Below are 125128 nucleotides of genomic sequence, written 5' to 3' on the forward strand. Positions count from 1 at the left end.
AATTAAAAAATACATCGTCGATGTACTCGTTAACCTTGATTTAGCATTCCTAATATGAATGACCTAGTTAATTAATTTTATACAATATTATACAATGCTATCAACCACTTTCATGGGCGTAGTATGCATGGGGCTGTGGGGGCTGTAGCCCCTATAGACATTTCTGTAGCCCCCTCATTTTATCTAAAATTAATAAATTCTAGTTTTAAATGTTTTTATAATTTTTCTTCAAGCTTTAAATTAGCCGTCTATTATGTATTGACAATTATTGTACTAACATACATAAAACTACTTATTTTTATCACAAACATGTTTATTTATAGATAAACGTCGTATTAATTTTAGATTTACTCTGTGCGATCGTCGGGCCATGCATTGTCGAGTCATCCGATGATAAAATTATAACGAAAATGGATAATAATTTGTATGTATACACATAATAATTATTTATTTATCGGTATTTTTCTCGAAATTGGTGACTGGTCTGTCTTTGTTGTTTGCTCGTGTACTGCTAATCACACACAGGTTTGTCTTATATATATTTTACTATAAAGCATATTATTACATAGATTTTTAATTCATTTTAATATCTTTTTTTCCTTTTTTTTTATTTTTTTCTTTTTTTTTTTTTTTTAAATGTTCAGTATATTTAATACGAGTAAAAGTTAAAGCCTGACAATAAAACATTAGAGTAACTTGGGGTAAGATGACGCACTTTTTTAAAAAATGTGTTTAAATAAAATAGTATTATATTTTTGGTACTAAAAAAAGTTATTTTTGTATAGCAAATATTCATTTTTTCAATGAAAGCTTTAATATTTTGAATAGATTAGTTTTAAAACATAGAAAACTTAACATAAGTCATACGCGCAATCTTACCCCGACACTGGGGTAAGATTGCGCACATGGTGGGGTAAAATGGCGTAAGCAAAAGTCTTTATTTTAAATTAATCATGTTACGGAAAATAAATTCTTGATTATATATTTTACCAATTGTAATCATTATAATTTATTATATTATAATAAATTATTGTTATTACCAATTTGCTTTAAATAAGCAAATACTTATTTGCTTATAAAATTAATAATAAGTTAAGACTTTTTAAGACATATTATATAGTTATATTTATATTAAAAATTATAACATGTTAAAACATAACAACACAAATAAAAACTATTAAACAATTTATTGAACTTTGTTTAATCATAGTATAACAAAAACAACAAAATAAACAAATTTAACAAGTAGATAGGTACTACAGTAGTAGATCTAACCAAACAAAAATTATCAATATATCAGTTCATGCATTTTAAAACTAAATAAAATAAAATAAATAGGTAATAACTTACATAGTTTCTAAAAATATGCACAAGTATTTAGAATATTTAGATGCTCTAATTGTAATTTATATGAATTTTATAATAACTATGTAGGTGTCAACATCATATGCTGAAATGCACACTTTTACCCCAAATCGAATACGCCATCTTACCCCAAAATACTTTTCATTGTTGAAAAAATTGTATACAAATAAGCATTCGTATTATCAGAACATAATACATGATAAATAATAGCCAATATAGTGTAGAAATGGTATAAAAAAAAATTCCTATATAAATAACTTTTTCAGTGCGAATAACTAATTTTATTCTATCTAAATATTACATCAAAAAGTAAAAAATTAAAACTTATCTCATTTCGAGCTGTTGTTCAAGTTTTAAAAACATCAAGGTTTATGTTCGATACATCGATGTTTAGTCTTTGATATATCCAAGAAAACATCAATATTTTATCGATGTTTTGAAAGTTTTTGTATTAGTTTTTCCTTAATTAATTTATATTACAATTTTGCCCCGTACCAAAGTTATCAGTTATCACAAATGTTTATATATTTATTCAGTGCATTTTTTAAACGTGTTAACTAGGCGACACAAATGTCGCCCAGTAACAATGTCTTGTTGCTTAATTGATAGTATTTTGAAAAAACATAATTAACTGTTGAAAGAAGATATTTTATTAATTATTTAAAAAAAAAATAAGTGTAATTTAATAACTCAAAATTCATTTTTTTTTTATGTATTGTAAAATAAAATGCCAGGTAAAGAATGAGACACCTACAAATTGTTTTTTGTTTTTCCTAGGAAATGTTCTCTTTCGCTTTAATTCAAAATAAAAATAAGTAGTTTTTGGAATACATTTTTCTAGTCCTATAGTCCCCACAGATAATAATACCAAGCTACGCCCATGTACACTTTGTTCCAACAAAAATAATAAATAAATAATAACACTTTTCCTATTTGGTACTCAAAAATACTAAAATCTTTGTTAAAAGAAAAACTGCCCACTTTGCATATAAAAATACAAAAAATCTCAAACTATTTAATTTATACCACCTAAGAGCTAAATACAAGAGACTCACTAAATTAGATTACAAAAATTACAAAAATAATGTGTAATTTTCAATAAAGAAATATCATAAACAATTTTGAAAATATTTTTATAAGTCTAAAAATAATAATATATTATCTCAATGTCTTATTCTAGGTACAATAGTCGCTGATTATGGTACTATATATTCATTACGTTTATTATTAAACGGTTCCCAAAGTGTGTGCCGCGATGTTTATATAGTGGTCTATACAGTGCGCCGCGCCGTCATAAAATTCGAGTACTATCTGGTATACAATTTTCCATATGATTAGTCATGCTATGACTTGGAGAAGGCCGCCCAAAAAAACCTTAGATCAAAAAATGAGTCGAAAAAGTTTGGAAAGCACTGCGTTAAGATATTTTTCCATAGTAAATATTATAATATATCAATAATTTATAACTTAAGACCTTTAATTTTTTTAAAAATAAAAAAATAACATGATTAATACTCATAAATTAATATATGAATAAATAAATAATTAAATGCTTAGTCTGGAATATTATTACATAATATAATACTATAATACAATATATTTCCATACATAAGCTATTTGTTTAATTATTTGTATATCAAGTGACAAGTCAAAGATCGTTACAATGGAATCCTTTTTATAGTTGCTGATAATTAATACCCAAACTTTTCGAAGGAAATTATTGGGTAATTATTAAATTTTTTAAGATCTATTAACTTTTTCAATTACAACTGTATGAAATCTGCAATTAACTCTTATAAGATTTTTAACTAATTCTTAACAAAATAACAAAGTTAGGATAAACTTACAATAAAATAAATGATTAGGACTGTGAAGTGGTTGTATACAAATTTAAAGTCAGTCTATAATTAACAATAAAGAAGTTTTGTAAACATTTTGATTCACATTTTAGTTTTAAATTTTTGTTTAGTGGATGAATTATATTTTTGTGTTAACACTTTGAAGTTTAAACATTATTGTTTAATTTTATAACAGTGTTAAAAGTGGAAGTTTAGTTAGACGAATATTAGTTATTGATTACGTTATGTCTACAATTAATGTGTTAATTGTTTTATACAAACTTATTTGATTATATAAAGACAAACATAAATGTTTCTCATTTTTTTAATTTAAAGTTCACAATAATTAAATTTAAAAATTTATACAGTTTTAAAAATACTATTAAAAACCTATATTTACCAATATTTTACAAGCTTGTTGGGTTTTTTTTTTCATACTCGTATATTATTGTGATGATTGAAAGACCCCAAATTTATTTTTGCCATACCCTAAAAATCCTTAAAAAGGCTCTTCTTATAATTATATTTAGTTAAAGTAATTAAAACTGAAAATGATATAAACTACAATAATCATTTTTATTTTATTTTTCGATTTATGAAAGATTAAATAAAAATATTTACTTTAAACAAATAAAGTCTATATACAGGGGCGGACTTACCATTTTTCCGTCCCTAGACGGATTCTAAGACTGGCGCCTCGTAACCCACAAAAAATAAAAATACATTGATATAATCACATTCAAACACTTATCTTTTATTTTTCACAAAATATTTTAATAACCAATAAAATAAAAACTGTAACTTTATAACAATTGTATTTTGTATATTGATACACATACCAATTAAAACAATTATAAAATAATAAGTCAGTAAGTAATATGATTAAATTGGTGTATAATTAAATCATTTTGCGTCTTGATTTATCTTTAGCAAAATTATCTATGATTTCATCATATGATAACTGACGAGTTATTTGATTTTCAATATTGAGAATCGCAAGTGAATTCAACTTTTGTTGGGTCAGGGTGGAACGTAAGTAATTTTTTACTCTTTTTAAGCATGAAAACGATCTTTCTGCTGAGCAATTTGTGACAGCTGTGGAGGTAAAAATACGTAGTACTATTTCTATGTTTGGGTAAATATTTGTTAGGTCTTTTTCATATAGAAATTTTTGAAGTCTAAGCAGATTGTGTTTTTCTCCGATAGAACTTAAATTGATGTGAGCTTTTAAATGTAAAACTTCATTTATAAAGTCGTTAAATTCTACATCATTTATATAAATGTTTTGCAGGAATTTAACTGATTTTCTGATTTCTTGATTGTCTAATTCCTTAAGCGTGTTAAAAATATAAATGGTTTACAGAAAATATCATATGCATGTCGTCTAGTTTCTAATTCTCGAAGCAATTTATTTATGATAGGAAAAAATGTATGTATTTTAAAATTGTCTCGTGCCGATAAATCTATTCTTCAGATTCAGATTCGTCGTGAAAAATCGTTCTTTTTTTTTTTCTTGTAGTATTTATTTTGTAATCTTTATTAACTGCTTTTGCTAATGCTTCTGTTTCAAAATCATCAAAATTTTTACGAGTGTGCTCTATTAATTTAATTAAACTATCATATAATTTAAAAACGTCCAAACAATCAATATCAACATTTTGTAACTTCTTACTCGTAGTGTTTAATCGACTAAGTAAAAAAACCCACACAACTGACATAGTTGTAGTTTCTAATGAACTCATTTTATTTATTAGTCCTTTTGCCTCATTTCTAGTAATATTATTTTCAGTGTGATCATCCATTATATAAGTTAATGTAGCTACAACAGCAGACCAATTTTCATTTAAACTCAGGCAAGCAGAATCTCTTAATGACCATCTCGTATTCGAAAGTGCTTTTAATGTATGTGATTTCGACTCCATATTATTGAGGATATCCCATCTATGACTACTGCTTGAAAAAAATACATAGATGTTTTGCATTAGTCCAAAAAATGTAGCTGCTTCATTACAACATTCAACTCCATGCGTACCAACAAGATTAAGTGAATGAGCTGCGCATGGAATACAAAATGCCAAAGAATTTATATTTTTCATCCTAGCTTGAAGGCCATTATAACAACCTGACATATTTTTTGCTGTGTCGTATGATTGTCCACGAAAATCTGATATATTTAATTTTAAATTTTCGATTGTCTTAATGACTGTTTCGGCTATTTCCAAAGATTTATGTCCAACTTTTGGTATGAATTCTAAAAATCGTTCGATCGGTACACCTTCATTGCTGATATAGCGAAGTATAAAAGCAAGTTGGTCAGAATGTGTTATATCAGGCGTAGAGTCAATAACTATTGAGTAATATTTACGTTTTTTAATCTCATTTATGATTACTTCTTTAACTTTTTTGACCATTAAATTAATAATTTCTTCACAAATTGTTGATGATAGATATGAAGTAGAACCACTACCAGAATGACCATATTTCGAAATGTGTTGAGCTAAGAAAGGGTCAAATTCGGATAACAATTCAGGAAGCATCATGTAATTTCCATTTTTAGGTGATCCAAAAATTTCTTCTTGTCCTCTGAATGGTAGTCCACGTGAAGCTAACGTTTTAATTACAGATACTACTCTCTCTAAAACTTTTCTCCAATACATTTTTTCATGGTCAATTTGAATAAATAACTTAGAGTCTATTCTTCCTTGTTCTTGTCCTAAATGATTCAATTTTAGTAAACATGTTTTGTGATTTAACGACCCTTCATGTTCTTTAAAACGTATATGCGCATTTTTCCAATCATTAAATCCACAATTAGCTAAATTGGAAAATTCATTTTTAAATAGCCAACACGGTGCGCAGAAAACTTTTCCTAATTTACGAGAGTAAACAAGCCATGAACGTGGAGTTTGTTCACCATTTGGTAATTTTGAAAAAAACATGGATTTATTACAATATCTTACATTATCTAATGAATATTGATTTTTTGATTCAATAAAATCGTCATTGTTATTTTGATCTATCCCATGTACTGCGCAAAATTGTATAAAACTCGCAGTACGTGACCAATCTGCTGGATCTTTTGGAAAATGCATAACTTCTTCTATTAAATTCTCATCTTGTACTTTCATCAAACTGTTACAATTATATTTATTTATTTCATTGGCATTTACTCGTACATCACATGAATCAACCTAAACATTTTATATTTTTGTTGTAATAAATTTAGTAATAAAAACCGTCACGGGTAAAGGTGGAAGCTCCTTTATTTGTTTATAATAAGTTATTTTTGGATCATATGACCTACTCACATTATTATTAATATTTAATTTATACATAGCCTCTGTTAAATAATGCACCTAAATTAATTCATTCTGAAAGTCATTATTATAGTATCCACTGCCGTCTCGAAATTATTATGAACGCCGATCAGGCACGTAGCCAGGATATAAATTTTTTGGGTGGGTTTATACATTAAATAATAGTTTTTCATTCAAAATTTGGTTACCCGCGGTGGCATCGCCCGCGCATTAATTTTTTTGCACATAACTTGGAATCCTTGGATACTGATGATGTCATAGTAATCAAGTTAGAACTGTCTTCAACCAAATTTTTTTCATCTTCGTTATCAGTTTTAGACTGCTCAATACTTTTGTGAACTATATTCTAATAAAATTATAAGTTACAATGTTTATAATAGAGAAGAGTGAAAAAAATTAATAGTAATAATTAATAAGAAATAACTAATAATTAAAGATCACTTATTATTAAGTATACAAATTAAGAGAAGAGGGTTTTTGTAATTTATACATACGTTGCATAAAATCCCATTAAGTTTTCTAGTTTTATTTATCATATCTTGATGTTTGGCAAACTTTGCTTGTTGTATTTTTTTAAATTGATGACCACTTTTTTTACTTGACATCTTTGATGTTTAAAATGTACGCACGATGGTTGATAAACCAATTGCCAATCAATTGCCACAAAATTCACAATTTCAAAAATAATCGGTTATGTAATAATGTAAATAACTCATTTAAGTACGTAGGTAATAGGTATATTAGTATTTTATAGTAATCGGTTTTCTCTTATCTGAGTAAATGTCACGGCGCGGCGTCGACGGCGTCGCGATCGTAGCGGTGGCTATTATTATTTATTATTCTTATTATTGTCAAAAACGTAACATTTGATTTCTAGAATTATATTCTTATATTTGATGTGCATACCTACAGGCTACATTCACAATATTATTATTCCAGGAATTTCTATTAATAATTATAACGTAAATACTTTTGGACCTTGCGTCCTTGCCACACCGGGTTTTTTTTGTCGTTTGTCTGAACGGTTTTATCTATGGCTAAGCCCATATAAAACATAGATTGTTAAACTATAATTTATTATTATATATTATAAATTATTAAAAAAATTAGAAATACAATATATTAAAAATCTGCGGCGCCCCCGAAACATATTGCGCCCTAGGCACGTGCCTAGGTTGCCTATGCGTAAATCCGCCTCTGTCTATATATATAAGACAAGATAAACGCACAATATGATATATAATTTAGTAATATTATTGGTATTATTTTCACAAAGAAAGTATAAAACAAATTTATTATACCGTATTTAAACTATATTTAATTTTATTATAATATTTAATTTTTTTATTTAAATCTTGTTTTTGTTCCATATTTGTTTGTTAAAGTATTTAACAATAATATTTTTTTTGGTTCACAATTTTAATGCAGTAGGTACTCGCTTACTAATACAGTCATCATGTTTTTATACCAAATATAAATAATATTTAATCAACAATTATTATTTTTTTTAGATTTGTAATTTAATTATTAGCATATAATGTATTAGTTTACTTTGGTGGAATTTCATTGCAGTGATTTATTGATTTTTTTTACTATTAGAGTATTACTCAATATCTTAGTTGGTTGTGTTATATATTATTTAAATGTTGGAACTTAATTGTTTAAGCAATGGCGTGTGTTTCCATAATTTATAATACAATTCATCAGTTACTAATTATTTTGTTTCTAGATCATATTACATTTTAATTTAGATTATTATTTTATTCCTTATATAATTGCTTCCAACGTAATTCAAGAAGGTATTTATCACTTAGTATCTCACACAGTAATTACTTCAATCGGACGTATTGGAAAAAAAAAATTTGTGAAGTGTAAGTTACTAAATTGAAAAATGTTTATGACTATGTAACATTTACAATATGTTACTAATAACTGCTAAATGATTTTCCGGTTGATATTCAGTCGACACGGAAGAGCGTTTAAATGTTGTTATTTAAAAATATCGAGTAATAATAAATTACATTATACATATAAGTATTTTATAGATATAAACCAATATTGTGGACTGATACAAAAGACGTGTAACCTATTTTTATAATATACGTTAAAACTTTTTTCATGTTCTTACAAGCTCAATAGTAATAATTATAGTAATTACACTATTATATAAAAAAATAATTTCATGTTTGATCTTTATAGATAACTAATTATTATAAAATTATAAAACTAATATACTATATCAGGGATGGCAAACCATTTGAACACTGCGTGCTCAAAATTACTTTTTCTTTTTTATGCGTGGCATGAAAAAAAAATATTAAAAATATTATATTTTGTTATATTATAATTTGATTGTATAAATAATGTATTAGTACAAAAAGGTTTGTTTATGTACATAATAATAATAATATATAATAAATAATAATAATAAATATAATAATATTGCTTTGTTAATTATTTATATTCGCGTGCTATGGATTTGCCATCCCTGTACTATATCATTGTGAACAAATTAGGATTTTTATGTATTGAAAAACTATAAGGTCATGTACAAAAACATACGGTGCTATTGAACCATATAACCGTATAATATCCTGGACATTTAACACTTTAACTCATTAAGTCACAAACAAAGTTTACATTTATTGTTATTTACATTTAATTAATGTTTTAACGTTTTTTATAATTTTACGTATATAATATTTCATTTAGAAATCTATGATTAGTTAAAAGTTATACTTTACTTGTTATAAAAATAATATTTTATTTTAATAAATTACATGTATTAAATCTTTAACGTAATCTAGTAATATTTTTCACGTGCTTTGATTGTACTGATGTTATTTGTTAACTTGCATTATATGCTTAAAACCGAAAACAAATTGTTTACGTTACCTACCTAACCAAATCGTTGTAGTAGTTAAGAACATAGATGAGATTGTTTATTTACAAGTGGAAACTAATAGGGTTGATATGACTTAAATATGGTATTCAATTTATAAAATAGGTCTTTCCGGTTTTTCGTTCTTCCAAATTAAAAACCATAAATATACATTTAAACAACACTGACTCATTATATAGTGAATTGATAATTTATGAGTCTGTGACTCATAAGGATGTATAAATGGAGTAAAAGTGTTATTTATACCTTATGGCTGCTACTACTATGACGCTGACTAGTAGTAAGAGTTGTGTATCAAATATTATACCACAGCAAAATATTAGTAATGTTAGTGGTATTTTTATGTATATATAACATATCAATACGTATAAAATTCCGTACAAAATATTCAATATAAGTAAGAAAAAACATTCTTCTAAAAGTTACCATTATTATGTTTATTTAAAGAGTAATAAAATTTAGTATTTTGATTTTTCATGTTATAATATTTATACTTATGAGTTTTATCAAAATAATATTTTCAATTTTAATCTACAAAGTAGTGATTTTCATCTTGAATGGTAAGTACATTTTATTCATTTAATATAGAATATTATTTTAAAAGTATACATAATTTCAAAACTTTTGTTTTTAACTTATCATTACTCAAAACATTGAATTAGACTACAGTCTATATTCTTTACTCTATCAAATTTTGTAATAAGTAGTTTTTTTGTCTATATAACAAAATTTCTATAATTTTTTTTTTTTTGCTTTATGGGCCATTCAGGCCTTTTGCGTTTTCTACTACTCTGCAGTAGTCCTGCCCTGACTTTAATTGGTTTTGGTAGTCTGCTCCTCCAGGTTGGGGATTGAGTGACGGGCTAACAACCCATCCTCATAAAAAAAATCGACTTGTTGTGAATCTTCTAAATAAGCCTCTATAATATAGAAATATAATATAATTATCATCAGGGTTTTAGATACGACCAGCATGTGCGATAGCACAGAATGCTTAAATCAAAAGAATGCGTGAGAGGCGTTAAAATTATAAAAAAATTTGATGAAACGTTGGTGACGTAAATTATCTACTAAAGGCAGAAAGAATAATAATTTTCTCAATGTGATTTAATATAAATTAATTTTATCATTATTATTATTATTACTATTTATTATTATATCAACATGCGAGTAGTGGCTGATTTTCTGTGTATGATTTATAAATATGTGGCAAGTATGATAATTTGAAAAATTACTTTGAGCATTTTGAATGGGCATCTCTAGCTCCTCAAATTCTGTCTGTTTAAGTTAAATGTTTAGGTAGTTTAAGAGGAAGGGACGCTAAAATAACTCTTGCATTGGGTGCTGAAGGAGCTAAGACAGACCCTGATTGTAACAATTATAAATATATTATTATGTATATTATACATAATGACATTCATGATGTCTCATAAATAAAATTTATAGGCAACTAAGTATACAGCAATGTTGTTTTTATTTCATCACTTACGACAGGCGTTTTATTTGTTACTCAGATATAATATGATACACAATAGTTTACATATGCGTGAATTGAGGAGGCCCTTGCCCCCTCCCCATGAATAAATTAGGTGGGGCAGACCCCTCTGATATTTAACATATATAAATATTTAAATACCTTGTTTTAGTACAAAACAGCTGATTATAAATATTACTACATAGTTTTTTTTTTTTTAAATCTTAATTTTCAATTTTAGCTTACCTAACATAATGTTAGATATTGAATAATGAATAATTTTATATAATAATAAAAGTAGTTAAGCGGTGATTTTCTTTAGAAGTTATAAAATATTAAAAATGTTTCTAATGTTTTTAAGTTTATTTATTAAGTTTAATTAATTTTATTACATAGTAATATTGATCACCTTACACTAATATAAAACAAAAGGTAATGTTAACATATATTTACAAGTTAAGTAATGTAAGGTTAACTATATAGACTTGTCAATTTATAACTATATATTTGCCTCCATAAAATTCCAAGTACGCCCATGGTAGTATACTTATACATTTCTACTTTTAAATTTTTTATATTACAACACAAATATACATTCATAATTGAATCAGTTATAAACCCTTGTTTATTTATTTATAATAAAATCGTTATCTTACCAATAACGTGATTGGGATATTATTTGTTGAGGCCTGGAATAATATTAGGTATCTTTTAATAAAATATATATTCAATAACTTTGTTCAAAAGGCTGTTCAATTTAGTTTGAGTTTTACTATACATAATTATACGAATATTTTTGAATGCTTTATTTTTAATTTTTCAAATATTTTCGAATAAATTACTACAAATATATATTAATTGTAAAGTTAACATTTTTCTTGAAAATTTAAATTAATAATTCCTATTACACAATTCTTAAAAGCGGTCTTTGCTCTCACCTTTCATGCCAGTTAAATGTATAAAATAAAAAATGTTGGTCGTCAAGTGTATAATGTAGAAAAAATGTATTAGTTCGAGCGTTTCTTATCAAAACACATCTGTTTTCAATCGTTTTTTCTCTTGAATACGTTTGAATTGTTAAAAAAACTAATATAATTTTCTTATGTATTCTCCTCTTCGTGTTATAATCATGTGTTTATTTCAATCGTTCATAGATATTTATAATATTTAAACAGAAATTAAAAATATTAAGACATTAGATGAATACCACCTTAATAATTTGTATAATAAATTCACTTAATTTGAATAATATTGACTACAAAATGAGAAAAAATACCTATAATAGAATAATATATAATATAAAAATACTATACAGATGTTAGGTATCATATTATATTGTTTCAATTTTACACGAATATTAAAAATAAGTAGGTAAGTAATAAAATAATACATATTGTTTTCCTTAAAGGTTAGCTTTATTTATAAAACAAATACACGTTTATTTTTTTATAATATTAAAATATTTATAATAATACCGATATTTACATAACTGGAGGTAGATTTAATAATTTATTGGTAAATAAACGACAAAGTTTAAATAATAACGAACTACGTAATACAAACACATGCATTAATTGTAACTTCACATTTAGAAATTGTATAGGATGAATATGTATAAAGTACTTGAGACTTACACATCTCACATTTGTGTGTTACAATTATTTGGTTGTTATTTAATATATTTTACATTTTATCAGTTTATTCAAATGTTGTTGTACCAAGTTGACATCAAAATGTATAGTTTACTATAGGTACAAAATTATAAATTAAACAATATTTTAAATTTATAGGAAACGGAAAAAAAACTGAATCTAGCCTCTTAAAAAAGTTGTATGTTATGTGCATTACTGGTAAAGAAAGTACAGATCAATCAGATAATGTAACTGTATCTTCCGAAGTTGATAAGCCGAAAACTTCAAAAAATTAATTTTTATAATCCAATTTCAGTTTCTATTATTATTAACTTAAAACTAGATTTTTTGAGGAAAGTCTAACTACTAAGCTAATCCTACAGAAAATTTTTTAAAACCTTACTATGTTGGAAAATTATCCTTTATAAACCAATATAAGTTGGATAAATAACAAGTGAAAAAGATAATATTATAATATATTGTTGTAAAATTATATTTTAATTTTCAGAATTTGTTTTCAATAAATGCAAAAGTATTGTATTCTGAAATGTTAGTATATAAAAACTGTGGTTTAGATTATGTACAAAAAATTATTATTAGAAACTTGTATCTAAATTAGTACACCATTTTAAAAGTTACTATTGTATATTATCTAAATCAACAGGTCTTTATCAATCATTAGCTTCTTGCGCTAGAAGTTTTTCAACGATACACCGAATTAAAACTCAGAAGATAAGTACAATGGGTCAGACTAGAATTACTAATCTATCTATATTAGGTACACATAGAATGTGAGGATATCATTTTTAATAATGAAAAAGTTTTAAATATTTTTTCACAAAAATTCAGAATGTTATCATTAAGCTTAACAATTATGCGTATATATGAAAGAAAATATATAGCATTACAATTTAAGAGTTTAACATGTTGTGTTTTTTATTTCAATATTAAGGTTATAGCTTGAATAATATTACAGATATTGTGTACCTAAAGTATATTTGTTAATATATTGGATTAGTAAAGGAGTAATAAGTGAATTAATTCAATTAACTATAAATTATAATACGCACATTTAATAATTATTATTTAAAACGTTCAAGTATCTAAATGCTATCAAAATTGCTAAAATAAGTTAAACATATTTGGAAGGGGGTGGATTGCCAATCCCTTAAAATACGTCCTTGGGTGGGTTGAATTACAAGTTATAAATTGGGTGGCTATAAACCAGACCATTTAAAATTTTGTTTAACGCTACTGCTTACAATGGTTTTATTCAATTTTTTAAATAGTTAGGGCTAAAGCCTCCCCACTAGCCAATTTATGATTTACTTACCTAATTAGACATTCGTAGAAAAACCAAAATAAAACCATAATCAATATACCTTCACGTCAATATCGATTACGGTATTTGGATTTTACAACTCACCTCTATGACTCTATTGTTATTAATATCATAAATGATAACAAAATATTTATTTACATAAATGTAACTCTAGTACCTGTGCTTATTGTTATTATTATTATTATTATCATATCATAAAATTAGTGGTTTTCGACCTACAGTAATAATACATATTTCATAATTCAATACAAGTTATTAATGTTTGTCATCATATAAATTGTTCTCCATTTTCTTATTCTTATACCATATTTAATTCCAGACAAGCGTAGGCGATCCCTCCCTTGTCTGGGGCAATTAATATATAGGTAATTTCCAATTTCCGGTAATCCATAAAATACAGTCCACTCTACTACTTTAGGTGCCGAGGTAAGTGGCATATTACTTTCCGCACTCGCACGTACACATATTATATTATGGTTAAATTTAGTGATATTTTTTTTAAAGAGTTATGTTATTCTATAGAGCAGGAATGGACAACTCAAAGGTACTAGAAGGCCAATTTTTAGGAGATTAAAATCTAGCGAACCATAGCATAGAAAAAAAAAAGTTACCTAAAATATGAATTTGAGTTAACATTTATACACCAACACGGAAATAATAAATTCAACACACACGATAGCACGATACGAATGATACGAAGAAACTGATATAGTTAAATAGTTCGGTACATACAGCTATGATTGTAAGCTATACTTATACCATTAATTATAAATAGTTTATAATCAATGCTTATATATACTTATGACATTAGACATTTAACGATGTTTAATTCTAGATAACAATTATTATATGGATAAGTAAGAATATAGACGATAAACTTTAAAATTGTAGTATCTAATTTTAAAATATAGCACGGACCAAATAAAAAAGGCTCGCGGCCGCCAGTTTCCCACCCCTGCTATAGAGTATCAATACTATTCAAATTAAAACAATTTAAGTCATTTAACGATTAACTGTGGCATCAAGAGCGGATCTAGGGGGGGGTTCAGGATGTCAGGTGACCCACAGTTAATATTTGTTGACAAAATTGGCCTCTTGGAATTTTTTTGTTGAAAACTAATATTATGTTTTTGTATAGTAAAAGTAAGTAATAACAATGTTACCATACTACATACCACGTGCATAAGCAGATATGGTGGGAGACTTAAGGAGTTTAATCCCCCCCTGGACGTAATCAAAACAGACACCACACGTCACCAGACGTCGAAATAAATTGTATATTTTAATATTTGATATTTAAAATTTTTATTTATTCTGTTGGTATACAAGAATGGTTTGAAATATTTACAGACTATCGTTATTGGGAAAACCATATTTCAGTGACGTATCCATAGGGGGGGTTTGGGAGTCAGAACCCTCTCCATGAACCTGAGATGGTAAATTAACTTTTACATGAAACACGGTTTTTTCTTTAACATTTTTTTATTTTAGAATTTTGACTTGGAAATTATATTAATAGTTTGTATAAACACTAGAAACGTATTTCACATACGCTGCACACACACACACACAAGTCATAATATTATGATCATATTCAGATACTTCACTACTACTTTGATCATTTTTGATTGGGAACATATTATTTAGGTTTTCTACAACGGTTGATTCTAAATCGTTCGTCTGGTCCGATAATTGAGATAAAAGCGATATCATTGTCTGTATTCAAAGTTTATTTTGGGTATACCTATTGCATTTGAGGTTCGTCGATCATTTAACCCAAGGACTTTATTGTGTAAAACTAATAGTTATTAGTTAATAGTTGGTCGTTGCCCGTTGATGACTCACTGTTTTACTTACTACTCGTTTATTCGTTTATATTTGACATTTGTATTCCATTATATTTGTTTTATTTTAATTTGACATCATTCTAAGATGTCTTAACATTCCATTATGGTGAGATATTTTTAAAATTTAATTTTTAGTATACCTAAGTGATTGGACAGAAAATATTCTAATATCTAATATTTATGTTCCTATATTAGTTCCTAGTTCCTAAATTGTTATTATTATTATTATTATTTATTATTATAGACAAATTTTCTAACAAATAAGCAGACTAGAAAAATTAATTATTTTTTTTTACCCAAGTCAAAAAAACTAATGTCAACCAGACTTAAAAATACCGAGATCAATACAAATAATGGTAAAAATGATAGTGATAAAATTAAATATGTATAAATTTTCTGAACCCTCCCAAAAAAGTTCCTGGCTATGCCACTGCCATATTTTGTAGGTAATAAAGGAAATAAAGAAATATATTTATACATTTAAAATTAAAAAAAAATGTATCAGTTATTCAATATTTTATATTTTTATGTTCCTATGTAGGTTATGTTATTTCCTTATGTAAGTATATTTGGTTCCTCAACTGGAATACAGTAAAAGTAACCACTAATTAGTGGGTTGAAGCATCTAAAAATGTCTGTTTACGCTGATGGATTAAAGAAAAATCATCCCCACGGATGTCATGTTATGATAAAATAAAAATAAATCAATAATAGGGTTTAATATATCAAATTTTCAATCTTTAAGTACCAAAATTAAAAATCCTTTGCATTTTCAATAACAAAAATGGTGTAGATAATGTCGAGTTTTGTTAATAACACAAAGTTTAGGCGCTTATAAAAAAAAAAAAAAATGCTTAACAATTATTTAATATTTTTCTACATAGATAAAGAAACTGCATGAGAAATTTCAAATTGTATTTTCAAGATTTGTAAATGTACTTATATTAAATTATATTATTGATTTATTATAAAAAAAATATAAGAAAACATGGGCATTTAAAATATCTATAAATATCATAAAAAATTTCAATATATTTTAGAAATTATATTCCTAGAGAACAGTTGTATTAGAATTTAGTTAACATTTGAAGTTTGAGCAATAGTTTTGTGTTAAGAAAAATATTTGAATTTGTAATCATTTTTACTTTTTCTGGATTATTATTTGAGTAATTTGAAAAATTACCTTTTCGATAGACTTTCTGACTAGACAAAATTTACTGTTGTAAATTAGCATTTATTTTTATAAGCAAGTTATCAGTTCGAAATCATAAAGACAAAAAAAAAACTGTATGTAAGTAGGTACGTGGGAAGTGAAACTTTTTTTTGTAGCTATTAAGTTTATGTTATGTATGACATTGAGATTAAAAATGAGATAAAAATCATATAATACATCAGATCTTTTAGAAACATTTAATTTATATTTTTTTCACTTAAATAATAACTGTTTAAATTATAAATACAATTTTCATAAAAATACATATTTTAAATTACCTACTAACTGTATATAATAATATACGAAGTATAGAAGTACAGAATCAGTTCATATATACTAAAATTTTCCCTCTTCTTTTGAAAATGTCTATAAATTATTATTTGCTGACGATATGAAAATATTAATTTTTATAAAAATCAGTAATAAATATTTTTTACTACATAAATATTTAATTAGTGTATAAAATTATTGTGATATAAATAAATTGCCATTATATTTAAAAAAATACAAAATTAGGACATTCTCAATGTCTCGAAACTAAATTTAATATTCCTACAATATTACAAAATACCCTTTATATCGAGTAAATGATTTCTGTATTCTTGGTGTAATTTTCGAATCAAATATTTCCTTTAATAAATACATACTACATAATATCAACAGATCTTCTATTTTAGGCTTCATAACTAGAAATAGTAAAGAATTTAAAAAACCAAAATACATTAAATACTCTATGTCCCAGTTGTATATTAGCTTGAATGTAATTCAGTACCTAGTTTGTTTACTTAATTATGTAAACCAAATGCATTGTGAACACAGGAGCGTCATTTCAACTTTTGAAAGGGTGGGGCAACTTATTAAATGTGCTGACTTCATAATATTTAAAAAATTATAGTTACATATATATTTAAAAATTTAATATTTATGGACGATAGACTATCAATAAAATATTTTTTCGGAACAAAACATGGAAGGATTAGTAATGAATAATGATGATTAATAAAGAACATGAAACGTTTCAATTTACCCAATTAAATAATAACATTTAATAGAGTAAAACATTAATTAATTTACTTATTCTATAGGCTATGGGTCACTAAATGGCGGGCCGCGAACAAATTTTATCCGACTCGCAGACAAAAAATAAAAACACTTATTACGACAACATTTTATGTGTTATTGTTGTAAATTATTATTTTTATTAAATATTATTGGTTTTTACCAACAACTGTTGATAAATTGGTAGAGAAGCATATTTTAGGCTATGGTTATTATAGATGCGAATTCTGACGAAAATGTTGCGAAACGAAAATTTTTTCAAACAAACAAACACGTATATTCCAATAAGAGTGTTTACATTTGCAGCGACGATAATGTCAGAAACAGTTGATCGTTCAAACAAGATTGATTTTTTCGTGCGAACTGCGTTTATTTGGACCTGATTGAGATTAGCAAATTTGATATTTTATAATTATTATACAATTTATTAATATATTAATTTATTTGAATCATGGATTCTGATAAATGAATCAGTCTCGTGTACGAGAACAGGTGTTTGTGGGACATGAGAGAAAAAAATTATCACAACAGAGATATTTTTTCGTCTCTTCTGGAAAATAACTGGTTAACTTGCTCTGTTTGTCTACCATTTAACAATAATAACTTCATTAACGGACTTTCAAGAACATAAAATTCATCAAGTTCGTCCATCTTTGCTGGGTGGCAGAAACGCACTGACTGTCAGGTTGAGGAATCAGGTTGAGTTCTCGCGGAATGTTTGAAAATTAAATATTACCTTATTATTTATTTTTATACTCGTATTGGATATCAATACGCGGAATACAATGTACCACGGCCCGCGGGTTGCGAGGTATCACTTATGATGATTAAGTGAACAATTGGGTGGGAGTCTACGAACAACGTGAACGTACTTGTATGCACATGTCACTTACAAACTAATTAAGAAATATTTAGTTGGCCGTTTGAAGAACAAAAATATTACTTTACGGAAAAGTGATCATTCATTTTAAATTTAATATTTATACAATTTTTTTTTTTTAACTGATAAACAACTACATTCTTTAGGCCGCATTAAACACCGATTTTGTAATTTCAATTTCAAATCATGAAAAAAATATTCGTAAAAAGAGCTTAAAATTTACTATTTTTTAAAAATTCATTATAAATGTTGGGAATATATATTGAAAAAAACGGAGTGCAATGCAACATGTAGAATGTTTCTCTGTATTAATATAAAAAAAAAAATATCAAATTTGGTTGATTTCACGGGACAGGATCACTATTTCTGTAGAGTGCATTTTTGAGGGTAAATCGACATTGGTACCAGCCGCTTTAATAATAATAAACAAAATTATTTTATAAATTCTAATTTTAATTCTGTTATTTTTTTAACATTTATGTATAATTTATTTTTTATGCTTATTATCTGTTAACTTTAATTTATTAATAGTAATTATTGTATGTAATTATTTTTCAGGAAATATTATTTGGATTATAATTGTATATAATATGCACTATATTAATAATCTTATGTAATTGGGATCTTATCCGTAAATAAATAAATATTTTTAATAAAGATTAATGACAGACAATCGGTTGACAGCCGTTCTAGTTATAAATATATGCAAGGAATAAACCCAACGTTTAATGTGAGAAGTAATGATAAAACTAAAAAACTCATATTATTTTCACTATAGACAGAGTTGGGCAAAACAAATCAAAATGATGAATAAAAAATAAAAGTATGAATGACCAATTATTTTAGTATACAGTGGAACCTCGATTATCCGGGGTAATGATGGGAAGGGGGTCACACGGATAAATTAAAATCACGGTTAATCGAAACTTTTTATAATAATGAATTTTTTATTTAATTATAATTAGAAATACATAGGTAGATACAATTTTATAATAATGAAATTTTAAAAAAATGTTGATTCAATTATAATTAGAAATATACATAATATGCATACAATAATGTTATACATACATCCAAAATATTATATACAACAAGCAAGGCCGTAACTGAGGGGGGTCCAGGGGTCCACCCCCCCTTCCCCCTCCCTCCCCCACGATTTTTTTTCCAGTTACGACCTTGACAACAAGTTATTAGGGCTTAAAATATGAAGTTATCAGTCTTTTTTTTTTTTTTTTTTTTTTTAGGTTCGATAAATAAAATAATCAATGTACATTATTGCTATATCTTCATATTATTATCGTGAAAAATGTCATTAATACGATTGTCGATATCGTGTATTATGTAATATAAAATGTTTGATTATATATAACTACATATTTATCTACAGTCCATACTTATTTTTGAATTTTCGGAAGAGTGAGCACGGTTAATCGCTAATACGGATAATCGAATCACGGATAATCAAGGTTCTACTGTATACTAATATTACATAATTAAATAGTACAATTGTATAATAATTGTAATAGTTTACAATGATTTTGAATTATTTAAAAAACAAATTATTAGTTTAATAGTATGTAAGAAAAAAATATTTTTTATTAATAATTGATGGAAAAAAAATTGTATTACTTTGGGCTCCTATGCAAACGGGCCCGGGTGTGATTGCACCCTATGATTCCTCTAAGTTCGTCACTGATGTCTAATAAAAACTCATTGTAAATAATATGTCCAATTAAAATAAATCATCTCTATGACTAATTTTTCCCAATGTATTCCATCTTAAATGGTTCAAAAATTCATAAAAATTCATCATCAAGTATATACGGAGTCAATAAAATCGATATAATGTAATTATAAATTATAATATAATACTATTTATCAATTTTTTTGACTTGATGTATCTTATGATAGATTTTTAATTCAAAACCGGTCGTACTTAATAAATATAAAAATGATCCATTTATTTATTTGACTGTTTATCTATCTATATAATAATTTAGGAGTACCTGTTAGCCATTTATTAATTTTTATTTTATTTTATTGTCTGTAATATTACTTTTATCGTCATTGTTACCAAGAAAATTTCAGCCGAGACCCGAGATTTAAATTATCTATGACGCATATTGGCTTTTACATACTATAATAGTATAACACTTTATAATCACAGAATTCTAATCTTGTATAGCAATCTGTGTTTATATTACATAATAGAATAGATATCATTCCTTATTTCTATGTTGAACTATAACACATGTATATTATTTATTGTGTGTGACTTATCAAAGGTCAGAGCTACTGAGTCCACACAATAAAACAGTATTCATGTTTAGTTTTTTAATATGTGTATAATACGCCGGATGTTTATACGTACAACTGGTCCAACAGAGTTAAATTATGTTTGTAATATTATTAAATATTTAATTAAAATATACATTATATTAAAATATTCTGAACGACCGATCAAGAATTAAAATTAAACAGACTTTCGATTAGAATGAGTCTAAATTAGCACTAGCTCCCTAGATTTTACCACTAGTGAATAATAATATTAATAATTATTTTAATACACAGTATTGTAATTAAAAATTTTAATTTTTTCCAAGACATTATTTTCACGCATATTTATCCTTTCAACAACCCGATGGTAAAATAGTAGACAATTGTTGCGTGCCAACCGATTGATCGAATCTCAGTGATTCACTCAATCTGTTCAACGCTTGAATGTAGGTGGATGTAAATAATTAAAGGTAGTTGTGGTGTAAAGTGATTTATTAAACTGTTAAAAATTATTCCAAGTACAATTAATTAATTTAGCTGTTAAAACTCCAAGTCCTAATATTTAAAATGTGATAAAAAAGTATTCTAAGTCCAATTAATTAATAACTGTTGAGATTCTTCTAAGTCCAAATGATTAATAACTATTTAAATTATTCTAAGTCCTGATCATGACATACACTAGCGTGAAGGTGCTCAGTGTCGCATAGCAAGAACTCGTCTGATTTGCCCTTGTTTCCGGGTCCCTTATATATCCGATGAACGCAAGTGTGTGCAGGGGCGGATCCAGAACCATGGTAAGGGGGGGGGGGGAATTATAATTTTACAAAATATTATAACAAAAAGAAAACAACAATTTTTACTACACAAATTCAAGTCGTCTATTTTTAAAATTGGCAAAAACATCAATAATATGATCTATTTGATCTAGAATATCTATTTTATGATATACATTATTTAATGTAGACATAATGCTGATCAGGGGTGGATAGGCCCATTGGGATACCGGGAAAATTCCGGTAGGCCATCCTCTCGTAAATTTTTATTTCTTAATTTTAATACACTAATACAGAGTTCGCTCAATAAATATAAACAAAATAAATATAATTAATAAATATGCACACTACAGGACTGAACCAATTATATAAGGTATACAACTTAATAAATAATATTTTTTTTTAATAATGAGAATTAAATTAAGTTTTAAAAATAGCAATAATGGCACGTATAGTCCCGCATGTTTACATTAATACATTATAGTATCAGTGCGTTGCCGTGTGGTGGTCGAGTGTCAACCTTATCTGAAAGTATTATCGGAACATTCTACTAATACTTATGTCATTATAATTTTATTTGACGACCACGTTACAAACCATTTTACTTTATTTTCTTCTTAATTTTGTACTGGAACAACAAACAAGCTTTTATTTCTGAATACCTCTTCGATCTCAGTCTTCAATTTTCAAGTAAGTAAAAGTATTTTTATTTAGTTTATCAATATTAATTCATATCATTCGATCAGATAGGTAAATATTAGATAATATGGATGATCAACAACAAAAGGTATCTAAAAAATTTAAAAGTGGTCATGAAAAACGACTAGAGAAACAAAAACAATTATTAATCGAACAAGAAAAAAACTTAATATAATCAAACGATTTAATAATGATTTAACTTTACAATATTTATAACAAGAATTTCAGGATTTCGCTTAAAAAATGGGAAACATTGAGTCAAAGTTTAACAGAAGAATATTACAACACTAAATCAAATGATAGCTACGATATTGGGAATGACTTTGATAAAGAAGATTATGAAAACTTTAATTTAATAGAGGAAACAATATTAGATGACATACCGCAAAAAAGTTCTTGTTGTAAATAATCTGACAAAAAGTGTCAAATTTGCTGTTTTTTTTATATTGGTTCGCTATAATTTGTATACCTACCAATGCATATCCAGAACTTTATTTGTCTTACAAACTATTATTAACTTTATCAGTAAGCCAAGTGTCATGTGAACGTTCTTTTTCTAAATTAAAACTTTTGAAGACATCAATTCGTAGTATTTAAAGTCAACAGAACTTCGAAACTCTCATGTTAACGAGTATAGAAAAAGACATTCTAATGGATCTCGATAATAATGATATAATCATAGGCGTGCGCACGGAGAGGCCACCCCCACCCTGCGGACTCTGGCTTTTTTTTTAATAAATGTATATTTATACTATACAAGATACTGAACATTTTTACATTTTACATGAATAAATTAAAGCCAATTTTAATCTCATAGTATAAAATTGATATCTGTGAATAAATGTAATAAAGTTATTAGTTATTAATCAAACTAATTAGAACTTGCATATAATATAAAAATTGAAGATGTAATTGATACAATCAACTACTCCCGTGGACAGGAGGATGGTATTGTAAATAGTATAATGATATGTAAATAAGGATTTCTTAGGTATAAACTGTGTAAGTTTAAATAGTATTTATTTTTATACTTGCATATTGAATTAAATAAATAATTTATAAAACTTAAAATATTTAATTAAACTAGTGGTCTTTAGTACAAAATTCTAGGGGGTGGCGAGAGGTGCTTACGCCCTGGGCACAATTCCTAGGAGAACGCAAAAATGAAAATCTTACATTTAATGTTAAGAACTACAACGGTCAATGTCGTATATTTTGTTTACAAAATCTTTAACAGCCTTCATATTATAATCAAAACTATTATCGAAAATAATATCTAACAAGCGTAATATTTTCAAATTGAAAATACGTAAGGGCGCATTTTGAAGTTTCGCTCCGGGCGCAATGTTTGATTGCTACGGCATTGTTATTATTCGTCATTTGCCCATCAGGCCCTATCCATACATTTCTCGGTAACATTAATTTTGCCTATCCGCACCTGATGCTGATAGTCTATTTTCAGTCATCATTGAACGAAGCCAGGTTTTTAGTCTCCGAAGTGTGGAGAAACTCCTTTCAACCGTCGTACCTCTATGGCTCTATCTACATACTTGTGCGTGTTGTATGATAGTACATATTATAATATGCATTTTTTTGTTAACAATATACATTTTTTTATAAATATGGTACGGGCTTGGGAGGGTCCCCTCTGAAGCCGTCCCTGAGTGTGTGTGTAAATCGCAAGTGTGTCTGTGTATATAAAAAACGATAGTAAAAAATGATAATTCCTTATTGATTCTGTGTGTGTGTGTGTGCTATCTCCTGACCATACCATAATTAATAACGCAGAGATCCAAGGTGTTGTCACTATCGTTCCGGTTGTCCATTTTTTATTTCAATTTCCCGTATAAAATTACTTTGTGAACTAGTTATGATTCAATAAGTAATCATAATATAATAATTTAACTTATCTACAAGTGTGATTTTGATATTCATAGGAACTAATTTATTATGTCATTGTTATTATCTAACTATGCAGAACGCGACACAATAATTATTCAATTATAACAATAAAAATCTAGTATTTACAATACGCTGTACAGTTAAATTTCGATGATTTGTCAGTTTCAAATGTATACCACTGTACTAAAGAGTAAACATCAGATTTCAATGAACAATGGTTGAAATATGTCCAACCATCACTAAATGGAATTGAAGGACACACATTTTTTCTATTTATTTTATTTTATTTCATTTTATCTTTTTTTTTTTTTTTGTTATAACATAATAAAACGATATGCACAGGAACGCGTAGGAATAAAACCGGTATTATACCTCCCGCAGTTGAGTTTAAACCCCTCGTATAAATATTTACGTAGCATATGGTGTGGGTACGCACATTTTGTTCGACAACATTTCAACGAGGCATAAAAACCAATAAATGCTTAAATCGGTTATCGGACGAGTGAGTTCGTGCGTGTGTATGAGAGTGAGAGAAAGAGTAAGCGATGAGCGGAGGGCACCCAAACGTTGCACCTGCCGATTATGCGAGCCGAACACCTGTTGGTCGCATTCAAGTCACCACGGTTCGTAACACATATGGTATATAGTACTGGAGTCGTTGTTGACACCACTTGTTACTGCGGCGGACGATGGGGACGAGCGGACAACCGGCGGCGCGGCGGTCTCCGTCGGGTGAATGTTCTTATAGTCGGTGTACCTATTCGCCGAAAACCGATCAGTGGGGCCAACCGGGTGCATACGGACGGCCGACGTACATTCGTAGAAAAAAAGATCGGTCGCGCCGATCCCTCTTGAAACCGCAGGACGACGGGTCGGGGGGTGACGGCGATCAGTGGAGGGGAGGCGAGGAATTCGAACGTTACCGATTCCCGCGGGCGCACGGTGCGGTTACGGACGCAACGCGACGCACCGTTCGGCGCCCCGCTGCGAATCAGTGTGGCGAAAACGAAAAAATTGTCGTATTCCGCGTGGTGCGCACAGGTTATCGATGCTCCGACGGACATGCCCGTTTGTTTACCCGGGTGATTTGATAACGAACGAGCGCGCAGCATCGTACGCGGGGCGCGTGACAGTTTCTCGTGTGCGTTCCGTTCAAATTTTCGGCGTCGTCCGACCATCGCGATTCTGCTGCCGGCCGCCGTCGCCGTCCGCCGCCACCGTCGTCGCCGCCGTCTCACATACCCGACCGATCGCTCCGGCGTGCCTTTTCGTGTTCATTCTTCTCCGGCCCTTACCGCGTCTATCTCTGTCCCGTTTCAATCCCCCCCCCTACCTTACCCCGATTTTTTTTCGTTTCCCTACCGGTCTTTTGTGTTTTTTTCGCGTGATTTTTTCGTTTGTCGTTATCGCGCTCGCGCACGCATTTGCTCGTCCGACGTGTTATCGTCCGGTACAGTCCGACATTTGATTCAACGACCGTTCGCCGCTACCATGATATACTAACGCCACTGCTGCCACCGCCGCCGCCACCACGATCGAACCGTTGTCCCATCGTACCCCCCGTCGTGAGGTTGGCGCGTCGTCGTTACTGGTCAAACCGTCGCCTGCGTACAGCAAACGTTAATTCCACCAAATCCGTTTTACGTGAAATGTTCTAAGATGTTGCTACTATGGAGTTTCATTGCATTATGGTCGACTTTGTCGATCATTCAAGGTAAGAACTACACACTTGTTGCTTGTGATTTTCTCTATAAACATTATTTTCTTTTAAGCTGTGTTATAATTAAAATCTATCTATTAAATTCGATCTGCTAAACTTTCATGTCGTATTACTATTGTTTTGTATGACAACTTTAGCTACGTTGAGTTCTTATGGCTGGTATGGTTGAAGCTCGTTGTATTAGTTTTAATTGCTTACAACAGTGTTGTAAATTGTTTACCATAAATTACATTTATAATTTATTATTATTTTACCAATAATGTTCTCTGTTTATACTTGTTTTTTAATCTGTTTTAATATATATGTATGTATACTATATGTATACTATAACACACACACATATATATGCGTGTGTTATGAGCAATATGGAATACTTGGTTATATACACATTGCTTGTACACATTTTTTAATAATATGTATGTTACCTTATTGTAATCAACACATCGTTGCATAGCAATATTTCTAAACTTACTCATTTCTCTATGTCTTTTTAAATTTACCTTATTCCACTTTAAAAAAATAGTTATAAGATATTTTGTGTAGATATTAACACAGACCTTGTTAAATAAATAAAATTGTCATCTAAAGTAATTTATTTGTTTTTAAAGTGAAGAAAAACTGACTACGGTTATAACTTTAATTTAGGTTGTGTTTTATACTAAGAATTCCCATGAACTTGAATCATGAACGATGTTTTCAAACATCACATACTGCGTATACGTTCACCATACATATTGTATTTGATGTATTTGACTTTTGTGTTGTTCATGAATGAAATCAGTTGCATGAACATAGTTGGATTTTTGTATACATTCAGAATGGTTGTAGGTAGTTAACCTTCTAACAGGCGCGCCATTTTCAAATTATCAATCTAACAAGAGTAGTCACGCATTGTACATTTTACAACAGTCCTTATATGTACTGTTAATCGTACACATATCAAATATTGATTAATTTATTGTTTTATACATTTTAATTTACTAATACATATTAATACTGACAATTATAAAATAAATAATATGTTTACGAAATTGTTTTTATTTAAATTATTATAATTGTTTTTCGGGTCGTTTATTAGAAAATCAATACGTCGTATTACAAAAAAACAAAATTAAATTAATTTTTAAAATCGGTTTTCAGTAAGAAAGCGATAAATTATCCAGATCATATAATATTTTTTTTAATATACTTTACATATTGAAGCGATTTTATCTCATGCATCTTTTTTTTTATTATTTAATCTATAAAACTTATCCCTAGAATACCTCAAAATGGGATATTTTTCGTATTCATTCATTAATTTTGATATTTGGTTATCAGTAAGGCTAGTATCTGACATGCAATTTTCAATTGCGCAACAGTTTAATCGCATGGGTGACTTCCACAGTGATAAATGATAGTCAGTTCACATGCAACTAATCAGTTTGACCAACTAATAAGTTTGTGTTTTGTCCCAAATCGTTCGATTACGCGATTACATCCTATGTATAATGTGACATGATAATACAGTTACATTTGTGAGTGCGGTATGATGAAACTGTTGTGCAACTATCATACAACTGAAAATTGCATGTCAGCGACTAGCCTAATGTATGTTATTTCAAAAATCTAACATTATATAAACGTTCACGTAAACTGACTAATGATAATTTTATTTTTAGTGCATTCTGTTCAAACTGTAAATATACATAAAATTTATGAAAAACCATATCCAATAGTCGTCATATTTTTTTTTTTTTTATGTCCTGCCAATTTGATATACATGAAATACACACATAGCGCTGTAGGTGATTTGTGCTGTGTGTCGTGTATACATAATATGTGAAAGCATCTTTACATTTATTATGTTGCCAAACACACAATTTCTGAGTCTGTTTAATAGCTAATTTTAATGTATTTAAAGAAGTTTTTAAATAATCAAAGGTTCACAGCAACAGGTTTAACCCTTACTTTAATTTACAGGTTTAATTACTCTTATATCTACTTGCTAAAAATTATCATATTTTATTATATGGTTGGCATGAATTATAGATTAAGCAATCTAGACAGTAGTATTGTTGATTTATTGAATATATTCATAATAATTAAAATGAAAATATTATATTTAGCATTACATTTTACATCTTTGATATTATTTTTGTTTTAGCTACTCCAAATCTAATATACATAACATCAAAAGATATTCGTGTGGCCAATATGTCAAAATCAATGAGAATTAATGTTATTGTCAAAGTAAGATTATATATATATATATATATGTATTTATATAAGTTAAGTCATAATTATTGTGATATGAATAATTTTTCAACATGTGTTTATAATTTCAGGATTTAGTTGAAGGGAGTGTACTTGATTTTTATTACAAAGGATCTTTGATATGCTGGGCTGATCATTCACAAGAATCTATTCAATGTACTTCTTACAATGGTACTCATGCTAGTAACAAAGTATGTCTAATTTAGTTACTTATAATTATTATATTTATTAAATTGTATTTATTTACTAAAAGTGGATTTAATAAATTTTAGTTACGTTTTAGTATTTTTAAATTAAATAATAATATAACTATAAGAATATTTAATCAATAATAGGTAACATTTACTAATTTTACTCATTTTTAAATAGGTTGCTATTTTGAATACTGGTATTATAACACCTGATGGTTTGGCTTGTGACTGGCTTACTAAAAAGATTTATTGGTCTGATGGAGATACAAATAGAATTGAAGTAGCATCATTAGATGGTAAATATAGAAAAGTACTTTACTGGGAAGATATTGATCAACCTCGAGCTATTGCTTTAAGTCCTATGGATGGGTATGTTAAAGAAATAATGTTAGGTATATAATTTTAATAAATATTTTTTTATTTATTTCAGGTTAATGTTTTGGACGGACTGGGGTGAAGTTCCAAAAATTGAGCGTGCTGGAATGAATGGAGATTTAACTACTCGGAGAATTATAGTTAGCGATAAAATATTTTGGCCTAATGGTTTGACTATTGATTATGTTAATAGACACATCTATTGGGTAGATGGAAAACTTGGATTTATTGATGTGAGTGAATATCAATATTTATATAACTCATATATTTCGTTTTTAATATTGAATTAATATTTATAATCATCTTTAATTTAGGTTATGGACTTTGATGGAAGAAATAGGAAGACTATTCTTGAAAAAGGAATTCCATATCCATTTGGAATTGCTCTATTTCAAGAAAAACTGTATTGGACAGATTGGAAAACATGGTTTGCTTAGAATTATTATTAATTTAATAGGTTTTAAGTTTTAAAAATAAAAAAAATTAAATAAATTCATGTAATATAAAGATTCAAATTTTTTTATAATTATTTTAATTTCTTGAATAGGTCGATTCATGTAGTTGACCGCAGAGGAGGTGGAAATGGTCATGAACTTATTCATAGTAATAATGTTCCAATGGATATTCGTGTGTGGAATCCTTCTCGACAACCTGACAAGCCTACTCCATGTGACAAAAATAATGGAGGTTGCTCAGATTTATGTCTTCTTTCTCCAAATAATCCTGGATATTCTTGTGCATGTTCAACAGGAATCAAGCTTATAGATCATCATAATTGTGCAGAAGGTTAGTTAACTAATAACATTAATTATAAAAATACTATTTGGAAGTATACATCATTTAAAATTAAATTTTAATTATAGATTATCAAGAAGTTTTATTCCTTGTACAAAAGACTGATATATGTCAAATATCATTAGATTCTCCAGATCATTCTTTAATGGGTATACCCCTAACTGGCTTAGCTCATGCTATTGCTATAGATTATGACCCTGTTGAGGGATACATTTATTGGACTGATGATGAAGTAAGTAATTGAGTTAAATTAATTTAATAAATTATAATATTACCAATACTTACTATTTTTTTATATAATACATTATATTAAATTTAGATAAAAATGATTCAACGATCAAAAATGAATGGTAGCAAGCAAGGAGTAGTGATTTCCAATGAAATATTTCATCCTGATGGAGTTGCTATTGATTGGGCTGCTCGAAACCTATATTGGACAGATACAGGAACAGATAGAATTGAAGTTGCTAGATTAAATGGAAAACACCGAAAAGTAATTTATTTTTAATTTTTGTATGATAAATTATCTTATTAACAAAATTGTATTATATAATTTAGGTTATAATTGTCAATGATTTGGTTGAACCTCGTGGTATTGCAGTCTCACCTGAATTAGGTTGGCTATTTTGGTCAGACTGGTATGATAAAAGACCCAAAATTGAACGGTCAAATTTAGATGGAAGTAATAGAATAGTCTTACTCAAAGAAGACTTGGGATGGCCCAATGGAATATCTTTGGATGTTAAATCAAGGAATCTATATTTTTGTGATGCTAAGACTGATAGAATAGAAGTAAGTTACAAAAATAATTTAAATTAAATTATATCTTTAATTCAAACATTTAATATTTATTGATATTCATAAAAAAACCTTGAGACCTTTAATATTATATAAAGATGTAAACTCATTTATTTAATATATTACATAAAATATTAAATCTAATAAATTGTTTAGGTAATTAATATGAATGGTGAAGATCGTCGAGAGTTAGTCAGTGAAAACCTGCCTCATGTTTTTGGTTTGACTCAATTGGGTGAGCATCTCTATTGGACAGATTGGCAGCGTCGCACAATTGATAGAGTAAATAAACACACTGGTGCTGAACGTAAAGTTATAATTGATCAACTTCCAAATTTAATGGGAGTAAAGGCTGTGAGTTTAAAAGAGCCTTTAAAGGGCAATGCATGCAGTGATAATAATGGAAACTGCAGTCAAATTTGTTTTTATAACCCTAATGGACACTATAGCTGTGCTTGTGAAATAAGTAATTAATTATTATTAATTATAATTGTCTATTTCAAATATCTCAGGAAAAATTTTAAAACTAAAATCACAAACAAATAACAAACTTTTTTTGATTTATTTAACAACTTTATTTTATTGTGATATGATAAAATTAGTTTTAGGATTTTTACCTTAAAAACCTTTATTATTTGTTATTATTATTATTATATATATATATATATAACATATTATGAGTGTGTGTGTCTTAATAATATATACTATATTGATTTTATTTGATTAGATTATGAATTGGCAGTTGATGGAAAAACATGTATTTGGTCCGATACATTTTTAGTGTATTCTCGTTATGAACATATTGGAATACTAAGTATTGAAAATACCTATTATTCTGATGTTATTCCTGTAACTGGAGTGAAAGAAGCCAGGTTAATATTATTTTATAATTTATACGTAAAATTTGTTTTTTTTTAGTTTATTGTCTTTAATTGTTTAAAAACTTAAGTAAATACCCTAAATTATTATATTTTTTAACCAATTAATTTTTATTATTTGAGTATTATGTTATTTAATTTGAAATAATTAGATTTCTTAAAATTTAACATTTATGTAAAATAATATTTCATACATCTTTAATGAAATATAACCAACTAAATAATACATATAATTTCAAATTTGTTTAATCATATACTAATATGAAAAAATATATTTATTAAAATTAGTCATTGCATTTGATTTATAATGATATATTAAAAGTTCAAAACTTATACTTATATTATACCTCTTAACTAAGATATAAGTGCATTCATATGCATAATTCAGAAATTATAAAATAATATTTTTTTATGTACTTTCAGTGCTGTTGATGTGGACATTAAAAATAAAAGAGTGTATTGGGTGGATTTCAAATCAAAAACAATCAATAGAGTTTTTTTAAATGGGTCAATGCCAGAAAGAATAATTACATTTGGCCTTCAATCTCCAGAAGGTAAATTAAAAATTTCATACTATATTTGTTGTATAGTATATTGACTAATTTTAATTTCGTATTTACTCTTTCTCATTACTCATATCTTAAATAATAATGTTGTTAAATAATATAAAAATGTATATTTTATCGTCATATTTTTATTATTTATGTTGTTGGTAATTATATTAATATTAATTTTAAAAATTGCATTTTCTTTTACTAGGAATAGCTGTTGATTGGATTGGTGGCAACTTATATTGGTGTGATTCTGGAACTAAACGAATTGAAGTATCCAGATTAGATGGAACTATGCGTAAAGTTTTACTATGGAATGATATAAAATATCCAAAAAATTTATTACTAGATCCTAAAAGAGGGTATAAGGATAATTATTTTTAATTATTTCACAATTTTAATATTACTTTTATAAATTAGATTTATGTACTGGAGTGAATATGATGGTATAACTGGTTCTATTCATAAATCTTCAATGAATGGTGAGGGGAAACATTGTTTGGTAAATAAGATTGGTAGAGTCATTAGTTTAACTTCAGATTATGATAATAATTTGATTTATTGGACTACATTGACACCAAACAGTGGATCAATTGAAAGTATTGACTTAAATGGAAGACATCAAAATAAAATTTCATCTGTTGCTTTTAGCTTTGGTTACCCTTCAGCAATAACTTACTTGAAGGTATAAATTAATTACTTTAAATGACAGGTTTATTTTAATTATTGATATTAATTTTTATATTTTAGGGTCATTTGTATTGGTTGGATTGGTCTAATGGAAGTTATTTCCAAGTCGATGCTTCTAATGGTACAGTGCTGAAGCAAAGTAAAATCAATTTAGATCATGTTACAGATTTGACTTCTTATGATCAACGTAGTCAAACTGGAACAAATCCGTGTGCTTTAAATAATGGAGGATGTCAACAATTATGTCTTGTTAAGGGGACATACAATGATTATGAATCCATGTCATATCACTGTTCATGTGAAACACATTTCACATTGTTTAAAAATAATACTTGCTCAGGTGAATAATATTTTGTTGTTTATAAATACATTTCGCTGTATATTGTTATAAATACAACTTCTTTTTAACCAAATTAATTATTAAAATTGCTCATTATAATAGTTTTATTTATAAACTATGAAATTAATTAAAAACATTTTATGAATTAAGTTTGAGTACATGAGTATCATAATATGTTTGATTAAAACTATGCATTATCTTCTCATAATTTATTTATTTAAATTCTTCATTATTTAATTATTTTTATTTATTGTTTTCTGTTTAATTACAAATTTGTATCTTTGAGAATATCTATAGTAAAATTATTTTTAATAATTTAAAGGCAAAAAACTTTTATGTATTATTCTTGTTTTATATTTATTCTTAAAATTAAGACCAACTAAAATTGTTTATGAATATTTAAATTATTAAAATATGTTTTATTCATGTAATTTTTCTTATTTGTTATTTAGCTCCAAATAGTTTTTTGATTGTGGCTCAGAAAACAACATTTTATAGAGTAGTAATGGACATTGATGATTCTTCTGATTCATCACTACCGGTTATTGGATTGAAACATGTTAAAGCTGTTGAATATGACCCAATATCACACATGATTTATTGGGTAATTTAATTTAATATATTTATTTTCAAACAATTTTTAATAAATTAATTATAATTTTAGATTGATGGTAGAACACAAATGATAAAGCGCTGTCATGAAAATGGTTCAAACGCAAGTATATTTGTTGGAAATAATGGCAACACGTTTAGTTTATATGATCTTGCTTTGGATCCATTTAACCGATTGTTGTTCTGGACATGTTCCTCAACAGATGCTATAAACATTACTCGTTTAACAAACAGTAGCTTTCAAGGATCCATATTTAAAAGTTTTGATGGTGAAAAACCAAGGAACTTGGCATTACATCCTGAAAAAGGGTATTATAAATTAATAATTATAGTTTGTTTATTTCTTTGATACTCAACGAGTTTGAAATTTCTAGTTACATTTATTGGACTGATTTGGGAAGCCAACATCGAGTAATTAGATCTCGTATTGATGGTCATAATAGAGTCATCATTGCTTCTGATTTGTTATCTCTTGAAGCACTTACTGTGGATAGACTACAGGATATGGTTTACTTTTCATATTCGAGTAAAGTAGATGTTTGTGATATTCATGGTTATCAAAGGTAAACAAACTATTTATACTTTGATTTATAATTTTTTTTTTTATTTCAAGTGTATATTATAAACTATTATTCTTACATAAATAAAATTTGTAAAGATAAATATTTATCATTCATATTAGTTATTAAAATATTGTTTTATTTATTAGGTTCTATATAAGTAACCATAAATTTAATATTTGTTTTATAAATATTTTGACATTTTTTTTCGTTTTAAGTAGCAATTATTTAAATTGACTAAAAAAAAATAATTTTAAAGTAATCAGTTTTATTTTTAAATAAATTGAAAGTTGTTGCCCAGGTGGGATTTCAAACAAATAATTTATAATTAATTTAAAATTTAGATAAATAATATTAAAATACCAATTTAAACAATACAGTTAATATTCACTTAGAATAATTAAATATTTCTACATTAAAAGATATGTATGTTATTTCGTATTTCTTTAAAATCCCTTACAAATAAATTTAAAAATAGATTACCATAGTTGCATTGAAAAAAATTAATAAAATATTTTATAAAAACATCACTTCAAATCAAATCTAATCGATATAATTTTTGAATAAAAACTTCTTTTTTTTTTTTTTAAATATAGTTTAAGTCTTTAACTGGTTTCAAATTTAGTTATAATATGAAAAAAATTATTTTAAAATTTAGTATGTTTTTTTAAAATTAATTTTGTGTTTGTAGAAGAACATTGATTTCGTTTGACGGTGCTCAAATTTCAAATATTGCTGTTCTTGGACCATTCTTGTATTGGATTGATAAAGAAAAACAAGCAATTGAAAGAGTCAATAAAACAACTGGTATTGTAGTTGAAGGAAGCAGTGTAATGAATCAAACACCGCATTTAACTGACATCATAGCAGTATATATTCCTACTCCTGAGGTAAAGCATTTTAGAACATTACTATTTTTAAATTTATGTATACATTCAAAAAATAATAAACATCTTGTTTAAAATGTTTGTAAATATTGTACAAGCTAATTAAATTATATATCTATTATGTTTGAATCTTTATTGGATACTTAAATACTAATTTGGATAATAAACTTTGTTTTTATTTTAGACTATAGCATCGCATCCATGTAGTGCAATGAACAAACATGGATTATGTTCTCATTTGTGTGTTGTCACTACAGTCAATGAGAGCATTTCTAACAGTCATGAATGCTCTTGCCCTTTAGGATTAATAATGAGTGATCGTCAATGTGTGGATGTACCTGTGTGTGGTCCAGAACAATTTATTTGCAATTCATTAAATGGAGAATGTATGCCATCCTTTTGGCGTTGTGATGGTCAAACCGATTGCGTTGATGGTTCGGACGAAGTTAATTGTGTGGAATGTAGCAGACATCAATTCAAATGTCTAGATGGTCATTGTATAGGTGTGTATATGCTGTACACTGATATTTTCACTAGAAAATCATTATCTAAAATAGCACATACTATTCCATTACTAGCACTGCCCAAAAAAGCACACTAATAATAAAATATAAGATACAGAATATCACTAATACAATTAAATTATAATTTTTTTTTTTTTACATTGATTTAATAATATTAGCTTAAAATCAATAAGAGTAAATAATAATATTATTACAATTATAAAGTATTATAATCTAGAATGATTTCACATATTGGTTGATCATGGTTCTCTTTTTGACTATTATTTTGGTGGACTTGGCCTTTATAGTAAAGGTATTTTTTGTCCTTTTTTTGTTAAATCAATTTGTGCTCTTAGCATATTTTTTGAAAAATGTGCTCCTTTGGGTGATAACCATATATATGCATTAGAAATAAATTTATGGTTATTAAAAAATAATATTACACATGACAATTTAATGTTTAATTTTTTTTTTTCAGATAAAAACTGGGTGTGTGATGGTACAAAACAGTGTGCTGATGGATCGGACGAATCTCGGTGTTGCGAATCTGGATTATTATCCAACGATAGATTTCAATGCATTTCTAATGGTGTATGTATACCTGTAAAGCAAGTGTGTGATGGCAAGAAACACTGTATAGACGGGTCGGACGAAACTTATTTAGCATGTTCATTGATTAGAAATGTAGGGCTTAATGTAGTCTCCTCAAGCGGTGATAAATCATTCAAAGGAACATTATTTTTTACAATAATATTCTTTGTAACAATATTCAGTCTGCTGTTAACGATTGTTTATCGTTGTTCAAAAAGGTATGTCACAAGATTTCTGTCAAACTGCTTACATGGCCGTAATAATAATTTGCATGTACGATTTATTAACAGTGATCCGGACAGTACAAGTCTGACGAGTAATAACGCTGTAACTTATACAGCTATATCAATGCCCCGACAATATTCTTCAGCAACTGCTTATACTGCCATGCCAAATGGAACACATATTGATTTGATCTCCCCTTCAAACTGTAGCCCGCTGAACCCACCGCCTAGTCCTACAACCACCATAATGATGCAAACAAATGATTACATTCGAACCAACCAGTATCTACGTTATGATGAAAGATACGAACCTCCTTGCCCTACATTATGTTCGCAAACTGATATGCCCACTGATATTTATGACGATTCCGATTTTGCTTTACCCATCGAACCATGCCCTCCACCACCTACCCCTCGTTCCCATTCACCATCATCAAGCACATACTTTAGCCCTAGTGCTCCCCCGCCATCTCCTAATAGTTGTCTGAGGCATTGTTAATTTTTTTTGCAATGCATATACCGTATATTTGCCTTTTTTTATCGATGAATTCATATTTTTTTATGACAATGTTATAGATTTACTATCATACTTGTATACATTGTTGTGTTTTTCATTGTTCGTAATAATTTATGTAGTATGAATTTGTTTAATATCATTAAGATAATGTAATGCTATCCTACTTAAGTTAAGTTTTGTTGATAAGTGTTTTTAAACAATTTGTTCTATTTGAATTTGTACATACTTAATATTACGTGACCTGAGCAATGCCATAACAAATATTGATAATTATTTTAGAATTGTTAAAGACTTATGACATGTACAAGTACATGATTGATACTCAAATTAGAACAAACATTATTATACTATTTATTTTATATCAAACCTATTAATTATATTTTTGTATGTTTTTCTAAATGAGTAACAAATAGTGTCTCATTAAAATAAATGTATTTTTAGTAAAAACAATATTTTTATTATTTCACTAAGAAAATTACAGAGAAAATGTTTAAAAAAAAAATACAATTTTTTGGAAGTACTAAGTGTTAAACAAAATATTTATTTATAACAGAAACTATTCAAGTACAGTTAATGACTTCTATGTTCTGAAAGCTCTGCCAGCTGAAAAACATAAATTATAATTTATTATAAAACCTAATAACAATGAAATACTGTAAATTTTGTATCATTAATAATTAATGAATAAAATAATTGTGATCTCTATTCAATTTATAATTCAATACGTGTTAAAATCACTTTGTGATTCATTAGTTAAAAGTTACTTCCTTATTACAGATCTGTACTTTTATTTATATATTTATTATTTTCATTTCACAGTACTATGTACAATTTTAGTATGTATACCAAAAATCATGCTGGAAATAATTAGCATTTAATTGAAAAATGTTATGCAGACTTTAGAACACACAATATTTTAAAGATTTGATAACTTTTTATCATAATGAAAATTACTTTATTTTGATTTTATATTATTTTGAAATTTTTATTAAAATAAATTATTTTTTTTTTTTTATCCTGAAACCATAGAAAATGTATTATAATTTCTGTGAATACTAATAAAATACTAATTTTAAGTTATATATTTTTATTTTTTTTTTTTTGCTTTACCTTGAGTACTTAAACTGGTAATGAAAAATAGTAGTCATATTTTTGACAGAATTTATTACATCATAGACATAAGGGTTGTCGAGGTACGTACTTAACTACACTGTAAACCTTCCCTCCCTCACCAAAATATTCAATTTTATCACAATAAAAAAATAACCACATTATGTTAAACCAATTTAAAACATCCATAAACATTAAATACACATGTAAGAATATTGGAAAAATATAATTATTAAGTTAAATTAAAATACCCAATCCAAATTTGTTGTTAATATTAAATGTTAATGTGTTATCTATGACTATCCTATCAGTAATATTTGCGTATCCTTATGATCAAAGATCTTATAAAATTAATTACGCGATCACTATATACAAGTTAGGTGAAAGTTTCCCATTACTGATCTAACTCGTATAGCTATTTTTGAACTACGCATGTGCAATAATGGAAAATATTCCCCTAGCATCGTGTAGCTAGTATTTTAAGATCCATATTGAATATGTAATAGATATTTTTATTTCCATCTGTCAACACAGTTCTAAGCATATAAAAATGGGTAAAAAAATGTACGTGAATAGGTAAGTCACGAATTTATAAAATGTCGATATACTAGTCGACTACGTTACAGGGAGATTTCATATCAATAGAAATAAAACTCAATTGGTTATAAATATGCTGACTATTACCTCACGTTCTTCATCAATATCTTCGTCGTCTGATCCGTGTAATGAAGCGCCAGGTGTAGTAGGTCGGCTACTTGATGGTGATGGTGGTTCAGAATAAGGACGAGGATAGTTATACCGACGTCTTGATGCTTCTGTGATGCATAAAGTTTCCGTTTCTTCATCAAACATATCCGGGAATACTTGACATAGTGCTTTTAACCTTGCTTGACGGTAGTACTAAGAATATATAAGTTTAATAGAAAACAAATGTCAATATAATTATATTGATTTTATTTATTACAAGTAGGAAATTTCGAGTGCCTTTAATTGGTATAAATTTTTTTTTTCAAGTTAATTGTCGTTAGAAAACGGCCGAAAACAGTTAATGATCGTTGGTAAGTAATTTCTAAAATCATGTTAACTGATTGAAAAAAAAATACCTAGATACATTTTACGAGTATATATAGTACGAGTACTACACATAGTATATCGTAAAACCATTACAGAATCTAATATTCATCGATAAGTTGTATGTTGAACGCCCATTTAAACGAAACCAATGAACCTTTGTAAAATTTAGATCCATTGCAATATGTTTTAAATTGATCATCACTGTGAAAATATTATATTCTACTAAAGATTCTTAACAAAAATAATTTCGACTTTGTTTTATTAATACATTTTAACATTATCGTTGAAGTTTGTTTAAAATTTAAATTACGTGGAACATTAATTTGGAACCACGGGCTTAAGGCATTCTATTACTATATAGTTTGAGTACTATATTTAAAATCTAAAGTTTAGACAAAAGCAGTCTTAAACACAGTACGCTCCGACAGATAAGATAACTTTTAAATAATTAGCTATACTTAATATGAGAATATCATTAATGTTATAACACATTCAAAAATAATTTACATAAATTATATACGATATACGTTTGTGAGAACTTAAGTATTTAATAATAATTGTGATTGCAGCATTATTTCAAGAGCTGAATTGTATGAAATTTACTTATGAAAATTTATAATATACTTACAATACCTAAATTACGCCAATCAAGTAAGTCGCTTAGTCGTTCGTTACGATTTCGTTGAATTACTCTTTGCCTACGGCTCATTCTCGCAAAATCGTACATGTATTGAGCGAGCTGTCTAACAGAATCTTCTACACTAATATTTTGACGGTCTACAATGTAAATACCGTAGCTCAAAGGATCAGCGATTTGTTGCGCCATAAAACAACCAAAACCTAAAAATAAGCAAACACAATTTGAATTCTATCTTGGTACTTTCATATTAATATAACATTGGTAGGTACCTGACAAGTTTGTAGTTACTGATGGAATTCCCATGACGGTGCATTCAGCGGGAGTGTATCCCCAAGGTTCGTAATAACTGGGGAAAACTCCTAAGTGACAACCACGTACGAACTCCTCGTAGTCTAATCCAAATAATGGGTTGGTCGATGACAAGAATTCCGGATGAAACACTATCTAAAAAATCATGCATAAAAATTAAAAATTGTTTTAGCCACATCAGAAACCCCTCATATGGAGTAATGAAAAGCACTATTAATATAATTGTTTTTCTTAAGTCTCACTTTCACTTTGTCAGAAGTGGTATTGAACAATTTACATCTTCTTATCGTGTTCAATACTGGATCACTCCAATCGTTTATGACATTATGTGTGGTTACTGGAGGGAGATCGTTTCTTTGTAAGGCATACACACAACGTTTTAATCTAACAGTATCTTCTTTGGTCAACAATTCCTCTTCGACTGGCATTCGACCCCTACGCAAATAAAGTTAAATCAAAGTGTTTATTTACAACAATTAAATACAGTACAGTCATTTTATTAAACAACCTTAAGCATATCTCGTAGATCCTTCGGCCAATTTTTGTTTGAATTTCTAGTATGGTGTCTCGTAAACTTTTCGTAACGGCATGACCGTGCAGACTTTCCACGTTAAAATTATCAGTACGTGCAGGAAATATAAGAAATGCTACAACTGTCATATCTGAATTTGCGCTCTAAAATTTAAAAATAATAAATTTAACTTTGAGTACGTACTATAGTACATACTCTGTTATTCGTTTATCTATAAATTGTAAACTAACTTTTAAATAGTGATTTAAACGTGCTAATGCTTCGATAAATATATCTGCTCCTTTATTAGAAAATTCGTATCTTCCAGCCGTAAAGAAGTATAACGTCTTCTCAAGATCAAAATTGTAATGCCTGCAATTGAAATTTGGTTTGTATAGCTTACAACACAAAACATTTAATAATAAGCACAATAACGGTTATCTATAAAAGCTTATACATTGTGTAGTAAATTTGATTTAATTGTTACTATGCAGATGATGATAAAACTGTATGATCTAAATTATTTAATTTTCACGGCTATAATTTAATTTTGAGATAATTGATAATAATAATAATTAATAATATTGATAATTATTAAAATTAATTTTAGATAGCAGAAGATGATTGAAGTTCGATTACAACATTGAATAAATCCGTATTGGTGTTAGAAGTTTTAATGTTATAAATACACTAAATAATATAGCTCTATAGCTTTTAAAATAAAAGTTATAATTATAAGTAATTACTACTACTTGAACTCTATACATTTTAATATTTTATTATTTCAATTATTAAAAAAAAAAAATACTTTATATTATATTTAATACATTACAGCTAATTAATATTTGATGAACATATATAGACAATCACCCAAATTGAATAAATATCGTGCACAATTTATATACTATACTCGGCCTATCATAGGCGTGCGCACGGGTGTGGCTTATAAGACTATAGCTACACCTGAGACTTTTTTTTAGGTAGGTACTAGGTACTTAGGTAAAAAGGGCTAATAATTTTTTTTTGGAAAATCAAAAGTTTTTTTTATCAATTTTATCAAATTACAAACAAATAAAAATTGCCGGGACTGGCGTTCATTGATAAGCAGATTATACCTATATCAGTTTTTCTAATAAATTTTATTTCTACTTACTTATGTTTTGTATATCTATTTATTTTTTTTTTAAGGCGGGGTTTTAAGGAGGTAGGTGATAAAAAAAAAAAAGCCACACCGGAAACAGAAATCTGCACACGCCTATGCGGTCTATTAAAAAATATAAAATATAAAAAATATCAAGCATTTTATAAACTGCTCAAGGTACAAAAATAGTAAGTACTTGGGTAATCTACACTGCTCGTTATATTAACATTAACTAAAGTTTGAAATTAAACATATGATACCTCTACGGTATGGGCTTTACTTACTGATTACAATTTTTCAGCCCTAATAGATCAAATAGTTGGTCAATTCAAATAAATTTTTCGAATTAATATTTATAAAGCATGAATTGTCTACGTTAAAAAAATAATAATATATGATTTTAAATACCCATGGAAATGTCCGCGAACGAAATCGTGTATTTTCTCTTTCGACATCGAGTGAAGATTTTGAAATTCATGTAATGCTGAGAATTTGACTACGTTTAATCCGTTGGGGGTTATAATATCTGGTTTACGAGAAAGTAAATATTCAGATTCTTTTCCAGTAATATCAGATACTGTTGTAAAAACGTGAGCAACATGAGCTGCAGCTCGTTCCATACAATAACGGTGATATATTTGTCTTTTACCAGCTTCTTCATCGAGATTGAACTGCAAATAAAACAAAAACGAATGACACCATTAAAATATATAACATATTTTAAGTTAAAAGTTTAAAACATTCAAATTATTTGTACTTGGGGTATAAACTATAATTTAAAAATAATAATGTTAAATATTATTTAATTACAATTCTAATACATCATAAATAAAATTAATTTAAATATGATAACGAATTTATTTTAGAATATAAATCAAATTAAATAAGAAAAATACATTAACACATACAAATTTGTTCAAAACAATAAAAATATTATAAATAAATAAGTAAATAATAATAAATAAGTAATAATAATTAATAATAATATTAAATAATAAATAATTAAGAATAAATAAATAAATCATATAGGTACCTTTTCTAAATTATTATAGAAGTCGGTGTTTCCAGCACAAAGATATCGGCCTAATAATGTTGCATGAGTTGTAAAAACCGTAGCAATAGGTTCTTTTCTTGTACGTAATGCTATTAATCCTACACCAGCCTGCCATTCGTGGAAATGAGCAACAATTAGTGGAGCTGAATCTACATATACTGCTGCTGCTGCACGAAACTGAAAATGTATTTTAGTAAAATGCATTTTAATATTTTTAGATGTGTACTACTTTAAAGCTTAGAATCACATATTTATCTATTTTAAATATTAATAAATAGGTACCTAATACCAATGTGTTTATAGAGTATTAAGTAACATAACAAAATTATTTTATTTAATCCTAGATAATCAGTTACTGACGTTAATTTTTCTTTTAAAATATTCTTATAAGAAATATAATATCTGAATAATTTTTAACTATTATATGTTTTTCGCCTATTAATAAGATATTTATGTAAATAAATTGAATATTTGCTATAAACGGTATAAGCATAATATTAGTTGTTTAAACGCATATTAGATAGCATAATTAATTCTTATTACTTATTATTAGGGCCCATATTTATATAAAAATAAATATTTTTAATATTATAAATACATAAAATATCAATGTGTACTCGTATAATACGAGTATGTGGGATAAATGAAGATGATGAACTTTCAGTTAAAGATTCACAAATATGCATAAATATACACTGATTGTATTATAATACGTTGAAAAAAGTTTTTCAAAATACATACAAAAGTATGCTTCGAGATAATCATAAGAGTTTTCAATTTTATAACTTACCTTATGCTGGTATTCGTCACATAATAATTATATATAAATAATAATAAAATACTTCTATAAAAAAAAATGAATTAAAACTAATTTCTGAATCTGATTTTTTTAAATTAACTTCAATATATTTATTTTGATTGTCTGATATTATAACTATTAATCGTATAATAAATTAGTTCATGATACATTTTTTTTCAAATTTATGAAATAAATTTGTATATTTCATAGATTTTTTTGCATATGTATTCGAGCCTTACTTATGATTGGTATCGTACTATTGTTAATACTAATTTACATACACTACATTCTAAAACATATTTTTTATATAGAAATAATTTTAAGATTTATTTTTAAGTTTAAGTATTATGGTTACGTATATACATATATATATATATTAGTTACGTATATGAGCGTATGTAAAGTTTTTTATTATGCTTTTAAGATATAAAATAAAATGTCCTAAAGGAAAGTAGAATAACTATTTTGAGTAACACTATTTCATTAAAATATATAAACAAAAGTGCTAATAAATGTATTTTATACACACAGTTTAAAATTATAATATAATTAGATTATAGTTACTCACTAAGAAATGTAAAAAGAAGCAATGTAAATACTATCACATGGTGGATCAAAATATTACTGGTTCTTAAAAATATACTTTTAAATCTCTATGAATAATCATATGACATTTTGTATTAAAATATCACAATATCCACTAACTTAGAGTTTAAACTATTTTATCTAAAAGCAACATACATATGCCAAGAAAACATTTACTTACTTCTGACAGAAATTCAGATATTAAATATCCTAAAATGACAGCATCATTTGCTTCTATGTCTAAATGTGGAATACCAATGTTGCACGTATCCCAAAGAGTCTGCTTATATCCATCTAATTTCCATGCCGCTGAACCAATATCAAACAAAATAACTTGGGGACTACCATCAACTAACCATCGGCCTGTCAACAACTGATTTCAATTATTTGATTAGAAAATAATTACAGAAAATCCGCAGTCATCATTATTAAGCTCATTAAATTTATTTATTTTTATAACGCAGCAGTTTTCAAACGATGTTCAGTAAAAAAAAAAAGATTCCATTCATTTTTCACAATGGTTAAGTGAATTTTTTACTAAATGCATAATATTGAATTCAAAGTTTAAAAATGATTGGTAAAACGAATTCGTCAAGTATAGATTCCTTTTATTATTTTAAAAATAAAAATGAATGCAAATCGTATTATAATTTTAACTCAATAATATGAATATTATATATCTATGTATTATAAATTCATAAAGCTTATATTGAAATACTTTTTTTTTTAAAGCAATCCAAACGGATTATACTAAAAAATATGTTTGAAATTACACTGTTATCACTAATTCTAAGTTTAAGAGAACAGATTAGAAAGTATTTTTTTGTAAGATTAAATCATTTGTAAAATTTATAAAAATATATATTTATTTCAAATTACTTTCTAAAAAATTTCATATTAACTTCGCAGTTAAAACCACGTTCTCAAATGGTATGCGAACAATCAATTATAATTCTCATTGTATCAATAAAATGAATTATTTAATTTATATCCAAGCTATAAATAAATCATAACGCCATACCTTAAACCCTTGATCTCTCATTTTGGTAACTGCTGTGTGATACGGAGATCCTCCTTCGAATTCTAATTCTTCGACAGCTGTTCGAGCATAGTGTTCTTTATAAGGTCCCAACAAACAATATTGCTCTCCCATTTCTTCAGTTGAGACGAATGCTTTTGATCTGATAACTGTGTAAATACCACCAACTGAAATGCCAAAATAATAAATAATAATTATTACATTAAACACAATAAATAGATATTTAACAGACTAAATAGATGCTAACTTTAGTCTATTGAATAATAATAATAGCCATTTAAATATAAAGATAGATAATAACTAATAAGTGTTCAAATAAATTTAAGTACAATTTGGATAACACTCATAGATAATATCTTATTTATCAATTATAAATCTATCAATTTTGAATAAACAGAGGAAATTGTATACATATATTTAAAATACTCCTAGCCCATAAGGTAATGTCTGCTATAACACATGTAATCAATTATAAAATTATTATTATTATGCACTGGTTTCTCACGATTACACTACTTTTGTCGAATAACTAAGATTACTCGGCTTGGCAATAAATCTCGAAGTGCAAGGTGAATAAATTTCATACAATAAAAATGCTATTTGAGTTTTGGCCATTGATTATACCTATTTTAATATTATCTGTGTAGTATATCGTGTACCTATGTAGTATTGAGTTGTATTTCATTGTAATATGTATTTGTTTTTTTAAAATAATGGGATTTATAAAGAGTTTAAAAGGAGAAAATAAATACATTTGTAAAGGTTATATGTACAATTTTGAAAATTTCGGTATGGAAGAAAAATGTATATGGAAATGTTACCAATATAAAAAAAAAATAAATGTATAGGTCATATTCATTTAAAAAACGACGAGATAGGAAGAGACAGTCTTATTCGATTACAGACAAAACAGTTAATTGCGGAAAATACTTATACAACAAGTGAAAAGCGCAAGCACAAAGATCACGCACAACGAATTTCCAAAATATGTGAAGACTATAATAATAGAAACAAAGTGGATTTTTTAAGAGGAATTGTACATAACTTTTAACTTCAGTATTAAGTAATAAATATTTTATGATAAAAATTAATTATCTTTTATTGTTTACTTTATTATTACTTGTATCAGTCTTATAATCGTTTATTAAACCATACTTACCTGAATTTATTTTAAAAATGTTTGGCGATCAATTAACTTAACGAATAATTTTACCCGCTATAAATTTGATTGGCGATCAATTGTCCACGATCAATTTCACCGCGATCCATTTTAAATATGCACCGATAACATCAATAGACGTGGAACGTTCATTTTTAATTTATAAAAATTTGTTGATCAACAACCGTTAAGCATTTAAATTTGATAGTTAATATCAGAAAATTTTTAATTATAAAGTTAAATTTTATAGATAAACATGAAATTTTATAATACTAAATATTTTTTTTATTGAATCTTTATTATTCATTAAATAAAATTGAATCAATATTCATTGAAGCAGAGGAAATCGAAGAAAATGAAATCGATTATACAGAGTAATATTATGGTTTTAGACTTAAAAGAGTTATTGTTGTCAAAATATTTGAAATAAGTGAAAAAAAATGGTCTACACTTAAAATTTAATAAATCAAATTGAAAAAATATAGGTATATTTAATTGCTACTGTAAAAACATTCAGTTACATATTTTTGTGTGTATTTCGGTTATTTATTATATATGCATGCATATTTTTTATTATTTGTATGTAATCACTCCCAAACGCTAATTGTAACTTATAATACAATGATTTTATTATAATATATACAACTCATATATTCGAAACCAACCTTTGTTGCAAACTTCCCAAGCGGTTTCAAAAACCCATCGATTTTCATATGCAGCCGTTTGACCACGATCCATAAAGGCAGTAAAATCATAGTTACTGTCCACACGATAAAAACGTTTACTTGCTTGATCTTTAGTCATGGTACCTGGAAATTAAATGGTATTGTACAAGAAAATTAAACTAAAACGTTCGTAATGATAAAATGATTTTCAGCATCACTTATTGGGAGTAAGAGCTAACAGTAAAACCTAGTTCAAGGACACTTCTTAGCCTTTGGCAACATATTATTTGGCACAAAATCACAACCCACTGATAAACATTTACATTGCCAGTAAAATTCATAAACCATACGTTTGAAATTTGAAGTAAATTCACAGTAGGTATACCGTGGATAAAATTAACAAATCAGAAATAACCGAATTATAATATTTTTTAGCTTATAAACCAAAATATGATATAATATCATGTATAATTTAGAGAAATAAAATTAAAGGAAAATTAAAAAAATACTTGTTAAGTAATACAAATGTATTACTTTATCATATAGATTTATTTTATAATATATATTTGGATAACAAACTCGCAGTACTTCGATCTTAATTATTAAGTCATTAAATGTTTTTTCATTATAAATTAATAATTAAAAAAAAAACATATAGGTTAACGCGGTAAATAAGTTTTAGATAAATCGAATGTAGTACATGAATTAATAGATAAAAAATAAGCTATTATAAGAGTAGTCTACAGTCCGTTCCGTTAGTTATTTTGTAATAATTTTAGAAGTATAGAAACTATTAGAAGGTTATTATTTGTATATTAAGCTTGACATCAACTACCTATTTAATGATGTTAAATTAGTTTTTTAAAATACACGATTATTATAATAATCAACATATTTAGAACACATTTTTAATAAGATAAATGTCTTACTATTATAAAAGATTCGATCATTTATTAATTAAGGTAATTTTAAAAATTATTTGATTTACTTATGATAATACGAGTATTGAAATTATATAGATGATATTTTTTTTTTTAACAAGTTTAAAGTAGATATAAAAATATTAATCTTAATTTAGATAAATTTAATTTTCTCAATCACACATTGTTACTTCTAATATCCTAACAAATAATTAATTTTTTTAAGTTGTTCGAAATCAATAAAAATAGATAAATCACTATTTAGGGTAAATTATAGTCTATTATGTTTTTATCAATTGCAGTAAAAAGTGAAGCCTTAAAATATACACTAAAGGCTATAATTACAAGGGCTATTGAATTAGTATTTGAATAGCCTAACCTGTCTACATACTGGAAGTAGAAATTAATATCAGTACACCATCGATAATCAACATTATTTATATCTTAACGCTAATTTAACATTGGATACTATTTGAAATTATTTATAAAGTACATATACGAGTATTTAATGTACAAATATTGATGACTAGAGTACGGATTTAAAGTAATAAAAAACTAAAGAAAAGTACTAAAAAATAAAGCTTAAAAAACATTAAAAATGGGTTTAAAAAAAAAATTAATAATTTTCGCTATTTTGTATATGACTACACGGTGTTATAACAAAAACTAAATTGTAATTCTGAGTAGATAAAGTCCAGAGCAAAACCATATTTTTGTGTTTATTGACATTTCAAAATAAATTAATATACTATACACCATACGGTACGTGACAAACTGAACACACAGGGAAAGGTTGTTAAGAAATAATCAAACAAGATCTGGAACACATTATTTAATATAAAAATAAATATTAACATTTCAAGTACATTTATTTCGAACACATTTTGAAATAATGTAACTTAAAAGTAAAAAAGTACTCAAATACCCCAAATAGCAAATTGATATACGAAAAACGTAAAAAAATAAAATAAAAATAAAATGTCATTAATTTTATTCTTAATAGTATAAATCAAATTTGTAGCTGACAGCTGCATTTAGAGCAATAGAAAAAAAAGCAAATGCCTTCAAATTCCGTAATCCATTGACAACTCTAAAAAATCATCTTATTCTGTTGATTTAGTTCTAAGGGCATTAACTTACCAACAAAAGTTCAAGTTATTTTATTAGAGGTAAAGGTTTTGAAGTTAATAGAGCATCTATTAAAAAAAATATATAAAAATTTAACTCTATTCATGAATTTACAATAATAAACTACTATAATATTAAGAATATTGATTAAAGTTGAGTTTTGTCTGCCTATAGCATTATCGTACAAAATATTTTTTATAGAATAACTGATATGGATCAAGGAGATATTTAATATTAAATGTTAACTACCTTTAGTCATTATAATAAAAAAACAAAAAATCTTTGTAGATGTTGTATATAAATTTATAAATTTAATTTATAAGTGTTCATGTATTATTATATACTCTACTAATTTAATACAAAACAAGTTTTAAAGTTTTTCACATTCATGATATAGGACAATATTACTCAATGCTGTGTAGAAAGTTCATTGTATAAAATATATAAAAATAGAATCATCACTCATCAGTTACCAGATAAGTTAATTAAATTTTTTTTATATTATACATATTTATCTTAAGACTAGTTATTAGCTATTAGTTATTAAAACTAAATTATCTTGAAAAAAATTTAACATATATTAAGAATAAAAAATACATATTACATTTCAAAGGTAAATGGACGAAAATAAAATAATATAATAATGAAACTTAAATTATTATATAATAGCGTTATCAATAATGTATTTAATGATCATAAAAAATGTATACTCAATATAAAATACTCACTCGTGTATTCCTTACAGTAATTAATATAACAGAGGTATACTCGTATAATAGATAAATTTTAAAAATAAAATGAACATGTCAAGAAAAGTATCACAACACAACTATTCGGTAACAACTTAATCAGAGAACATTAACACCATGTAGGTACTGAAAACTAATCAGTAATCGGTAATCACCAGCAATAAAAGTAAATCTACAGCTGGGAACAAGAAAAAACCAAGCTCGTTTAATTTATTGATAAAATAATATAATAAGGCTGAATAGTACAGCCAAAATATATCGATCGCTAAAAAAGTGTGATTAAAATATTCCATAAATAATAAAGGTTAAAATAGCTATCAGATTAGACAATACAACAACATCGGTATACAATAATATTACAAATAAAAACGATAGAAACATTTATTTTTATTATTTATTATTTTAAGATTACTTCTATTTAACCTGATTGTCTGTATTTTATTAAAAATTTCAGTATTGAATATAAATTTAAATTTACATTATTAATTACAATTCATTACATAAACATAACATTAAAACAGTTAACAGTATTAACATTTAATTAGTTAATTTGATTAAAAATTAGTATTTATTAATGCAAATATAAATAAGAACAAAATTAATATTTTAAATTCAATTAGTTTAGTTTATAAGTTATAATAACTAATGGCTGCATCCGAATTGCGTGCGGAAAAAAAGAACTATGTTTGACAACAACCGAATTGCGTGCGCGGTTTTTTCGAGACACAGCCGAATTGCGTGCGCATATTTTATTTAAAGACAACCGGTTTTCACCGAGCTGGATGTGTCGGCCGGAGAATCATTTATCTGTATCTAATATGATAGTTATATATGGGTATTACAAATATATTTCAATTTGTAGAAATCTTGAAAAATGTACAAACCGATGTTTATGTCAAAATTCGTAGCTCAAATGTAACAAAAAAACGACGAGAGGTATAAGAAAAAGAAGATTATATTAATGACATTATGTATCAATTTCAAAATAAAATGTTAACTCGTTTGGAATTTATTGAAAAGTTGGCGTACAAAAATTTGCCAGTTGAGTTTTAAGTTTGAATACAAAACTCAAAATATATATATATATATAAACAAACCTATTTTTTTTTTTTTTTTATTTTTTCTTATTTTTATAATATTTAGACTGTAATTTTAAATTACATTTTTTGCTACTCATATAAAATATTTAAATATAATCGTTTTTACGAGATACCTAATAATTTTATTGTATTATCACTTGAATTAATATTGTTTTAATAATTTGTATTCGAAGAATAAATGTATTATTTAATTATTTAGTGTAACTCATTGGTTCATTTAAAGGTAAAAAAAAAAAAAATGCCGCAAAATGTGTGATCTGGCACACCGTGCGGCATCAACACTGTATCTCGCACGCAACTCAACCCTGTTTTAAAAAAACCACGCACGCAATTCGACCCAGATAACGATTTTCGCACGCAACTCGGAACCGCCGTGACTAATAACTCATTTAAATAACTCTTTAGATCGTAAAAAATTAATATATTACTATTTAAATTATTTTATTAGTTATAAAGTATAAATACACATTTTCATATTTTTAAGATAAGAGAATAACAATTGAATGAGGTACCTAAATAAAAAAATTACAAATCAAGATCAAAATTTATAATCTAAATAGGAATTAAAATTTGCGCGGATGATAAATTGGGCCTTAAAAAAAAGCTAGTGGGTAATTTCAATCCCGAGAAAAAAGATATAATAGGTAAATTGAGTTCCAGTAAAAAATAAATTACACATTTTATAAAAAATCCATTTTTTTATCTATGGCATAAATTGTGTACATTAAAAAATAAATTTAATTTTTATTATTACAATTAAATTAATATACAAGTGGTATTTAAAATATTATATTCTTGGTAAAAACTTAAATAATACGGATTTAACAAACTCAAATCGGGTTATTTTATTATTTGAGTATTTTGTAATTTTCTCTCTTAAATATTGTTCATTATCGAGCGTACTATTATTTTCTTTTACGCACGGTGGTAGCTACAAATAAAGACTAAATACTTGGGGGAAATTTGTTAAGTTTCTAGTAACACCATAGGCGGACATTTGATTGAATTTTGGGGTGGGGGGCTATAATAATTCAATGTAAAATAATCCGCAGGGGCTTCGCCCCCACACCCTCTTCTAGTGCACAAGTAAGACTTATTATTACTAAAAATATAAATATGTTTAAATTGTATTAAAAAAAAACACTAAATAACGTATATTTAAAAATAATTAATATTTTAATTTAATGACAATTATCTATTTGTATCAGCAGAGATATTCAAAATACCATCACTTTTTATATTTTTCGATATATTATTTTCAATATATAGTATTGAAAGATCGCTGAACCTTAGCCAAGTTTTTATTTTTTTCATTTCACTGAAACTTCTTTCGCAAGTAGCCGAACTAATTGGTATTGTTAATACTATTGTAAATAGTTTTTTATTATTTCTTATTTTACGATTTTCAAAAAAAAGCAACAGATAATTATAAAAACAACGAATAACAAAGTTTCGATTTGTGGGGGGGGGGGCTGAGCCCCCCTGATGTCTGCCTATGAGTATCACAATAAATACTTTAAAATAAATATACAGATATACTACGGTAGATAGCCGGTACCCAACTTACCTACTATCTTTTTTTGCCCGGAACTCAATTTACCAATTTTAAATGGTACACAAATTATCGCAAAGCCATTTTACCTAGCCTCAAAATTTAAAATAAATACTTAAATACAGGCTATAGTTATGGTTTTTTTATGTACATTTATTAATATAATATTTACAGATTATCATTATAATATTTTACCATTTTATCAAAATATATATTTTCAGAAATATGAAATTCTAGTGCGGAATATTTGACAAAATATAGGAACTATATAGGTAACAATAGCGTTTTATTTTTTATTAAAATTTTAGATGTTCGGCGTTACTGCCGTACTACACACTTCCTGTTTTGCATTACACATTTTATGTCCAGTGTTCACTAAAAAAATAGGGACTGATATAATACATATATGAATATTGAGTGTGTACCTTAGCTACCGTGTATTTTTAGTTGAATTCGTAAAATATGTAACATAGAAATATACAATTTAGTTTTATTTATTTATTTAACTTAATATACTTAAATATATATAACAAAACAGGGTATAAAAATTAAGTGTAATAACATATAGCAATGACATTTAGAATTTAAATAGAAAGAGGCTCCCGGTGGTGTAATATATATAATTATAGTTATAACCAATAATTTTATATATTTTTATTTTATTTTATACTAATACTAAATCATGTATGTCAAATGTCAAATTACATAACAAGTATGTCAACAATCTTATCAATTAAAATAAGATAGCCTAATATTAGTTTAAATCGCTCAGCAATGGAATTCAACTATTTGAACAAATTATTTACCTAATTCAAACTTGTTTAATTCATTTATAGTTCAAATCCTTTATAAACTGAAATTATTTTATATTTGTAATTAAAAAAAAAGGTAACTGAGTGTTATAAATTTATTCTTAAAATTTAGAATAAATATTTTCAAATAAAATGTATTAATATTTGTAGCAAATTTAATTTTTTTTTGTTAATATAGTCTTATAAATTAACGTCTTCATACAAATTTAAATTAGATGTGCACATTTTTTTTGTAATATAAATAGAATTTATTTGCTTTGGATTGTATGTTTACAACTATTTTAATACACCGACGTCTAAATAAAAATCATGACGTCTGTAATTTAGCAATAGATCAAAGTTCAAAAGATATAAATGAACACAGGTAACGAGCCAATAAAAGCAGATTTTAAGTTTTTTTTTTGTTTACTTTAACATTTTCATTATATGATTATATCCAATGAATAAAAATTGTTATAATATTTATTTTTTTTGAAGAACAAAAATCAAAATTGGAAGTAATGGAAAAAATACTAAAGAAGAAAAAAATACTTACCGAATATAAGGAATATTTCAACAAATTGTTAGGCAACAAATATTAGGCGTTACAAATAATGATATCACTTGGAAATGGGTAGCAATAAAATACAAATCCAAAAAACCGGCAACACGGACTTGTACTTTCATTTATAAATGTTGCAGAAAAACAAATGGTGTGCTTTTGAGAAAACGCATTTTAACGACACGTGAAGAAAAATTGGGAATAAACAAAACAATGATCGTTAGTACATTTATAACGCGCTATAATTAAAAACGTACGCAACTCCTTTAGAAACTGACTAAGAGAACCTCGTATTATCGTAAACAGACATTGGACACGAAAATGCCAATATGCATCATTACCACCGCTCTTACATCGGAAAACAATATGGAGATAAGATTATTGAGTCGGTGGGAACGTACAATGTCTATATATATACATGTGTATACATAATTATTATATTATTTACCAATGATCGAAGCAACGGCCCATACTGAACACATAGGGAAATTATTAAAATTATAATTATTATTATAATTCAAGGTATTGAATTAGACAATATAAAGTGAATAATCAACATAATTTCTTTAATCTTCGGTGATCACTACCGATTTATCATGTAAACTGGAAGAGCCTTGATACTATAAAATCATAAGTTATGCGTCTAGGCTCTGTAGTGGACACAATTAAAACTGACGTAGTCATGTGTTATTTTGAATATTTGAATACCTACATCGACATGTTGTAACTGCGGCGAAACGCAATGGTGCATTATTTATTATTGTAAAACGAGAATACCACGTACCTTCAAAAGCGTTGTGAGTTAACTGGAGGAAAATGAAACGATAATATTATGCAGTGGTTAGTACATGTATCACATGCGTCCAGAAAAACATCTACCGTGAAAATTTACGCGATTAGTGTTCGAAACATGACGGAAATACGTATTACTGTTCATTGCTATGATGTGCGAGCTGGACGGAAAAACGAGAGGAAAAACATACATACAACAAAAGCCGATTGTAAACTATTTACACGGACGCACACACTTTTAAAACAAAATAACAAATTTCAACAATGTCAGAGTGTACGTGTGCGCGCGCGCGCGCGGGAGTGGGCAAGGCAGACTACGACTCGAAACCACATGTCAGTCTTAAGTTTTGAGCGTGTGCTCGGGATATTATTGTTACACTTGTAATCGGACGATAACCACCGCACCCACCGCCGCTGCCGCCGCCGCCGTAGCCGCCACCGCCCATTAGCCATATTATATCGCATTACGGTCACAGACGACGCGTTTATATTTATTCGCCGCTCGTCGTTCTCTCCTCGCAAGTCGTAGACGGTGAAAACCGGTCGCGAAGTTCGGGTATTACGGTCTTGTACAGCGGTTCTCAAACTTGGGTTTGCGGAGCACCCTAAAGATGCTAAAAATAATCTACGGAGCCCCGAAAACCATGAACGCCAATATTATACTCATAGAAAACGATGGTTGGTGTTTAATCTGTTTTTTTTAATAATTTGTACGCCGTATACTTACAAAATATTCCAATAAATAATTTAATTTACGAAAAAACCTAATTAATAATTATTGATTCATAAGATTTAATATGAACAGTAATATATCTATTGTCTATTTTCGTTTAACAATAGGTACTTCAATACTTGGTTTGATGGAAGAAATTTGAATATGTGTGTTACCTTGTATGTCATGGCCATATCCAGTATTAATTTTTTATGGGGAGGGAGGGGTTTCATTTTAATACTATAACATAGATTTTAAGAATTAGAATTAAATTTAACCATATCATTGTTTTAGTGACCTGTAAAGATACAAATTTACTTAATTATTCAAAATCCAACATCAATTTTTATACTGTATTTATTTATTATAAAGAAATTATCAAATTTATAATAGATTAAGCCGAGTTGGATTTTAAAACAAAATCATTTACCTCGATTGTTTTGCAAACCGATTTAGCACCTCTTTAGGGTCAGCATGAATAATTACTATTGGCAATATCTTACCTACTACTTTTGAAGGAATAAATGCCCGTCTACTAGACTAAGAACTAAATATTATAGATATCTTCCGATAAAGTACTCTAACCAAGTACAAAGAATACTAAAAATAACGAAATAAAACATATCACGAAACATTCATTCATTCGTTGCGTCCATAAACCTCGGTCGACGATAACGATAACGTCACGTATTTATTATAATTTTATTCTGTTTCTGGCTACAAAGTTATAAGAATTAATAATAAATCTAGATGGAAAAATATTTTTTCATGGTTTTCAGGAACATTAAGGAAGACAGTTTTCATTTTTTTATTTTATTAAATTTTAGGTTTGAACCCGGAAACCTTCCCCTGAATACAGCCGTGTTGTACACGTTAAAATATACATTTCACATAAATGAAACAATCGCACTGATAACATTATTTGAACTCGATTTAGTTCAGATGTGCCCGCGAAGCCCTGTAGGGCTACCCGAGGAGAGCAGTTCGAGAACCACAAGCAAGTGCTGTTGCACTACAGTGCACAACACAACTGTTACGGTCATTATACCATACGACCGTTGCGGTCGCGAAACAGTGTAATAATAGCCGATGGGTAATAATACGGCGCACGAACGCGACCGCGTAGTTGGTCGCGACGCAAAACCGGGGAACGTGCGCGTCGCTGAAACATCAAGTCCCCGGGTCCGTGAGCGACGAGCTGCGTGCGGAACGCGTTCCGGGTTGACGTCCGGATGTTTTGCATAACACCGTAGACGTTGGACGTCCTAAACAAGTTGCACGCGTGTGTTCGGTACTTTCCCCTAGGTCGTAATTATTATCGGTTTTGCTCCCCCGAAACGAGCCGATAACAACACCGATAGCGAAGCGGCCGACGAGGGCAACGGCCCCGCCGCGGCACGTCGCGTTCGGCAACGTTATCGCGCCGCGCCGTAATCGCGTGCGGACGACGGCGCTGGCGTTGCGAGTGGGTACGACGACGTCAGTGAGACCGAAATAATACGACGTTCTCGGCACGTGCCGCCGGGAATATTTTTAAATAATTTTTCGCGTTTTCGACCGCGACGTCCGGGTATATACAGTGTGACGCGTTCGCGACCCATCCATGGTTACTGAATCGTTTTCGAACAACACTACCGCGCTGACCTCTACAGAGCACGTCGCCTACCCGCTTGCGGAGAATGCACACTCCAGCGTCTGTGCGCGGCTCTTGATATCCATTTTCAATAGTTTTCGTGCAATTGTCCTTCCCTACCACGTTGCCAGAAACCAACGACAACACCAGTCATCAAAACTGCACACTTATCGTTCATAACCGCACACATTTATTCTATATTGTTAAAAAGGGAAATTTGGAAGATCGATAGTTCAAAACTGGTTCACGTTGCCGTTTCGTATGATTTCCATTCATATTCATTTTTTTTATCCTGTGACCTATTTGGGATGGTGTTGCATAGCAAATCTTGGGATATTTTCGTTTTTAACTGTCCGAGTGAGCGCAGCGAGCAAGTGACCCCGCCCGGTCTCAAGGTGCACTCATATTATTTTAAATAAATGTATACGTTATTGATATATATCAATGTGTGCTGTATTGAACGGTTTAATTTGGCGGACATATGTGGGATTAAGATGTAAAAGTGTGCGGATTTGAACGACGATATGTTTTTGAAAGTGTGCGGTTATGAACGACGCCCTCCGGCAACTATTACCGCGGATTATTGTTTATGATCGAATGCACGATTACCGATTTTTTATCGTATTTAATTACGGTCAGATCACGGAACGCATTCAAATTATATTAATGTCTTCAAATGCCGAAAACGATCGTGGTAAATATCACCCTCGGTTCCATGTTAAGGCTTCAGTTCACTTTCAGTTCTTCATGTATCCCTTTTGGTCAACAAATATTTTAATTAAATTTAAATATTAGGTTCAGAATTTTTACGGTGGTTAAATTTTTAAATAGATCATTAGTTTCAGCAGACACGTAGCTGAGCGCTTAATCCGAATTGGTTCCAAAAAGTTCGAATTGGTTCCCGAATTCTTACGGAGGGTTCCCATTTTTTTACGGAGTAATTTCAATTTTCCTTCCCATTTCATACAGACTCAGGACTGTTTGCTTTAAGTAGGTATGGTTAAAAATTGTTTTTTCTAGTATTATGATAATTTCATTTTTTTGAAATTTGTTTATGCTTATTTTGATATAGGTATGCTTGTTTATAACACGAAAAGAAGTTAAAAAAAAAAAAAAAATAAAAAATATAACTTAACACGAAAATAAGTTAAGTTATATTTTTTTAATGTTTTGATTAAATATATTTATTGAATTATATAATTTTTAAATTTGACTTACATTTTCTTTTTACACATATCCAACGTCATCTGCTTTTTGATATCCAAATTTAAAACCATCTAACACCACAAGTTTTTTATTTTTTTCACTGTACATGAATTCGTATAAGTATATAAGTATATAACACGTAACGTACAGGGAACAACCAACAAGTAAAAACTAGATATTTAACCACACCACTCAAATCGTCATTATCTACGTATAATGTGTTTCTTATTTTATTTATATAAATATATTTATGATTGGAGAAATTATTAGATAAACTGAATTATTGGCAGAATCCATAGGCATAATCCATTATCAAAGATATTTTACAAAAATAGAATGCATAAAATATCGGGAACCAATTCGGATGCTGATATTTAGGTATGGGACCCGATTCGGATGCAGCCTAGCTGAAAGTTTGTAATTTGCACCACTGCAGGTAGTCGAAAGTAACGTTTGTAGTTTGCACCATAATAAGGGTACCTGTGTAGTTTTCACCACTCTCGGGTAGTCGAAAGTAGAATTTGTAATTTGCACCATAATGAGTATCTATTTGTTCGATTAACGTATATTCGATTATTCTTCGATATCCTCATCGACGTTGAGACTAGGTAGACTCGAATGACTAATAATTTTTCAGGATTTTTCACCTTACCTGGTAATAATTTGACGCAAGGGCGTATTTGAGAGGTGGGGGCGAAGGGGGCATTCGCTCCCCCCCATGGATCGTATTTTTTTTTAATATAATACATTGTCTTATTTAAAAAATGTTATGTACAAATAATTAAGAATATAAATTACTTAATAATATGATAATAAATTCAATAATATGTCAATTTGATCAGGGATATCAATTTTTGTTTATCTTCATATATCATAACATTTTTCGTTGAATATTGCTACGGTTATAGACATTTACAACCATAACCGAGGTATTTATCAGATAATATAAAGTAATTTAAAGTAACACTTTTTTTACCACATATTTACTAGTTAGTCATTTTTTGGTTCATTTATGCATATTGTATATTTTTGTATTTATTAGAGCTATATAAGTCCTTAATAATTTTACTCGCCTATTTTTTTTTTAATATCTGGTACTTTTTATTGTGCATAGTTATTTAGTCATTTTTTGTGCACAAATACATGCATAATTGTATATTTTATAGAACTATAACATTAGCTAATCCAAATAGTAATCATAATAACTGACAATATTTGTTTCTATATTTTCATAGGCGTGTTTACGGCTATGGCCACTCTAGCAATGGCCAGACCTGCAAAATTCAGCTCCGTTTTAAATTTATGCTTAAATCATTAAAGAAAATGATTAAATAAAACAGAACTAAATAATAAATATTTTCAGATAAAATATTATGTATGTATAGTATGTCTGTAACAAAAACTAACCAATAATATTTATTATCTAATAAATATTATATTTAATTTTTAATTTTTAATTTTCAATCTAATATCCATAGCTATAAGTACCCGTGTAGTTTTAGTTGTATTTTATGTTATATAACTTTTATTTTTTTGAAGAGAGTGAGTATATTATTTACTAGCTATAGTTACTGTAGTAGCTACAATTACTACGTACGTTCTCGAAGAAGTATAGACACGCCTATGCATATTTTTTAACTTGCAAATATTGGCCAAAAATATATTTTTGTAAATTGAAAACATGGTTAAAATCAAGAATAGGCCAGCATAAACTAACAGTATTGGCTTTGCTGCATATGCATAAAAATATTATTGTATCTATCGATGAAACAATCGACAAATTTGCCAAAATGAAAAAAAGAAATTTGAAATTTGTTATTTGACTACTTACCAACCTTATGTTTTCTACTTAGATATTTGTTAAATTAAATTACCTATCTTAAGTATTTTTTAAAGTTTTTAAAAAATAATTAATAGGTACTATTACTATAATTAATTGTTGTTTTTTTTATATAGGATTCAGGCTGAAGGTACAATTTTAATATAAGAACTATTTGTGAAATTACTATTTTTTCATTTTATTTGAACATAAGGTGTGATTTTAGTAAATCTAAAGAACAACCAAATCTATTTATTGCTTCTTCAATATTAATATCAATATCCTTTTCGCAACTTAAAAGAATAAGATTTTCAAGTCGTTTTTCACCCATTGTTGAGCTTCATAATTGTTGAGTCTTGTCTTTACTAATTTTACCTAAACGTAAATTAAATAGTGAATCATCAATTATAAATAATCTCTACTCGTAGTTTATAATAATGATTAGAGAACGGATTTAAATGCTTTAAAAAACAATAATAATGCATTAAAAAATACGGTTGAGTACACTCATAACAAAAATGATTTTTAACATTGAAAAAATTTGTCGATCAAATAAATTTAATCTGTAAATTTAAAATAAAAAATTAAAAAACAATTTAAATTAAATTAAATTTTTTTTTTATTGGGATTTTCACAAGCCATTTAGACTCTTGGTCGCTAAAACTAATTCCTTCCATTGTTCTCTATTGTATGTTTGTTCCCAGTCTCTTTCAATTTCTTCTAATATTTCCTTGACGCTATCCTTACATCTTTTCCGTGGTCTACCCTTTGGCCTCTTTTCTCTTATTATATATGTCAATGCTCCTTTCAATACACTTCTAAATTTAATTTAGTTTTATTTAATCTGTGGTTAGGTTTTGCAGTCGTTGGACAAACTATTCGTCTATTCTTATTAAATATTTCTATAAGTTCTATATATTTTACAATTTTTTTATACACTATGCAGGTATTAGATATTTTAATAATTTCTATATATTTTTAATTTTTTATTCATATTATATATTACATATTATTAGGCGCTTATTTGTATACGATTATAATTATTAATTTATGACTTTTTTCAAGAATATTTATTGTATATACTGAATTTTTCAAAAGCCAAATAAATGATATGGCAAACTATGGCAACGTTGCATATAAATTCGTTCTCAATCGTATTGTTTTTTGGGTTTTCTTTGGGTCAGCGGTAAGTTTTTTGTTAATTTTAAGTGTTCCCAATCGTTCAGCCAAAAAGGCATAACGTTCTCAATCGTTCAATAGCTTTCCTAATGCTTTGTAAGCCAGATATAAATTTGGGAACGCAGACACTAAATCAAAACTTGTTAAAACATGGAGGATACTAGATACTGTAATAGTATTTTTGTAACATATTGATTCAGTTTCATCATGATCAATTTCAGATTCACTGGTTTGTAAAGTTTTTGATTTTGATTCTGTGGTTTTTTTCATTGATAATGTGTCGTGAAGATTAGCCGGAAATGTACTTCCATCACGCAAAGGTACTACACTAGAACTAAATACTTTGTACTCATTTTTTAAATTTGATAACTAACCATACATAAATAACCCTTGAATTTTTACGTTGAATATATGTCCTTAACCGTGAATAGGTTAGGTACCTTGCATTGTTGCAGCGCCATCGTACGCCTGCGCTCATAAGTTCTTATTTCAATCAATGTGATGCTTCTCTGTTATTTCACGAAACTTTTCATACAATCCTTTTCCAGTCCCGTCAGCTGCAGCCTCAATTGCTACAAGCCTTTATTCAATGTCAACATACATATTAAGAAATCTTATTATAAATGAAAATTGCTTAATATTAGCAACAGCAGTAGTTGTGTCAATAATTACTGATAACAATCCAGCTTTTTTAATTTTAATTAAGATTGAGCATCTTACTAATCCTCCCAATATTTTAAAAATTTTATTTTGACTTATATGAGATAAAAAGTAAGTCTATTTAGTTTTTTTTTTTTTTTTTAATTTATTTAAGTGTATTTTTAAAACAGCATTATGGTGACTAAGAAGCTCTACTAATTTAAAAAAAAATGAAAATGTGTATTTATATACCACTAGCTTGTAAAAAAATTTCGATTTATTCCAACATAATCCTTAATATTCGTTAATCCGGCCGAGAAATTCAGTGTTCCCTAAATTTATGAGCACCTATATATATTATATATACCTATATATATTATATACCTGATGATGAATTTTTAATTCGAAACCGGTCGAACTTTACAAATATAATAAAACTCCAGGCTAAGCTTTTATTTATTTATTTCTATACATAAACTGTTTGTTTAATTATTTATTAATTTACGAGTATCAACCATTTAATAATTTTTAATTACACTTTTTATTATTTTATTATATAATAATTAGATTATTAATTATTAATTATAATTATAAACTATTAATACATAAATGTATTTACTGCTGGATTAAACATTTGTGGATCCCATAGGTAATAAAATGTTGGTCCCTACAAAATTATTATTTATATACATATTTAAACATTACTATCCAATAATTAAAATAAACAGCTTTAATGATAACCAACTATTATTAATAAATAAAATTATGTTTATTAATTTTTTTATTTGCAAAAAAATTGATTAATTATTATATTTCCATTTTTTTTTCAAAATAATTTTATTATTATTACTGCATACAACACCTACAACTTAATATATATTATAGATCATAATAACTTTTATTCTGTGTATTCGTAAATAAAATACAGATATAATAAAAAAAAAAAAAATAAAACTATAATTTTCCATCTTCGCAGGGCTCCTTAAGTGAGAGAGGCCCTAAGGCGAGTGCTTATTCCGTCTAGTGGGTAATCCAGCATTGTATGTATTCCTTTATCAGATTCCATTTTGTGGTCAAATTATCATCCCATTGTATAGAAAAAAATAGTTTTAAAAAAGGTTTTAAACCGCAGTTGATATTTACTGGACGTTTTCAGCATGCGAAAACGATTTTAAAAGAAGATATTAATTTAATATAATTTTATGTGTTATAAATTATCTCTAATAAAAATTTTATTGTTGAGATATTTTTGGTTAATCCGATATCAAATTTAAAATCACAAAAGAATTATTCTAATAGTTTAATATTTCAATTAAAAATGTTCATATTGTTATAATAATTGCTTAATATTTATGATTTATTCAGAATGAGTAGATCAAAATTTGCATTAATTAATGTTTTTGAGTTTACAAAATTATAACTATCAATATTAAGTCTTTAAAATGTGTAATATATACATAAGAATATTTAAAATCCAACATGAGAGTAACAAATAATGCTTAAAAATATCAATTAAAAATGTAAAACAAATTTTCAACATTGACAAGCTGAGAAATTGTTTTACTTAGAAAAATAAATTAAGAAAAACTATTTGAATAGTTATAAAAATAATTTAACTTTTATTTAAAGATAATTTGTAGCTATTAGTTAATAATATAATAAACCTTTTTGATTAACTTTTTATATTTAATCCCAAAGTTGAAGACATACATTTTAAATTATGCAAAAAGGAATGTTGTCATTCTAACGTTAAAATAATGAGGTCTTACTATAATTGAACTAAATAAGTAATAATGTATCAAGGTATGATCTCAATTTAATAAGGTTCTTCATTGATTTTTAACAAGAGTTTATCAGTAAAGCGACCATTAAACAGAAGTTAAACAGAGCAAATATTTTAAAAACAAAACATTTTGTTACAAATACACTATTATTTATAAATACAGTTTACAATAATTGTGCAGTAGAATTGGCTGCAATGTCTAATAATTTCCAAGCAGCTCTTGGATTTACTTCTTCTAAATCTCTACACATTGCCCAAGTATACATCACTCTGATTACAGTATGAGGATCTCCATCAATAATTAATCCATTAATATCTTTAATATACATGATTTGCTGGGCACTGAATGATATTATTAAAACTGGACCATGGCTCATTAATTTTCCAGTGACTACATCTACATTGTGTACATCTAATACTTTGCAGTATGTTTGATGGCCCTTTTTTCGATGCTCATTTATAGGATGTGATAGTACTCTATAAGGAGCTTCAAAACACCAGTCTTTAAGAATTTCTAGATCTTCCCGTGCAATAGCTTCAAGTACATTTGGTATGATATCAGTTTCGCATTGACGAATAAAGTTTACTAAACTGAAATCAGGTTCAACACGACATAATTCTGTTACTACATCTGACATTTCAGCATTTTGAAATACTGATGACAAAGTATTTGTAACAGAACGTGTAGCACGTGCTAATACATGATCACTGTCATCAAAACGTTCTTTGAGGTCCGATAATTTTTGCATAAATGAATTTTCAGATTTAAATTTATTCCAACTTTCCCATATCCTAAAAACAAAATTAGTTTGTATTAAACATTTGGTTAGGTTATTTTTATTTAATATTTTTATATTTTATATTTATTCAATATAACTTAAACTTAAATTAACATAAATAAACTTATTAATCACATTTTATTTAAGATAAATACTATTTATTTTTCATTTCTAATAATTATTTTTGAATTATTAGAAATAGTATTAAATTATTTTGATTGTTAATTATTCTACTATCAGTAAAACTAAATATTTAAATACATTAAAATTAACTAAAATACTGTAGGGTTAAAAAAATCTACTATATTTGTCCTCAAACATAAGAAATGTTTTGAGACTTGGCCAAAAAATTTAATCTAGTTATTTCTTACAATATTTAATTTTAAAATGTATTAACTACATCCCGAGATTAAATATTTGTTAATTATTCAAATAATATTAGTGAATAAAATAGTATACTTAAATGAAACTATTTCATTATGTTCTCAAATGATAATAAGATATAATTAATATTCTTACTTTCATTTTTACATTAATTCCGATTGTTAATTTCATTTAATCGTTATTTTTATACATAAAAATAACATTTTATTATGAGAAACAACATGAAGTTACTAAAAACTATTTTTAATAAAATATTTAATAATTTAGTTTATTCTCCTGTAATTTATACACCATATTTTTTATAATGTATAAATATTTAAATTTAAATTTAAACCAATTCAATGACATAACCTAATATTATAATTAAGAATCATACATAGATAAACTCAAATTATTTTATAACTATATTTTAATTAAATATTGTTTACATGGAATCTTTATGAATAGTAATGCCAGTTTCTGTTTCATTAGGAACAAATCGACCTTGGTTTCCCAAGTCTGACCGTTTTCTTAAAGATTTAGGCGCTTTGTACACCTAAAATATAAATAAAAATTATTATACTAATATGGTTTTAGGTATTATTGTTTAACTACTTACATGTGAATTTAATGAAGTTTCGCTATCAATTTGTGCTGAAATGGCTTCAGCAGTATTTGAAAATGACTTTACAGGTCCGGACTGACCAATTTTTGTTCCACTTTCCAAAACAGTTTTGCTAATACTTCCACTGATTTTTCCTGATTTTAAAAACATGTAAAAATCATATTAAAAATGAAATAAATTTATTAACAATTAGTAAAAACATATACAGTCAAAACGTATAGCTATATTAAATACTTAATTTTATAAAATATTACATTTATATCAAATAATATTATATAATTTTAATAAAATTAATAAAATTTTAGAACAAATGTGTATAAAAATTATAAAAACATTAAGAGGCATTAATGTTAAACCAAGACACAAAATGCTCATGATAATAGCTAAATTATTACTAAATAATACAATATAATAAAAAAACAACAATTAAGTTGATAAGATACTATGAAAAAATTTTGATTTTAAAAAGGTTATTAGAAAAAATGTATTATATATATAAATATAATTGAAGGCAGTAATAAATTATTAAAATGATTTCGAATGATATTGTATATTTTATTTTTAAATAACCATAATTGTTTTAATAAATAATAATAAACAAATGATCTAATGTTAATAAATTATATTTTTGATACACAAACTATTACAAGAGTTTTAATAACATGAAGCTGGATTAAGACATATGCACCCAGGGGCTAACCTTCTTAAAATTCAGCACTTTAATAGTTTTTTTTACTCTAAATGATACCTACATTATTTCAAAACTATTTGCCATTAAAACCTTGCTCCTGTGACAGATGTTCTTCTCGATTCCCCTTTAATCCAGCTCTAACATGAAGAGTACCCAATCATTCAAAAGGAGAAAAAAAACTTCAGCAAAAAGTTTCATTAAAAATTTAAAAATTATAGTTAAATAATTATATATATATATATAATAAGTTATTATATCAAAGCTTATTAATTTATACACAGATATTATAAAAATTGCAAATTAAAAATATTTGATTTGTTGACATTTTAATTTTTTATTTATTTACCGAATACAGTTTACGAATTTTGTATAAATTATAAGATAGAGAATATTCTATTATTAATAAATTATATTTTAATGTTTTGTTGAATAATTGTTTGTAATTTTAAACTTTTGGCTAAATTCAAAAATTACCTATCTAAAACCCAGACAAGATACAACAAAATTGTTCTTCAAAATCTTTAACATATAACTCTATTCATATTTAAAAAAATGGGTTAAAAAACTATTTAAATATTTATTTTATATCGATTAATGTATTTATCAACAATATATAAAGGGTATGAAAAACTAAAAACTTTATTTGTTTTCTGTAAAATGTAATATTAATGATTTGTCTTACTTAATCTCTTGAGTACAGTTATAAATATATAATTATTACTAAAAACTATACCAGCTTTTTTTGCTAAATCAGATTCACTAGCTTGATTCACTTTAGTCTTGACTGTATTCATAACTATGTTCACAACACTTTTGGCTTGCTGAGTGACTTTGAATGTTTCAGATTCAATTGTATTCAATTTCTGTCTGAAAATTGTATATATTTACTAACTGTAGAACTTTATGACTATTTTACATTAATACCTAGCTTTAATTAGATTGTCCGATTCTTCCAGCTTCTTTTTCTCAGCACGAAATTGTTCTAAATTTTGCTTCATTTCTTTGTTTTTAGCTATCTCATCTCTTATGTTATTGAAAACTTGCATAAAAAAATTTGGTTTTTGGGGAGGTGTTGATGAATAATACTTGAGACAGTGCTATAATGAAATAACAATACAATAAAACACATTATATTTTTATGTTATTCTTGATAACATTTTAATTCTGTACCGATTATAGTTAACTATCCTAGACATTTGTTGAAATTCAACAAGTGAAAAACTTATAAAGAATTTATTCATTTTTTAACTCGGAGTAACAAAATGTCAACAAAAAGCAATGTGTTTTTTAGAACATGCAGTTTTTTTATAATTAGTAAAATTATAATATAGGTTAAAAGTAAGATCTCTTAGTTAAAATTATTATACAACTTGAATCAATCACGTGATACGGGATAATGGATTTAATTTTTCACGAAGCACAACTGCGAATGGAAATATACGGAAAACCACACTACGTTTTTTCGTGAACCGAAGCATTGATTACTTCACCATACGAATACAATTTACTTACCGTATTTCTGTAGATATATCTGTACCGAGGCCAAACAGAATACATGGTAAATGTTCGAAAAATAGTCCTTAAAAATCACAAAACTACAATTTAACCAGCATTTGGTGAAAAATGTCTACTGTATTAGAAACATCGTCGATCCGGACGGACGACGGTAAATGAAAGAAATGTGATAAAAATTAAATGATAAGATGACGAGAAAAAAGGCGATTTCAGTCAATTACACATGGTCGACAAAATTGTGGGACAAATGTTGCAAGCCCCATCTATCAAATGGGGTTGTCAGTGATATTGAAATTGATCCTGTAAAACATGAATGGATCGATTTTAAACATTAAAATTATCGTGAGAAAACGAAAGACGACAAATACGAAAAAACGAGTTGGCAGAAAAACGAGTCGGTGGTCGTTAATGCCACGGGTCTATTGACCGCTGTCCCGTCGTTAACTGATCAACGAAATTCCACTACTCCCACACACCCGACTAAAACCACGTTCTGAGCAATCGGTGTTCGCCGCCCGATCTTTCGCGTTACGCAACTCATGATAACCTGGGCAACGCGAATCGCTATTTTCAGGATTTTTTGAGGGTAATTTTTATACTCGTTCAGTTATCCGAAAAATCAATGTAACAAGTTGGTCGTGACATTGACTGCCGTTCACCGATCCGCGAAATCACTGAAAACCGTTTAAAAAACACGGTCGTCCGGTGTCCTATGAATATTATTCATGGCAGAAAAGACGTAGAATTTTTTAATATTCGTAAATAATAATTCCATAATTCCATAAATTAAGCAAACCGTGGCCCAAGATTATCATTAGGAAAAACTTATCACGAAACCACGAAGATAATGATAAAACACGTTGATAATGGAAATTGTGCCGGACGTAAAGACACGGTTTAAAGTTGAACATGCAATAATTTTCCTCCAATCGTTCCGTAGAGTTTTGCACCGGATTGCCGTTTTAAATTCCGGAAAAACGATTCCGCGCCTTTAATACATAACCGTCGACATTTAATGAATTGAAAAACTCGAAAGATGTGGTCCGATACATTTCTCATCGTGTTTATCTCGATATGTACAGCTTTGTTGGGAGAAGGTAAATTTCGGTTGTTTTTTGTATTTTTTTTTTTTTTACTTTTTATTATTGTTTTGTGGCCAATTCGACGCTTGAAAGTAAACATTCGATTGATTTTTCTTACTTTTCTGTAAGACATGTGTCCACATCAGTTATATTCTTAAGTTAATAGCATTACACTTAAATGCAATTGAGGTAGTCACAGTTTCGTTCCATTACTTAACAAAGCTGATTATTAAAATTGCTGCATTACAGAAAAAGAAAACAATTAGAAAACAAGTTTTTTTTTTCTAGTCCATAGATATAATTATATATATCTAACTCATCAGTTATTATCAAGTATCTAAACTTTTCTTATCGTTAGTTTGATTATATATTGCCTCAAATATTATTTGATTTTATTAAATCTTATATTAAGTATGTAGATTTCAAACAATAACATTTTTTTGTATACATAATTTTGAATTTAAAATGTATACAATACACTAATATTGCTTGCAAATAAAATAATTGCTATTTTTCTTAAATTTTTCTTTATTTCAAGTTTTGATATTTTATAGTTTCAATAATGATTTTATTTTAGGTTTATAATTTTTAGTCTATATATTAATCAGTTTGTTAAAGAAATTTAGATTAATATTTTAATGAGTAAATCAACATTTTTTTGTTATTTTATTTACAAGTGATTTTTAATATATAGTTAATTATTCATTTTCATCTACTGAAAATATATTATTTAAATAAACTTGAAAGATGTCAAACAATTTGTGGACAAAGTTTACCACATCATTAGATTATTATATATATTTAAATGCAAATATACTTTTATTGATTACATTAGATAATTGTTTTTGTTGTATTAATATAACAATAATTATTATTCTGTTTCATAAAGTATGAGTAATACTATTATAGCAATGTTTTATGTTTGAATTTTCAAATTTAATGCCATTATAATTATAAATTTGCTGGCCCGATTGTGACTTCTAATATCGTAGTTATTATTGGAATTGTTCAGCTTATAGCATTATTATTGTACCTTTTTGTTTTTTCAAATGATATTTGTCATATTTCCATAAAGCTTTAATTTGTGGTGAGTAATTTGCAAAGATTAAATTACATTTTATTTGTTTAATATATTTCAAGAATATGTGGACAGGCTATTTTCATAGATTGTATTCAATTATAACCTAGCAGGCATGTTGCCAGGGGGGGTTACAAATGTTGTACCCCCTCCCTCTTGAGTGTGTTATACTTAAGTCTTATAAAGATAAAAACTCATCATAAACCGTGATGAACAAATATTTATCATAACAAATTATATACATATTACAAATGTATATATTCATGTGTATTGTACTTGTATGTATTGTACGCTTATACAATAAAGTATACGTAAAGTTATTATTTTGTATAATAATAATAATAATAATTTTGAATAACACGTCACTTTTGAATTACCTAGCCAGTACCATAACAAAAAAATGTATGCTCCTCCGCAAAAATAAGAAATGAGCCCCTAAATTTTGTTTAGGTAGGTATATTAGTTTAAAAATATTAATCTGATATAGGTAAATCACTTATTTAATATTACCATTGATTATATATATACTATGGATTGCTCACTGGCCGGTTTTCGATGGAATGAAAAAAAAATTCTGATAGAGAGCGATTCAAAACTAATAATAATTAAATCTTATTTAATTTTGGTCGTTGTGTCGTATAGATGGTAGAGACGGGCGTGTATCGATCAGTATATTATGCGAGCACCTTGCACGAAAATTTGTCAAATTTTATTTAATTCGTTAAGATTATTTTGTTCGGTGGTTTAACATGTAAGTTTGAGTATCTAAAAATATACTAGACAGTCGGAAAAATTCACATTGTATTTTTTATTTATTAATATTTTATTTTAATAAATTTATTATAATATAATTTTGAATCTCATAAGGATATTTTAGTGCCCTTAAGATTCCCCATGGAATGTTAGTTACATAGAGTAATAAAACGCTTTATCTTTAATATTGTTATTACTTAAGCTGGGTCCACACGATGATTGTAAAACGCGATAGTTACTATCATGTGAATGTCATCATGTGAACTTGTCGATAGTGACTATCGGACTATGGAGAAAACTACCACAGAATAATGCATGCATGATAGTTGAGAGTTACTATCATTGTGTGGATCCAGCTTTACCGTAGGTATTTCCCACAGATGTATATAATATTTAATATATATATATATATAATATATAAATCTGTGGTATTTCCACATGATAAGATTATACGTATTATAGATTACCTTACGTTTACGAACATATTTAATAATAATAATAGATTATATAAACATAGATTAACACTAATTTAATTTGAAAAAACAATTATTCAATTTTTTTTTCACGGGAATTTACTTTAACCAAAGTCCCCAAATTACCATGGGCCACCCCCTGCAACGCAGGGTTTGCGGGCCCAAAATTACGCAACTATACCTAGGTACGTGTCTGTATTCTAGTGTTGGATAATTGATTTAAAAACTTTTTGTATAATTTCTTTTAAAACTATTATGTATCTTTTTAAGTATTACATAGGTAATATAATGATTTGAAAAAGTTTTTTTTTATAAATTATTTTGTATTGTTTAATGATTAATTTTAATTAATGTTAACTATGAATTCCATTATATAAAATTTAGGGATTATTCTAAGGATTTTTATCAACTCCGCATTTTGTTTGAATAAGCCTATCAAAATAGAACCATGATCTCAAAATATACTGTCAAATTATAGATAAGAATGATAAAATTTGTAGCTTTTAGGTGAAGTCATTTAAAATGTAACTTATTTAAAGGACATAAAACAATTTACATTCGTGTTCAAAGTATTAATTTTTACTTTGCTCATAAATCATAATGTAATGTATAAAATAACACTAAACCACATTCGATTACAAATCAATTATGCAAAGTTTATTATCAAGCGCGCATCTAGCTTTTACGAACACGCAAAATAAGCCCAACTGCGCTTTAAAGTAAGCCCTGATAAAATTATTAAAACCATAATAAAACGTCTGTTAACAGGGTTGACATGGCTATTAGTGTATAGAACAGAAAAATACCAAAAGCTCAAAGTGGAAATTGAAAAATCTAGTAAAAAACGTAAGTTTTCCAATTTTTCAATATTTTTTATGTTACTTTGTTGATTTATTTAATGAGTGAATGTTATTAAATATTCAAATTTTGTACATAATAAAAATTAATTTAAGAATTTTTTATAATTTTTCAGTTGAAAAACGCAAAGAAGCTCATGGAGATTCAGTAGATAAACAACAAAAAAAAAAAATTGAACGAGTCGAGGAAAAACTTAAAATTAACAATCGTGATTTGTCAATGGTAAAAATGAAATCAATGTTTGCCATAGGTTTTGCATTTACAGCACTATTAAGCATGTTCAACAGCATGTGAGTTTGTACAATATTTTGTATTTGACAACATTTTTAGTAAAATATTTTATATTTTTCATAGATTTGATGGACGTGTTGTAGCAAGATTACCTTTCACACCAATTCCCTGGGTACAAGGATTGTCACATAGAAACTTACCTGGTGATAATTATACTGAATGTTCATTCATATTCTTGTATATATTGTGTACTATGTCAATACGTCAAGTAAGACCTGATTATATGTAAGTCATCCATCAAATATTAATTACAGTTGTTTCAATTTTTTTGTGTTATAGAATATTCAGAAGTTATTAGGATTCGCTCCATCAAGAATGGCTAATAAACAAAGTGGTGGTATATTTGGTCCTCAAACTCAACAATTTAAATAAAAATCTTTTAATAGAGTAATTCAATTATTTATGTAATTTAATTTTGATTTAAATTTTGAAATAAAGTTTTTTTTTAGAATAAAATTATGAAAATAAATTTGTACTTTAATAATTTTATTTGAGAGAAATTTGCAAATAGAATTTCAACTCAAGATTAATTAAAATGTTATACTTGGTCCAGTGAAAACAAAATAAAATAAATTATTTGAGATACCTAAACTAAATATGACATCCCATCTGAAATAATTTATTCAATCCTAAGATAAATGTTTGTTAGAAAAGAATATCTACAATATTTTTAGTGATAGCAATTAATTAACAAAATATATTTTTGAACTATTATCTTCTGATTTTAATAATATTTTAGATTTTATTTTGTTACTACTTTTCATAAAATTGATTATCGATAATGAATAAGTGTATACCAACTAAAAGATACAATTCTTATATCATTATTAAAATTCTCTGAAATCTCTAAAATGTATTTTATACCAGTGATTATTCCATTATTACATGCCACACAAATAAAATGTAATTTATTTTTATCACCTTGATTACTTATTCTTTAAATTACTAAAATATAAGTAACAATTTATAAATATTCAATTTCTTACATATGAATAAAACCAAATTCAATTATAAAATTATTGTAATAATTAATTTTATTAATTTTGTAAATATGTGAACATATATACACTCAATAATATATTTTATCATTGATAATTTATGTTAAAATTTGTGTCTGAAATGTTCATTCTTAGAAGTTATTATTTAAATAGAATCAGTGATAAATAAACCTTGAATATACAAATCAATACACAAAATAAATTGGAAGTAAATTTTAGTTAAAGAATAATTTTATGTAAATTAAAAGTACATTTTTATTATTCATTGAGGAAAGATATAATATTTATTTTTCAGGAAAATGTTATTAAATAATAATTGTATTATAGTTTTCATATATAAATAATATATTTTTATTTAAATTGATTGATGAAAGAAAAAAGAATATTAAAAACTAACATAATTGATTATTTTATTTTTAACTGGTACTTATATAATTTATAGAAGAACTGAAATATTGCTTTTAAAATAAATTAAAAGATCTTTTATTCTTAGAATTAAACTTTCATTTCTAAACATCAATATATATTGCTTAAATATTACTAACATTAAATTCATCTATCATAAGTAATAAATAATTCTTAATTTTTAAATATTTATTAAATGAATTAAGAATTACTAACAGCAAATCAATATATTATATATATATATATATATATATATATATATATATTATTGAAAAGTGATTTTACAAAAGTATGAAGTGGTCCAAAAAACAAGTTAATAAATTGGTATAATTCAACAATGAACAGTTTTAAATAGAGAAACATTTTTATTAGTATTTATTGACAATATATGATAAATGTAGGGGTCAGATATAATATTGGGCATTGGCAGTAAAGATTTCATTAAAATACACATTTACATATAAACGCAATTAATACAATATTAATATAAATATAAATATATATTATTACCCATTTACCCCTACTTTAATCAAACATTGTTCATAAAAGCAATTTAATACAATATCATTAGTCAGCATAAAATGTTGCGTATAAAATATTATTTGCATTACAATAATTAGAAATATTTTCAAATTTAATTACTTTTAACCAAAAATGTATTATTTATGTTGTGCAAATATATAGATTAACAAAATAAGCTTATTAATACATAACAAAATTAAAACTGCTGTTTCTCCTAACTCAATAAAGTATAATTACCAATGAATCTCAATAATTTATATAAAATGCATTATATTAATAACAAGCGAAACACAGTATATCATTATTTTTTAATTCAAATTCATATAATAAATTTTAATGAATCTTTATGTAGATCATTGTAATTAATTACATATTAAGTTTTTTTGCTGCTAAGAGATAGCTGAATAATTTTTCATTGTTAAACTAGATAAACTATCAAAATAAAAATGAATATCTTTTTAAGTAAAAGAGAAAATATAACCCACAAATAATATTATTAATGCAGTATTATTAAAAACTAGAATTTAATAAACATAGAATATTAAATTAATTTTGTTGTAAAACTTAGCTTTAAAAACAATTTTCTAAGTTTTAGACTAGGAGCAGAATATAATCAAACAATATTGTTATATACACATTTTTACCAAAAACCCATAGACTGTCCACCTGGAGGATTTTTTACACGGATACTCGACTTCTTAACAGGATCATTAAATTCAGCTGAAATTAATACATAGTTGAATACAAATACATTAATTTGTATAAAATATATGCCTACAATATTTATCAACTAATTAAATTAGTTATTCTTTTTATATGAATCATGATAATTATTTACTTACAACTAATTGAAAATGAAGAGCTTTGTAGATCACGTTGGCCTTCCATACGCATTCCTTTACCCGTATGTATCATAGAAGATTTTGTACAAGTAGATACATCACTTATAATACTTGATGGCGGAGAAATTTGTAATTTCGAGGTCTTTATATCAATTTCATTGTCGTGGTCATTATTTTCATACTCTTCTTGAACTTCAGATACCTTTGTAAACAAAATAAATATTTATAAAACATAAATTTTAAATTAAAACTTAATTATTTGTATGAATGTAACTGTATTAAATTTAATGGTATGTAATTAATTAAATACTTAGTTTTATTTCAAACTGTACGTAGGTAATTATTAAGTTTCAGTATCATAATATAAAATATTTGTAAAATGGTATTTATACAAAATAAAAACGAAATAAAATTAATCAAATGTTAATAATACATGTTAATAATACATTCTGTCAATTGTATTGTTTTATGATCAAAGTATATTCTTAAAACTATACTTAAATATTTTTACCATTCTGATCTAGATTATTTATTTTATTTTTAAATTCATCAAAATGAGTTATAAATCAATGTGCTTTTATTAAAACTGATCCATTATTATTATAGAAGTAAAGTATAAATATTTTTCACTAAATAATATAAAAAGACAACACATATACCTACCTAGTTCTCACTAATTAAAAACCCAGAATAACATCAATTTTATTCATAGTATTTACCTTTTCATTATTATATACAAATTCTGAATGTGTAGGCATGGGAATAAACTTTCCATAACCTTGAACAACTTTCAAGTTTCCTTCATCAAGACAAACGCGACCACCAACTAGTACATATTCAGGAACACCATGACATTCCATTCCCTAGAATTTTAATAACAAATTATAAAATTACATTTGTACATATATAATATATTTACCTCAAAAATATTATAATCAACTGCTTGGTGATGAGTCTTAGCAGAAATAGTATGCTTGCCTTTTGGATTCCATATAACAATGTCAGCATCAGAACCAACATCGATACAACCCTTAAAATTATTAAAATAATATTTATAATCATATGATTACATAAATCATATGTACTGTATGTATTTATTATCCCAGATTAAAAAAGTATGATTAAACTAACCATTCACATTTATTTCATGCATTAAGGCATACGAGTTTATTTAAAAATTAGATAAATAAATCAGAATATTTACATATAAAGAAGTTTATAAATTTAATAATTTGTATATTTTGATGCATGACTAAACTATCAAAAGTTATATATTTTTTCTGATATTATTTGAACTTAAATGTAATTATAGTATAATATAAGAAGAGTAATGTTACCATTAAAATTGTTAGAGAATTTCAATAAAACGTTGTATCAAATAATATAATTTTATAGATTTATAAATATATTATTTATTATTATAATAATAATAGATAGTAAAGATATACAGCAGTAGTATCATAAGCAAATATCGTTAAGTCTAAATATTATAAAATAATTATACTCAAATAAAAACTTCTAATTATTAAACTAATATAGTCATTTATTATTTAAAGTATATTATTTATATAAATGTATATTAATATTTCAATTATTATGTAGTAATATAATTATATTGATAAAGTAATGTTTACTTTTTGATAAATTTAAAAATAAATTTTAAATTTCAAATTCTACTTACCAAATAATAAAATTTAAGTTTATACTTAATATTAGTGTATATATAGTGTATTATAGTGTATAGTTAAGTATTGATATCTTTACTCGGTTTTTAATAGCTTTTATTTTATTTAAAAAAAAAAAAAATTATTAAAATTTCAAATATTTTTTTTTTACAATCTTTTAATTTTTTCTAAAAATTATTTTGTCAATTGAATAAATAAATAATTACATATTTATCTTACTTTTTTTGGATAAATATTAAAAATTTTTGCAGCATTTGTGCTGGTTATCGCAACAAATCGACAAGGATCTATAATTCCTGCTTCCACCCCTTTTTCCCAAATAACTGACATACGATCTTCAATTCCATTTACACCATTAGGTATTTTACTAAAATCATCTTTACCCATACATTTTTGATTAGAGTTAAATGTTGCATTATCACTGCCAGTGGTTTGTAAATTGTCACTGAAATAAATATTAAAACTCAATAATATAGACATTATAAGCAATTTGTTTGATGGATTAGATAAATAACCATAATAAAATTACCTAGCTAACATATTCAATAAAAATGATGGAGTGTTCGGATCCGACCTTAATGGCGGACTGAGAACATGAGCTGCAGCATCGGTCCAACTTGTTAATTTCTTATCATCCCAATGAGTTCCAACAGAAGCTGCTAATGTTTCACCAAAAATTTTAGCACTGCCATTTTGTTTGATTTGTTTAGTACGATATTTTGCTAAAACTTCAGCTGCTTGCTTACTCATTATATGTACAATATATAAGGGTGATCCAACCTATAAATACAATTTTTATTAATGAAATAAATTATATTTAATATTGCAAAACTAGCTAATAAAATAATATAATGTATTTAATTTGATCAAATCTGAACAAATATTAATTTGTTAATAAAATAAATCTTTAAATATGTTGAATTATATTTTGAGTCTAAATATTATTGAATACCGATTAATACTATTTTTTACAAAAAGTAAAACAAAATAATTAAATAAACAATTAATTATATTAATTTTATAGACGTTTTAAGATTAAATTATGTATTTAACCTGATTAGACAGTGTACAAGCTCTATTAACAGCTTCTGCTTCGACTTCTTCAGGGCGAGATAATCCATGACCATCAGGCCCATTAATACCAGACTTTAATAATCGTTTTGTGTTCTAAAACAAAATCAATTGAAAATATAAATTACTAGTTTTAGAACGGTATTACATTGCTTACTTCAAATATTATGTCCCCATTTTCTGCATGTACCATTGGAATTGCACCAAGCTCTTTACATGCTTCAAAAGTATTATAAAGATCAGAGTCATTCAACATAAAAACTCCTTTATATGCCATGAACATCTTGAATGAGTTAATACCATGTGATTTACAAAGATCTTCCATTTCTCTTCTTACCTAGATAACATAACAAAATAATTATCTACATAAAATCTAAATAATAAAAAATGAACAATTGTGGATGGTTTATCCTTGAATGTCTAATTTATAAATATATTTTTGTGAAAAAGGTATAAATAACATTTAAATTTGAAATTTTTTAAATAAAAATTTAAAATATAAAAAAAAAATCAACTCACCTCATCTGACCATGAAGGAATGCCAACATGTAAGCCATAATCACAGCATACTTTATTTGTTGCTCGTGTTCGCCATTTATGATATGCATCTAATAATGACTCACCCTTACTTGGTAATACAAAATCAACTGAAAAAAAAAAATACATCGTTGTTTTAATTGACTTAACTTTATATTAATATAATATACAGTACTTATCATAGTTGTTCCACCAGCTATTGCAGCTTTAGTTCCTTGATAAAAATCATCCACAGACACTGCTCCCATAAATTCTAATTCCAAGTGTGTGTGAGGATCTATACCGCCTGTAATTTGGTATTAATTATTTTTTTTTTTTTTTTTTGGTTTTAAATAATATTTTAAAAATTAAAAACAATATAATTTCAACCTATTCAAAATATTAAAAATGCATGTTATATGATGTTTATTTTTGGATAATATTATATTTAGTGTATAATATTGTCTTTAATACTTATCAATTAGATTTTAAAATATGAACATTATTTTTAATGAATTATTATAAACCAGAGACGGTTTGAACATATACATCTTACCGGGACTGATAAATTTAAACCACCCATCTATCATGAAAAAATTGTTCTGGATCTACATTATAACTGCTTTAACGTTGAAACATTAATTATGTACGACTAAATATGTTTATAAAAGTCCTGTTATACCTACTAAATTTTAATTTATTTAACAAAAATGTACCTAAAATATGTTTTTATCGGAGTATCATCCCGGTAGAAGGTTCTTACATCCGCCTTTGTCATAGACTAGTGTACATATCGTGGTAAGACTAGAAATTATATATTTAGCCTTAAGCTCTAACCGTGAAATATATAATATATATATAATATACGAGTATAATATAATATGTCTTAGGTTTTTTCAACAAAAAAGGTCTTATATAATATATAACTCGTGAGGAATATTCAATAAATTGTAATAAACATTTGAACAAAAAATTTGTTCATACGATTATAAACAATCCTAACAGAGTAATACAAGTGTCATTAGTTAATATATTTTATCGTCTAAACCAGCGGTTCCTAAACTTTTGTAAATTACGGACCACCCCTAATGAAAATTTTTTTAGAAATTGCGGACTCCCTTACTAATTTTTTTTCGACTACATTTTTTTTTTTTTTTACTAAACATCTCATGTTATTAAAACCAAAATTCTAATAATTATTTTATATAATAAATTACATTAGTAGACATAACAAAACGCACATAATTATAAATATTTTTATTACACTTAATTTTTCAGTTAATTTTAATTTTTTTTTTTAATATTCTTAAAATTTAATTTGTATTGGCTTAATGCAATGGTTACTATTATATTTGAAGCACAAGTCTTGGAACATCGTAAAAAGATAAGATTTATCTATTATATAATAAAAATATATGAAAAAAAATATATATTATATAAAATAATTAGGATTCGGACTTATAGCATTTGAACGATTTCGGGTTTACACGAAAATTATTTTATTTGATGTTATATGGCATACATAATACAACATAATATTATATAATTATAATGTATAAGATTTTTTTTAATTTTAAACTAAGACATAACGCGACCCAATCTTAAATTTTACCAAAATTGGATCGTGACCCAGCGGATGAAGACCAATGATCTAAATCAGCGGTTCTTAACCTATGGTCCACGGCCCTCTAGGGGTCCGCGATACTTATGTCGGGGGTCCGCGGTAGCCCTAACACATAACATACATCAATACATGACATGAGTGCATTATTATAATATTGTTGGATTAATATTATTAATTTTTTTCATTTATTTTTTATTTTATAATATTTATTTATTATCATAATATGATTTTATCACTATACGATGTTATAAAACTTATGTCTCAACCGTCACATTAAGCTAATAAAAATTACATTTTAAGAATATTAAAAAAAGAAATTAAAACTAAAATAATTAAATTTAAGTTAACTGAAAAATTAAGTGAAATAAAAATAATTATTATACTTTTGGTATTAATAACGTAAGATGTTTTGTAAAAAAAAATGTATTCGAAAAATAAATTAGAAAGGGGGTCCGTAATTTCTAAAAATCTTTCATCCGGGGTCCGTGATTTATAAAAGGTTATGAGCCCCTGATCTAGATGATTAATACCAATCGAAAGATAAAAAACCTGTTCTAATCAGAATGAAATACTTTATTTAGGCAATTAAAAATTATTGAAAATAATTATATAATACCAAACCTGATAAGTTCTATATACCGTTTAATCAAAGTTTAACTATGCATACATGTATATTTATATCTTCATTATTTAAACACTATTCATTGATTCGGTACGATTACATAGATATAGTAATATCGAAAAAAGTATAACAACAATAAATATAAATGTTATTTATTTCGAATAGCTAAAATGTTTTGTAATCGGTTGCTTTAAAAATAGTGAATTAAAAAAAACTAAAATCTAATTTGTACAAAATCTATGTACAAGCAAATATTGTAGATAAGTGTATTGTTAAAAAATTAAGTATAAATATTATACAAATATATTAATAAATTAAGATAAATCCAAGAAAATTTATCAGAAAAACGGAAGTTTTTATAATAATAATAATATTGATAAAAATGTTTAGGGAAAAAATGTTTATAGCTTTTTTCTATCATTCTACTCAATTTAAAATGTATGAAAAAAACATTATTCGCTCGAATAAATCAATTTTAATTTCAAAGCGACATTTTCAATTCATACTACCAATAGATGTTTTTCAAACAAAATTCTATTCTACTTACTCGTATTTAAAGCATATTGATCTACAATAAATATATTTAAACTTATAGTAAATCAATTTAAGTATTATATTAACTAAATAAAAAATATCCTATAATAATTTTAAATGTTTACGATTAGTTACTAAATAAAACACATAAATATTGATTGCTTAATATTTTTAAAAAAATTATGAAACATTTAATTTAAGTCAAATAATAAATGACGTTTTATTATCATATTGGCCTTTAAATTTATTCATATTCATTTCGAACTTCTTTTATACCTCAACTCGGTCTGGATTTCATGTCAAACAAATTATGTACGTCTCGATATTGTATATTACCCAGTAGAGAAGTTGTGCTTGGCGCTCCAATAGATGGTGATGACGTCAAAATAATTTACACAGTATAAACATTGCTGTAATAAGATAATTCTTTGTCATTGGTAAAGTAAAACATTTAATTTGAAGCTAAAAGCAGAATTAATTTCTTATAAATATTTCTTTTAAACGTGCAAAGCATGTCCCACCAGTTATTGAATTATGTATTGGATAATATTATTAGTATTACAAATATTTTTTATTTTATATTAAAAATTACCAAAATGCCATAGAATAATTAATAAAAAAATTAAAATGTATACTTAATATTATGTTATTTTAATAGCACCAAGCATCTATATATATATATGATATATATTTTGTAAATTGAATATTTTATATGCATATTAGCAGTGGCGTAGCCAGGGGGGGGCTAAGGGGGCTAAAGCCTCCCCATGGGCCGTGTTTATATGTATAATGTATCTTGACTATTTAATAGAATCAATGCTCGTTTTAATCAAAGGCTTATTGATATTATGCCACTTGAAGGACTTATTCCGGCCAATTTAAATATGTATGACGATAAAAATATTATAAAACCTGCTAAAATATATGTCCAAGATCTCCATGATGATACCTCATCTACAATCAGAGCTGACCTGTTCATATGGGGGCAACAATGGAGTCAAAATACTATTCCAAAACCGAATTCTGCTCTTGATTCACTCTCTCATCGCACCAATCTTCGACCTAACATTAAAATACTTTTACAATTATTCGCCACGTTACCAGTTACCTCTTTCACTCTGGAAAGAACGTTTTCAGCATTTAATCGCTCAAAATTTTTTTTAAGAAGCACCATGTCGGAAAACAGACTGAATGGGTTAGCTATGGCTAATATAAATAAAAAAGAGCAATTCGATGAAAGTGAAATAATAACTGAATTTGCCAGAAATTCGCCTAAGAGAATGCAGCTGTCAGAGTGGAGCAAGTGACTGAACACTGAAACCAAAATTATTATTATTATTATAAATTATATAATAATAAATATTTTAAAACTATACTAAAATGCTTGAATTACGTTAAGAAACTTGGTGGTAGATGGTGGGGGGTTAAGGGTGAATTCTCATATCCTCTTTTACCTTACTTATCCTAAAAAAGTGGTTAGCCCCCCCCCCATTTAAAAATCCTGGCTACGCCACTGCATATTAGTATATGTATAATCAACAATTGTAAAATAAGAAAAAAGCTTTATTTAGATAAATATTAGAACATTTCAACTGCCGTAAAATTTAGGATATTGAAGTACATTAAAATCAATAATAAGTAAAAAATTAATATTTTTAAAAAAATAAAATTACCGACGTGACTTAAAATTTTAAAATTATTTTTTAATCTACTAAATCAACGTTTCTCGTCCTCTTTTCATTCTCGTACCCCTTGACCACTCGTCATTGATTTACGCACCCACAATTGTCAATATTTATATTATCACATAGAACTATAAGATTATAAAATTAGTTTTAATGGAAAATAAATAATTATAAGCAATTATTTATTTTAATCCGTATGTACCATATAATATATATAAAAAAATTATTTTAATTTCACAATTAATTTTAAAGTAATCCTTAGACCTGTTTGGTAAAATTTAAATTTTGAAATCTGGTTCCATGGATGATAAGTAAACTCGTAAGTCTAAACTCACAATAAGTCTATAACGATTCTTGTTTTTAATGAAAGTGTATGACGAAAAAGCCTTTTCCACAAATACAGTGCTCGTTGTCAAACATTTTTTAAATAATTTATTAATTCAAATACATAATTTATTAAATGTTCTGTTATTATTCTTTTATTCCCGAGTATCTTCTCGTATCTTTTCGCGTACCACCAGGGTACGCGTAACCAGTGGCGTATCCAGGGGAGGTTAGGGGGTTATAACCCCCCCCCCCGAAAATGTTTAGTGTATGTATATTGTTTATTGATTATAATAAAAACACACAAAATTCAAAAAAAATTTAATGTTCCATTTTTTATAACCCCCTCCAAAAAAAAATTCTGGATACGCCACTGCGCCTAACACCGGTTGAGAAATGCTATACTAAATGGATAATTTTATTCCGTAGTGAAATTTTTTTAGAGGTTATTAGGATTGACAATTATATTTAACTTATGTCAAATGTTAGGTTGATATCACTATTAAAGTGAAATTAGTGCAAATATTTTTTAAAGTTAAAAGATAACAATTTAACAATATTTTTTAATTAATACTACTTCTAAAGCCATTTCGAATAATTTGAGAGTTTATTAAATTATTAAATTATTTATTCATTATTTAAATAAATTATGAATATGTATAACTATTTCCTTATGAATAATGTGACTGAATTAGAACTTTTGCAACAATTTAAAATTAAATAGGTATTAGCTGATTTTTAAACTAGTAATTATTTTCATGGTTAATATATGATATTTAACGTGATTGGTCAAAGATCATCCAAAAACATGAGTTTGAAAATCTTCCAAGCTTTTGTACTGACTTAGTGAACATAAATTTAAAAATTACATCATATTATTATTGTGTTTATAATTTTAAAAATTAAATTTAGGAAAATAATGATATTCAAATTGTTATTTGTAAAATGATAAAACAGTGTTACAATTTTCCTGGGTAAATCTGAATAAACTCGGTTATAAATTAGAATTTGTAATTCTTACCATTAACAATATATTTTTACCGTATCTTACCTATATTGTTTACTAAGAGGTCAGAATAATTGTTAAATTGTCAATAATAACCTTCTTTTGATAAATTTAATTACAATGAAAAATAATATAATGGTATAAAATCACATTTGAACCAGAAATTTAATTACTAAATGATTTATTAACTATCATTACTCATTATTACACACAATTTGTACATAAATATATATAAATTATATTATTTACCAATATAAGTAAATAAATTTTTAGTTTATGTTTATAGAATTGAAACTTATAACTTTACCACCAAAGACAAATACGTAAGTGATACAATAAGGTTATAATATAAAAATGCAATTTACAGCAAAATATTATAAATATTGTAGTATATAACATTACCTGGCATAACCAACATTGATGTTGCATCAATAATTCTTGTACCTCCTGGTATAATAAGATTACAACCAATCATTCTATTGAAACAAATATATAAATATCAATCGTAAAATTACAAGACGGCATTGTAAATCAAAATTTAATTCATAGGTAATATATTAAAAACGTATTTCATTTTCAAACTAGAAACTCTATACGTTTGCATATTTATAAGAAAAATATGTATTTAAATTCTAATTTGATAAAAAATGTGTTGCAGGTTATCTAGTTTTTATTTTTTACAATTTAATTTCCATATTTTTTACAGTTAGAAAGTTACTTATTACCATTGATTTAAAAATATCTAATATTTATTCTAAGATCGGTATTATTACATATTTTTTCTTATTATCACAATATTTTGAATCCATCGTTATTTTTTATAAAAATCTTAAGTAAAATCAACTTTATAATATTTAATGGTTAATGTGCAATGCAACAGATTGCAAACAAGAATACGCGAGATAATAACGAAACGAATATGGTAGCAGTGAAATCAGTATTTACTATTAATTTAAATAACTCGTAATATTACATGAATTTTTGATAAACCGTTCATAAATGGCTATATTATAAGAGGAACACATATACAACTATTTTTTGAGATTATTTTTAATTTATATTATTTTTTATATTCTAAATATGCTTCCACGGATGTCAGATGTAGAGAGATTATTTTCGCTGTATACAAATCAACTAATCGAAAATCGGAAGCAGTGGTGGCCCGTGAGGTAATAAGGTCATGGGGTAATGGAGGCTTATAAGATGCACAAATAATTTGTAAGATACCTATTTAGGTGGATAAAAAAATATAAATTTTACTATAGATAGGTACCTATGGGAATATATAACGCACTTATCAACACATAATTTTCCCTAAGCTCTTCGTCACGGTAAAATTAAAATAAATTGGAAAAAATAACTTTTTATGTATGAGACATAAACAAAAAATCTTGTTTCTATGATCGAAACGATACACGGATTGATAAAAATTAGTTCGGTGCACACATCAAATGTACCCCAAACGACTATGTATTACTACTAACCGACATGTTTATGCATCATAGGCGTATGCAGATTCCTATTTCCAATGTGCTTTTATTTTATTTTTTTTTTGATCACCCACCCCCCTTAAAAAAATAAAATAGATATATAAAATATAAGTAAGTAGGAATAAAATTCATTAGAAAAACTGATGTGCAATCTGATTATCAATGAACGCCAGTCTTGGCAATTATTATTTTTTTGTAATTTAATAAAATTGATAAAAAAAACTTTTGATTTTCCAAAAAAAAAGAGTTATTAGCCCTTTTTACCTAAGTACCTAGTACCTACCTAAAAAAGTCTCAGATGTGGCTATAGCCCTAAGAGCCATACCCGTGTGCACGCCTATGCTCACATGTAGCTAATTTTTATATGAACGCCCGTAGCACGACAAACGTGTGCTCCGTTAATTATTTAATCTCTAATACAAACTTCTCAATACGAAAAGCTGCAAAAACTTTTTTTAACAAATATATTTGTTAATTACAGACTATTTGCATAATAAACGATTATAATTTACTATAGGAATCTAATAGTTTTTTATATAATTTGTCTGAGTGTTCATGTGCCCTATGCACCACAGCACAATCCGCCACTGACCGGAAGTAATTTAAATAAAATGTGCGTCAACATATAATTATCCAATACAATTCAAATCACAAGTAAACTTTAATTTTTTTTTTTATTTTAAAAAAGCATTCAATTTATTTTATTCCTTATTTTATGTTTTTAATGAACCGTAATACAAAATATTACATAGGTACTTATAAATATGTAATATTATACTTTTATATTAAACAATTTATTTACATTACTTTTTAAAAATACATACCTAATGATGCCATCTTCAATATAAACATCACTATCGAACATTTTGTCTGCATTAATAATTTTTCCATTTTTTATCAAAATACGATTTTGAGAGCTCTAAAAAATATATGTAACATTATTTGCAAAAATAACAACATCGTTTGAAAATTACAATAATTTTATCCATTTATTTAATTGAGTTATTTTTATTTATGATTAAACTATATTTATTGTAGAATATAATAATTACAACTTATGATTAAAACAAAAATATTTATTATTCAGGTTTAAATACATATTTTACTTTGGGTGAGTTCCTATTGCAGAGTAATTTAATTTATAATAAAAATAGCAGAGTGGTACATAGAAATTATAAAATTATGGCGAGTATGTATCAGGAACAATTAAAAGTTTACCTTCAATTAAACGAATTTACAATTTTTCAGTACGCTTTATACTAATAGTATGATTAAAAATTTGAAATTTTCGAAAAATCAGACAGCTTATAAGTTTAATAAAAACATAATCCATTCGAAATAATTTATTAAGAATGTTTTGAAGACCGGATAGGGTATTATACTAGTAACCGCCATGATGTATTTATATTATTTCACACGCTACACAATATAGTGTTAATTTATTTGCATAATACGACACGGTCCACAGATTAAACTACTATGTAGAAATAGGGTTATTAAAAAATTAACTTTCAAACATTAATAACACATTTATTTTTTAACAGTAACTCTGCTTATACTATATAACATGTATATATATTAAGTACTTTATTTACATTGTTAACAGACAAAAAATATTTTAATTAAAAAGCCAAAATCAATAATAATATGAAATTGTATACCTGTAAATGAATAGGAACTTTCTTCACAGGATTCGTCTGGTTGGCCATATTTTAATCTAAAACAAATAAATTTGTAAAATTATGTAATTCAATATTAAATTTTCAATTATAACAATAATTTTACACATTGTAAATATTTCAATAAATATACTATAAATATATATATATATATATTTTTAATTGGCATAGAAAAATGAAAAAATATAAATTCCAACTAAATGAAAAAAAAATAAAAATATTTCAACAAGTATTTAATCAAGGTTTTACACCAAAAAAAGTATGATATTTTAATTAAATATATAAAAAAAATGTAACAAAATTGTACAAAAATCTTTAATAACCAATAAAATAATAAAAAATAAAATAAAAATTACTTAGTAAATAGTTAATACTCATAAATAAATAGTTTATTTATTTATTTATTTCTAAGTATAAACTATATATTTATACTATTATAATTGTTAATATATATTCACAATGTTTATTTATTAATACAATAATTAATAAATTAATAAGGAAATATTGAAAATATTTTGCCATTATTAATTAAATTAAATTATGTAATAGTATTTTTATAAATTTAATATATAAGCATTTTAGAATATGAGATGAAATAAAATAATTATTGTAGAAATAAAGGTAAAATTATAAAAAAAAAAGATAAGATTAGATAAAGAGAATTTTTTAGTAACACATGTATAGATCATAAAAGAACATGCATATTTTTAATGCTATTTTTACTATAAAGTTTACTATATGAAATATGAATTAATGAAAATACAACAATTAATCAATGTCTATAATAGTGATTCCCAAACTGTAAGGCGCACCTTCCTAGGGAGACACAAGCACTTATTGAGGGAGGCGCAAGGCAAATATTTATATTGTATATTATACTATTATATATTTATTTTTAGATTGACAGTAATTTGTTTTTATTAAAACAATAAAAAAAATGTTGTGTTATTTCTTCATGGGACTCACAATTATATTTCTTTTATTTAGGGGATGTGTAAACTAAAATAGTTTGGGAACCGTTGATCTATAACTTTAAAAAAAGACTAAGAATTGTTTGTAATAAAAAAAAAAAATGAATTTACAATGTAATGTTAAACTTAGTTAAAAAAAAAAACACAACATTTAAATACTTTTAACAATATATACACATACTTTTATAGATGTATAGGTATACAAATTATTACTTTTTTAACATTTTAAACCAATAATAAATTTAATTCTTGATATTATTTATTTATAAATTATAAATTCAATATATGATGTAATTGTTAAACAATACCTATAGCTTAATATAAATTATCTATTGTAATATTACATAGACGAAGTAATATCTGAAATATTAATATATAATAATTTGAACGATTTAATTAAAAAAGTAGATATTTTTAATTGTAAAATTAACGTAAAAATAAAATCAATTTATTAAAAAATATGTAACAAATATTTATAACCTATAGGATTCAAAGAACATAATTGAACATAATATTATTTAAAGTAATAAATGTAATTGCTTTTCATAATATATATAATTTATTATTTAAATTCCACTAAGTTAATTTGAATCTTTAAATTAACTATCTGTCATATAAGTAAATAGAAATAATATAGGTAATATTATTAAGTTCTTCAAACTTACAGTTAAGATAAACAAAATAAATATAAATAGGTAAGTACATAATAATTTTTGTACTTCAAATATTTGAGATTTTAAATTTTTACATTTTTACATCAGAAGGAGGTATTTATGAAAATTATAAACATTTCAATTTATAATAAATAGAAATTTGAGATCAGAATTTGAAAAACAAAAATTCTAATTTGCTAATCTATAACAATAAAATAAAATAATAATAGTCACATTTAGAAAAATGTATTTAAGTTTGATCTTATTAATTATTAAGAATTTACTGCAAAAATATAAAGAATTTAATTTACTTAACTATACACACACATTTATATAGGAACTCAAAAACCTAAACCTAACTTTTTTTCATTGTAGCAATATTAATTTCTGAAGGCATAAAATTTATTTATTTATTTAATAAATATTAAGACAAGCAAAAATAATTATATTGTATTACTATACATGGATCATGATTTTAATCTTGTTTATATTTTGGGTTTGAAACACCAACACTTCTGTTATTAACAAGGAAATATTTTAATAGCAATCAATAAACTAATAAAATGGTTTTTTTTTAATTTTTTTTTATTGTACTCCCAAGGCTATTTTCTTTTAGCCATTTTCCAAGGATGCTAACTTGATATTATTTAATGGCTAAACTGTCAAAAGTAACTAATATTTTAAATTACTATTGTAGTATTACACGTGTTAGCTTAAAGGTACAATTAAGTAACTATTGTACAAAAATAAAAATAGTTTTAATACAACTAACCCATATTTTAGTTGTTAGCTATTAAAGATAACTCAAGTGTCTCACACATTTTTCATAATATAAAATACCAGGACAGCACTGTTTGTATTATTTATAATAGAATTAAAGTAGGTCATATTTAATTTAAAAATGTTGGTAGGCTTACAAATTGCAATATTGAAGCAAAGTCACTATTTAAAGTGACTTTAATATAAAATTAACTAATAAAAATAAATCATTGAATAATGATAAGAATATAATTTCAATAAATAAAGTTATTTATTTAAATCTTGATAATAATATAAAAAAAAAAGTATTCATAAAAAGAGGTAACCTGAGAACTTGCAAACTTAAACGACCATAGATAAAAATCAAAACTAATTTATTTCAAAATGTTAAGCCTTATTTCAATAGCGTAATCAAGGTTTTTAAATAGGAGGAACCAAGCATTTTTTTAACACGTTAGGTAAGGCTTTGAAAATTCTAAATTGGTATCAGAGATTAAATTAAATTTTTAATTTAACACTAAATTATATAAAACATGTAATTTCAAAAAAAAAATTATTTATTTATTGATAAAAAACTTAAGTTTAAATACATATGAATTATTTTTTAAATTTTTATAATTGTACCTATACAACATACTAGCAATGCCTGTATGTTCAAAACAAATAAATTGATATTTTCAAAGTTTTTAACTGACAATTTGATGAGATTAAAAATTAAAAATAATTCACGAAAATAGTAATCGTTTTTATCATAGTAATAATAATTACACGTAAAAGCAATTCAAGTAAATTTCAATCAGATTTACTTATTTTTTCCAGTAATTTAAACAATACTTTTTTTTAATGTTGGGTAATTTTTTTAATTTTTAATTTATATACGTACATAAAAGTTATGAAATAGATACTTAATGAAAATTTAATAATAATAAAACCAAGTCCAATTATTTCATACTTTTGTATCATGTTACTTGTGTATAAAGTGTAATATCTGTAAAAGATTTACTCTAGCTTTCGAAACCTGTTCACCCAGAGATGTATTTTTGGAGGAGATTAACCCCCCTATCCAAAAGAAAAAAATTTCAAAAGTCATAAATGAAATACGAATGTAGGTACAAAGAAAGAGAACATTAATATAATTGTATATCATAAATTTATATCATGTGGTTGTAATGTTTGTATACCAATATTTGTATTATAATATTATAAAATTATTTATTTTTTAGAACAATTTAAAATTTCCCCCTCTCCCAAGAAATGTTTTTAAAATACGATACTATGTACACCAGTATATGTATTTGACAGAAATAAATTGTGAGGTAGTACTTTAGAGAAACATTTTTATCCAGTATTATATATATATATATACTTACTACAAATAAATGTAAAATTTAATCTGAATAAGTATTGGTTAATAATTATACCAAATTACCAAGCAGGGGCCAATATCTTAACGAAATATGGTAAGAAAAAAAAGTATTGCTTAATATATTGGTGCTACTCTCATATGCGGACTACAAATGCATACGGTCTACCATCATAAATGTAAACCGTTATCGTAGCAGAAAAAATAATTATTTAATAAACACGTACATCCACTAAAAGATAAAATTGGTCAGATAAAATGTTCTGATATATACATGTCTTGTATTAAAATATATATTAGGTATATATATATATTAGATACACATTAAAAGATATATATTAAAGGTATATTAAAAGATAAAATTGTTGATATACCTAAACCTACCTACAATAACAATGCGACATTATAACGAATTTAATAAGTTTGTTAGTTACGTATTGGTTGTCGATTTTGTTGTACTGCGTTTATATTTGTGTCCGTTTTGTATATCGTGTGCATTATGCAATTAAAGGATTTTTATTCGACTGTCGCAGAGTGAAGAGAATGCCACTGCTTCTTTGAGGAAGTAAGGTTTATTAAACACTGCCGAAGAAACATTATCATGTCATAAGTGTGAATCTGTATATCGTAAATTTTTTATTATTTTTTAATATTGTGGTTTTTCATGTATTTTATGTAGATATATTATTATTAATACATTATAATTTTCAAATTTGAGCTAATAAACATATATTATAATTATGAACATAACGTATTACAATATAAGTATATACAAGGTAGACTTGTGCATACGTGAGCAGCAACATGACGGTAGTCCGCAAATGAGAGCTGCACCAATATTTTTATACAACTTATGTTTAATATCATAAACATATGTCAGGGTTATTAATATATTTTCGATCTATCTAGTACAATAAAATTAATTATTACCAAAATTATTATCTTATGAAATAAATACATACAAAATACGTGGTAATAAAAATATTGAACCCCTCCCCAAAAAAATGTCTACCACGCCCCTTTACCAAAGCATGGTATTTCATACATTCATGTTATGGTGAGTAGAGTTGAGCATTGGTCGAATAAAAAATTATTTATTTATTTTTCATTTGATTATTCTAGTTTATTGTTATACAACATTTAAATTTTTACGATTATTCGTTATTCATTATTGTACGGGTTATTCTGGATTTTTGTATTCATTAATTGGTTATTTATTATTCAATTATTCGTTATTCATTATTTCTCATACCTAATCTCGTTGATCTCAAATTATTCGTAGATGACTTGAAATTCTAACTTTATTGAAAATCGAAATTAGTAGGTATTTCGTATTTATTGTTATAAATACAAAACACCGATTTAACCGATTTATATATTTATTTATATCATCTACTATCGACAAATTCTTAAATTATATTGTTATAAATGAGGGGCTATTCTAACTAGTTTAGTTCTCACTATCGACATGGAATTTAATTTAATTTTATTTTTGATTAATCAAAATTTATTTACAAACTAAACTAACTACTCAGATTTTTTTTGATTTTTTATTCATAACTAAAACTAGTTAAAATAAAATATTTTATTCTTTATTCATAAAATAATCAATATGTTAAAAATACCTAAAATTATATACGTACACATTAAAAATTTGTTATTTTTATTCATAGCTGATCCACATAAAAAAAAATCAACAGTCGATAGGTTAAGTTAAGCGTGTTTAGATTATATACACACAAGAAAAGCAGAAAAAATAATAATTTTTGATGTTTAAGGATTTAGCGTGATAAGCAAACCGTATGACGATATTTTTTATTTTAATATATGTATTTTATATATTATAAGTTATATTTGAAAAAAAACACATAAAACTAATTTCCCAATCATAATTGAGCTTTAGTAAACAAAGATAAATACAATAAAACCTGTCTAATATGGAAAGCTATCTTTTATGAAAATTGATTAATTGGTCCCGGTGACTAATACATTTTTAAATACATCATGTCCAGGGAAAGATGAAACTTGTCTAACGTGAAAATGGAAACATTATTTTCGTCTTGTATCTACTTGTTTATCATGAAAATACCTATTTTAAAATTATCAGTTAGTAAATATAATCTAGATATATCAATTAAGATTATTTAGTTGCACTACATTTATTTTTACATTAGTATTGTAGTAGTGTTTTGTACTTATAATAACGCCGTGAACTGCATCCAGTTTTTATATTTACATATTATTTTTAATTGTTTGTACGTCAAAAATCAATAAATGTTTAACTTTAAATGAAAAATTAAAATTGAATCGAGTGAAAAAATTAAATTATTAGTAAAATAAAATAGTGAACTTTTTAAGTGTGGAAAAAGTTAAATGTATAATATACTAAACTTTAGTAATTAAAGCAAAACAAAATAAATAAAGAGCAATAGATGAATGGTAAGCTTAATCACACAAATTAATGTAATTTTTAAAATATAAATCTATTTATAATAAAAAGTTAGTAAAATTTAATAAATAACAAAGCAATAGGTATAAAATAATAAATATTTATTGTAACACTTTTTGGTGTTCTGTATTAACCCTTTCCGTCATACATTTTTATTTTTAAAAAAAAAATTTTTTTAACTATTTTAAATTAAACTTAAATTTTAAAAAATGTTAAAGTTGGTCCTACATTGATCTTACAGCCTGATCTTGAGATATAATGTGTCCTCTCAAGAGGACAAGACGACATAAAAATTTACTGTACATATTAGACTGATCCCGCCTAGAAGGTGTATGAAGAAAACTACCCTTCCGTCCAAGTAGACACGCCTTTGTACAGCATCAAATTGAATCGCATTGCTTTAGAAATAAATGGTAATGTAGTGAAAACTTTCCGAGGCGGAATTACATTGGGTGAAAATGTTGTTTGGGTATTACTCTACCGACTAATAAGCTATTGACGAATTAATTAATTACATACAAAATCAAATTAGATAAAGGTTTTCATAATTTCCGGAATCAGTCTTGAGAAATGTTTAATGTGTTAAGGCACAAGAAAATCGTCGTAATCGTTTAAAACCAATTTATACGATGTAAATTAAAAATAATTTGAGTAAAACTTACCAGATACGTAAAATTACGTTCTAAATCGGGTAGACGTGTAAATAGAATTTATTTATGTCGGTAAAAATTATTAGTAGTAATAACTCTCGTTGGGTATTGATCGTGAATATCGGCGATGATAACAAAGAAAATCGGTTATAGAATAATAAAATGTTAATAATAAATGCTTGTTGTGCGATAGCGGGCTGAACACGGGACAGCGGCGACACACGTACTGCAGGTGTACGGAACCAATTACTACTACGGAAATACGGTCCGTATACGTCGGACGGTGTAATGTACTCGATACGCCGCCGCCGCCGCCGCCACCGTTATCAAGCAACGATAGATATCGGTTTGCGGTTGTGCGAGTGAGTTCGTATGCGAACGGAGTGGTGTATGTGTGCGCGTGTTACCCGGGTTGTACGAGCGTGCGCGTTTGCATTTAAGCCGCGTTTACACGACGACAGTTTAGAGCGACAGTAACTATCGTGAGATCGTCATCGTGTAAACGTTATATAGGAACTATTATATTGTGACGGAACCATCAAGCGATAGTTGTTAATACAATCGCGATAGTTCTTCCGTTCTGTCGTCGTGTAAACGTCATCGTGCAACACTATCATGATCGGCGGATACCCATCGGCTTCGATCGAGCGTTCCGGTGACCGTTGTTTCACGTCAAAAGTACGTTATTATCTGCTGTAGTTTACCATATCATCACACGTGAAATTGTAATCGTGGTCAACAAGTGCCAAAATATCGATGCTAAATGTGCCTTTGGTAGTTAAATTAATTTCATCCGCTACGTGCTGGGCAGTCTAATATAATAAGATTTCCAATAAATACTTGAAAACTCCAAGTGAAACTGGAAAAACACATCGGAACATTACACATGCACAATGAACTGTTACGCCGTGATAAGATTATCACACTATCGTCTTGTGTAGGGCGTGGATACTTCTCTTTCACGACAGTCAACTATCGGGCGTTGTCACGATAGTCACTATTGCTCCAATCCATCGTCGTGTGACCGCGGCTTAAAGGGTGGCGCAAGTGTGCGCGCGAGCGCGTACGCACCCGCCCGTCCGTGCCGATGTGCGTGCGTGCGTACACTTGTTACAATCATTGATTGAAGGAAAAACAACGGGACCTCCACGAAATAGATGGCGCTGGAAAACGAGGCTGTTGCACGGATTCGAGTCGCCTGGTTCATAAATGTACGCGTTGTAACGACACTGGCGTACAGTCGTTGTGATTTGTTAGTTTTTTTGCTGTCTTGTAACCTACAAACTGAGTACCTATGGTAACCTATATCGCTGTGTTACCGGCCCCAAGTGCCTACAACTGACCTACATCGAACGGTTTTCGATTAGCCCCGTGAAATTACACCACCGTTTCACATCCGGCCAACGATATGATGATCCGTGCGCGATACGCTTCTTTGCTGCCCGTCGCAGTATATCACTGTATATAAAAAAATAAGACCGTAAAAACGGACGCGCGATACGATTCATAAGCGGCCGAGGGGTTGACCGTTCTAGACCAGTGGTTATTCTAAATACGATATGTCGATTAAACGTATTCGATCCACACGATAATCGCTATTTAGAAGTCACGCAAAAATGCACAAATTTGCCAGTCTTTCGACCTTAGTCTAGGACGGGGGGGGGGGACCAGCTGGCGCACATCTTTTTTTCTCACTATTATTCGACCCCCAATATGATTTTTGACGTAACTTTATCAAAATATCAAACGATTTTTATTTAAAAAGAAATACGCATTATTTCAACCAATAGTGTAATAATTTGAAAACTTTTTACCCAGGCCTTCCTCGAAGTGATGTAGATGAAAAGATATTTATAAATGCCTATTACAAAATATACACTGGTCACTGATAGCGATGTCAACGATATATCGTTATATTCTGTGTATATTTTACACCTACTATGTATAACAAAATTATATTGTAACCTATATCGACATTATTCGTGATTTTATGTTTGGTGGCTCGCTAGAAGATAATTGCTTACCAAAGTGCCCTGCCAAAGAAGAAAGGTTGGGCATCACTTTTCTGGACTGTAGCAAATTCATGACCCACCCCAAATAACGTCACTGCAGTGGCGGCGCTAGGCGTGGTTGATGTGGGCCATTATCCACGGCCTCGCACCTCAAAGGGCCTCGCATTCTTAAGGGCTTTATAATTAACCATAAAGAAATATGGGAGAAGTATCTATACAAAAATTAATGTATCTATGAAATTATTCATAAAAAAATCATAAACATAATAATTACATATATAGGTACTCGTCAATAATTCATCATATTAGAATACAATTTTGTACCAATGTAGTTATTTTTTGTTACTATTGTATATTAAAAATACATTATATGAGCGTCAGTTAAAATTGGAAACATGATTTATTATTTCTAAAAATCATAGGACAATTTGACAGAAACAGTATTGTCAGTATTAAACTATTAATGTCTAATGGTCGTTTCTTGGAATTCCTCTATAGTCAATACATGTATTGAGTATACTATTGTTGCCGAATGTTATCTTTCGTCATTAGTCATTACTAGAGCAAGGACTTTCATGCATTAAAAAAATCATCAAATATGAATTTAAAAATATGCTCTTATGAATCAAAAAAACTAAAAATATGCGGTTAATTATGCTCTTAAAAAAATTAATTTTATTATTATTCACTATAAGTTTTAACTAGATTTATTTTATTAAATTGATTTGGAATCTTTTTTTGAATGTTGGATCCTAATCTTCTTAATTATTATTCTGCACCTAATAAAACAAAAAAGGTATTTTAAAATAATTGTTGAATTATTCTCAAATATTCACCTTACCTAAATTAGAATTGCACTAAATTATTAAATACACGAAACTAACACACACGCAGTAAATCTTTTAGAACTAATTTAATCTATCCATTAACTATAGATAGTTGATACTATCGTTTTTAATTTATCATTATATATTCAATTTGTAAAAATACAAAAATAGACATAATAAATACCAGGGTTGAAACGTTTAATACGGTATAGTATAAAACACGTATTATAAGTACGTATAAAACGTATAAAACATATAGTATAGAACACAAAATTATATACGTTTTATACTGTATAAAAATTAATTTATAATATTTAAAGTTCAAATTAAACTTATTAAACTAACTATAAAATAAGGAAACATACATTATAAATAGACAATTGTGGTGCTATTATATATTAATAATTATCAGTATCTTATCGCAGACATATTTATAGTAAATCCATTGTACTTAGAACTTGTGATATTTATAACATTTTCAATATTTTTTTTTTTGTTGTCATTCGATTGAAAATAGGTTTCTGCCTTCTGGTATAGTATATTATTTATATTTTATTATTACATTTCATTAGTCTGTGTCTTGTTATCGTCGCGTTCGCACGTTATTGTGTTATACACAAACACAATTTTGAATATAATTCAATATAATTTTATTATTTTGTAAGTAATTTAAAAATTCAAATAAACAAATATGACTGTTCGTCCAACACATAGTGGATGGGATGTTAATTATATATGGCACAAAGAAGAAGCAAAAGGTAAAAAACGTTAATTAGTGTATATAATAATTACTTAAAAAATAAAATAATACAAAATCTAATATATATATATATATATATTATTAATTCATAGGTAAACAATTAGCAAAATATTTACTTTGTTCAAAAATATTGTCCAATACGAGTAAATCACGTTTATTGATGCACCGTAATACTTGCAATACTTCAAAATTATTCAAAATAGTTACAACAGGAATTAAAAAATCTACTCATTCTACTGCTACTAAAATTATCCGTAATGAAGAACCGCCAGTATTAAAAATAATGGGTAGAGCATCTTTTCCTATCTTACCAGTAGCGTCAAGTTCAACATCTGAAACTCAAACTCAAGGTAAACGTAAACATATAAATATATTTGAATCGGATTCAGAACCAGATGATCCATTTAATAATGCAAATTCATCTACTACTATGCCTAATTTAAGTTTAAATACATCCACTGTATGCTTATCGATTCCATTAGAAGCTGACAATGATGTTCAACTCGCAAGTTTTTCACGTGAAAAACAATTAGAAATGTCTAATTCTAATGATACTATCATACTTACTCCTGAAAGTTTTACCTCAAAAAATTCTGATACATTCGTTACACTAAAAAATAAAAATAAACAGCAGGATACTATTCAACGTTACCATGATAAAATAACAAATGCTGAAATTGATTTAGTTAATTTTAAATTGGGAAAATTGTTTTTTGGATGCAATATTCCATTTTCTGTAGTCGAATCGGTACATTTTAAAGATTTTTGCCAATCATTAAGACTCGCATATAATCCACCATCACGAACTACCCTATCAACTCGCGTTTAAATAAAGTACACGATAGTTTTTGTGCAGCTATAAAGTTTCATTCAAATTCAGCTCTTCTAATAAATAGTTGGAAAAATGAGGCAGCTAATATAAAAAAATGTTGCTTGTTTACTGCATAGTTCTAATGGCGAAGCACTTTTCTTAGAGTCTTTTGATTTAACCGGTATTAAAGAAACTGCAATAGGAATTTCTAATATAGTGTACAAAAGTATATCTTTAGCTTTAGAAAAACACAGCACTTATATTTACACAGTAATTAGTGATAATGCGGCAAATATGATAAAAATTAGTAAACTTTATGAGTATAAAATTTAATAGGAAAAGACTTATTTTTTATGTATACAAATAGTCCATACTATTAACTTGGCAACTGAAAATTTTACTTAAGAATATGAATATAAAAATATATTATATTGATATATTCTGTCTGTAGCAATATTTTTTATTATTTTCTTTTTATACGTTTTATACGTGGGGTATTATACGTGTAACGTATTAAACGTTTTATACGCGTATATTATCAACCCTGATAAATACTGACCATTATTATTATTTCAAAATAATATTTATCTCTATCGTTTTTATAAGTTTATAACAAATTTTTAACCTTGATTCATGAAAAATATTCACCAAAGCGCTTGATTTTCGATAAACCATCAAAATATGCACTAAAAGCTTAAAATATGCTCTTATAATAAAAAATATGTCCCTTAAACCAAATAATGTCCAAATATGCAAAAATATGCACAAAAAACTTTGAGTATTTCATCATAAACGTTATGAAATGTATTTTGTTCTTACCAAGCATACGATAAAGTTAACCAAAAAAAATATGCAAATGCATTTCTAAACAAAACCAGTACATCAACAACTACAGACTTAGATGAATCTAATGCCAAAATGGATTTAAATGAAGGAACTTTATCCAATAAAATTTCAAAATACAATGAAGAATTGACAAAAGAAGTTGAAACTAAGTCTAATCTTGAAACTTCTCCGCCAAAAAATACTTTTGAAAATAAAGAAATTACTCTTTATGTTAACTATAATATAAATAATATTTGCAAAATAACTCATCAAATATATAATAAAAAATAATTTAAAATAAATATATCCAAATATTTATATAACAGTCAGAATTGTGCTCACTATTCCTGTCAGTACAGCTTCAGCAAAAAGAAGCTTTTCGAAGCTTAAAATAATTAAAAATTACTTACGAAATGCGATGACACAGGAAAGACTCTCAGCCATTGCCGACGCTAAGGGAGGACAAATGGGACATTTGACCAGGGTCTCGCGCTTGTTAAAGGGCCCCTTGATTTTTAATTATCATCTTAATACCGTGAGACACATTGATATTTTATATCAACAAATTATAAATCTATATTATGCCTATCATCAGTTATTTGGAAAATGATATCTAAATTTAGCCATAGTACAAATTACAAAGTAAATCGTTATTGATACGACGAAAGCGTAATATTTTGACGATATCCGTCGACAGTGGCGGCGCCAGGGGTGGGCCAGGGCCCACCTTAAAAAGTCTCGAGCCCCCTTGTGGCCCACCCCAAAAATTAAATTTAATCATATTATAATACTAAAAAATATCTCATGAATAAATCATTATTTATTAAAATATGAAAATATTAAGTCATAATAGTTAGATGACGTGAACAACATTTTGAATGGGTTGAAAACTATGCACTATGCTTTCAAGCCTTATAAATAACGTGTATTTTCCAGCGGCTGAATACGAAAATAATAAGTTTTTTTTTTTTATTTAAACTTTGTGGGTACAATTAGTTTCAACAATTACAATTAAAAATACAATTACCATAGAAACAGTACAGTATAAGATTAGATTAAAAAGCCTGAATGGTTAAAGAAAGATATTATATTTATTATGATGTTTTTTTGTTGGTTTGAAAGTATACTTATAAGGTCGAAAGTGATGTTGGAGGTATTCAAAATAGATAATAGGTGGTCACGATGTGTTGATAAGCTGGGACAGATGAAGAGTAGATGGTTAATATCACAGACCATAGGGTCATTGTATAGTGTACAGAGAGGGGAATCGTCCAATGACAGTTTAAAGGAATGAGAAGGAAGTCGTGTATGGCCAAACCGGAGGCGAGAGAACGATATTATGCATTTTCGAGAAAGATCGATGTTATGAAACCATGGTAGTGTTGGAATGGTTGGAGATATCTTTCTGTACCAGGTGGCGAAGTAAGGAGGGAGTGAGACCCAGTGTCTAAGCCAAAGATTAGAAGTACAGGACCTAAGGATGAGGATAAAATCAGACCATAGAATTTTCATACTTGGAGGGCATTTGAGTGAAGCAGAGAATTTAGCTAGCTTGTCAACGAATTCGTTTCCCGCAATTCCAGTATGGCTTGGTACCCATATGAATTGAATGTCCAAGCCAGATTCTATAAGGGAAAATAAAAAATGTCTGATAGTGATTATAAGAGGAGAGAGATGTGATTTGAAAACGTTAGAAGAGAGAGCTTGAAGACAGGACAGAGAGTCAGTGGCGATGAGATAATTGTTTGAAGATAAGGATGAGGCTCTGTTGAGTGCCTCAATAATAGCGAAACATTCAGCTGTAAAAGAATAAAAAAAAAAAAAAAATAATAAGTTATATTTATTAATTATTAAATATTAATCAATGTTATTAATAATTTTGTTGAAAATTCCATGAACTACGGGTTTAGATTATTAACCAACTATGATAAAGAAAATACAATGGAAAACATTCTATTTTTAGATACTTTTGAAATAATATTGTATTGTCTAGTTGTAAAGAATCAATAACAGTTTAATCGACGGCAATGCGCGAGGTACTGTTATCTACAATCTACTGTATATTTTTAATTTTGTATAATCGTATATTCGTGTATGTAGTTTATACTATTCTATGTTTTGTGGTCATTTGACAGTTGATTTTGTTCTTGATTGTTACTAAACTGTTTGGTGTTTAAGGTATTTTACCGATACGATTTTTCGCCATTTTAAATTAAATCAATATTTAATTAATTATTTGAACGTTTTAACTCGTCATCATGTCAGAAAGCAATATCGAAAATGAGACTATTAAAACAAAAAAGGTCAGATCTATAAAATATTTTTTTTCTGCGCCTAAAAAGATAAAATTGAAAGTAAACAATGCATCTGATTTTAATTCTTCTTCTGATGGTAATTTTTTTTAAATAAATATTATGAGAATTAATAATTAATATTAAATCATACCTAATGAACATTTTAGCAATGAATCCGAAAACTACAAAATTTGTAGTAGATAAAAATATTTATCATTTGACTGTTGGTGATTGAACATAATACAACTAATACACTAATACAGAGTTTTCAAAACCATTTAAAAAGTAAGTTGACAAACACATTATTTAATCATATTCAAATAAAATTAAATAAATTAAGATTGATATAAATAAATGTGTTGCACAGACATATGATGGAGCTAATTTTATGAGAGGTTCAATTAATGGAGTTCAAGTTTTATTTAAAAATAAAGTTCCTCATGCTTTTTATATTCGTTGCCACAATCATCGTCTTAATTTAGTTCTTGTAGATGTAGCAAAAAATGCAGATGAAGTAAATTTTTTTTAAATTTTTTACAAGATTTTTATAATTTTATATCTGGATCTTAAATTCAATCTAAGTTTATTGAACTTCAAATACAAATTTTAAAAATTCCAAAACCAATTGAACTTAAAAGATTATGCCTTACTCGTTGGTCATCTCAAATTCATACAAGTCGAGCTGTTAAAGCTACTTTGAAAGTTATATTGTTGATATTATATAAGATTTCAAATGAAAAAAAGTATGCGTTCCTCAGAAGCTACTGGTTTACTTAAGAACATAGATTTTAAATTTATATATTTATTACTTTTTTTTAATGATTTACTTTCCCAATTTATCTTGTTGACCAAATATTTACAAGATAAAAATGCTGATATGGCCAAAGCAATTATATTAATGAATTCTCTTAAAGAACATTTTTATGAAATAAGAACTGATCTAAGTTATCATTCAAAATTATATAGTGAATCCAAATTAATGGCAAATAAATTAAATATAAAACACCCTTCTGCACAAAATAAAGAAAAAAACAAGAGTTAAAAAATTACCCAAACATTTGCAAAAATTTATAGTTGAAGGTAGTTCATTGGAAAGTTCAGTATTAAGTTCAGAAACTGATTTTCGAAAAAACCTTTATTTAATTATTATAGATAAAATCAATGCTGAACTAAGTAAAAGATTTTCTAATAACGAAGATTAATTGATGGGAATCTGTGTAATGGACCCAAGAAATAGTAATTTTTTGGATAAAAATCTTATTCATCCATTAGCTTATATGTGTGATATTGATTCTTTAGATACTGAATTAAACATTATTAGAAAATCAATAAAACAATTTGAATTAAAATACCATTCTATAAAAACTATTTTTCAATTTCATAAATTTTTATTGGATTATCAACTAGCATTTTTTGAATTATACAAGTTATTTACTATTGCAATTATAATACCTGTATCTTCAGCAGCATGTGAAAGAACTTTTTCATGTATGAAAAGAATTAAATCATATTTGAGAAATTCTATGCTTTACAACAATCAATCTAGCTTAAGCATATTTGCTATAGAAAAATCTGAAGCAAAATCATTAAATATTGAGGATATAATCAATATTTTTGCTGAATGACATAACAATAGAAGAATTCTATTAAAATAAATTATTTATATTATTATGTATTTTATTGCTGTTTTTTTTAACTTGCCTACATGTGTTATACAGGTACTTATATAATATATTATTATCTTATCGTTCTTATTATTACCAATTAATTTTTATTAAGTAAACAAATAATTAATATTAAAAGTTTTTAATTGTTCAATTTTATCTTTAAACACAGTTGTTTTTTATTTTATCTTAAAATATTATTTTTATATTGATTTTTTTTTTATATATAATAAGATATATTTGTTGAACTGTTTATTTGAATTGGTATTATAACATAATATAATGTTTATTGTCAGTTTAAAATATTTGTAGTTATGTTTTTATAGTTACAGAAACTCAATTGTACTACAACTGATGCCTGATGGTGTAATTGGTATTGAGTGTAATTTTGGGTTAGGGAGTATAAAAATTAAAAAGTGTTTACATGAATATATATTTTGTTAGGAAATAAATACTATTAATAAATGTTTACAAATCATTGTTTTAGTAAGTTTACATGATGAAGTGTGAAAAAAATTGAAAAATTGAAAGTTAACCCTCCCCCCCATCAGCACAACTTCCTGTCATCACTATTGTTTTATATATATATATATATCAAGTCAACAATTTGGCCCTCCCTAAAAAATTTTGGCCCTAGCCTAGCCCACCTGGTATTAAAATTCTGGTGCCGCCACTGCCCGTCAAGTAGGATTCCTACAATAAATAATAATATAAATATTTATTTTCTATATAGTTATTGTTTAAAATTTGAAAAAAACATTATTTTTTTAAAAAAAATCCTGATTTAAAAAAAAGCTGGAATTTCGCCCTTCTCTGGGAACTTTAAGGCTAATACATATGTCCAGGACCTCGTAATACCTAGCGCTAGCACTGCTCTCAGTATTAGTAGTTTTGTTCATTGAAATGAAAATTGCGAATAATTTAAATTACAAAGATATACTTAAAACATTTAGTGAAGCAAAAAGCCATAAAGTTCATTTCTTGTAAATAAAATTTAAAAAAATTTAAACTTCTTATAGTATTATTAATTTAAAAAAACAAGTATTTAATTTTATAATTATGTGTAAATAAAATTATACTACAACTACATTTGCAAATAAAAGGTTAATAATAAGAATTTATTGTTTTAAAAAATTCTAAATCTTAATATTTATTAAATAATTATTGTTACATAAATTATGTTTACTAAAAATTTTAAAAAAAGGCCTTTTTAAGTCTACTTCGCCCACATATAAATTTTACCTTGCCTCACCAATGGTTTAAAACTTCGAATTGTTAAAAAATGCATGGTACACCACCATCAATGCTCCCATCGTAGGTATTTGGCGGAATAATAGTGGTGTCTAATAAACAAAAATAACAACATATTTGATTGTTTTTTAAGAAATTTGAAATTATATTGTATTTATTTAAATAATTTAAATTGTGTTATTGTATGCACTATTATAAAATGTATTATTATTATTATTATTATTAATTGTTTATTATTTATTGAATCGTATGACATAAATTATGGTTCTTTTTCAAAATATCTCCAGTAATAATATCTCTGGTACAAATAATTTTAAGAGAAAACAATGAATATTTTTAATGTACCTAGATATTATACAACAACATATTAGTAAAATATAATATAACAAGTATTAATAATATATACCGAATAAAAGTATTTCTAAAAGAAATTTAGAAATGTATTATGTTTTTAATTATGAGCCTGGATTTATATGCATTTAAAAAAGTCTCAAATATGATGCAAATATGCAAAGAAAAAGTGGCTAAATATGCAATTATATGCATTATGTTACAATTATAAAATGAGTTTTTTTTTTAAAAAAATCACACTTTTATACCAAATAAAATTTTAAATACTTTATCAAAAATAAACAATTGATAATATCTACTCCTTTATATTTCAAATAATTCAAATCAACCTAAAACTTTTAGAAAACTTAAAAACGAGAATACAAATAAAAAAAAAAAAACTAAAAATAAATATTTTAGATCATTTGAAAAACTACTCTCAAAAAACTAATAGAAAACTTAAAAAAATACAAAACTTTTAAAATAACATTTTTTGAAATTTAAATATTTTAAACATAATAATATAAATTATAAAACATGACAGAACAACACTTAAAATTAAAATATTAAAATAGGTTTTATTAATAATTTTCATAACACTGAACAATAATATATTTTACCATATTTTCTGATATCATTGAAGTTCTTTCTTTTCAGTTAGAATTAACTTATACGTACTAAAAGACCTTTCTACATCCATCAAAGTTAAAGGTGCAAACATGGGCTTACATATTTATGGTGGGGGAGGGCCTTCCAAAATGAAAAACACCATTGTTAAAGATTGTTATTTTTAACATGGATATGTTTTAATGCTGGGGGTTTTCAAAAATATGTCGCGACTCTGAGAATGTTGCTTATGGGATAATTTAATATTTAATATTTATAAAATATGTTTATTCTTTTAAGAAAATATGTGGTGAATTTTGAGTGACTCCAATAAAAAAAATTGTTTATAACTATGTAATTTTTATACTTTTAAAAAATTATAAATCATTAAAAAAATTGAGTTTTTATTTAAAAAGTCTAATATTGTATCCAGTTTTCTTAAATTTCAACTCTAAAATTAATAATAAAAAAAGTTAACATGTGAATTATAACAATAGGAATTAAGAGAAATTAATACATACATCCACATTCATAATTGATCCCATCACATCAGCCCCATAAATTGTTGTACCGAAATTTTTACTCTTCCAATATTTTCTTTCAACTTTGTTATAATCAAAGGCATCAGGAGCTTGATTGTCTGAGGAGCTTTTGATCAATGCTTTAAAATCGGACACTGATATTGATCTCTTTTTTGAACTAGTTATGGTGTATATTCCCTGTTTACCTTTTATTACCAAAAATAATTATAATAAATATTAGAAGATTAACCTATATTATTAATCCGTTAGAATAATATGAATTATTAAACTAATTACTTGTTTAACTGGAGCTGAGATAATTGTATTCATAAAATCGTGATCATTATAAGGATTCTTCCTTTGATTTCACCCAATTGGTGGAATAACCTAAAGAAAAAATAAATTTTTTAAATAATAAAAAAAAAAAAAATGATATAACAAACACAATACAAATGTATAATCAATTGCTATGAATTTCATAAAAACAAATAATAAAATATGTACAGAATTCAAAAACAAATTTATAAAATTGCTAATGTTTATTCTACAAAATATAATTAATTTCTTTTTTTATTGCTTTGCCTTTGATAGAATACAGCAAATAATTAATTTTAATATCAATAATTTAGTTAAAAAAAAAACTGTTCATATATATACATTATATCTTGTGGTTTTACAATAAATGCAGTGTCTAATAAAGCAGTTCTAACTATGATTTTAGAATGGCTAAATAATATTTAAAAAATATAAAAATTTATAGTTCATAAAAATTTTTAAATTTATAATATTAAATTCAATAAAAGTAGAAACAATAAAATAAACAAAAATAATAAAAAAGTTATTGCTTACAACATACAAATGAAAAATATAAAATAAATATTTTATTTACTTCATAATTTTTATATTATAGTATAAATTTGGTTTTAGCGTAGGGCGCTAAGATTTGTTAAAGAATTACATTTTTCCTGCAAATACTGTTGGTCAAGTATAATTTAAAACGGAATAAAGAATTGCAAAGTGATAAAATTACGTACATTGCCTAATCCAGCATGGTGTGCACTATTTAATTCCATGAATTGGATGTAAGAAGGAAAGTTTATAAATTCTTTGATGGTAAATCTAAATACCATAATTTTAGGAGGATCACTCATCTTGGATAAAATATACATAAACATATTAATAATAGTAAACACAATAAAATATGTTCATTATTAATTAATCAGACTAATTATAGTTACATATATTTTTATAATTTACATATATACAAGGTATAGTTTAACCAACATCATTATGAAAATAAGTAAAATAATATGGCATTATTTTTTATTGCGATTATTTTTATTTAATCACTAATTTTTTTAAAATTATTTTTCGATGAAAGATATTTGAAAATTTAAATTTATAAAAAATACAAAACGACAAATTTATCAATAGTAAATACCAGCACTATGTCCTATCGCTAATATTGAAAATTAAAACTGTTAAAACTGTTACTTATAAAAAGTATATTAAAATAAAAAACAAGAAAAAAATATAGTATCTATATTATCAAGTATTTGGGCTTATATTGCTAATATAAATTTCATTACAGCCTTAACTGGAGAACCGTAAATATAATCACTGTCTAGATAACAGACAATACATGGTATTGAAGTAAAAACAGAATGGATAAACAATTAACTGAATTTTTGACTCAAAATATTGTATGGATTATGTATTGATATAGTGCTAAGAGTGATTGTATTAACGATGAGAAAATGACAAGGCCATCTCATTTTAAGATACAGGGATATTCAAAATACTTACATATTCTCCAACCAGTGCCTTAATAACCGAGTGTATTGCATGTATAAAACACATTGGCCTAGGGCCTCAATGATAAAAATTGAAAAATATGTAGAAAGAAAGAAAATAAAACTATTTTGTTATAATAATTATTAATGGAGATTGAAAAATTGATCAATTGTTTTGTATACCTTATTGTACATCAATGATTCTTATGCGGCCTGAATGACTGAAATTAAAAATAGTTAGGTTATGATCGATTAAAGGTATGGTTTCTCTGCGGAGTATAAACGCAAGGGAGACATTAATTTTATTTACACCCAGACATAAATTAGTGAGTGGTTACAGCACTGTCTAAAACAGACTTCATACTATTCAAAATGAATTTCAACTTTAAACAATATTCTCAGATGGTAATAGCATAATATTGCTTTAAGTCGTAACGTAAGGATAGTTTTCTTATTGTTTGGTTAAAAAATCATACGTACTTTGTAGTGACTATGAGAATCCGACAAATCTATGTTGAACAAAACTGAACGGATAATAGAGACATTTCAGATTATTCACAACGTTCGATTCTAGTGTTTTCGATCAAACGGCCAATGTACAAATGTCGTAAAGCGAAGTTAAAACGAAACTATCAACAATCATAATTGACAACAGGTTATCTGGTAAGTATCGTGCCCGATTTTTGATGTCTTCATTATTGGCATAGTCACTACGTGCCATTATTAAAACAATGGTGGGGCCTATTGAATACAATTCATCCAATCCGGTAGGATGTCTATTGTTCTTTCAATTCGGACATAACACGTGGGGTGTTACTGGAGTCGATGATTTCGAGAATCGTACCGTTATCGTTACATTTCAAATGTAATATATTTATCAGAACCCGATGCCGCCAATAATCAATGATCATGCTCACGGTCTTAGAAGTGGTTAGCCGGCATGCCGTTGTAGTCAACGTTGTTGTCTTATCACACGCGCGACTTGGCGTCAACGATAAGAATATTGTGTTCTCTTCGGTACTACGTAATTTCTTTACTTGCATTACTGCTATGCCTCGACGCGCAATCGTCATGTTAAAAATACATTTAATTGCCGATATTGCGGAAAGCAAGTTTAATTTTAGTAACCTGAAGGTCGAGCTGAATCAAGCTGGTTCGAAAATTCTTATGTAAAAATCATCTACTGATAACCATAGACCTAATATAAAAAGGTCTATGCTGATAACATCGTAGTATACTTGCGTACCTGCTATCAATATTATGATTACGATCATAATCAAATTTTCCGTGTTACAGTCTAAGGATCATTGGAGCATATTTTAATGTTTAAACAATTTTAAAGTGTATCCTGCAGATCTGTTATACATTTTTGTTTAACGATTCTCTATGCCAATAAAATATAAAAGATTAACAGTAGTGTTAAAATCATTTTATGTAAATAATTATACTTATTAGAAATTTCAAAGTATTTTCTGCTTATATTATAACTGTTCTTTTTTGTAGGTGCGTACCTAGATTTGGTTTGTTATCAACAATGAAACTTGTTGTTTGTGTTAAAAAAAACACAACTGCCCTCTGTATTGAATGTCATTCTTGAAATATTTTTATGCTTTAGTATGTATATATATGTGTGTGCTTCTTTTTTTAAAAAAAAAGTTTTTATAATATAGAAAATAAAAAAATTGTAACAAATCGATACCAATATCGAAATACTAATATATATACGAATTATCAATATTGTGCATCACTAATAATTATAAAAATATTTCTGTATTTACCATTTCAGTTAGTACCCAAGTATAATTGGTACTTATATACATTTCATTTAAAAATATTCAGTGTATTACCAACCCAAAAAATTATAAACTAGATATTTTAATGTTGCCATAATACTATTTTCAACGGTAGTTGTAATTTTAATAGTAGTATTAACATATTTAAATTTTTTCAGAGTAAAATTATTTAGCTACCTCGAATATATAATTATTATTTTTCTTATACATTAAGAGGTATAGCTATATAATAATAAATCAAAGACTGATTACCCTACATTAAATATATTTTGCTAACCAATTTTATTAAGTCTTTTGTATGTATTCTGTTTTTATAATAATATCAATATTATAATATTATGTAATTTTAGAATTTTAGTTTAGTTTAGTTAAATTGTTACTTATACCTGCTATTTATCCATAAACGCAAATCATTTATTTCTTTTATAGTGATTTAATCAACAAATAATGAACAATATTTAATACTAATACCAGAAAAATTAATTAATCTTATCATCAACAACTTTAATCAAATAATTAAATTCTAAAATCTTGATAGATTTAAATATTGAAAATAATTTATTTTATAATATAATGATTATATATAATATTATATATCTATACAGATGAATATTATTAATACAAATAAATTTATTGCAGGATTACGAATTATCGTTTCACTTATTTATGGTGAAAATTTGTCAGTTTTAGAATTGTGATGGATGATAATGTTGAAGATAAAATAATATATCAAGTTTATTTAACACATATGAAGTTATTATCATCAAAATTGACATCAGCTAAAAACAAAGTTAATTCATTTTACAACATGTGGAAGTATATGCAGTTTTACATAGTCAAACCAGAAGTTATAATTTTTCTAGCATTACTGCTATGTTTACTTCTCTTTTCTGGAAATTTATTTCAAAGCACTAATGGATTTTTTAAAAAAATTAATAGAAATTTGTCCTTTATTGGTTTTAATAATTTCCAACAATTAATGGTTGATGAAAAAAATGCACTAAGTAAGAACTGGAAATTTGAAGGTAAAAATGTAGCTTTGTATGCCATTAAAGGTAGACGATCTCAAATGGAAGATAGATGTGTCATTAAAACTAATATTATGGACACAGGCATTTCATTATTTGCTGTTTTTGATGGACATGGGGGTGAAGTGAGTGTAAAAAATTGATATTATATACATTTTTTTTTTTTTTAATTTATGGTAGTTTTAGTATATGTAGTATGTAATATATTTTAATAATTAATAATAGATTCAACTAGAGACTTGTTTTTGAGAAGGCTTCTTTAAAGTTATATTAAATTTGAACATAAATTCTCTATGTTTTAAACAATTATATAACATTTTACACAAATATTAAAATAGAGATTCATAATGAAAAAAATTAAGATTTTTATTTAATATATTTGGCAATTGAGTGCTTTTTATAATTTGTGTGATACCATGTAAATAATATTTTTGAATATTTTACTGATTATTATTACTCAAAATTATATTATTCTCACTTAGAAAAAGTATAACAAATAAATGATCTACCTGAAATTAAATATGAAAACATTCTGATAAGTACAAACTGGTTGGTGGTTATCAAAAAGTTTCCAAAAATGTTTTCTTAGTTTGAATATTATTAAATATAATAAGTCTCAATACTTTGATTTGAGTATTTTTCACATGGAATTTTAATTTAAAATTTAACCTAAATCAATGTTTGTGATTTTACCTAATATTTAAGTAGTACACTTTCCCAGTATTTTTGATTAAAATGTAATTTTTTTAATAACATTGACATATATTATGCATTTTTTTACTTTTTGAAGTTATTAAATAAGTTAGTACAATTTATAACTCTAATTTCACATTGTATAATATTAAAATTAATAGAAATGGTATTATTATTGTTTTTACTAATTTACAAATTTGTTTTATTATTGGAAACTCGTATCAATATTTGGGTTTTGTGTTTGAAATACAATTTAAATTACTTTACTTATAGTGTTTTAAGTTGTCTATAATTAATTAGTTATATATTTTATTAATTATTTTAATTATTTTCAGTTTGCTGCAGATTATGCAACTACACATTTAATGAAAAATCTAATTAATAAGGTAGTTGAAGTAAAAAAATTACATGATAAAAATCCTGATACAGCTTATGAAACCAAAATAGCAACTTCAAATACGCCAGACAATCTAACACCTCAGATGAAAACAAAATTAAAAAAAATAGAAACATTTTCACTAACAAAAATAAAACCAATCACCTCCACTGATGATAGTGCAATCCATCATAATAAACATAAACAAGATACATTAAGCTTAAAAAAAGATATAACTTCTTCAAAAAATGTTGAAGATGTAACAATAAATCCTTCGTCATATTTACAAAAAGGTGGAGGTATTAATTTTTCTAAGTTATTAATTGATGAAGTTCTAGCTGCTGACAAACTATTAATCGAAGCAGCAAAATTAACTTATGATATAGCAGGTAATATATTTTATTTTTCTATAATGTCAATAAATTAAATATCAATTTAAATTTACAAAAATCCCTGACTCCTAACTACATTAAATTCTTTATGATTAAAAACAAAATAATAAAAAATTGAAAATTGTATTATTTGTAATGAAAATTTAAGAATTAAAAATTTATAAAAGTTATGGTTATAGATTATAAAAAGTAATTATTATGCAACATGTTAAAAATTAACAAATAAAAGAAGTATATTGAATAGCATTATATTTTGACCATTGAATTTGAAGTAATTAATACTTCATAAATATATTAATGCTATTATTTACCTCAAAATTGCAATTTTATATTCTGCTTAATAAAAAGTGAAAAATAAATATTTTATTATATATATATATATATATGTATAAATGTTGATAAAAACATAAAATCCTCGTATATATATATATATATATATTATACTAATCAATATTTAATTTGGAAAAAAAATTGAAAATATATGAATTTCAGTAATTCAATTAAATAATAATAATTATTATAATAAATATGGACATTTATTATATTTAAGGGTTTTTTTTAAAGATTGTTTGATTAATTGCAAATTAACCTTGGGTCTAATTGAGTCTTAAATGATACTAAAGTTGAAATATTTTAACTTTTTTGTGTTTGATATTCTAAATATAGTCTGTTGTTCCTATTTGATAAAAGCTTAAAAAAATGTTATTACCCCAAGATTTTAAAACATCATTATCACTAAAACATTAAGAACAACAAATATTAATCCATTTAGATTGAACCCGGTATTTAAATATTTAAGGAACTTAAAACTTTCCTGTTTGTATAACTATTGTTCACACAATTAGTTTTTTTTAGAGATTCCTAACAAATGCTCTTAAATTTCTCTCTATCAAAATTGACCCCAATAATTTTTACTATCCTATTAATACAGCAGTATTTTGATCCTCTCAAGTGGTTGAAACTTAATTGTATTTAACAAAAAATACTCAATTATTTTAGAAATTAAAAATGATTTAATATTATTATTTACAATAAATAATAATATTATATCATTTTATACACATTTCTAATAAATTAACTAATTAAAGAATTAAAAAAATGTATTTAAACTCAATTTATCTTTACATTTATCTATATTAAAACTGCTTTTCTTCTTCTTTTTTTTGGCATTGATTGTGAAATATTTTTATAAGTAGCTCATATTCATTAATGTGTTTTTATAATTTGTGAATAAATTATTGTATTTTATTCAATCAATCCCTCATTCAGTGAGAATAATTAATTTAATCATGCATTTAAGCAATATTGGTGAAAAAAAAATGTATTTATAAAACTTAAGTCAAGTATAATATATAACCTAAATTAATTTTTGGAGTTTAGGTGTAAGCATCTAGTTATCAAAGTTATAACTTATATTGCTAATTAGTAGAGCCAAAAACTTGATATATTTGCTTATATTTTTTAATGCTTATTTTCAAGGTTTGTCTTTATATATATAGTTTGATTCATGTCAATAGTATAAATTTTATTTTGTATTAAGTTATTTATTAATACATTTTCTTTTCTTTCTTAAAAGTCTGATCTATAAATCTTTAATTATACACAATATAATATTAAAAAAAGCTAAATGGTATTGTCATAGTATGCATTAATTTACTCATTTGTTTTATTATTATTATAAATCCCACACCAATAAGGGTATTGTGTTGGGAATTATTTTATTTTATTTTTGACAGTGAAACAAAACATTTGTGAGCACCTTATTATATTTTTAGTTCTAATTTTTTTTTTTATATTTAAATACTTTAATTTAAGATGTGTGATTGCTTGTGTTTAAATTTGTTTGTAAATATTTTGATAATATTTTGAAGTTCAATGAAATTTTAATTTTTGTGTCAATTTTTTATATCGTTGAATCATTCAACATATTTTGATGTGCATTTTTTTCAAGATTCAAGGTCATTAAATTACATTATTGGTTATATTGATTAGTTTATATGTCCAATTTAGTTTTTTTTTATTATAAGATATTTAATTTAGAACTATAAAAATAAACCTCATAACAATTGATCTTATTATTTATCTAGTTTTATTTTAAAAATTATTTTAGGAAGCACAGCACTTATCGTTTTGATAGAAGGCAATACATTATTTGTTGCGAATGTTGGAGACTCAAGAGGTGTAATGTGTGATAAGAAAGGAAATGCTATACCAATATCATTTGATCATAAACCACAACAAGTAAATTTATATTTTTATATATTTTTCTTATTTATTAGATTTATTCATTTTTATTCATATAATTTATTTTAGATGAACATTTTAAAATTGTACTGATTAATAAATTATTTGAATACTGAAATGAGTAATTTAAGCTGAAAAAACTCAATATTTTATTGGTATTACATATATATATATATATAATATTTTAATTACATTTTTTATAAATGTTTATTTACTTATTCATTAGAATGTGGATATGTTTTTTTTTTCAATACATTTTGTGTTGTGAGTTTGCACAGTTCAACAAATAAATTAGAAGTTGGATAATCATAAGATAGTTAAATGATATTAATTAAATTTATATTTTATTTACATTTTAAACCAATTATACTTATAGTCTTATTTAATTTTTATATTATGAATAAAATATTTCCATCAATACTTTAGTATTATCATTAGAGCCCAGGTTTATATGCATTTAAAAAGTGTCAAATATGATACAAATATGCAAAGAAAAAGTGGTTAAATATGCAGTTATATGCATTATGTTACACTTTATATAATGGGTTTTTTTTTTCAAAAAAAAACCACACTTTTACACCAAATAAAATTTTAAATATTTTATCAAAAACAAAAATAATGGTAACCACTGCTTTATACTTCGAATCATTTAAATCAATGTAAAACTTTCAGGAAACTTAAAAACGAGAATACAAATAAAAAAAAAAAAACTAAAATAAATATTTTAGATTTTATAAATATTTCAGATCATTTGAAGTGTTGCGTTTAATCCGTGATTCCGTGAAAGTGTTAATGTCTTAGTCAACGCTTGGATGTAAGTGTAGAGAAATAATTTAAAACTTTTTATAATACGTTGATTTATTAAACTGTTAAGAAACTTATCCTAAGTACAATTAAATTTATTTAATTGCAAATATTTTAAGTCCAATAATAAAACTGTAACAAGCATTCAAGTCCAAATATTTAACTATAGAAATTATTCCTAAGTCATAAGTCCTAACAATTAATTTATAAAAATAGTTTGAAATATTTCTAAGTCCGGACCATGACATATAGTAACGTGAAGGTGCCCAGTGCAGCATAGCCAAAACTCGTCTAAATAGGGCCTGTTCGGGACCCCCTTTTATATCTGATATATGCAAGTGTGTGTGTAAATCCCAAGTGTGTATGTGTATATGAAAAATGATAATATATAAAATTTAATATGATAATTCTTTATTGATTCTGTATGCGTGTACTATATCTTGACCAGCCCATATTTAATGACAGATCCAGGATGTGGTTAACCACCCACGTGTGTGTGACTCCGATGTTCATATTCTTACTTAAACAGATAACCATGTGAATAATTTAACTTATTCACGCGTCTGGTTTCGATATTCATGAGAACCTCCTTATAATATGTTTTCTATTATGTGACTACGCAGTACGCGACAGAAGTTACCTATTCTCCAAAACGAATAAAAAACTTAAAAAAAATACAAATATTTTTAATTTATTAAAAACCCATTAAATATGCATTTTATATGCTTTAATGAATAAATATGCAATAACCCTCGAAATATGCAAAATATGCAATATAACATTTGGTATTTAAATTCAGTGTGATATGAATCGTGGACATTTTAAACCTACATAGACGTGTATACACTTAGTACATGCAAATGCATATAAATCCGGGCTCTAACTATCATATTGTAGAAATGGTGGTAATTTAAAAATTTAATTTTTATACAAGTTATGTACATTATATTATGTATTAGTACACTTAAAATATTATTTTACAATTAATCAATAATCAATTGTGATGATGTTTTGCCCAAATATATACATTATACAAATTTATTTTAATGCCAGTGACAATGTTTTGTAGAAAAAATAAATATTGATAATAAATTATGATGATTGCTAACATAAACATTTTGAAAATAAATGTGGACTAAACTAAAATTTATAAATGAAAAATAGTTGTATTGATGTAATTAAAAAATTATGACTTATTCTTACGTTCATTTTTTACTTAATTTATTCTGAATAATCTAGAAATTGTACAAAAATATGTATTTAGACCTCCCATTGTTCTTAGTATTACTTTAGTAAATGCTGTGGAATGAGGTTATAAGTGTGCCAAGGGGGGAGGGGGTAAGTGCTCTAGGGTGTCCAAAATTTAGGGAGTGTCATAAAAATTGATAATAATGAGAAAAATTTGGTGTTTTATTTTAGATAGGTATTATACTGAAACATAAGATTTATCAAATTGTATATTATACCTAAACTATTTAATATGAAATTGTGTAAATAATGTGATTAATGTGTTTTATGTGCCTATAATAATAAATAAGTGTTACCAAAGAATAGAATATTATTGATAGATAGGGCTCAGATCTTAAAGCAATTGCTTTTTTTTTTTTATATATGAGATAGAACTCTAATTTTTTAATATAAATTCATTAGTTAATTTATTTAGTTTATTAGTTTCCAAATTAACCAAATTATTTTTGCTTTTTTTGGCTTTTATTTTGTGTAAATGTTTTTTGCTTTTTCATTTACTCTAGCTGTGGAATTTTTTTATGTTTATTATACTTTAATAATAAAAAAAAATGTATTTAATTAATAACAAATGTGAAAACCCAGAATACGGACTATGGTTGTATTGGTTTATTATTGTTTTTGGCTTAATTGTCAAATAACATATAGATTATCTATCTGCAAACAGATCATTGACAAAATGTATAAATATTGTCTTAGATGCAGAAAAGAAGTTAAATGAAGCAAATGGGGATATTTCAACTGCAATATCGGGTAAACTAAATTGTGTTCTTTTGAAAAACAAAGGCTGGAAACAATTACTAGACATTAATAATATACTGATGCTGTTTAATCAAACAAAATAAATTATCATAGGTTAGATTTAAATGAAATCTCTTGCAGGAAGTGTGTACCAATAACTTCAGTGGATGTAAAGCATTCGTTTTCTATGTATAAAAACATTCTGTCAGATAATAGAGACAGTTTCACTCCTGCATCTTACAAAATACATGTTAGTTAATTATTTTATTAATTTAATTAATTTTTTTTATTTAATTTTACTAATCCATGTTAATTTTTAGTCATGCTATTTTTTTTTGCTTTTTTTAAAAATAAATATGTTTATTTTTTACTTCTTTAAGACGATTTTGTGCCTTTTTTGTTATTTATTATGCTTTAAAATCCGAGCTCTATTGATAAATAATTTAACTAAATACATTTGGAATGAAGAAAATTATACTCTAAAAATGCAATGTTAATTTTATAAGAAAAAAATTATGGGGAGGGGAGGGATCGTAAAATGTTGCTGTTCTAGAGTATTTTTGATAATTAAAACGGCACTGAATGAGATATATAATTTACCAAAACTTATGTAATATACCTTAACCTTTAATTAAAAATGATTTAGTTAAAAATAAATAAATGAGTATTTTTAAATGTTTACCTTTTTGTACATTTATGTCAATGTTAAAATTATGAATATTTCTCAATCATTTAACTCAAGTAAACACAATTTAACAAAATGTATAAAAAGTTATTTTGTTTAAAATTATAATTTTATATTATAATTCATATATAATCAAATAAAACTTTTCAAAATAAATTTTCACATGTTTTATACATTTTTCTTATATGAATAAACATTTTTTACTGAATAATATTTAACATTATTATTTTTAAATAAATATTATCAACTGTTTTATGGAATAAAATCAATATAATATAATAAACACTATGAAATGTGATGAAAGTGTAATTGTATATAAAGAGTACATTTTCTACTATATTTAAAATATTACAAACAATACTTTATACATGTATTTCATGTATATACCCAAATTATTAATTTATATTACATTTTTAATTGATCAACTAATTAAACACTTTATTTAAATTTTAGATGCGAGAAAAAAAACGAATAGCAGAAGCTGGTGGGTTTATATCCTTTAATGGCGTTTGGAGAGTTGCTGGAGTATTGGCTACATCTAGAGCACTTGGAGATTATCCATTAAAAGAAAAACATTTTGTTATTGCCAATCCAGATGTATTAACTTTTGATTTGTCTCATCATGATCCACAATTTATAATTCTTGCATCTGATGGCTTATGGGATACATATACCAATGAAGAAGCTATTGATTGTATTAAAAACCATATCGATGATTCATTTTATGGAGCACAGTATTTAACAATACAGTCATTTAATAGAGGATCTTTAGATAATATAACTGTACTAATCATTAAATTTCCGCCTATTTGGAGTAAAGAATCACAAACAGTAAACAATGGTGGAAGTGAATAATTTTTTATAGTTACAAAAGTAAGCTTATTTAACAATTTAGGAATTTTTTTTTTGTAAGTTTTTCTACTTTTAAAACTAATTTAACATTTTATATGTTAGAAGTATACCTACCTACATTAACATTCTGTGAAATAATTTAATGATAATGTTCAGTTTATAATTGTTGTATTTTTGTTTATTGTTTCATGTCATTTTCATTAATTTTATAAATATATTGTTTTCTTAAACCTTATAACTAGAATACAAATTTTGAAGGGATTTGTGTTTTTTTTTATTTTACTATTGCTTTAAAACGAAGTCATGTCAGCTACATATTCAATGTATACTATTTAGAATAAAATGCACGACATTTTTTTTTGCGTTTTTTTGTATATAAATGCTTTTTGGATATTTTGAGTATGTACTTTTGCCTTTAAGTTACATTTTTTCAAAATGTGTTCTAAATCTTGTTCAATCATTTTTTTGACAACCTTTCCCCATATGTTCAGTTTGTCATATACCATATAATATATAGTAGATTGATTTATCTTGAAACGACTATAAACATAAAAATATTCTTTTACTCTTGGAAATTTTCTTCTCAGAATTACAGTTCATTTTTCTTTGTAAAACCATTTGCGATAGTCATTTACAAAATGCCAAAAGATAATTATTTATTTATTTTTTAAACCCATTTTTATTGCTTTTTTTTCAGTTTACTCGAAAAATGTATGCAGCTTTGTTTTTTTTTTTTGTGTGCATTTCTTTAGTTTTTTATTGCTTTAAAATCAGTACTCTAAACGTAAGAAAAATAACCCGTAACTCATAGAGTGAAAAAATATAAGGTTACTGGTACAGTGTATTGTGATACATCGCTTCATTTGAAAATAATATTTGGACTGCTTTAAATTAAATACTTAAGTAGTTTTATGCATATATATTATAATTATAATATAAACAATTATTCTACATTTTTTTTTCATACCAACAATTATTATTTCCGTGAATGTTTTGCAAATACAAAATAATGTAACACAATTATTTGGTAATCCTTTATTTTATTCTAGGATTTTTCAAAATCGGTGTTTTATGTTAAATAATGTAGAACTAAATTTTAAAAAAAAAAGTTCAGCAAATAATACAGTGCAGTGTAGGTAAGATATAACTCACCATAATATTTCAACAATAACTAGTAATGATAATGATCAAAACCCCCAAAATCTATTTTATCATATACATATCAAAGGTATACTTTATATTATTAATTTTGTAACAGATATGTATAGTAAAAAAAACGCAGCAGTATGTGACACCGCACTGTACCAATCATGGGATAGTAAAGGTTTTGAGTTCTGATAATTGTAATTGGTGTTACAATTTTTTTATGAAGAGTACTTTTTATTTAATAATAAGTATCATTATTCATTTAGAATTAATCTAATTATGAAATTATACAAAAAAAAAAAAAAAAGATATGGCTAATCAAATATATGAATTAATTCTAGTGATCCTAGAATCTATATAAATTATTTACACTTTATATCATAATCAAATTTAATCAAGAGACCCATAATATAAATAATGTTTTATGTATTTAATCATATTTATCTTGACTAGCATTTAAAATAGTATTTAATATATTTTTATAAAATATATATAATATAATTATGTTCTTAGATCTAATATAATATTTCCTTATTATGCTAATTTCTGTGTGAAAAGCAAATGTGAGCTTGAGTGGGTCATGTTCTAACTTATTAAGCATCCCTAGTCCACTGAACCCCTTGAAATAAACAATTACATATTTCAACAAGTTATTTTATAGCAATTTTTTAAGTTATATTATAGTAAAATAAAATAAGTGTTTTAAATAATATTTATTGCTTTTAGTTAAAAATAATACTGATGTCATAAGTAGCTTTTCAAATGTTAAAATATAAAAATGTTTAATATTTGATAGATTATTTTTTTCAAGTTGTAGCCTTGAAATTATACTTAATAATTGTATAACAATAATAATAAATCTTATTTAGCATAAATAAATTATGTATAAACTAATTACTTTTAATAAAATATTTTACGTTAAAAATGTAAGAAATAATATTTATGCATTTCGATAAAATTGTTGTGAGGAATATATAGTATCTAATTTTGTTTCCTGTTATTCATTCAATCATCTATCCATAAAACTATTATATATAAATATGTGTTAAGTTTGAAATATAAAAACAAAATTTTGTATATAGCTTCTACATGATTCAAATTTTATACATTTGATATAAATAAGCCATTTTTTAATTTTTATTGATTTTTTTAAAACATTAGTAGTTTTTGACATAAACATTAATAATTAAAATTAATAATAACAAGTTATTTCTTGATACAATTAAAATAAAATAATAAGAATATTTTTCCGTAGTTCTTTAATTTCTTTTTCACCTAGATAAATTTTTGTATTATTTAAAGTTTAAGTCATAATTTCTTCTTCTTCTTTTTTAAAATAAAAAATTAACTAGTATAAACAAATAAAATGCATGGATAGTTTTCTATGTTATTGTACTTGCTTGAAATAAATCAAAAACCATATGATAAAAATATTAAATTTATAATAAAGTTTAATACATAAGATATTAAAAAAAAAAAACAATTGTTATTTACTATCATTTGTAACTAATAATGTTTTACATAACAATTAAAAATGTATAAATAATTGAAAATAGCCAAATTTAACATTTTTATTTCATACTATTTGGACGGAATATGAATTTACAGTCAAAAATTTGAAAATCACATAATACAATATGTTTTGTACTTACTTAATAAATATAAATGATTTATGACAAAAAAGAATATAATAAATAAATAAAATTACTAGAACGGCTAATATTAATAAACAAAAATAAAAATTAAAGAAAAATGCTACATTTTATATTAATAAAATAATTGTAATGTAAGAAATTATCACAAAACACAATACTTAACAAACAAAGCTTATTTGTCAATCTCAAGAAACTTATTTAGTAATTTTGACAATTATATGTATTGGTGTGTGAGTCATTTATAATTTATATACTAAATACTACAGTGAAAATCTCTATATTATGTATTATTTTTATACATTACAAACTATACATTTGACAAAATACTATCAAATATCAATCAAATTGTTTACAATAAAAATGATTAAAAATAAAAGTTAATCTAGTTATAAAAATAAACCCTGTAATCCGTTATTGAGAAAAACAATTAATGGCCATTATTACAATGAAATTAATGTTTACAGGATGAAAATTAATGTGTGCATTATTTGAGATTAATTAATTCTAAATAGCAAAAAGGTGGGTGCCTATTAGATACTATTTACATTGGTAATTACGTGAAAATAAATTAAAAAAAAACAATACAGCTATTATAACTAAATGAAATTATGATAAATCAAGGTAGTAACAATGGGATATTTAAATACATATATAAGTAGGACAAAATATTGTTACACTAAGAATAAATTAGAGATAAGAGGATGGATATTTTATATAATTTTAAATTTTGAATAGCTTATAACTAAATACAATAGTACCCCAAAATTCAATCATATGTGTATAGTACAAAAAACATTAGCTATTTATTTTACATTATTTATAATGTAATTCGTATTATATAAATTATGAGCTCCAATCACTTTCAGTGATTAACTTAGGATCTATACTTTGGATATATTATTTTTAATTAAACAAAGTATATCATACTTTTCAATAAGTATGTATTAAATATAATTAATTAACATTTCTAGCCTACTGACCATGTAATTAGTGGATTCTGTGTTCAAATTATAATAACACTATGAATCCGCAACCAATAATGATACTAATTAGTTCTTACTATAACTTACAAAGGTGATCCAAAAATAATTCAAAATGTAAAAAGTAATAACATTTTTATAATCTGTTGAACAACATATAGTTTTAATATTTGACCATGTATAGTTTTAAATTATGTAAATTTAACAGCATATAATTGTAATAGAAACAGCTGGGTAAATTATTGAATTAATAACACATCAGTATTCAAACTTTTTATGAATTTAAATTACATTTGTTCATTACCAACACTAATTTATATTTTAATGATAAATTCTTAACACAAACCATATTTCGTATATTTTATATTCTGTTTCATTTGTTTTATTTTGATATGTTTAACACTATAAACAACCTCAACATTTTATTTTAGTAAAAAAATGTCAATTAAGGATCAATGGAAATCATCCAGATAAGAAAAAAGACATAATAAATAAATTATTAAAATAAATTCAAACAAACATGTTACATCTACAGACATAAACTCAATAGCATTTCTTTTTAATTTAACTGGACTTTCTGTGGACATGAGGACCCAAACTGACCAAACAGCTAACCATATATATAAAATACCGATTGCTACTATTTGCAGATGTCTGCAATATTTTAACTAGACATATAAAATTATATTATACTATTGGACATTTAAATGAAATTCAATAATATTTTTCTGAATGAAAAGAAAGGTAAAGTAATTTGAATGTTGTAAAGAAGAAACCACGGTTTTAAACTGAAAATACCAAATACCGTTAATTATTTTTTAAATCATACTTAAGTATCTATAATAAAAAAAATATTAAATAAACAATAACATTAAGATGTATTATAATTATAGTATGGATATTTTAATATATAATACAAATTAAATTAGGATAGAGGTAACCAGTTGTAAATAGTAAATAAATACTTTGACCATTTGACATAGTAGTAATTTTGATGTATAAATAATTAACCTAATAGGAAACATTACATAGTAACCTATAATAGAAATTTTAGCCACACAATATTTTGTCAATATATCATAACAATTTTATGTCATTTATAAAAATCTGAAATCAAAATTAGTGAGAACATAGAAAAAGAAATTGTTTTCGTTTTATCATGTATTTATATTCAAATCGCGTACAATAATTATCTATAGTTTTTATTATTGTAGGCTGGCTAATATATGAAATATAATTATTCAAATGTTATGTGAAAATTAATTATTAGGTATTTGGTATCGAAATATTTAAAACTGCATTTACTCATAAAAACAATAGTTCCAAATTGACATAATTCAGATTCAAGTACACAGGGTCCAAAACCATGGAAGACGATGAAACTAAAATTTGTGAAAATATATTTATTTAACACCAGAACTAAAAGGTGATTTATATTGAAAAATAAAAAACAAAACTTTCTGAATTGTTTGTACAATTTGAATCACTAATCAAGTAACAAGTGATTAATAATCTATAGATAAATAAATGATAAAACATACAAATAATAAAATGATTTTTTAAAACAAAAATGTCTCAATAAAAAAAACCATGCCTTTGCTTAGTAATTAAATATGTTGAAAATAACATTCATAAAAATTAAAATTGTTTATTGTTATTAATCAATCATATTTTCAATATTACAGAAATAATGAAATGGTAATGAGACCTGTTCTGCCCAAAATGATAAAAAAAAAAAAAAAACGACTTCCTTGATAAAATCTTAATCCTAATTTGTAAAATAGAATAGAATACTTTTTAGATACCCATTTATTTTATTTTATATTAATTTTGAATGTGATGAATGAAATATATATATTATTATGTGCCCTTTTACCATAATTAAGGTCGCTAACTATTCAGCCCATAACCATAATGACTTCAATATTTTTATAAAATAAATAGCTTTATTAATTTTCCATACGTAATATTAATATTATTAAATTTAATCTCAAATTAACTGTGTTAATATAATATTATAAAAAATAAACGATTTATCTATATTTTCTAGACTTTTTTTTACTTTGGATGTTTTATTTTTCATGTATTTTTCATTTAATTATGATGAAAATTAAAAATATTTATAATTTAGAATATAATTTACAAGTAGTTATACTAACCAGGCACTTTATTGGACGGAAAATATAAAAATTAAATAACGAATTAATTATATAATGGCTACATACATAAAAATGAATAAATATAAAAAAATACTTGTATAATAAACATATATATTTCAAGTATGCACAAAATAATGAATACTAAAAATGAAAATTAATATTCAACATAAAATAAAGATGATAGAATAAAAATATATCATTATGTATTAATATATTTTACATTTAATCTGAATTATATGAACTATAAAAGATGTACACAGTTTAAACTTTATTAAAATTACACAAATTTTAATAATTTTCATCAAAATTATTTATTGTTTAATAATTATTGTAATTCGTTCATAAAAACTTGAAAATCAGGATTGAAAAATATAAAATACATTTTAACTTTTATTATGACATTCTATGATAAATAATTTTTTTTCTAATTTGAATTAACTGAAAATTCAAAACAGATGATAGGCACTATCAACTTAATTCATACTAGTTAGATATAATTTAAATAAACTATGAAACTTTTATAAAGTTATTTTTCTAAAACAACTAGTAATATTCAATAATTTTGATTTAAAAACAAATTTAATACTTAATAACTGAATTATTATAATTAAATATTTTTGATGCTTC

The 125128-nt window shown here is 25.9% G+C and overlaps 9 protein-coding genes across 12 annotated transcripts; 4 read left to right on the forward strand and 5 right to left on the reverse strand.

Annotated features, from left to right (window-relative positions):
* Positions 1–4666: 4666 nt before the first annotated feature.
* LOC112691605 (zinc finger MYM-type protein 1-like) lies at positions 4667–7125 on the reverse strand. Its single transcript, XM_025565916.1, has 3 exons — positions 7015–7125; positions 6768–6866; positions 4667–6394 (listed from the first exon to the last, which is right to left on the reverse strand). The coding sequence occupies exons 1-3, from the start codon at positions 7123–7125 to the stop codon at positions 4667–4669; spliced, it is 1938 nt and encodes a 645-aa protein (XP_025421701.1).
* A 17764-nt stretch (positions 7126–24889) lies between these two features.
* Positions 24890–37044, forward strand: LOC112691677 (low-density lipoprotein receptor-related protein 6). Its single transcript, XM_025566026.1, has 23 exons — positions 24890–26233; positions 28386–28471; positions 28567–28686; positions 28865–29055; positions 29117–29294; positions 29376–29488; positions 29609–29847; positions 29925–30088; positions 30176–30349; positions 30415–30648; positions 30811–31120; positions 31382–31526; positions 31956–32086; positions 32292–32445; positions 32504–32768; positions 32834–33113; positions 33566–33717; positions 33778–34034; positions 34100–34288; positions 34977–35175; positions 35357–35675; positions 36154–36484; positions 36557–37044. The coding sequence occupies exons 1-23, from the start codon at positions 26179–26181 to the stop codon at positions 36987–36989; spliced, it is 4719 nt and encodes a 1572-aa protein (XP_025421811.1). The 5' UTR covers positions 24890–26178; the 3' UTR covers positions 36990–37044.
* Positions 37045–37514: 470 nt separating this feature from the next.
* Positions 37515–55010, reverse strand: LOC112691678 (glycogen [starch] synthase). 3 transcript variants are annotated; one of them, XM_025566028.1, is made up of 13 exons: positions 54680–55010; positions 47094–47237; positions 45252–45436; positions 44412–44603; positions 42826–43023; positions 42201–42463; positions 40903–41023; positions 40649–40815; positions 40383–40575; positions 40101–40275; positions 39820–40031; positions 38802–39017; positions 37515–37610 (listed from the first exon to the last, which is right to left on the reverse strand). In XM_025566028.1, the coding sequence occupies exons 2-13, from the start codon at positions 47230–47232 to the stop codon at positions 37578–37580; spliced, it is 2094 nt and encodes a 697-aa protein (XP_025421813.1). In that variant the 5' UTR covers positions 47233–47237; positions 54680–55010; the 3' UTR covers positions 37515–37577. The 3 variants fall into 3 exon arrangements, with proteins under 3 accessions (XP_025421813.1, XP_025421812.1, XP_025421814.1); XM_025566027.1 differs by lacking the exon at positions 54680–55010 and adding an exon at positions 53890–54209; XM_025566029.1 differs by lacking the exon at positions 54680–55010 and adding an exon at positions 49870–49981.
* Positions 55011–63671: 8661 nt separating this feature from the next.
* On the reverse strand, positions 63672–67810 carry LOC112691672 (mitochondrial import inner membrane translocase subunit TIM44). Its single transcript, XM_025566018.1, has 6 exons — positions 67629–67810; positions 67041–67213; positions 66850–66983; positions 65420–65559; positions 65250–65356; positions 63672–64450 (listed from the first exon to the last, which is right to left on the reverse strand). Exons 1-6 carry the CDS (start codon positions 67671–67673, stop codon positions 63823–63825), a joined length of 1227 nt encoding a protein of 408 aa, XP_025421803.1. The 5' UTR covers positions 67674–67810; the 3' UTR covers positions 63672–63822.
* An 857-nt stretch (positions 67811–68667) lies between these two features.
* LOC112691673 (calcium load-activated calcium channel) lies at positions 68668–72572 on the forward strand. Its single transcript, XM_025566019.1, has 5 exons — positions 68668–68728; positions 71786–71863; positions 71991–72165; positions 72230–72374; positions 72446–72572. Exons 1-5 carry the CDS (start codon positions 68668–68670, stop codon positions 72536–72538), a joined length of 552 nt encoding a protein of 183 aa, XP_025421804.1. The 3' UTR covers positions 72539–72572.
* A 2146-nt stretch (positions 72573–74718) lies between these two features.
* On the reverse strand, positions 74719–94396 carry LOC112691648 (dihydropyrimidinase). Of its 2 annotated transcripts, XM_025565988.1 has the most exons (14): positions 94027–94396; positions 87152–87207; positions 86315–86409; positions 84403–84476; positions 78402–78512; positions 78209–78336; positions 77847–78026; positions 77672–77785; positions 77148–77398; positions 76838–77063; positions 75853–75963; positions 75653–75796; positions 74934–75135; positions 74719–74811 (listed from the first exon to the last, which is right to left on the reverse strand). In XM_025565988.1, the coding sequence occupies exons 2-14, from the start codon at positions 87197–87199 to the stop codon at positions 74732–74734; spliced, it is 1764 nt and encodes a 587-aa protein (XP_025421773.1). In that variant the 5' UTR covers positions 87200–87207; positions 94027–94396; the 3' UTR covers positions 74719–74731. The 2 variants fall into 2 exon arrangements, with proteins under 2 accessions (XP_025421773.1, XP_025421774.1); XM_025565989.1 differs by lacking the exons at positions 84403–84476; positions 86315–86409; positions 87152–87207; positions 94027–94396 and adding an exon at positions 81262–81349.
* A 2846-nt stretch (positions 94397–97242) lies between these two features.
* On the forward strand, positions 97243–99467 carry LOC112691651. The gene is made up of 2 exons (XM_025565995.1): positions 97243–97611; positions 97706–99467. Exons 1-2 carry the CDS (start codon positions 97545–97547, stop codon positions 98440–98442), a joined length of 804 nt encoding a protein of 267 aa, XP_025421780.1. The 5' UTR covers positions 97243–97544; the 3' UTR covers positions 98443–99467.
* Positions 99468–100047: 580 nt separating this feature from the next.
* Positions 100048–107066, reverse strand: LOC112691606 (probable lysine-specific demethylase 4B). Its single transcript, XM_025565918.1, has 3 exons — positions 106946–107066; positions 105916–106121; positions 100048–101048 (listed from the first exon to the last, which is right to left on the reverse strand). The coding sequence occupies exons 1-3, from the start codon at positions 107064–107066 to the stop codon at positions 100908–100910; spliced, it is 468 nt and encodes a 155-aa protein (XP_025421703.1). The 3' UTR covers positions 100048–100907.
* Positions 107067–109099: 2033 nt separating this feature from the next.
* On the forward strand, positions 109100–118917 carry LOC112691650 (protein phosphatase 1L). The gene is made up of 6 exons (XM_025565993.1): positions 109100–109142; positions 109212–109322; positions 110141–110654; positions 111558–111987; positions 114101–114231; positions 118163–118917. Exons 3-6 carry the CDS (start codon positions 110199–110201, stop codon positions 118562–118564), a joined length of 1419 nt encoding a protein of 472 aa, XP_025421778.1. The 5' UTR covers positions 109100–109142; positions 109212–109322; positions 110141–110198; the 3' UTR covers positions 118565–118917.
* Positions 118918–125128: the final 6211 nt, after the last annotated feature.

This window comes from Sipha flava, unplaced genomic scaffold (assembly GCF_003268045.1).
Source record: "Sipha flava isolate LNK unplaced genomic scaffold, YSA_version1 65_pilon_pilon, whole genome shotgun sequence".
In the NCBI taxonomy this organism is placed as follows: Eukaryota; Metazoa; Arthropoda; class Insecta; order Hemiptera; family Aphididae; genus Sipha; species Sipha flava.

Coding starts and splice junctions, on each gene's coding strand:
- LOC112691605 (XM_025565916.1), bottom strand. CDS start 7,125: ATGTCAAGTAAAAAAAGTGGTCATCAATTTAAAAAAATACAACAAGCA. Junction 6,867..7,014: donor TTAATGGGATTTTATGCAAC/GTATGTATAAAT, acceptor TAATTTTATTAG/AATATAGTTCACAAAAGTAT. Junction 6,395..6,767: donor TGATTACTATGACATCATCA/GTATCCAAGGAT, acceptor TAAAATGTTTAG/GTTGATTCATGTGATGTACG.
- LOC112691677 (XM_025566026.1), top strand. CDS start 26,179: ATGTTGCTACTATGGAGTTTCATTGCATTATGGTCGACTTTGTCGATC. Junction 30,350..30,414: donor TAAATGGAAAACACCGAAAA/GTAATTTATTTT, acceptor TATATAATTTAG/GTTATAATTGTCAATGATTT. Junction 35,676..36,153: donor TCTAGATGGTCATTGTATAG/GTGTGTATATGC, acceptor TTTTTTTTTCAG/ATAAAAACTGGGTGTGTGAT.
- LOC112691678 (XM_025566028.1), bottom strand. CDS start 47,232: ATGACTAAAGATCAAGCAAGTAAACGTTTTTATCGTGTGGACAGTAAC. Junction 40,576..40,648: donor ATCTACGAGATATGCTTAAG/GTTGTTTAATAA, acceptor TTATTTGCGTAG/GGGTCGAATGCCAGTCGAAG. Junction 39,018..39,819: donor ATTGGCGTAATTTAGGTATT/GTAAGTATATTA, acceptor ATATATTCTTAG/TACTACCGTCAAGCAAGGTT.
- LOC112691672 (XM_025566018.1), bottom strand. CDS start 67,673: ATGTATTCTGTTTGGCCTCGGTACAGATATATCTACAGAAATACG. Junction 67,214..67,628: donor GATATATCTACAGAAATACG/GTAAGTAAATTG, acceptor ATTTCATTATAG/CACTGTCTCAAGTATTATTC. Junction 66,984..67,040: donor GACAATCTAATTAAAGCTAG/GTATTAATGTAA, acceptor TACAATTTTCAG/ACAGAAATTGAATACAATTG.
- LOC112691673 (XM_025566019.1), top strand. CDS start 68,668: ATGTGGTCCGATACATTTCTCATCGTGTTTATCTCGATATGTACAGCT. Junction 68,729..71,785: donor TACAGCTTTGTTGGGAGAAG/GTAAATTTCGGT, acceptor GTCTGTTAACAG/GGTTGACATGGCTATTAGTG. Junction 72,375..72,445: donor GTACTATGTCAATACGTCAA/GTAAGACCTGAT, acceptor TTTGTGTTATAG/AATATTCAGAAGTTATTAGG.
- LOC112691648 (XM_025565988.1), bottom strand. CDS start 87,199: ATGGCCAACCAGACGAATCCTGTGAAGAAAGTTCCTATTCATTTACAG. Junction 78,513..84,402: donor ATCAATGTTGGTTATGCCAG/GTAATGTTATAT, acceptor ACCAAATTACAG/GCGGTATAGATCCTCACACA. Junction 78,337..78,401: donor TGGTGGAACAACTATGATAA/GTACTGTATATT, acceptor TTTTTTTTTCAG/TTGATTTTGTATTACCAAGT.
- LOC112691651 (XM_025565995.1), top strand. CDS start 97,545: ATGACTGTTCGTCCAACACATAGTGGATGGGATGTTAATTATATATGG. Junction 97,612..97,705: donor GCACAAAGAAGAAGCAAAAG/GTAAAAAACGTT, acceptor ATTAATTCATAG/GTAAACAATTAGCAAAATAT.
- LOC112691606 (XM_025565918.1), bottom strand. CDS start 107,066: ATGAGTGATCCTCCTAAAATTATGGTATTTAGATTTACCATCAAAGAA. Junction 106,122..106,945: donor TGCTGGATTAGGCAATGTAC/GTAATTTTATCA, acceptor TGGTAATAAAAG/GTAAACAGGGAATATACACC. Junction 101,049..105,915: donor GATCAATTATGAATGTGGAT/GTATGTATTAAT, acceptor ATTCTTTTACAG/CTGAATGTTTCGCTATTATT.
- LOC112691650 (XM_025565993.1), top strand. CDS start 110,199: ATGGATGATAATGTTGAAGATAAAATAATATATCAAGTTTATTTAACA. Junction 110,655..111,557: donor TTGATGGACATGGGGGTGAA/GTGAGTGTAAAA, acceptor AATTATTTTCAG/TTTGCTGCAGATTATGCAAC. Junction 111,988..114,100: donor ATTAACTTATGATATAGCAG/GTAATATATTTT, acceptor AAATTATTTTAG/GAAGCACAGCACTTATCGTT.